This window comes from Euleptes europaea, chromosome 10, assembly GCF_029931775.1.
Source record: "Euleptes europaea isolate rEulEur1 chromosome 10, rEulEur1.hap1, whole genome shotgun sequence".
NCBI lineage: Eukaryota > Metazoa > Chordata > Lepidosauria > Squamata > Sphaerodactylidae > Euleptes > Euleptes europaea.
The window spans coordinates 58,941,922-59,086,100 of NC_079321.1; the positions used below are offsets into that span (position 1 = coordinate 58,941,922).

The 144,179-nt window shown below is 44.1% G+C and overlaps 2 protein-coding genes across 2 annotated transcripts; one reads left to right on the top strand and one right to left on the bottom strand.

Moving 5' to 3' along the window:
* The first annotated feature begins 13,794 nt into the window (after nucleotides 1–13,794).
* POU3F2 (POU class 3 homeobox 2) lies at nucleotides 13,795–33,065 on the top strand. The gene is made up of 2 exons (XM_056856613.1): nucleotides 13,795–15,147; nucleotides 32,681–33,065. The coding sequence occupies exons 1-2, from the start codon at nucleotides 13,852–13,854 to the stop codon at nucleotides 32,753–32,755; spliced, it is 1,371 nt and encodes a 456-aa protein (XP_056712591.1). The 5' UTR covers nucleotides 13,795–13,851; the 3' UTR covers nucleotides 32,756–33,065.
* A 14,731-nt stretch (nucleotides 33,066–47,796) lies between these two features.
* Nucleotides 47,797–93,215, bottom strand: FBXL4 (F-box and leucine rich repeat protein 4). The gene is made up of 8 exons (XM_056856369.1): nucleotides 93,179–93,215; nucleotides 87,575–88,172; nucleotides 80,877–81,216; nucleotides 71,029–71,273; nucleotides 66,659–66,872; nucleotides 61,886–61,957; nucleotides 58,858–59,170; nucleotides 47,797–47,965 (listed from the first exon to the last, which is right to left on the bottom strand). The coding sequence occupies exons 2-8, from the start codon at nucleotides 88,135–88,137 to the stop codon at nucleotides 47,802–47,804; spliced, it is 1,911 nt and encodes a 636-aa protein (XP_056712347.1). The 5' UTR covers nucleotides 88,138–88,172; nucleotides 93,179–93,215; the 3' UTR covers nucleotides 47,797–47,801.
* Nucleotides 93,216–144,179: the final 50,964 nt, after the last annotated feature.

Consider the following 144,179-nt stretch of genomic DNA (forward strand, 5'->3'; position numbering starts at 1 on the left):
GAGCTGTGCGATCAATCTGATGGGCCACCAACATGCCTTCCGCTGTGCTCCCTGAAGACAGTGGCCATTTATGCCTGGGAGGTTTTGCCTTGGATTTGCCACTCTTTAGATGCACGTTTTCCCTATCCAGATTCTAAAAACTCAACAATAAGCCCCCAAGCAGAGTTTTGAGAATTCAGATAGGGGAAATGTGCAACCTGAGAGTGGCAAATCCAAGGCAAAACCTCCCAGGCATAAATGGCCAGTGAGTGAAACGCTGCATACCTAAGTCATCCGGAGGATGCATGTTTTATTTCTTCTCCTCCCCCAGCACCCGTGTCCTGGCAGCGTGTGAACACACAAACCTGTTCCCGGGTTCACTGAGTCATGGAGAAATGAGGAATCCTTTCTGAGTTGCCTGTTGTTGTTTTCTTGGTCTTTTCTTGGGGGGGGGGGCTTGCTTAGATATTATGGTTGGACTCAAAGATACAGGCACAAATCAGAAGTGGAGAGAGGGATGTTCACTACATTATGTAAAAGGTAAAGGTCCCCTCTGCAAGCACCGGGTCATTCCTGACCCATGGGGTGACGTCACATCCCGACGTTTCCTAGGCAGACTTTGTTTACGGGGTGGTTTGCCAGTGCCTTCCCCAGTCATCTTCCCTTTACCCCCAGCAAGCTAGGTACATTATGAGCGATAACCTTTTGTGAGTGTGGTAGCCGTGGAGGGGTGTGTATGTGCAGGTGTGGATGTTGTGTGTATCATACACAAGTCCCAATTTGGTTTTATTATTGTGGGAACATTTCAGGATGCCTCCAGGAAGTTTTGGGAACTGGGCTCCTCTACCAGCCATACTATAGGGGATGTGAATGAGTGAGTGAATGGATTTTGTTTGATTGTTTTGCTTTTTACAGTAATAGACCAGCACATATATAAATCCCCAAAGAGTTTAAGAGTTTGCATCCTGATTAATCGAAAGAGGAGACTTGTTTTATGCAGTTGGAGACAGAATAATGTGTGTGTGTGAGAGAGAGAGTTACAAAAGCTCTCTCCAACAATAAACAGTATCATTGCTGCGTTGGAAATTTCAGTATAAACTGGCAACACTTAGCTCTGAAAACAGAATTCATCTCGTAACCTTAAGGAAATTGCCCCCCCCCCTTCATTCCCCCCTCCTTCTCCCCTCACCACCAAGGTCTCATATTCAACAGTCCAGATTTAGCAGCGTCCCTTTGATAAATTACTCAAAGTAATCCCCGAAACAGCTAAAATCTGACTGCTTGACGTTCTGTTAGAAGTGCTCGTAGCGGGATCTGCCTATAAAATATTCACTTGCGGACTACAAAGGGTGGATCATTTTAATGACAAGATTCAGAACCGGAGGACGAGGCGGCGATGGGAATGTGTGTGTGTACGCGGTGGGGGGGGGGAGTGATTAATATCCCGCAATCCAAATCATTTTAATTTCAAGTGCCGAACTCAGAGCGCCCTTATCCCCGTTCGTTTAAAGAGGGAGCCGGATAAAATGTAGCAGGGAGCTTAGGAGGAGTCAGAGGGAGAGGGGCGAGAATGGCACCCAGGTTTTCTCATCAAACTTTTCAAAGATCTGGGGTGGGGAGGGTGGATCCGATCGCTTTTCCGTCTTCTCCAAGTGTCCCTTCTGTGGGTTTTTTTTTTGGGGGGGGGAAAGAGAGTTAACCTCTTGGCTGAGGGAAGAGGAGACCACTTAAAGGGTGAGTTCCAATTTCGGCGGGGAGTGTGGCTGCGCGCGACCGGAGTCCTCCCCCCCCTCCTTCCCCTCTCCCCTTTCTGTTTAGGCTTCTTAGTTAAACGTGTTTGTTGTAGCCACCCGGAGGAGCCCCGGCTTGAAAGTGTAGCTTTTGAGTCATCTCACAAATGCATCCCTGAGGCTGCAGCTCTTGCAGCTTGAAGGCAGATTTCATTAAAGCAACCCAGCTGCCTCTTTGTGCCAGATCGGAGTCTTCAAGCGATCACTTGTGAAGCCCCGGCATCGGAGAGGGGTTTTTTCTTTTGGGTCCTTCTGTGTAGGCCCTTAAAAGTTGAAGTTTCATTCATGTGTTGTTGGGGGTCTCCCCCTCTCCACTAAATCAGGCTCATTCGAGCCCCACTGGAAAGAAGAAAGCTCCACGAAAGCGCAGTGCTGAATGGTTCCTCGCACCGAAAGGTTAAAAGGGAACAAGATCAAAACAGCCCCGGCTCACAATAGTTACATTAAACGCGTCCAGGCGCGCACATATCTTCACGCCCGGCCTTTGAATGCAGGGAGAAAGTGGGTTGGGGGGGGGGAGGCGGTGGCTGCAGGAGGAGCAGAGCCGGTGTGTGTCCAGTCAGAGCGCCCTGCCTATTGCCGCTTCTTGGTCAGTTTGTGTGTGTGTGTGTTGGCGTGGGGTTATTTCCATTTGTTGTCATAGGGCTTCACGATCAAGGAACAAGCGTGGCCGGGGGAGGCAGGAGCACGATCCTGTGCACTTTGGACGGGAGGAAGTTCAACTCAGCTAAGTGGATTGCACTGGATCGCAGCTAGAGAGACACGAGCTGCCCTTTTCTTAAACTGTTTGCCTCGGCTGCAGGCCAGTGAGGGCAAAGTTCTCACAGCAACCTCTTCATGAAAATAAGATACGTCTCTCCCTGCCCCCCCCCCCCATAGATGTATTATTTGGAAAATCCTATTGAAGACATGGCCTGAATAAACAGATAGGTGCGCATACCTGTCGGACAACGGTGCCAACTGCACTGCATGGGTATCATGGCAAAGAAAACAAAAACAGGGACAGCCTCAATTAAAGTATGGTTAAAACTGCACTTTTTTAATGCCTGTTATTAGTAAATGGATAGCCGATTAGCAGGTGCTGTCAGAACGGAGTGTGTGAAAGAGATGGGGGGGGGCAGGGAAAACTCTTTCAATCACAACCAGTTCTTGGGTGTCTGATGCTGCAATCCTAGCAGAAGTGGCCGTCCGAGGAGCGTCCTTTGGAAAACCGGCCTGGACGAGGTGGCTTCTTGGTTTTCCTGCGCAAGAGGAGGGCCGGGTTAGCCAACAACAGTCCCACCCTGTTATCCCGGCTTCCCAAAGGCTGAATGCACCGCCTGTCTAGCAATGAGAGAAGCGACGAAACAGGCCCTGTTTTGCTTTAGATCCCCACAACCCTTAGCAGGATCATCCCCCTTGAGGCCACAGCGCAGGGCCTTTAAGGCATGCAGCTTTCCGCCTCCCATATAGTACAAGGAATCCCCACACACGCAAGCACACACACACACACACACACAGAGCGTGTGTATATTTCTATGGAGCATATTCTCGGGGAGCTGGCTATATTGGAAGGAAGGAGATATCAAGGAGGCCTGTCAGTTCAAAGCTTTTTAGGGGCTGTTTGAAAATCCTCTCCCCGTCAAAGTAAGCAGCCTTCGTATTTGAACAGCTGCTTTGAACAGTGATGGGCGGGAAGGAGAAGAAGGGCTGAGCTGAATAAAAAGGGGGGAAAGAAAAGGGAAGGGGAAAGAGGGAGGGAGGAAGGAGCCCGCCGCACTGTCTGCCCAAGACGCCGCCTCACCTCCAACCTGCCTTTTTTGTGAGCACAGAAAAGGGAAGAAAGGCTGCCGGGACCTCTAACCCCGGCGGGGAGAGGGGAAAGGGGCGCAGACCCCCCCAGCACCCTCCCCCCCAAGCGCCTCCCCCCCCGAAGCGCCTCCGAGACCGGTTCGGCCCGCTGGGAACCGAAGGAAGGGATCGGGGTTGGGGGCGTTCCTGGCAGCTTTCCCCTCCTCCGCTCTCCCCCACCCTTCGCCCCGGAGCCTGCCCGGCGAGGCTTCCCTCCGCGGAGGGAGAGGCAGAGGCGGAGAGCCAGAGCGAGGAGGAAGCCTTAAGCCACCGCATTAAGGACCAGGAGGTCCCCAGTGATGGGGACGGGGAGGCGGGACTTGAGAGGGGCGCTCGAAGCCTTTTCTCCTTTGGGGGACCGACTCGGAAGATGTTGATATCATCTCGGGGTGGGCCGGCGAGGAGGCGGAGGGTGGGGGGCGCGGAAGAAAGGGGACCGGGCTCTGGCTTCGGGGGGGCGGGGGAGGCGGACTTGGGGTTTCTCCTGGGTTTTGTTCTTTTCCGCTCTCTGTCCTTATGTTGTGGTTTCTAACGTGCGGCCCGCAGGGGAAAGCCTCCAACGAATCGCCGCCCCGCGATTCACAAAACTAGACAAGTTAAGCCGGGCGACTTTCATCCCCGCATGGGAGGGGCACGGTTTACACCCCGAAAGTGCTCGTGTTTACATGGGGAGTAAACCCCATGGCGTGTCCAGGGATTTCACCCCCAAGTAACGGTGCAGAGGAGTGTACCCTCCCCTACCCAAATAGGCCGGTTGGCTAGCTTTATGGGTAGAGGGGTTTTTTTGGCCACAGGGCGCTTTCCATGCGAGAATTCCCACGCCTGGCTTCCCTCTTATAAGGAACCAAGATAGCTGATTTCACCTGGCTAGTTAAGACTGAACTAGGAGCGAACTTCTCAATAGTTTTTGAGTAATGCCCAGGGTGGCTTGTCTTCCGTGCAAGAAGACTGTCAGAAGTCCCGGAGGGAGACATGTCTGATGGGAGGTCGCAGCTCGCCCTCCCCCCCTCCAAAAAAAACCCACCCTGGATTACAACTCTGGCTCCAAAACTCTTGCAACCAACCAAAGGCCCAATCGATACAGGGATGAAGAAAGGGGAGATACTTACTGTTGTCAACACGGTATCCTATCAATTGACAATTCAGCACCTTGCTAGAACAGCACTGGGACGACGTGGTGTGTTGATCCCCACTTCGGGTACCCCTTCGGACTCTAAAGAAGCTAGTTAAACAAGCCCACAAACATCGGTACACTTTTTAAAAAGGGTTAAATGCAAATCTCTGGGAAGATTTGCATTCTGTATAGACTCATCTTTCAGTATCTTTGGGAAAATAACGTATCACGTTGGTGGTGACCATGACAGGAAACCAATATTTATTTTGTCTCAACTAAATACAACTTTCTGAAACTTCACTAGGTAGAAGACATAGTTTTCTTCTTTGGGGCCCTTAGGCTGCAGTCCCAGTCCGCTGACTTGAGAAAGTCCGCTTGAACTCCACGGGACTTACTTCCAATAAAACATGCACATAATCGCAAGGCGACATCTCGAACATGCTTCCACTTCCTTTGAGGAGTTCCGATCATTTGTCCTGATTTTGCTCTAGAGGGAGGGATACTAAATGTCAGTACGGTCCCCAGGCAATGCTAGTCCAGCCTAAACCCATTGAAATCAACCCTGCATGGATCTGCACAGTCAAACGTGGAAGTCGGATAGGACTAGATAAAGTGAGACTGGTTTCCCCGGTCCACGAACCCGGGAACGAAGCGCGATTCAGCGCTTGCTTGCTCGGAAGTAATTCTCAAAGTGAGACTCTCTTCCCAGTAAAATATGCAGAGGACCAGCCTGCACGCGCTTCGCCAGGGGCCAGCCTTCTGACTTCGCCGGGCTGGAAAGTTGGCCCTTTCCCCTCCCTCTTGGGAGGTGTAGTGTTTGTGTGTATGTTTTGGGCGCGCCGCCCCTCCCACCCAAAGAAATATTGCCAGCCAAAGACCCTTCTGTGAGGGTCTCTGTCTTTGTGTCTCTGCTTTCCATCACCTGCGGTGTTATCAGTGAACTCGTAAAAGCAGTTCACACCTTCTGGTCTCAGGCGCCAGGCCTGATGGCCCATGTATCTTCCCCCCCGCTGTTCTTCCTGCCAGTACTCCCTCAGGCCGGTGCGGCCTTGGAAGTGTGATAGCCGCACCAGACTTCCTGGGATCCGTCTGATGTTTTGTATTATGCCAAGCTTGTAACTTCCCATAACAATAAGTGTGAACCCCAGTGCCCCAGTGCCCTGGAGTCAATATATTCTGTAAACCCGTATAGCCCCTCACTTGCAACTTTCTACCTGTGCCTGTCTCATCTCCTGAAGGCTTCAATAAATCTATTGTTTCTGTATCAACGTCTGAGCAACTGATTTGGAGAAGCAAACTCAGAGAGGGGGATCTCTCACATTAAGTTGCAAGTCTTTGCCTCTCGGACTGCAGCTGTACCGCTTTGGACAGAATGTCAGCCGACGAGGACACCACCCCTAACCCCGATGCCCCCAAGGAACCGGACGAGCCGGAGAAGCCGGACCCGAAGGAGGAGGGAGCCAAGCCAAAGAAACCGAAGGGTCGCGCCCCCGACCAAGATCGGGACGAACGTCCCCGGGGGTTTACTTATTGGCTGGACTCTCCCAAGGGCTGGTCGCTCTCGCGGACTGCGGCGAAGGATCGCCGGTTGGCCTTCCCCAGCACGGGCCTCGAAGGGGACCCGGCCCGCAAAGAGGCCCTCATGGAGGAAGAACGAAAGCAGTGGCAGGAAGACCGCCGGGCTATGCAGGAGCAGATGGAGATCATGCAACGCGTAATGGGTGAGATGGCCACGACCCTAGATGCGCTGAAGTTGCAACCTCCAGCCGGTGCTCCCCCAGACGGGGCGCCGGTAGTTCCGCCCGCAACCCCTGCCCCCCCGGCCCGTCGGGACCTGAAAGTCACGTATGACGGGTCGGGAGACCAGTTGACCTTTTTTATGGTCCAAGTAGACATTTTTATGCGGGAACAAGGCCGAACCTTCGTTTCTGAGGAGTCCCGGGTGCAGTACGTGGCTTCCTTACTGCAAGGGGAGGCGGCTGCCTGGATGGTGTTGCAGTATGAACTCCGCTCGCCGGTGCTGCGAACCCTGGACGAGTTCATGGTAGCACTCCGAAACCGTTTTGAGGACCCGACTCTGGGTGAGCGGGCTAAAGCCTCCCTGATGCAACTGCGCCAAGGGACTAAGTCGGTGGCGCAGTATGCAAGTGAGTTCCAGTCACTGGCTAGCCGAATTCTGGACTGGAGTGAAGCTACCTTGGTACAATGTTTCAGGGAGGGTCTCAACCCAGACCTCCAACATTGGGCCTTCATGCAAGGGAACCCCCCGGATGTGGAAGGTTGGGTTCGCCATGCTGCTGACATCGAGAATCGCAAACAACTCCTGAACTTGTCCAAGCAACGGCTTGGGCGAGACCCCAGGCCCCGAGGGGACCGTGGCCGGGAACTCCGGCAAGGGGGTGGCGGGGGTCTCTCGGCCGCGGAACGCCGCAAGCGGTTCGAGGCCGGCGTCTGCCTGATCTGCGGGGGAAAGGGTCACTTTGCATCGCAATGCCCCTCTCGCTCAGGCCGTCCGACCCCCCCCCGCCAAACCCAGGCCGAGCCGACGAAACCGGCCGCCGACAGCCAGCCTCGCCGCAGAAGTGGACCACTGAGCCGGCGCTCCGGCGCACCCTCCGCTCTCCACGCGCGCCCCCAGGATGGGGCATCCGACTCTACGGTCCCATCGGGGTCCCGGATTACAAATACCGTCTTTGATTCGGACGGCTCCCCGGAAGCCACCACCCCGTCCCCCTCTTCCAGCGAGGAGGAAGAGTGGGAACAGCCGGCAAAAAACGCCGTCGGTCTGCTGTAGAGGGGGCTCCGCAGCAGACCGTCCCTATCGTTGTGCAAGGAGCTCCACCGATGGTAAGCGCCCAAGAGGACAATGTATTTGTGCGTGTTCATCTGTCCCTACCCAAAGGGGGTCCCCCGTTAGAGGTCCCCGCGTTGGTCGACTCGGGGTGTGCCCGCACCATGATAAATGAGGAAACTGCCAAGAAGTTGGGTGTCCGGCGCAAGCGGCTTCCGGGACCCCTCCGTTTTTCCCAAATGGACGGGAGTGACTTTAAACGGGGCCCTGTGACCCACAGAACTGCAGCCGTGATTATGTCCGTGGGGGAACATTGGGAACGGTTGTATTTCACCATCGCCCCTATTGTAACCCCTGTGGTGTTAGGGATGAACTGGTTAAGGGGACACAATCCCTCCATTGATTGGGTTAAACGGGTGCTTTCCTTCCCCGAAAACCCCTGTGGGTTGCATGACAAGGAACGGGTACTCAGAACTCCAGCCGCCGCACTGGTAGGGTCCCCCGCCCCAGTCTCTCCTCAATTACCCTCTGAGTACTCGCAGTTTACTGATGTTTTCGATGTTAGAGAGTGCGACGAACTGCCTCCCCACAGAGAAACGGACTGTGCCATTGAGATTGTAGGGGAAGGCAAACTGTCTAAGGGAAAGGTTTACCCCATGAGCCCTAGTGAAAAGACTGTATTGCGAGACTATCTGGATGTCAATCTGGCGAGGGGTTTCATACGCCCCTCCAAGGCTCCTTATTCAGCCCCAGCTTTCTTTGTAAAGAAAAAGACGGGAGATTTAAGACTGTGTATTGACTTTCGCAGACTGAACGCAGTCACCCAGTCTAATGCTTACCCCCTCCCTCTTATTCCTGACCTTCTAGCACAATTAAAGGAGGGCCGAATCTTCACCAAACTGGACTTGGTAGAAGCCTACCACCGCATTCGCATCAAAGAAGGAGACGAACCCAAAACGGCCTTTTCCAGTTGTTTTGGGATGTTTGAGTACCTGGTCATGCCGTTCGGACTTTCGGGGGCTCCGAGTGTCTTTATGCAATTAATTAATGAAGTTTTGCATGATTTACTGTTTCGGGGGGTGGTGGTATTTCTCGATGACATTCTTATTTACTCTGAGACCATGGAAGAACATGTGCGCCTAGTGCGAGAAGTGCTCCAGCGGCTGCGGGAGCACAAACTGTATGCTAAGGTGTCCAAGTGTGAATTCCACCAACCTTCTATTACATTTCTGGGGTATGTGATTTCCCACCAAGGGTTGGAAATGGACCCCGCCAAGGTCCAGGCGGTGCGGGACTGGGAAACCCCCACTACCCGCCGCCAACTTCAACAGTTTTTGGGGTTTGCCAACTTTTACCGGAATTTCATTCCCAACTTTGCCCAAGTTGCGCTTCCCCTCACTGCCCTGTTGCGTACCAAGGACAGGGGGGCTAGCGCCGCACTCCCCTCAGCCCGTCTGCAATGGTCTCCCCAGTGCCAGCAAGCTTTTGAACGTTTAAAGCTACTTTTTTCATCCGAACCCGTTTTGGCTCACCCGGATTGCACCAAGCCCTTCGTGGTGCAGGTGGATGCCTCGGATGTAGCCATGGGCGGGGCCCTATTGCAGAGGGATGAGGGGGGACGGTTGAGGCCATGCGCCTACTTCTCCAAGAAGTTTTCCCAGTCCGAAATCAACTGGGCCATTTGGGAGAAGGAGGCAGCAGCGGTCAAACATGCCCTTACCATATGGAGACACTTCTTAGAGGGGGCCGAGCTGCCGTTCGAAGTGTGCACAGATCACAAGAATCTTGAGGCTCTCAAGGGAGCTAGAAAACTCAATGCCAAACAAATTCGGTGGGCCCAATTTTTTGCAAAATTCCGGTTCACCCTCAAACATGTCCCTGGCAAAGAAAATGCCCTAGCTGATGCTTTGTCACGACTTCCCCAGTATCGCAACGATTTCGATCGCCCCGTCGACTCCCTGTTCACTCCCGAACAGCGAGGGGAAGTCCCTGGCTTGGCCGTCACCACCCGATCCCAAGCCCGCCAACCGGAGACCCCCCCTACGCTCAAAGGTATCCCGGAAGCATTCCAACAGCGACTCCGGGACGCCTCCTTACAGGAGGAGGAGCACCATCTCCTCCCCACTGGCTTGGAACGAACCAACACTTGGTGGGTGCAAGGGGGGAAACTATATGTCCCATCTTCCCTTCGCAAAGAAGTATTGGGACTTGTACATGGGGCCAGGCTAGCGGGTCATTTTGGTTTCATAAAAACGCTTCACCTGGTTCGAAGGCAATTCTGGTGGCCCGGTATGAGATCTGATGTAGAGTTGTATGTGCGCAGCTGCCCCACCTGCGCCACAGCCAAGAAACGGATGGGAAAACCCCCGGGGCTTCTCAAACCGCTTGAGAACCCCTCCCGTCCCTGGGAAGTCATCGCCATGGATTTTATCACCGACCTACCTCCAAGTCGGGGGAAAACGGTTCTCTGGGTTATCACAGACCTCTTTTCCAAACAGGTTCATTTCGTTCCATGTGCAGGTCTTCCTTCAGCCCAGGGCTTAGCTAAACTGTTCATCACGCACGTCCTCAGGCTACACTCGATCCCGAGGAAGGTCCTCTCCGACCGGGGGGTCCAGTTTGTTGCCAAATTCTGGCGGGCTTTCCTAAAGTTAATGGGAGTGGAGGAACAGGGCCTTTCTTCCGCCTATCACCCCCAAACGGATGGTCAAACGGAACGAGTAAATGCGGTAGTAGAATGTTATTTGCGTTGCTATGTAAATTTCCACCAGGACGACTGGGTCGACCTGCTGCCATTTGCCGAATATGCGTACAACAATGCGCCTCATTCCTCTACCGGGTTTAGTCCCTTCCAAGTTATATACGGGACGGATTTTGGCCCTTTCGGTTCTGCCCCCGTCTCGCCAGAGCTCCAGTCTACCCCTGATCTTCAGGAGTGGATTCAGGTGGTTAAATCCACCTGGCCATGGTTGCTCAAAAATCTGGAAAGGGCAAAAAGCAAGTACAAGGAACAAGCAGACAAACACCGGTCTCCGGGATGGGAACTCAAGGTGGGGGAGCAAGTCTATCTGTCCACCAAAAACCTCCGCTCTCTTCGCCCCTGCAAAAAACTGAGCGACCGTTATGTAGGACCTTTCCCCATTACCAGAGTAATCAACGAGGTTACCGTGGAACTGAGTCTCCCTAAGACTCTCAAGGGAGTTCATCCAGTCTTCCATATAAGCCTCCTCAAACCTTATGTAGCAGCTCCCCAGTTCCACCCCCCTCCCGCTCATGAGATTCCTACCGTAGTAGGAGGGGATACCCATTTGGAAATATCCAAGGTTTTAGATTCCAAATGGAAGAAAGGGAAACTGTTTTACTTTGTTCGCTGGAAAAACCTTGGCTCCGCTCATGACGAATGGGTGGCCGCACCCCACATGGCAGCTCCTCGCTTGGTCCGAGAATTCCACCTCGCTTATCCCGATAAGCCTCGTCCTCTCGGAGGGGGGCCTTAAGGGGGGCAGAATGTGAGGGTCTCTGTCTTTGTGTCTCTGCTTTCCATCACCTGCGGTGTTATCAGTGAACTCGTAAAAGCAGTTCACACCTTCTGGTCTCAGGCGCCAGGCCTGATGGCCCATGTATCTTCCCCCCCGCTGTTCTTCCTGCCAGTACTCCCTCAGGCCGGTGCGGCCTTGGAAGTGTGATAGCCGCACCAGACTTCCTGGGATCCGTCTGATGTTTTGTATTATGCCAAGCTTGTAACTTCCCATAACAATAAGTGTGAACCCCAGTGCCCCAGTGCCCTGGAGTCAATATATTCTGTAAACCCGTATAGCCCCTCACTTGCAACTTTCTACCTGTGCCTGTCTCATCTCCTGAAGGCTTCAATAAATCTATTGTTTCTGTATCAACGTCTGAGCAACTGATTTGGAGAAGCAAACTCAGAGAGGGGGATCTCTCACACCTTCGCTGGGATGATGAATTGCGAACAAGTCTCGGAAGAAAGCTGATTCTCGCTTATGGTCGTAAATTTCCCCTCCCGCCCGGTGTAGCATCTCAAATAAGATAACTTAAGAGCGTCTGCTGCGTCCATCCCCTGACCTGGATCAGTCTGTTCTAAAAGAGGGAGCTCCGGCTTCTTCTTGGCTCGCTCGCAGTGGGAGACGCCGGAACTCCAGGCGGCCAGAAGGAGCGCGGAGCGTTGCCAGGGGATGCTTAGTTGAAGGAAAGGTCCTGCCCCGGCACAGCCCAGAAGCCACGCTTCTCCTTTCTACACAGCCCAACAACTCCAGCATCCTCCACAGACCAAAGGCTTCACCTCCTCTGTCTGAAACCTTCCTCTTGTTGATGCTGATCTGACGACCTGACCCCCGAGAGAGTCGGAACCAGCGGCCACCCAGTAAAGATCCAGTTAAACCTATGGGCGGCATTTGGGCTCCACACCCACCCCGACCGACTTTCACAGCCTTAAAAGGCACTTGAGCGGAACTGGGGCGTGGATCGGGCTGGCTTGCTCTTGCCTTGTCCTAAGCTCCTATTAGAAGAACGTTTCCACAAAGGAAGGAAGGGAAGGAAGGGAAGGAAGGAAGGGAGGAAGAAAGAAAGAAAGAAAGAAAGAAAGAAAGAAAGAAAGAAAGAAAGAAAGAAAGAAAGAAAGAAAGAAAGTCGCAGATCTGTAAACACATTGGTGGTCCCGAGGGAACGGGAGCCTCCGCGCCAACAATGCCAGTTAGCTTTTGCCTCTGTGATTTGCAAAGTGTTAAGCCCTGAAATGCTTCGCGAATCCTGGTTTTGTTCTCAGGCAGCACCTGCTGCTGGGACAGTTCGGGGACTTGCGAAAGAGCTTCTCTCCCGAGGGAGCAGCAACGCTCCCCTCCCCTTTTCCCCGCACTATCATTCTTCTCCCACTTCCATTGTGGAAAGGGGAGCAGCAAGTTTCCCCCTGCTTCCAAAGACAGAAGGGAGAGCGGCCGGCGTGGGGGGTGGGAGGCGGAGGGGGGGCGAGGCCGGGGTCGCCAAACGACTCGAAGCCTGTCGCTTCCGAGCGCAAGGTGTCTGGGGTCATGGGGCGGGCTGCTCGTTCGGAGCCCGGGGACTCCTTGCCCCGAGGCGACCTTAACAGAGTCTCGCCATGTAAGAAGTCCGATCCCAAAGTTGCCCGGTCGCCAAACAGCCTCTGGCCATTGCCTGGAAATCGGCGTCCGGGGGCGAGGAAGGGGGAAGCGGGAAATCTAACCGCTAGGGAGCGAGGAGAGGAGTGTGGGCGAGGGGGGGGGTTGCGCGCTGGCTTCAGCGCTCAAAGGAAAGACCCCGGCCAACCGATTATCCCCCCCCCGGCTCCTGTCCCGCGCGGTGGTCCTTTGCGACCGAAAGGATGAGGTCTGCGAGGCCGGGGAGGGGGGGGGAGGAGTCCGTCCCTCGCCCCTAAACCATTCAGCAACGCTTGGGAACAATGCAAAGCTACAGGAGAGGATCTCCTCCCGCGCTCCGATCCTCGGTGGGCGTCGGGTCAGTCCGCGCTCCGCTCGCTTTTCCTGTAAACATAATTCACAGCGGGTAGCCGTGTTAGTCCGTCTGCAGTAGTAGAAAAGGGCAAGAGTCCAGTAGCCCCTTAAGGACGAACAAGAATATTTCCTGATAGGGTATGAGCTTTCGTGAGCCACAGCTCACTTCTTCAGATCTGAATACAAAGGTATTTTCTGATAGGGTATGAGCTTTCGTGAGCCACAGCTCACTTCTTCAGATCTGAAGAAGCGAGCTGTGGCTCACGAAAGCTCATACCCGATCAGTAAATATTTTGGTTCGCCTTTAAGGTGCTACTGGACTCTTGCCCTGTAAACATAGAGGCAGCTCTTTTTTCCAAAGCGCAAAAAAAAAAAAAAAAAACCCGAGGCGCACACAGGGAGGTTTCGGCATCATCTGCTCCCCCACCCCACCCCCCCACCCCGGACTCGGCCCATGTGGCTGGCAGCAGCATAGCCCCCCCTCCCCACTTCGCCCATGTGTGTTTGCATCCCCCCTCCCCCCTTCCCTTGTCTCCCTCCTTAGAGTTTGATTACAAAGAGCGAGCGAGGGAGGGAGGGAGGGTGGGAGGGGGGCAGGGCGGGGGGCGTGGTGCCAGCGCCGGGACCGGGGCCAATGGGAGGCTCCCCCCGCGCCGGTTGCTAGAGGTCTCCACGTAAATCAAAGCGCGGGGAGCCAATGGGGGCCGGGGGGCGGGAGGAGCGGGGACGCGTGCCTTTGCAGCGGGCCGCGGCGGGCGGACTCGCGGGGGGAAGCGCGCGGCGAGCGGAGCCCGGGGCGGCCGAGGCGCTGTCAAATGCGCGGCGCCTGGAAGCGGCGCCCTCAGTGCGGCTGGGAGAGCCATGGCGACCGCCGCGTCTAACCACTACAGCCTGCTCGCCTCCGCCTCGCCCCTGGTGCACGCCGAGCCGCCGGGGAGCATGCAGCCCGGCGCCGGCTACCGGGACGCCCAGGCGCTGGTGCAGGCGGACTACGCGCTGCAGAGCAACGGGCACCCGCTCAGCCACGCTCACCAGTGGATCACGGCGCTGTCCCACGGCGGCGGCGGAGGAGGAGGCGGCGGAGGCGGCGGCGGAGGAGGAGGAGGGGACTCGCCCTGGTCCACCAGCCCGCTGGGCCAGCAGGACATCAAGCCCTCGGTGGGGCAGGCCGGCGGCCGGGGGGACGAGCTGCAGCAGCAGCAGCAGCAGCAGCACCACCCGCAGCAGCAGCAGCAGCCCGGCAGACCGCCGCACCTGGTGCACCACGCCGGCGGCCACCACGCCGCCGTGGCGGCGGCCGTGGCCTGGAGGACGGGCGGCTCGGCTCACCTGCCGCCGGGCCTGGCGGCGGCCAACGGCGGCGGCCAGGGCGGGCTCCTGTACTCGCAGGCGCCGGGCTTCACGGTCAACGGGATGCTGGGCGGGGGGCAGGCGGGCATGCACCACCACGGCCTGCGGGACGCCCACGAGGAGCAGCAGCCGCCCCCGCCGCCCCCGCCGCCCCCGCACCACCCCGACCACCTCCCCCCGCCGCCCCCGCCGCAGCAGCAGCAGCAGCACCCCCACGGCGGCCCCCCGCCCCACCACCACCCGCCCCACCACCACCACGAGGCGCACTCCGACGAGGACACGCCGACCTCGGACGACCTGGAGCAGTTCGCCAAGCAGTTCAAGCAGCGGCGCATCAAACTGGGATTTACCCAAGCGGACGTGGGCCTGGCGCTGGGCACCCTGTACGGCAACGTCTTCTCGCAGACCACCATCTGCCGCTTCGAGGCCCTGCAGCTCAGCTTCAAGAACATGTGCAAGTTGAAGCCCCTGCTGAACAAGTGGCTGGAGGAGGCGGACTCGTCGTCGGGCAGCCCCACCAGCATAGACAAGATCGCGGCGCAGGGGCGCAAGCGGAAAAAGCGCACCTCCATCGAGGTGAGCGTCAAGGGCGCCCTGGAGAGCCATTTCCTCAAGTGCCCCAAGCCCTCCGCCCAGGAGATCACCTCGCTGGCGGACAGCCTCCAGCTCGAGAAGGAGGTGGTCCGCGTGTGGTTTTGTAACAGGAGACAGAAAGAGAAACGCATGACCCCCCCGGGGGGGACTCTGCCGGGAGCCGAGGACGTGTATGGGGCCAGCAGGGACACGCCGCCGCCGACGCACCACGGGGTACAGACTCCTGGGCAGTGAACGCCGCCGCCGGAGGAGGAGGGGGAGCAGGGGGGGACCTGGGGAGGGGGGCCGGCCCCTGGCCCCCTCCCCCTAACCCCTTACTCCTCCGGCCTTTTGATTGTTTCCCCCCTCCCACCCCCTTAAAACAAACAAAACAAACCAGGCAGACAAACAGGAAAGAAGGAAGGAAGGAAGGCGACTGCACTGAACGCTCCTTGAAAACGGTAGCAAAGTGTGGGATGAATGGTGTGTTTTGACCTTTGCAGGCGACTAACCGGGCAATGGAGTGCAGTGAGTATATGGATGCGTGTGCCACAGGGGCGAGTGCGTCTCTTTCCCCCCCCCCCATCTCTCTCTCTCTCTTTATTACCATTTATGCATGGGAGGTTTTGCTTTGGATTTGCCACTCTTTAGAGGCACTTTCCCCCCCATCCATATTCTCAAAATTCAACAATAAGCCCCCATGCAGAGTTTTGAGAATTCGGATGGGGGAAAATGTGCATCTAGAGAGCGGCAAATCCAAGGCAAAACCTCCCATGAATAAATGGCCTCTCTCTCTCTCTCTTCCTCGCATCCAGGCACAGGCGGGGAAGGCTTCGTGGGGGTGGGATGGAGACCACCCTCCCGGGGCACGGACAAAAGTTGGCCGGCCTTCAGAGTGGGATCCTCGCCCTCAGAGGGTTGTGTGTCTGTGCCAAAGGCCGCCAGGAGCGCAGGAAGGATGCTTCCATGCGCTGGAACGCTGCACCTCGTTTTAGTCCGGGGAGGGGGGCATACGGAAGAAGGAAGTGTGCTCTCGGTCGGGTCCCACGGTCTCCCCCCACCTCCCATGAATTTGCACTGCAGGAAAACCGGAGTTGACTGGCGTTTTCCACGCGGAGCGCTGGCCAGCCACCGTGGGTCAATGGACCAACTCCTGCCGCCCTCTTTGTGTGGCTGTGAAGTTTTGGTACCCAAAGGAGTCAGCCTTTGGCGGAGGTCTTGATTTGCTCTGTCTGCCATCCTGGACCTCCAGAATGGGGGCAGCTGGGCTTGTTTCTTCCCAAATAGAGGACAGGGAGGAAAAAAAAGATGGGAAGAAACAGCTCTGGCCTGCCAGAAAGGCGGTTCTGCAATGATGCCATATGCAAAGCAAGAGGAAGTGTGTGTGCACGCGCGCGGCCGCGCCAGTGCATGAGAGCGAGAGCGAGAGATCCTTTGGGGGCAGAGATGGGGGGAAGCTGAAAGATGGAGAATATTAAAAAAGGCTGACCGTCCTATTTGGGCAAGCCTTGGCCCACCTGAAAAAAGGCTGAAAGACACTTATGTGTGTGTATGTGTGTGTGTGTGAGAGAGAGAGAGAGAGAGAGAATGAGAATGATAGGCAGTCCTATCCTAGCATGTTTACATGGAAGTGAGTCTTATTAGTCTTAGTTGGTTCACCAGGTAAGTGTGCATAGGGCTGCTGCTATTCTTTTCCAGGAGAAAGTGGCACTTAGAAAAGATCTAAAAGCTGTGGATCAGATGGGGAAGGGGAGAGAGAGAGAGAGAGAGATGGATGGATACCGAGCTTCACAGGTTAGGCACAGGGATGAAGTTATTTTTAGGTCTTGAGAACCAGGTGCAATTCTGTGCTAGAACACTGATGCGGCTTCTATTAGAATTGCTTCTCAATTTGGAAAGGGAGGGGAGAGAAACAAAAAAACAAACAAAAAAGACCCTTCTTTCTGAATCTCTAGCAGAGTCGCTTGGAAGGAAGTTCCTGTGGGGTGTCCAGGGTAGTAGCTTGAGAGACACTGCTAGCCTTCCACTTGTTTAGCCGAAGAAAGTAAAAATGATTCCAAACGGGCACCCAACTTCATAAACATAAGTGTAAGTAAGTCCCACTGGTTTCCCTGGAACTTACTTTCACCTTGTTTAGAGTCTGGGCAACAGATGGGCTTTAGGGATTGCACTCATTGGAGGCAAGGATGGGCCTTTTCATCTCATTGTGAGGTTTCCCCCTCACTTCGGTGAGGACCTGCCTTATATTTATGTGCCAAACACATCAGAGAATCGGATTTAAACCGCTGGAGAACCCCACTGAAATCACTGGGGTTAAAGCTGTGAAGGTGACCAGGTTTAGTTCCATATGAAACCAAGAGGATTTTCTTCCAAGTAAACAAGTTCATGGGACTGGTTTCAAATCCAAGGGTTTGGTGTCAGTAGCTCATGGACCCCAGCTGTTCTGTCCGCAAGCACACGGGGCCATTTCTCTTTAGGATTTACTCTCCTTTTTTTTTTTAGATGCACCCTGCGCCCCCCCCCTCAATCCTTTGCTGAAATTTCATCATAATGTGTGGCATGGGGGGAGGGGAGAAGATCGGCTTAACTGGGTCGGCCTTTTTTCTCTGGAGGGAGCCAAAGGATGTGAAAACAAAGCAACCAAAATGCCATTTTCAATCCTTTTTTCCCCCTTTCCCTTTTGTTAGTCGGTTTAATAGATGCATTTCCTTGCTGGGAAAATGGTTAACTTTCCAAAAAGCAGAAGAGTTTAGAGAGGCCAGGAGGGGGACCTTGAAACTGTATATTATATTCTATATTGGGGTGGAGGGAGTAACCCTTGAAACTGTGACGGTGACAGATTTCACATTTTGAAACATCTACTCAGCACAAAAGGGGTATATAATTTTTTTTATTTAAAAAAAAGATCTTTACAAAGTTTGCCTAGCAGAGCGTTTGAGAATTGTGAGGCCAATGAACCTTTCTCTCAGAGCAACTGGCAGGTAAACATTGGAATGGGTAGGTGAGATTTAAAATTATGTTCTTCACGAATCTTTCTGAGCCTTAGAAAGGCTTCGGATGTTCTCCCCCCCCCCCCCCGAAAAGACAAATACATCTCCCCAAGAAGCCGGTTCAATTGCCTTTATTCTGTTTTTTTTCTCACCCCCCTCACAACGATATGGACAGTAATTTTTAAGGGTATTGAGCTGCTGGTTATTATGGTCTGGAGATGAACTCCTCCTAAAGACTTTCAGGTCAGGGACAGAGGAAATGGCAAATGAGAGGAAGTGAACTTTCGGACACTTATTAATATCTGGGTAAGGTCAAAAGAAGGAGTTTGGGGGAGAGATATTTCTGCAGATCCTCTAAATCCCTGAATAGGTTTACTTAAAATAATAATAATAATAATAAAAAGTTACCACGCAAACCTTACCGCTCTGTATATATGTTCGATATTTGTCCTTCGAAATGCAGAAATAGTTTAAATGTTTTCTTTGTCTATTTTTTCCTTTTTTTAATGCTACCCAGGGAAATATTTTCATATCATTTTAAGTGGCCTGCCTCAATGTATATTTATTTCTTTTAAAGCAAACAGGTTCTGGAAACTGTTTTTTTTTTTTTCCTGTAGCTTTAAATGAGTAGGAGAACAAACAAAAAAAATCTATATGGGATGTAATTTTTTTTGTTCAGTCTCTTTAAAGAAATACTTTGTTTTTGGTACATTTGGATGTGCTTGTGGGGAAAAAAATAAAAGCGCAGAGATCCTTATATATTTATGTTAAAGTAATATTTTATTATCTACATAAAGCAGAAATACACAAGACCTTTATAGTTTGTTCTAATTATTGGCATATCTTTCTTTTTTTAAAAAAATAGTTTTGAGTGGCGGCATAGGTTTTTTTTGGGGGGGGGAATAAGAAGGGTAATTGAATCTAATTCTTTTAGCAAGTTGTCTTCGATGTAAAATTGGGGGGGGGCAGCGCCCTTCCTCTCCGCTTCTTGACGTTTTGGAATAAAAGGCATGCCTAACGTGTTGACGGATCGCGTTGGTGTAACTTCTGTAGCGGTTCCCGTGTGGCAGGAATTGGGCCTGGCCGCCTGTTAGGCAGGCGAAAGGCAGTTTTGTAGAGGCGCATCCTGGTGTCCGCAGCCAGCGAGCCGGTTTGATGCTTCAGAAACCGGCTTCTCTTGGAAGCGCATGTGCGGGGAAGTGGCCACGATCCCGCCTCTCCAAGGCTGAGCCGGTCTAAGCGTCCCTTTTGCCTCCAAGCCCTCGCTTGGCTGCTGTAGGCTGCGATCCGAAAGGCGCGCGCTTCCTTGGAAGTAAAAAAAAAAAAAAATCCGGTTAGAGAGCCATGCTGAAGAGCAAGGCACTTCCTCCCGAGTAGGGGCGTTGAAGCCCCCCTGCAGACCAGAGGGTTGATTCCAGCACTGATCTGGCGGGAGTGCGTTTAAGATCACTACAACCCCAGTGCCTTGAATCTGGGCTGGCTTTGTCTATTGCTAAAGGAACCAAGGGGCCGTGTAGTGTTGCTGCCTGTAACCCGTGTAGTGTTGCTGCCTGTAACCCGAAGGGCCCTGGCACGCGTGTTTAGCCGGGCTTCCTTTCCCAAAGATGCGCTCTGTCCATTCAATTCAATTAAAACCTTTATTGGCATAGAGTGATGCGTTTTGTCTTGGCAAGACCAGATTTTGCCAGACAAGCATCTTGGCTTGGCCTTTCGATAGACTTTGCGGGGGGGGGGGGACCTAAGGGGCCTTTTGGGTTTTGTTCTTAAATCCACTCGTTGCTGGTGTTCATTCATGCCCGTCTCCTTGTTGTTGTTGTTGTTGTTAATCGATTTTATTTATTTCTTTATTTCACGACTGAAATAAAGTTGCCTCTCCACGCCCAGCCCGAGGAGCCGCTGAGATGAAGCGCTTGGGTGTAACCGGAGGGCCGTCCTTGCTTGGGAGGTAAGTTCCTTTGAAACCAATGGAACTTTCTTCTCAAATCTGCGGGACTGACTTCCTCAGGAAAGGATGGGCCTCAGCTCGATGGCTTTGGGTTGTGGATCAGCCTGCTAGGTGGTCATAGCCTGGCAAATCCCTGTATTTGCGGGAGGGGGAAAACAAGGAAAACGACCTCACCGGCTTCCTTTTCGTTTCACATCCTTTTGATGAGCGAGAAGTTTGTGGCGGAGGAAATCCAGATCTGTTGTCCTCGCTCCCATTGGAATCGACGGCAGCTTCCCTGCGTTAGAAACTCATGGGTGTGAGTCGGTACCCCCGGGCAAGAAACGCCAGCGTGTTTTCAGGAGATAACATCACCTTGTAGTTTGTTGGGCGTCTGTAAGTTAAATGCTTCCACCCCGTCCCGTGCTAACTCTTCTTCTCCACCCCTCCCCCTTTAACGATAGTTTCCAGGCTTATTAGATTTAATCATCTTTTCTAACTCCTAGTCAATACTACACGCGTCCCAAACAGATTCAGTTAAATGATCTTATCAATAGTCTGGAAGCGAAGTGACAGAAAGAAGGAGTGTTCTGCGACCACAGATATGCTGATGGGTAAAATGTTTAAGCTGGGTATAGATTGAATGTCCCTTAGTCAATAGCTCGCTGAATTGTTTGCATTTTTTTTTAATGGAGGTGGGGGTGCTTGAGAAGATGAAAACTGGGCAGCATCTGCCCTCTGCAGGACATTTCAGTGGTCTTGGAGCGGATTTTTTCCCCTTTCCTTCTCCCTGTGTGGGGGAAAAAAGAACTATATACCGGATGCCTGGTTGGATCAGGTGTGATTTTGATTCCCCCGACCCCCTTTTTAACCAGCCCTAGCTCTCCAGCTAGAGAATGTGTATATGTGTGTGTTGTTAGAACTCCCGGGTGTATATAGTGCTCAAGAAGGCAAAGCAGCGGGGCAGTGGAAAGTAGATTGCAAAGAGGTCGCTGGGTTAGCATGTTATAGTGAAATAAAACAAAAGTCCAGTCGCCCCTTCAAGATTAACAAGATTTCAAGCTGAGGTTTGGTGAGTCACAGCTTAGTTCCTCAGATGTGTGGAAGGAAATCTTCTCTGTGAACGCTCTCTCTCTTTTTTTCTTTTGCTGAGGACTATTTCCTTGAAAGACAGTCCATCAGAATTGGCAATGTTAGAAAGCTTCGTCTTCCTAAGGAACGAGAACTCAACCATCTATCTTCAATCGCAATGTCGGAAACTGACCAGGCGTGATGTAGGTTTCCCTTCACCGTCTTTTGCGTGAACTGTCAACAAGAAAAAACTATTGTTACTTTCTGTTTTTGCTAGGTTTTTGAATGAAAGGCCGAAATGCTTAGACGGACACGGAACTTTTGCGTATATTTGCGTTCTCGTTCAGGTAACTGAAGTTTTAGGAGTAGGGTTAAATATCAGAACAGCAGCGACAAGTTTTGCATTTCTGAATGGGACAGGAGAAGTTTTCGAGCAGAATCGTTCGTGGGGTTGTCTGTTAGAATTTGAAGTTGGTTCAGTTCTCGCCCCTTAGCGAGACATTGGTGGTAGGGGCAGCGGCCGAGAAATACAACTAGGACAAAATAGTGGATGAGAAGGGTTCCATTTCTGAAGAGGATTCCTGACTCTCTACAGGGTATCAAAGAAAGGAAAGGGTTTCACCTAAATAAAGTGCCTTGGAGGAATTGTAAGAATTTCGTTTTAAATAGCTATAGCTGAAGGTCGACTCACTAATATTCAGTTTAGGTTATGGTGAGTCCTTCCTTCCTTCCTTCCTTCCTTCCTTCCTTCCTTCCTTCCTTCCTTCCTTCCTTCCTTCCTTCCTTCCTTCCTTCCTTCCTAGAAGCGAGGGGACCGCTGCACTTCCCGGCCCCCAATTATTTGACAGGGGTCGTTGCTGTCTAAATCTAAAGAAAAGCTTAAGCAGTTTTTCAGGCACTTGCTGCTTTTTCTTTTATGGAGACACTTTTTAAGTGGGTACTAATGCATCATGCTCCTTTTAAAAAGCAGCGTCTCTCTCCCTAAGTTGTGCAAGTTGTTGTTTACATTTCTGCACCATGTGATAAATGGTTATGTAAATTAGCCCCCCCCTTTTTAAATCGTGGAGCCCTGTCCCAGTGTTCCAGAAGGCCTTTGTATAAAGAGAGCATAATTCTTACTACTACTCCCCATGTGCAAGCCAAACTAGGTTCTGTACTTGTCGCTCCGCACCGCTATAATTCAAAATACTCCCGCTCCATACGCTTGCGGTCCGAGGCGGAAATCGCCCGCGTGCTGTTTCTAAGCTTCCTTGTCCCAGCACTAGGAGGTTACTTCTCAAAGGCTACCTATTCTGCCTTGCTCTTTTCAGACAAATCCAACCGACTAGCCTCACAGAAGGGAGACACGATTAAGCAGACCCTTTAAGAGATCTGGGCCCGAATGTGAATCTCTCCCCACCCTTCAAAGCTGGAATGCAAAAGTTCCCACTGATTAGAGCAAAGGTCTTGGAAATGGGGAAAGATTGAGGAAATGGGGGGGGGGGGAGAAATCTCAAATGTAGCAGACCGCACAGATTTAACGAAGGCATTTATTAATGGCTTAGCTAGTCTAGGTGTTGTGTTTGGGGGAGGTTATGTATACTTAATTTACACTGTCGGCGGTGGTAGGAATATTTGACTTTACAAGTGCAGATGGTTTTAAAATTCTTTTTCTGTTACAAACCTTCTCAGGCCTTGGAAAACCACACAGGCAAGAGCGGCATTTCAGAATTCAGGCCATAAATAGAGATACCCCAAATAAACAGTCTGTTCCCAATCCTTGTCTGAGAAGTCCGTGTGACTGTAATTCCTACTGAATGCAGGAGAGCGCCGGACGGCTTCTTCGCACACTCTCTTGACACTCAGTCCCATTGAATCCAATAGGATTTACCTACCAGTGAACATGTACACAGTTGTGCCTCAAAGACACCCTGCTCAGGACAACTGGAAACCAGGATGCATTTGGGTGCAAAGAATAGTTTCGAAACCATGGCTGGGTTTTCAACCACCTCCCCTTTTCTGTTAGAGAAACCTTTCCCATTGAAAGCGGAGTCTAAACTTGCATTTAATGTGCTAGCAGGAGCTGTGTGACCAAGTGAACAGCGGCAAAGTGCTCCAGACAGAATTAAGGAGCTTGAGAATCCGCCTCCCTGTCCGTCAAACTTGGCCTGGAACGAATTTTGCAGGCGGAGGAAAGGGAATTTGCAGGAAGGGAGGTGGTGCGAGGAGGCAGATCGTTTTGTTGTTGGAAAACTCGCCGTAATAACTCCCAGATATAGTTTTTGCGGATTTTTGTAGTCGGCTTATGGTAGCCGTGAAAGCCCTCTGAAAAAAAGAACTGAAGGTTGAAGTCAGGGAACCTGCTAACTGTAATCCGCTTTCTCAGGAGGAATCCCGCTACGGGGAAGAAATGGGGTCTGAATTGAGGCCACAGCTGGAACGGGGCGGGGGGGGGGAAGCGTTTGGCGTCTCTGCTTTAAGCACCTTCGCCCTTGAAATCGGGGAGGGGGGGTTACTTCTCCGTGAACAAATTGTGGGGGGGGGGGAGCGTCCATTTGTAGCTTTCCAGTGTGATGTAAACTCGGGCCCAGGCCCGCAACTCTTGGTAGAGGGCTGGGGAGGAAAGTGGACAGCCGGGCGGCGGTTCTGTGCCAGGTCTTTTGTGCTCAGCCCCTTTGCATCCCGTCCCAAATTTCCAGGAGGAAAAGATCTTTCCGGATGGTTTTATTTGGTGGTTTGTTTTGATGCACTGATCTTCGCTTAGAAAGAAACCCCCTTGGGTTGAAATGGGCTTTTCTTCAGGTAGAATGCGTGTGCAGAAGCCAGATTTCAAGTGGCTTGGGTTTCAGGTGGCGTCTGAGTCAGCTTTAGCCCTAAGGAAAGTCGTTTGGGGGGGGGGAACTCTAGGGGGAAAGGAGCAAGTAAAAAAGCCCGCTTCTTGTGAGAACATTTGACAGCATGCTTAAGGGGGAGTGGGTTAAAAAGTCCCAGACGCCCTTGTTCCTCGCCCATGGGAAGAGTTTTTGAAGCGGATCCCTGAACTGGTCGGAGGGAAACAACCCAAGGCCCTGAACAGGGAGAAGCCGCCATGGAAAAGGGAAGCCCCTCTTCTCTTGTGTGGGTTGAGGAAGGGTAGTAGGCCTAGCGATGCCGGTAGCACTGGCTTCCTCGTCAAAATGACAGGCCATATGGGGGAAGCGGCAGGTGCTGTCGGAAAGGCTACCCGGTCAGGATCGGCTAAATCTGCAAACCTGCTCAAGCCGAAAGTCTGGCCGGAGGGTGAGGCCGGGGGCAGGCCTCAGCCCCAGCCCCATTCGACTCGAGCGCCAGCCCCGAGCGTTCCCAGGGGTTGGCTCCCAAGCCGAGGCTTCTGGTTCCTCCGCATCCTCTGGAAACCCCAGTATGGGAGGCTTTGCCTCGGATTTGCCGCTCTCTAGATGCACATTTCCTCCATCTGAGTGCTCAAAACTCAAAAACAAGCCCCCCCCCCCCCATGCAGAGTTCTGAGAATTTGGATGGGGAAAATGGGCACCTAGAGAGCGGCAAATCCGAGGCAAAACCTCCCATGCATAAATGGGGGTTTCGGTATAACGGCGCAAGTTTGGAATGCATGTAGCAAATAGTTGGGGGGGGAGGGTAAAACCCCCATGGAGGAAAAAAAAGTTGTACCGCGATCCTCGATTTGCCTCTACTGCCACGGAGGCATGCTTAGGACTCGACCCTTCAGCACCCGCAGTTGTGTATCTTGCCCTGGAAAAAGACACACACACCCATCTCGACTTTAAAACAGTCTTGAACCCACCGGTGGCAAAATCCACGCTCTTTCTTTAGCCGAATGTTCTGACTTGGGCCAATTATGCATGTGAGGTTTGCCTTCGATTCCCCACTCTCTAGATGCACATTTTCCCCATCTGAATTCTCAAAATTCAAAAATGAGTCCCCATGCAGAGTTGTTGGGGGTTTTTTGGGGGGGAGGGTGTTAATCTCTGAGCGCATCTTGCTTTTCAGAGCTTCTGGGCCACTTGTAACCGGCTCCTCAAAACCACAGGACCCCGACCCGATCCTCCGCGCGTTAAGGCGCAAGAAAGCCCCAAGCGGCCCTTGGCACTGACTCCCCAGGAAGTGTGCGCCTGGGATCGTGGCCCTGCCAGGTCTCTCTTCTGCCCCCCCCCTCCAAGAGCCCCATGCTCTGGCTCCAACCTAGCCCCGTACCCCCTTAACATGCTTTCAAATGTTCCCATAAGAAGCGAAGGTTTGGGTTTTTTTTACTTGCTCCCTTCCCCCTAGAGTCCCCCTCCCCACGACTTTCCTTAGGGCTAAACCTGACCTAGGCCATTTAGGCATGGGAGGTTTTGCCTTGGATCTGCCGCTCTCTAGATGCACATTTCCCAAAACTCTGCAGGGGGGGGGGGGTTATTGTTGAGTTCTGAGAATTTGGCTGGGGGGAAATGTGCATTTAAAGAGCAGCAGACCCAAGGCAAAACCTCCAGTGCGTTTTCGCTCTCAGACGCCACCTGAAATCCAAGCCACCTCAAATCTGGCTTCTGCACCCGCAGCCTGGCTTACCCAGGAAACTTCCTGGGCCGCCCGGGCGAAAGTTTTCCTGTGGGCGGCCTGGTTCATTAATTCTCGGTCCCGGCTCGGTTTCATTCCCCGCTCCAGTCATTCACTGCCAAGTCCAGGGAGGCAGCCGCTCTCCGGTCAGGAGGGGAGACGCGCAAACAAGGATGGGGCTATTTATTTCCCTCCGCCGGAGGATTTCGAAGACATTGAAGCAGGCAGAATCATTAAACTAATTTGTATTTGATTGTTTGGGCGGACGAGGGTGAGTTTTATTACACTAAGGCATTCAAGCAGGCGCGCACCGCTGATTAGCAGTATACATTAAATAAAGTTGTTTGTACACATTGTCTTACCACATATAGGCAGCCTTATTATTCTAATTACTCTAATTAGGGCCTTGCAATGGTTTCGATTTGATTTGAAGAGACACGGATTGGTGCAGTCCTTTTGGGGTGGGGGGAGCGCTCCTCCTTGTGTTACTCAAATGTCTCTTATGCATGGGAGGTTTTGCCTTGGATTGGCCCCTCTCTAGATGCACGTTTTCCCCATCCAAATTTTCAGAATTTAAAAATAACTCCCCATGCAGAGTTTTGAGCAGTCGGATGGGGAAAATGTGCATCTGGAGAGCAGCAAATGTAAGGGAAAACCTTACATGAATAAATGTCTAAACATATACATACTTAAATCCGAAGAAAGTACCAAGGAGCCTGATTTTAGTGAGAAACGCTGCGTTTGTGCCTGCCGGTGTGGTCCCACTCTTTAGCAATCAAGTACTTTAAATAAAATAAAATAAAATAAACCTCACATTTCAAAGTGATGTGCCAACTAACAATTTGCAGTTCTCCTGCCCCAATAAGACACCCTTCTTTTCTTAGTAATTGTCACATTTGCTTTGGGGGGGGGGGAGCTATCTTAAGTATACTTTCTGGGAATCTGTTTCATAAGCTTGAAATGAATGTGATTATTAACTGATACCATCAGTTCATCAAACGGTTACTTCGATAGGGAACTATAATTAAATCCTTAATCCTGTTTGAGACTCTTCCCTCCTCAAAACGCATTTCCTTCCCCCTTTTTCTTTTTAAGTAAACAGCGTTTATTTAAGGCGAGGAGAAGAAGTGTCTTAACAGAGAGATGAAATGCTTGCCTGTTTCTCATTACCCAGCAGAAACGTCTCTTTTGGGGTTTCCCCCCTCCCAGATTTCCATCTTTGTTTGGGGTTAGGAAGAGAAATTTCTTCTTTAAAAAAAAAAAAAATGGAGCGAATTGGTAGATTCCTCCCCCTCCAGATCTTCTCTGAAAGGAACCCTTAACGTGACCCGGCGGCATAAACATTCGTCCTAGGCCTTGCTCTATGCTTTCCCTTCTGAAAACCGGGATTAGGTAGGATCTAAAGACCAGGGCCTTGAGACCCTTGGACGATTGTTTGGACCTGAAGATACCACCCCTTAACAGGAGAGGCAGAGAGTTTTCCAAATGTCTGGTACAGATCACTGGCTTCTTTGGTGTGTTTTTAGCTATTCCTCCCCACACCAACTCATTTTTAAAAACCCCTCTCTCGCTCGCACACACTTCTTCCGATTGCACCTAAGGATTGGGTACAAAAAGTCACACTTTTTTTTTTAATGCATATTCTTTGTGATGGTCGAGGTATGTGGAGTCCGGGGGCGTCTTTTCAATCCTGCTTGGGGTTTATTCCGTAGATCTTGGCTGTTGTTTTTGCAAAAAAAAAAAAAAAACCTCCCCATTCCCAGTCTCTTTACCCCAAAGAGAGACGGAGGGGCAAAGGTTTTTGGCAGGGACCAGAGGACCTCTGCGGGGGTGGGGGGCCAGCACCTTGCCTCAGTTATTGGGAGGCCCCAAAAGGGACGCAGGAGGGCCAGGCGAGGCCGGCTGCTTGGAAGGGCCTCGGGGCAGGCCAGGCTGGGTTGGAGACGGCAGGCTGGCGGCTGCCTGCCGGAGCCGAGCCAATCTCCCTCCCTCCCGCCGATCGAGACCGTGGAGGAGGAGGGGGGGCGGGGAAGGGCGCCTTTGAGCCAGCCAAATGCCCCTCTGCCATAAAGATGCTCCGCGTCCCTGGATTTATCCTTCCCCGGAGAGTTCATTGTACAACACAGCCCGCCTGCCCTTCTCGCACGAATCTGTTCTGTAACAAAGTCTCCCCAGCGAGTGCATTAGAGAAGAAAGCCTCCCTCCCCTTCCCCCACCTTCCCCCACCCTGCCCTCTCATCCCCCCCCCCCCCCGGTCCTTTTTATTCTCCCCCCAGTCCCTCCAGTGCAGCATCTGTTCCGGGCGAGCTCTCCTTTTCTTCCCCCCGCCGCGGCCAGGCGCAGAGTAGGGCTTGGGCGCCCCACAGCGGCCAGAAAGGGAACTGGCTTTCCCCGACGCAGCGGTAGGAGGAGAGGGGAGAACTGGTGCGGTCCTTCGCCCGCCGCCTCGTCCAGCTGGGAAAGAAACCGGTGGGAACAGATGCTTTTCAAGACCAACTCTCCTAGGGCAAGAAGCCGGCCCTGTGCCGGGGATACCGGGTTGCGGTTGAGAAAGAGCCTTCCCTCCCCCGCCCCGCTCTCCAGGGCGGGGGCCAGTCCTTTTTGCGCCCTAGGCAAGGCTAACTGCTTGTGCCTCCCCCTCCCACCCACAATTGCAAACCAATTTTCAAAAGCAGATGTCTTGTAAAAAAATAAAATCGCAAAACTTTTTATAAGACATTATAATTAACTATATTCCATAGCACTGGTATTAAGATCAATACCACCACAGTATATATATATTAAATTTTCAGTTGCATTTCCCCCCCAAGAAACTAATCTGTTGAAAACTGTGCCCCTCAGGCCAGTTCTGCACCCCTCTGAGGTCTGTGCCCTAGGCGACCTCCTAATTTGCCTAATGGTAGCACCGGCCCTGCAAGTTTTTCCAGCTTCTTTTCACAGACCTCCACCACAGGGCAAACAGGTCAAGGTATTTTACAGCCCCTTCTAAAATATCCTCCAGAATCCAAGCTGCTGCAGGGGGGCAGTCATTCAGTCCCCTGAGCTTTTTTGTGTATTAAAAAAAAATTGTAGTCGTCCAGCCAGCCCAAGACACAAAAGCTGCGCATGTTAGACATGTAGCGGCCCCCAAGGCATGCATGCTTCACTAGTGTTGTTTTAAACTTTTTTGTTATGGCATTTCCTGCAGCGGTTCCCAAAGTGGAACACTTGCAGGAACTGAACTATAGATTCATTTTGAAAAACAGACTTCTGGTTTTTATCCTACAGCATCAATGCGGAGCCTCGCACTCATGCGTGTGCCTCAACAGCATCAGAAACATCCAGAGGTTCTTTTAATAGGGTGTACACCAAGGCCCTTGCTGTTTGACATGGTTGTCACCAGGCGGGTGGCTTTTAGTTGACCAATGCCACCGTTGTCTAGCTGGACAAGAAACGTTGGGTGAAGCAATTATTATAGGAAAGAAATAATAGTGCCCCCTCCCATGCTCTGGCTTTGTGGCACATCATGCCCTGCAGCATTGTGGGCTTCCAGTAGACAGCCATGTTCTCTTTTAGAGAAAAAAATTTCAGGGCTGTGTTTAGCTATCATGGCTACTGGGCGACAAGCGTGGTGTAGTGGTTAAGAAAGGTGGTTTGGAGAGGTGGACTGTCTGATCTGGAGAGCCGGGTTTATTTCCCCACTCCTCCAAATGAGTGGTGGAGGCTAATCTGGTGAACCGGGTTGGTTTCCCCACTCCTACACATGAAGCCAGCTGGGTGACCTTGGGCTAGTCACAGCTCTCTTAGAGCTTTGTCAGCCCCAACTACCACACAGGGTGCCTGTTGTGGGGAGGGGAAGGGAAGGTGATTATAAGCCGGTTTGATTCTTAAGTGGTAGAGAAAGTCGGCATATAAAAACCAACTCTTCTTCTTAGCTTTTTCTGATCCCTTTTTATAGACATCAAAGCCAGTCACCATCAACCAGTATTGTGGCTGTGCATTTCCCGTCCTGCGTTGTGTGAAGATGTGCAAGGATGCAGCCATTGCTCTACGGCAATGGAAATATGCTCAGTTTCCACTTTGGCATGCTTTCATCCATTTTTATTTAGAGTGATCCAGGAACGAGCTCTGGAATTAAAAATAGACATACGTTACATCCTGGAGGACAGTAACTTGCTTATGTATATAATAGCAGACAATCGCCCCTCTCTAATGGGTGCCAGGCAGTTGGTTTTCTGGCAGTGTGGGTCAGCGGTTAGGAGATGAACGTGCAAGGTCTTTTTAGGATCATGTCCAGCTTTCTCTGCAGCCTCTTCAGACATTACAAAATACCTCGAGCAAAGTGTTGGGGACTGAGCAAATGGCATTGCCTATGCTAATCTTGCATATATAACATTATGTTCAGTTGACGTGCCTTTGCACATCCATGTAGCTATTTCTATATGTGTAGGTTCATCAGGAGTTATATAATCCATGCAGAAGGCTTTTACAATGATGGAATATATACAGAAGATAAATATTAAGGCTAAGTTAAATGGTGCAAAATAAGGTAAAAATATATTTTAGCACTCAGTTAAAATTCCCAAATAAGGTAAAAATATATTTTAGTACTTAGTTAAAATTTTGGGAATTTACTTATTTTGTACCATCGGATTTAGCCTTATTGTTTATCTCCCTTTTATTTCTCCTTAGAATACCTGCAGAAACAAATCTCATGCTGTATATTGTCGAAGCAGCCTACACAAATGATCAGAGCGGTTTGCATTGTGTGTCACAAATTCAGGCAGGAACTTGATGGTGCATGTATTTTGTTGTATAGTGGAAACACACACTTGTGTATGGTTTTCTTTAACCATTAGGTGGTTGCACAGATCTCTGGCATCACATATACCCAGAATGCTGATTTCTTGCTGTCCTGCATAGCACGCATGAATGTACTATGTCCAAAAGTATGGTATGGGAGGTATGGGATTTTCACTACCATTTTTTTGGCATTTTGTCCTTCCAAATTAGGAGTGGAAAAAGTTTCTATGCTTCTTTGTGGATGTGTGGAATTCTGGTGGTACCTGCAGAGGGTCAGGAGGAGAGCTGTTCCGTAATGTGACAGGCCCACAGAAAAGAGCTTGCTAGTCCACTTGCTTCTCAGTGTATTGAAGGTTGAGGCAATTTGTACATGTCCTTTCCTTTCTCTGGAAATCTCCACAAAGTGATTCTGGTTTTCCTGGGTTTTTTTTTAGAGGGGGAGGCTATATCAGACCCCATATTTGCCTATAGTACTATGTTTGTATGTGCTGTCAAGACGCATCCAACTTATGGGCACCCCACTAAGGGCTTTCAAGACAAATGAGAAGATGGCTTGCCATAGCCTTCCTCCAAAGACCTTTTTTCGATGGTCCCCCATCCAAGTGCCAACCCTGCTTAGCCTCAAAGATCTGTACTATACCATTCCACAACCCTGTCTACAGTACTGCTCTCAGCAATAGCAACCGCTGAGGACCAGTATAAGTCAGTGTGAATCTGGTTTCTGAAAACTGAGCCATGTGGGCATGCCCTCAGTAGCAGCCCTTCCCCAGAAAGAATCCTGTCTCCACAGAACAGCTTCACTGACTTCCTAGGATGCAAACTTTGTAGAATATGGTCTTCGGCAACACAGTGCCTTAGACGGGTTGGCATGCTATGTGAGCAGTGCCTGCAAGGTGTAGGTTTTTGTGTCCTAGGTCGGTGTTAGCATCCATTACCATTTTTAAAATAACTTTGCTGAAAATGCCCTGCTGATTTTGACTTGTCTGGGAGTGTGCAGGCTTTTGTTTATTCCTGTTTTTGATAAGGGCTGATGATGATCCCAAGTTAAATGGGTTTCTGTGACATTCCAGTCAGAATGGTAGGGTTTGATTCTATGATTCTGTTCCATTAACGTAGGAACCTTCTGCTGGTGGACAAGGCATATTCCGCCAAAGGAAGGCTGCTTGTGCTAGAGCAAGGCCATGCCATTAGTAGATGGGAATAACAGGATCCAACCCCAGAGCCTAATAATAATAATCAGATGTTCACATGGAAAACAGCTCAAAGTCTTAAGGATAATTTCAGACAGAAACTGGATCATCTATCCTGTGTTATCTAGCAATGATGATACTAATGATCATTCCATGTTATTCAAGGTGTGTGTTTGAGATAAACTGAGAAGAGCAAAGACCGTTTGGTGTAGATTGTAAAATTTTCTAGATAATTTAGGAATTAGAACTAGGAAAGCAAGATTTCTAAATCCAGGAAGATCCACTTGGAATTGTAGTTCTTCTCAATCTATCCAGCTAATCAGAAATGTTGATTTTGTACTCAGGAGGGATTTGTAGCCCTCTTTCTACACTTTCCCTCTCCTCCCCATAACATGCACATGCTGAGACACAAAACCTCTTAGGAAAGTCATTGGGGGGTGTTCTCACTGCACCAAATATCTTTAATATGTTAGATGCCCCTAGAAGAGGGAATGCTACTCAGTTTAGCACACATTGTCAGGCTCCGGCACATTTTCTTGTTCACCTAGGCTAGGACACAATCTCTGTAATAATATTAGTGTAGGATAGATAAGACGTAAAGAGAATAGGCCCATTTTGACCTGAGCCCATTTTTCTATGCATTTCCTAAGTTATTCCAATAAGGAACACATTCTCCACCCATTAGACATGACCTACACATATCTATCTGCATGCACGACTGGCTGTTGCAGAATAAGAGCATAATTGACTGGCCAGTGTTCTTCAATCAAATCAGTTTGCTTGGCTAAGAACTATTTTGGTTGTTTCAGGCAAGTCGGTCCATCTCAGCTGCCCATCAGTAACACGGAGAGGAAAATACCGGCTTATCATTCAGGATAAGGATGAGATAATGCATGTGAAAGCACTTACTATATAAATATTAGAGTGCATGTGAATATATCTATGTGCTGATATACACTTAATATGCATGAATAGGTGTCCACAATGTATATGTATTTCCAGTTTTACATATAGACACAAACCCAAACATCTCCCGAACTGTAGCAGTTTTCATACCATTTATTCTGGAATAGGCTCATGGACATCAGAGGGCTACTCTGGTGCAAATGGTTTGATGACTGCATACCTAGCCAGCCAGCATGCCAGTCTATCTTTCGGTTGGTGGGGAACATACACTTAAAAAAAAAACTCCTCTCACAAACATTCTCTTTGTTGGAAATCCTTTGGCAGCATATGAAGGTTCAGAGGCAGCATGTGTTTCTTCCTTCTTATTACAGGAACAAGACTGGGGAGATGCTCTTCCCCTCCCTTCCAATCACCCCCTGACAACGTTGCTTCAAAGCTGCCTTTAATTACGGAACAACTTGCTTGATAGTCGGATAGAAGAACGCGGCCTTCCCTTCACGAGGCGTCTAAATTCCACACGCTCCCTATCTATTCAACGAGCCCTAATGGGCTTTGGCTTCTCATATTATTATTCATTATCATCTCTGGGGTGGCTCTGGATTATGTGGTTTCTTTGCTCACCACATCTTGTTTTATCTCTCTTTCATTGTTGCTATTGCTGGGTAGTGTTGGTGTACAGTTTTCTCCATGGAACGAATTATTCCTATTTAACACGCAATAGGAGGGAACGCTACACAGGAACAGGATTGCTTTCATTTCTGCTTTTTTCCTTTTATAAGGCTCTTGCAGCAAGAACTTTGCAAGAGCACAGGAAACAGTTAATTGTGTAAAAAACCTTTCCCAATGCCCTATGAAACCTTTCACACAGAGAAAGAACTGGAGAACTATTTACCAGCAAATACCTAAACATACATTAAATACTATTTTCCTTGAACAATCACAAGATGTTGACACCTACAAAACCATAAGGTTACCATTACTTTCCCAACACTTACCAAAACAAACAAACTGGACTAGTCCCATTAATTTTTGTGGAACTGTTGAGGAGTAATTGGGTTGCAGTTCATTTAATCCTCAAAGTGCTTCCTATAGTCACTGAGGTCTTTTGAAGCTTATGCGTCCATATTATAATTTATTGCCCAATTGCTGTGACAAGGGCCAAGCGCCCCGTTGCCATCAGGTAGCTGCTAGCTGACGGCTAAGCGATGCCCATAGACAGAGGCCATCCACTAGGAGTCAATGAGAATCTACTAGGAGTCAACTGCTTTCTACCTCTGCCATGATTTGAGGACAAATGGCAACTTTTTAAAGGGGTAGGTTCCATAGAAATGTATGGTGTGCTCTAAAACTGCTCTGGATTAATCAATTTAAGTGTTGTGGGCTATATCAACTGTCCTACAAGAGGTACACAAAATGTGAAATGTATAATGACAAAATAGGGGAAGATTTTTTTTAAAAAAAATGGGATCCTCTTTTGAACTTCAGAAATTTGTCCAATAAAAAGATGTCACCTTATCTTTTGGTATCACTTATTTTAACATAAACCGGCATTCCACATGACACACGAGAAAGGATATTCTCCAGCTACCTGGCACAGAATTGGCATTAACCTTGATAAAGCTCTCCTTGCTCCTAAAGCACATTCTCTAGGCAGCATGAGGACATTACGCATGGATGGGTTTGCTCATGTGGGCTCTACCAAGAGATGTGCTGCCACATGGAAGAGCTTTTGGATTGCCTCCATATGGGTAAGTAATATTCAAATCCATCCTTAGGTTCTCATTGCACTGCCTTTTAGCTGAAGTGAATTACTCTGGAGTGTACTTACAGCTGATCATTCCTCACCTCCTAGTACAAGCAAAGTATGGAGAATCATTACATGTGACTGGAGAGCCAGGACAACAGCTTTTCATCAGTGAAAATCATTCCTCAATGTGATGGTCCCCCCACTTCTGAAATGTAGCCCCTCTAACCATTCTCAGTAACTAGGATGGTGAGAGCAGCAATACCATTACTACTTATACACACATTAGCTTCCTTCCACAACTTGAGACAAAGGCATCTGAATATGCAATATCACTACTGCTAAGCTGTTGCATACCGACGCTGTGCATATTGATATGGGGGAACTGGCAAAGCACTTCTTTCTACAGGCAGCAGCATGGAAGGTCAGCTAAAACCTCTCCTATAGGAGCAGAATAAAAGAAGCGGCAACAGATTTGTTTCCTATTCCCGTGTGCTAATTTTGTGCCATCAAGGACTTGCCTTTTAGGACCATAGCTAAGGGCTCTTTTCTGCAAGTCAATAAAAAAAAGTTAAACAACAAGTGTTGTGTACTTTGTGTTGTACTTGTTACATTTTATCCACAAACACACAACAAAGGAACAGGTGAAGATTACGGTATTTCTTTGTTGGGCTGGAAGTCAGAAATGCACATATGCAGTATTCTTTCTTTGCTTATGTTACTTTGTAAAATACACAGTGCTAGGTAAACAATATGCAATATTATTTCCACAGCATAGAGGCAATAACCTTCCCTCCTATTATTTATTTTAAAAGGGTGTATTCCTCCAAGCTGCTTCTAATTGAGGCACCCAAAAGCAGTATAATAAAAAATAAAAATAAAACCCTGGACTCCTGGAGCAATAATTTATCCATAAAATCACAATACTAAAAATAACAGTAAAAGAGTAAAATGATGATACTTTGAACACCTTCCACAATAATAAAGTTATCAGAAATATCGGAAAATGAAGGAGCACCTGTCTCACCTTTTGGAGACGGGGGCATTCTATCACCTGGGGATAGCAATGGAGAAGGCAAGTCCTTGCTAACCACAGCTCAGGTGATTCAGATTGCTGCAGGAAGGTCTCTCCAACAAATCTGAATGCTCAGGCAAGTTGATATGGGTAGACCCAGTCCTTCAGGTAGAATTTCAGCCATTTAGGGCGTGAAGATCAAAGCCAGCATTTTGACTAGCATTACCAGATCCCTCTTTGCAACCAGTGGGAGGTTTTTGGGGTGGAGCCTGAGGAGGGTGGGGTTTGTTAAGGGGAGGGACTTCAAGGCCATAAGAGTCCAATTGCCAAAGGGGCCATTTTCTCCAGGTGAACTGATCTCTATTAACGGGAGATCAGTTGTAATAGCAGGAGATCTCCAGCTAGTACATTGTGGTTGGCAACTCTAATTTTGACTGGGAAACACACTAGAAGTTCATCTGTCCAAGGTGTTTATATAAAAGTGACAAGGAGAGAGATTTTTCCTTCCAAAAACACAAAATAAGAGGGGAGTATAGATCTTTGCATTTGAAATGCTCAGATTTGGTAACCAGAAACTGAAATTCTAGAATTACTATCAATTACGCTAATCATATACAATATTTCCCTTTCATTCTTTCTCCTCCATCTCAGGGGCAAAACTAGTGACAGAAGTTTGACATTATTTGCATGGGACTGGGCTAGTACATGCAAGGCCAGAAGTGTGAGGAATGGAGGCCAGAAGGAAGGACAGGTTACATATACTTACAACATGATCCCTTCAGTTGGAATCTCATTTCATGCCTCTGCCTCTTAGGTATAACAAACCCAATTCACTCAGTTTTAAGCTGCATCCCTGAACATGGCCATTAGAAGGCTGCTTATGGTAAAAACTAAACACTGGAAATGCTCAGAACTGCATTTTCAGTTGGATACTGTATAACATTGTTCCTTTTCATTGGAACACCAGAAGCAGGACAATAGATTCTAGATCAGGGGTGTCAAACATAAGGCCCATGGGCCAGATCCAGTCCCTTGAGAGTTATCTGGCCCATGAGCCAGCCAAGGCAGCCACCCCACCCCTTGATCTGGGCTAGCGAGGCATGGCCCGGCCTGACCAAGTGACATTTATGTCATATCCGGCCCTCATAACAGTTGAGTTTGACACCCCTGCTCTAGATTATCACTTTGGCGTCAATGAAAAGAGGCTGTCCTGAAACCAAGTTGCAAGCCAAAAGCAGGCAAACCAGCATACATCTATAGCATGCTCCCAATTATTATCTTCTTTTAAAAACGTTTGAAGACAAATTAAAGCAATGCAAATTTTTCCTTTTAACAGTTCTTTAAAAATTAATAGAAGTAGATTATGTGTGAGTGTGTGTGTGTGTGGGGGGTTAAAGTTGCTCTTTCACTGGGAACAGATTGGAGGAAATGGTGACTGCCTGGTTTTCCTACAATAAATATGAATAAAAGTAAGTTTAACAAATATAGTGCTGAATCTGATCAAGCACTTAGCAAAAACTGACCCTGGAACATGTTTTAAAATGACAATATGAGGATTAATCATGATGATGGTACCTCTGAGCATGTACAGAGTTGCTTTCTCAACTTAATCACCATAACTATCTCATAGCTGAGGTTAGAGGTCTGGGCTTCCAGGTCAGTGGGCATGAGTAGGATTCAGAACAAGGCCTCTGTTTTTAGAAATTAGTCTTTACAGAAGCAGCAAAAAAACCCTGAGATGGAATGCAGGGTATTAGAAACAAATCCAGGTGTGTGAATAGAGAGACCTCCTGGATGTTAGAGGAATATGCTTCCATATTCATCAATGTCATACAGGAATATGTTAAAGGCATATGCTTCCATTTGCTGGAGCAGAATTCCAGTACTCACTAGGTATTGCTGCAATAGATAATTCCATTAGTGTAGGGTTGCCAACCTCCAGGTACTAGCTGGAGTTCTCCTGCTATTACAACTGATCCCCAGCTGATAGAGATCAGTTCACCTGGAGAAAATGGCCACTTTGGCAATTGGACTCTATGGCATTGAAGTCCCTCCCCTCCCCAAACCCCACCCTCCCCCACCCACACTGACAGAGGTAACCCTACTTAGCTTCCAAGATCTGATGAGATCAGGCTAGCCTGGGCTATCTAGGTCAGGGCAGATAATAGACTATACCTGTTTTATACAGTGATGTGTGTAGCTTCCAGGGTGGAAGGGTGTTCATGTGACCAATGATACCATGGTCCTGCCCCTAGCTGAATCAGAATTGTCGAAGGCTTTCACGGTCAGAGTTCATTGGTTCTTGTGGGTTATCCTGGCTGTGTAACCGTGGTCTTGATATTGACGTTTCACCAGCAGCTGTGGCAGGCATCTTCAGAGGAGTTACCCTGGATAGTACTTGGATGGGAGACCACCAAAGAAGTCTAGAGTTGCTACGGAGAGGCAGGCAATGGCAAACCACCTCTGAACATCTCTTGCCTTGAAAGCCATATGGGGTCGCCATAAGTCAGTTGTGACTTGACGGCAGAAAAAAAGTAAAACTTTAGTCCTAGACTGCCACCTTCCTTGGAGTTTTAAGCTTCAAGTTACTGAAGACTCCATTAGTCCTTACTTTCCCTACTGCTCAGCTACTCCTCCCCTAGATTCTGAAGAAAGGGGATCACCATGCTGTTGCCTAGCAATCATGACCTAATATTCTGATTTTTCCTCTCAGATTCAGAACAGCAATCAGGACTGCTTGGTATGCAAATCAGGATAGTCTTCAATAGTCTCTAAACGCAGTAGAAGTACAATAATAATAATCTGGGGGGAGGGGCAAAGGCCTCCCTCCCTCATGGTCAGGTCTGAATTACACATAAAATATATCCCCCCCCCCAAATACTGCTTACAGATTCCAGTCTTCAGAATGCATTCATGATAATGGTGTTAGTAGAGATGCAAAAGCCAGATATTACATCTCACCTTTGAAAGTACTTCACCAGATTTTTATCCTTCTAAGGAGCCCTGAGGCACAGAACGGTGAACTGCAGTACTGCAGTCCAAGCTGTGCTCATGGCCTGAGCTCGATCTTGACGGAAGTCGGTTTCAGGTAGCCGGCTCAAGGTTGACTCAGACTTCCATCCTTCCGAAGTTGGTAAAATGAGTACCCAGCTTGCTGGGGGTAAAGTGTAGATGACTGGGGAAGGCAATGGTAAACCATACATGGTCTGCCTAGTAAATGTTGTGATACAATGTCACCCCATGGGTCAGTAATGACCCGGTGCTTGCACAGGAGACTACCTCTACCTGTAAGGAACCCTTAAAGCAGCACTACCTTTTCTGCCTTTCGCTTCATGAAGTTTCTTTTGAAAAGGTGTGTGTCTTTTTTTAGAAATAGCTCCAGGAACTAATTGAAAACTTAACCTGACAGAAAGTAAACCATTCTGCAATTTTGCAACATGTTTAAATCATGTGAGAAAAATTAATAAAAGGGGCACCTCATTTCCTACTAGACTTTAGATATTGTTTTAGGCAGACTTGCTATTTCATGCTGAAAAGAAAATACAATGTAATTTTGTTTTTTAAAAAGGCAGCTAGTCAGAATTTTTTTAATGAGCATTCTTCTATAAATAGTGACAAATCAAATAATGACACTAATAATAGTAATATAAGAATAAACCTGAAACACATATTATCCAACAGGGAACAAAAGGAATGTTCACTGAGCTGCACTTGTGAGCAACTGTTTTCTCAAAGTTACTTCTATATCATGTGTGGATTATCTATCACTGTTTCTATTGGGTTTTGACTTCAATAGTATTTGTAATGAAATTCTCCTTTTGCCTTCTAGATGTTTTAAGGAAAAACCAAGGTATTAATTTTTTTAAAGCTTTGTAGTCAATATTACCTTAAAATGAGACATTGCAATATGTTCTTAGAAACTTTTTTTAAAATCACCCTTTCTCTGCAAATATCACAAACCAGCAGACAGTTTAGCATACGTAAGCCCAAGGAAATCAACGGGCATGATTAGCTTTGTGCTGGACTGTGGGAATTTGCATAAAACAGGATTTCAGTTAGGCCTCACTTTTCTGCACATTAATATATACTGCGCTTTGGTCATTACAAGATATATTTAAATATGAAAGCTTTTGAGAGCTGCTGCACCTTTTATATAAAACAATCCCTTAAGATATACTAGCTAAGATTCTAAAAATGTGTGTGTGTAAAGTGCCGTCAAGTTGCAGCCGACTTATGGCGACCCCTTTTTGGGGTTTTCATGGCAAGAGACTAACAGAGGTGGTTTGCCAGAGCCTTCCTCTGCACAGCAACCCTGGACTTCCTTGGTGGTCTCCCACCCAAATACTAACCAGGGCTGACCCTGCTTAGCTTCTGAGATCTGACGAGATCAGGCTAGCCTGGGCCATCCGGGTTAGGGCAAGATTCTAAGAATAGATTCAACATTATTCAGCTTTTAGTAATGCAACAAATAATAGCATAAATAAGAATTTAGCCTTCTACCTTAAGACACATATTCTATGCATGTTTTATAAAACTCCATTAGAAGTTGCCCCCTTCTGAAGCTTCAGTAATTGCAACTGGCAGTATCAAAGTGATGCACAGATCTACTCTCTATATTATAGCCATGGTAGCAAGCTTTGCCAAAGCAATGCTACAAGAGACTTGGCCATTTGGTAGCAATGATGTGTGTGTGTGTGTGGGGGGGGGATTAGGATGCTAGTGGCTGGAAGAATGAACTAGCCAAGAGGGAAGTAGTTGGATCAGAGGCAGGTTTGATTTTCTCAATATAAGGAGGCACGGAGTTGTGGAAATCAGTTTAGGACTGAACTTCTCTAGGTGACAGCTGCGGGGACCATAATGTTTGCCAAAATGCAGGAACAGGCCCTGGTGCCGTTTGAGCCAATAACCTCACCAAGGTGGTGAACGGAAAAGTTTTTGTTCTGAAGCAAAATGCTATATCCCATGGATGCCAAGATTTTGGGGGGGGGGGCAGGCAGACTACATTTGTCCCAATTATTGTTTTAACAAATTAGAGAATAATGGCAGGATGAATGCTACTTTGAGTTTGTTTACAGTTCTCCTATGCTCGGTTAACAATTATTGGACTGGGCCTATGAAAGTTACCCTGGATGGGGAGATAACATCTGATATATTGTTGGTTTTACCAACACAATAGAGGTAGGAAAAAAGACTCAGCCATGACTGACTTGATAACTCAGTATTTTTATCTCCTCCCCCAACATGTGGCAATCTTACTTGCCTCAGTGTGGTGCAGTGGTTAGAGTGGTGGACTGTAACCTGGAGAACCGGGTTTGATTCCCCACTCCTCTGCATGAGCAGCGGACTTTTATCTAGTGAACCAGGTTGGTTTCCCCACTCCTACACATGAAGCAAGCTGGGTGACCTTGGGCTAGTCGCAGTTCTCTCTGAACTCTCTCAGCCTTACCTACCTCAAAAAGGTATATGTTGTGGCGAGAGGAAGGGGAAAAGATTGAAAGTCGGTTTGATTCTCCTTAAAGGTAGAGAAGGTCGGCATATAAAAACCAACTCTTCTTCATCTGGGAGAGTCTGAATACATGTTCTTAGTCTTCCTCCCACCAGGTATACTGTACACTTCCTCATTTCAAGAACGATGTATGACCAAAATCCATGGCCTTCTCTGGCATATATTAATTTTCATAATTTTCACATACCTTCAGATGTGAGTTCAACCTGAAAGAGCACATTAAAGAGAGAATGCAAAACAACAACATTATGAAGAAATCAAGCTTGATTGAGATGGAAGGATTTTGTTTTTTTGAGTGGTGAGAAAATGGAATTACTGAGGGCTTCCCTACAGTTTTAAACCAATACAATCTCCTTCAAGTGGCATTTCAAAGTGTGGTCCCCTTTCTCTCCCATTAAAAAGAAAAAGTACCATATCAGAGAAGTGACCCATATATTTTATGTATGTTCTGCTCTATATTTGACAGTATTATTCCAAGTGCCATTATTATCCACTCAAAGTCAGCCGAGAAGTTAATCAACCCTCAAGTGCAATTAAGCAGCAGGAAAAAGAAACAGGTTCTAAGTAACAATTATTCTTTCTTAGTGAATGTGGCACATAAAACAGAAAAAAGACTGATGAACAATATTTATGTTGAGTAATCAATTTTAATTCAGTTAAAAATTTCCTTGAGTCTCGATTAGACATACTTTTCAGTCTCAATTAGACATATGCTTTTTAAGGCAGAGGGAAAACAAACTAAGGTTCTAAAATATGTAACTTGCTGAAATGAACTTTGTGCAAGATTTCCAGTGCAGCAGAAGAAAATTCAACAGAGCACCAAAAGAGCCCCTACAAACCTACTATTAAAACTTCAACATTATTGCAGGGATAACAGCTAAACGGCTGTGTAAAGGACTTCTGCATGTCCTTTAGGGCTGCTGCATGTTCACATCCCCTCCCCTTTCTCCCAGTTCACAAAACTCAGGAGAGCCTTTGAGACAGCCTCCAATGATGCAGGAGGAGTTACAGTGTACAAAAGGTCTTAAGATCACGATCCAGAAGTGGTGAGCATGGTATTTTCATATTATTGGCTACAATGGCTACACCTTCTCAGATCTTTTAGGCAGTGTTCCTTCAAAGTTCACTCACGTTCCCTGAAATATATTTCCTATCCTTTAATTCCTTTCCATTAGTGGTCCTTTCAAATGCAACAATTACAACAAAATCAGAGTATCTGGGCAACAGTCAACAGTATTTGACAAGCCTTCAGAACCCCAAATATTGAACAAAACATCCAAATAAAGAACGAAGTGTCAAAAATTATCCTAGAATGAATTAGTCTAAAATTTGGAGAGACTAATCAGCTGGTCTGACTTGTAAACAATGTTGGCTACACTGTAAACCATAACATATTTTCTTCATTGATTTCAATGGCATTCAACAACTCCATAAATGTCCTTAGATGTATTATTGATTGTAAAAATGGAAGGCAGACATCATATCACCATAGTCATAACACTCTGTTACAACGGGAAATATTAATATATTTTTGCTTAAAGAAAACATAACCATGCACACCCTGAGCTATATTATCCAATAAAAATAAGGCTTATTTAAAAAAAAGCCTGAAATATGTAAACATACATAGCCCCAAGGAGCACTCTTTCGTGGAAGGTGTGTACATTTATATTTTTTTAAATACAACAAATGTATGTTATTTATAAAAACATGTTTTAAAATATTCAAAATAAAAGCAATTCTACAGAACTACAGCAACGTTCTGCTATAGCGAGATATTAGGATGTAAATATTTTAAAGACTAGTGTTCACATGCATGTCCTAGTTATTTTAACCCCATGACAGTGTATGCTGGTAACCAACGTGAAGAAACTTTAGCCTAAACTGGCCAGGAAACAAAAACTGCAGTAGTCACTCCTGTGAGTGTGGCAACAAATTCTCTAGCCTGCCAGGATCACAGAAATTGGTACGGTTCTCTCCCTGCCCTTCTTAGTTGCTCCTGATATTTCTCCATACAATAACGTTTACATAATTAGGATCATATCTGACCATGTGCAAAAAGTGAGGTTTTCATGTGCTAAGCAACCCTACATTATATGCAGCTCCTTAAATGTAAAGCTGCATGAAGGAAATGGCATGGCATCTTATGGTGGCAAAGGGAGAAGAAAATAGTATGATATTCCAGGGTGACACCAATGTAGGAATTCAGATTTTTGGATTTTGACTGTTTTACCAGATTGTAGAAAAATATAGCTGAAAAAATGTTATAAAAGTACAAAAGTGGAACACTGTATAAACACCACTAAAGTTTAAGAATTAGTTTATGATCAATTTACACCTTGACTTACTAATTCTGGAGATCCCCCTTTTCCAAAGTGCTAGTATTTTGCTGAAAACTCTTTAGTGCAAAATTTGCTTTCGTGAGAGTGAGAACATGTTCACTACTTTTTAAACATACAGGTTTAGTCAGAATTAAATCTCACTGAGTTCAAAGGACCTACTCCCAAATAAAGGATGCTGTGAATTGCAGCCTCAAGTTAAGTGAGAAAAAATACCAGCAGAATATGGGTGCAATCCAGAAAAGGCTATATGTGGTTAAGACCCATAGCATATTAAAGGGATGTAAGTACACAGTAGTGGTTTAAATCCTATTGATTTCAATAGGATTGTATAACATTCTTTGGATTATTCTCCTATGCAGTTAATCCAGATGTCTTCAGATACATGCTTACCAGATGTGCACACAACACGCAGCATCAGAAATATGATCTGATATTAAATACTTATTCACATTAGCAAAAAGATCAATAAAATACACTCATCTAAAGAAATGCAAACATCAGAGGAATCCTGAAACATCCATCAGGATGATCAGCCTATAAGAGTAGTTAATACAATTAAAAATTCAACATCTGCAGTCAACGTTTTCCATTCTTAACATAAAATCAAGAAAAAAGTAGTATGTAGTAAAACCACAGCAGTACTGATTATAAATATTATTTTTCGGTCTGTTGTTAATAATGTAAAACTTGAAATTTGTGCATCCAATCCAAAGCGATCATAGTATATAGTATCTACAGAAAGTTTTATAGTATAGCAAATTTATTAGAAATCGGACTAACAACTTGTGATGACAGAATTTCTAACTCATTTCAGAATTGGCTCTGTCTTTTGCCGCTTCCTGTAAGAAAGAAGACCTTAAGCTCTCCATCATTACAACTTCCTCCTTCTCAAACTTCCCGTTGGGGGTGGGAGAAGGAGAACAAAAGCAGGCAGCTGGTGCTGACTTGATCGTGAAATTCCTAGGCTTCCGGGCAGCAATGGAGCCTGAGCATGACTGTAATGACTAATGGCACTGGGAACTGTAGCTTTTAATTGCTCTTGACTCAACTTGTTGGTAGTAAATGTCTTAAAGCTGTGAGATCTCAGTGACACCATCCCATCTACATTACAGGGGTAAGTGGGGAAATGAAAAGTTTGCTGCTGGCCTAAGTATATAATGAACTGGTCCAAAATTTCAGTAGAAGTTTGGGCTTGGCTCACAATGGGCTTTGATTATGAATTGCTGTTTACTTATCCCCCTTGACTCCTCACTACTTGATAACCAGTTGCATGCTGTAGTTAGTTTAGCTAAATTCAATGGTCTTTCAATAGACTTTAAGGTTGCTACTGGACTCTTGCTCTTTTCTACTACTAGTGACAGACTAACACTGTTACCCACCATGAATGAACAGTGCTGTTCAGTGAACAAAAGGTATCTCTTACCAGTATAAAAAAGGTGAGAGTTTAATTTTAGAAAATTCAAACACAGGAATTTGAATATAAGAACAATGCTGGATCAGACCAAAGGCCCATCTAGTTCAGCATTCTGTTCACACAGTGGCCAACCAGCTACCTGTAGGTAGCCCACAAACATAAAGAGTGCCAACAGCAACATCCTGCCTGTGCTCCCCCAGCAATTGATTTAAAGAGGCATGCTACCCCTGGTACTAGAGAGAGTAGATATCAATCATGCCTAGTAGCCCAGTCTTTCATGAATTTGTCCATTCCCCTTTTAAAGCCTTCTAAGTTTCCGGCCATTACCACATCCTGTGGCAGCGAGTTCCACAAATTAATTTTACGGTGTGTGAAGAAATACATTCTTTTGTGTGTCCTGAATCTCCCACCATTCACCTTCAGTGGATGACCCTGGGTTCTAGTATTATAGAAGAGGGAGAAAAGCTTTTCCCTGTCCACTCTCTCTACATCGTGCATAATTTTACAGGCCTCTATCAGGTCTCCCCTTACTAGCCTTTTTCTAAGCTAAAAAGCCCTAAGCGTTGTAACTGATCCTCAGCAGCTGCTCTAGCCCCCTGATCATTTGGGTTGCTCTTTTTTGCACCTTTTCAAACTTACAATATCCTTTTTCACATGCGGTGACCAGAACTGTACACACCATTCCAAGTGTAGTCTCACTATGAATATTCCATTGAGACACCACACCAATTTTAAAAAATTGACAGGAGAATTCAATGCTAATGTAGATGATCCAGATAAAAGACATTCACTGCAATCCACAAAGGGGAAATTTTCTCTGTGCTACCTTTAGTTTTTTTGGTTTTTTTTTGGGGGGGGGGTTGACGTCAAGTCACATCTGACTTATGGCGATCCTGGTGGAGATTTCAAGGCAAGAGACGTACAGAGGTGGTTTGCCATTGCCTGCCTCTGCATCACAACCTTGGTATTCTTTGGAGGTCTCCCATCCAAATACTAATCAGGGTTGACCCTTGCTTAGCTTCTGAGATCTGGTAAGATCAGGCTATCCAGGTCAGGGCCTTTAGATATATAGTGGCAGGAAAATCATTTTTCATTTTTATCAATCTGGTATGATGAAGAAATATGTAACACATACAGGTTACCTGCATAGGGTAAGAATGTCAGTGTTTGCTTGTTAACAAACTACTGATTATTTGGAGGACAAGTTTTTACTTGCAATTAAAAGGTTTATACTAATCTCCTTGACTGAAGATGTTAATTTTAATCAGAAAAGGTAAAGGTCCCCTGTGCAAGCACCGGTTCATTCCTGACCCATGGGGTGACGTCACATCTCGACATTTTCTAGGCAGACTTTGTTTGCGGGGTGGTTTGCCAGTGCCTTCCCCAGCCATCTTCCCTTTACCCCCAGCAAGCTGGGTACTCATTTTAATCAGAAGTAAAAATCAATTTTAATCAGAAGTGAAATAAAATTAATGTAAAAGGAACTTGCTTTTGAACAATTTGAGACATTATGATAGTCCACTCCCCAAATATTATTGTGAATCCAGACATCCACATATGGAAATCCATTTGCTGAACAGAGCTTTGCCGCTTCCTCTGTCTTGAACCCCAGTTTCTGCAAAAAATCTCTTCTAAGGGTCAAAGGATTATTGGGAACAACAGAGGGCTATTGTTAGAAAGGCAAAATCAGTGGAAATTGCTCCTACTTCCACTCATACAAGGAGAAGAGTTAAACACAATTTTGTCTGTTGTACTAACCTTCACACTGGAAGGAATAGGAGAGAGGTGGTTAATACCAAAAACACCAGCTCTTTTTCTCTTCTGGCTCAAGTACACATGATGCCGGGAGTTCTGTGAACATAGCTTCCAGCATTTATTATTAGTATTATTATTGTATATCTGGGGCCCAATTTGGATGGGGGGGGGGGGTTAAGCCATACCACCATTCCACTTTCCTGAGCTGAAACAGCTTTGGGGGGGGGGGGTGCTATTTGTCTCACTGAGATAAACATACAGGTTCTCATATAGTCTTTAGATATATAGTTATATGTATAGATATATGTTTCCCATTGTGACAGGAACAGGCCTGAGAGCCCACTTACCTGAGGCCAGGAGGTGCATCTCGTGAGGAAAGCCCTGAGGCCTGGCTGGAAGCAAAAGGGTGCCCAAACAGCTCTGAGAAGCCTGCTCAGGAAAGCCCCATGTGGCGATGGTGAGGGCTAATGGCCCTGGAGATGGCGGAGCCAGCAGCAATTAGCAGCAGCTTGTAATAGGTGGGACAGCAGGTCAGCCAAGCCAGATGGCTTCTTAAGACAAGGCTTAAAAGCAGCAGCCAGAGGATGGAGTAGCAAAGGGGAAGTTGTGAGCCAGGAAGGGTGCTGTCAACTACTTCCTTGCAGTCTGTATGGCGATCTGAACAAATGACTGCCTGGAGAGTCTGGCATGCGCTTAGGGGAACAGGATCAATGGACTCTAAACCCTTACCCAGCTAGCTACAAGTTGCCCTACAAACAGTGACTCCCTGGGACCATTTCAGGCTGGGAAAATGACATGGAGGGGACTGTGCCCTACTTACATAATTTTTTCAAAATCAAAAGATATGCTGGGAGCATGTTGGTGGAACTCCCAATGCCACATATAGTTGAGTCTTCTCTTTTCCACTGACTTCAAATAATGCTCAGTCTGTGGTGTGGTACTGCTGTACTGAGAGTTATACGAAGTGGTATACAATAAAATAAAACAGGATCATAAAAATTCTCAGAGCAGTGATATAATGTCACTTATTTTATATTATTATTTAAAACCATGGGAGACCGAAGCAGATGTGGGAACTGTCATTTTTGGCTTCGCAAAGTTCTCTATCTTTGCTTACTATATCCTGTGGTAGAACTTTATACTTCGTATGGTCAATAAATACTTAGCTGCACATCATATATTGGAAATAGAAAATTCCCTATCATGCACATCAATTTTAAAGGATTTATACTGCTACAGTTCATAAAAAGAAATGCATATTCTTGTCTGCATTTGTAAAATCCCAAACAACTTTTCAGCTTTGTGGTGGCTAAACCACAAGTTTGCACCTTAAAGGCTAAGACTAAAAAAGAAATAAAAATGTCACCTTTTATTTCTCTATTAGTCAGTATTACAAGTTTAAAATTAACATTCAAATAGCTTATTGCATCAAATACTTTTTAACAGGCATTTAAATTTATGCCATCTTACATGATTCTTCCCACTTCAAAACATGTCATGTGTCACTTACCCAGTACAGAAACTGGATACAGTACAAAGAATGGCTGTCCCCATCACAATTTAAATCTTTGATTTCATATATCGCCTTCAAATCAAGATGAGTTCACTTTCCCCCATTATTCTGAAGAGACTTTTTCCCCCTTTGAAAATCATCACAAATTCACAGGAAACAGAATTTGTGTCAAATCGATTCCATATAGCAGCATATGAACTGAGTCACTGGGTGAAACTCTTTTTGATGAACACATTAGGAAAGTTGGCATTCAGTTCTAGGACAACTCTATTATCAATTTGTGAACAGAAGGATACGTCAAGTAAGGAAAGATCTTTACAAGACTCCAGCAATTTTCTTAAAGATGCAGGGCTTACCATTCTTGTTCCTATAAATGAAAAAAAGGCAGGAAAGAAGACCAGTTGTCAATTAAAGAGTTTAATGTTTACAGAAACAGATTATAGTCTGTGATACCAAGAGAGAAATCTTGCAATGTTCATATTTTAATTGCCATTTTTATGACATTTTCAAAACTAGTCGATAGTAGACACTAAAGCTTCCCTAAGAGCCAAAAGAAAATTAATTCCTAAGTGCTTAAAGCCAGTGTGGTATAATTAGTTACCCCGACACTCAAGACTCTGTATGCACTCACCCTTGAAGCTCACTTGGTAGCCTTAAGAAGTCATCATCTGTCATCCAGATGCCTTTATGGTTTCTACTACATGGCTAACAACAGCTGGGGGGGGAGTTTAGTTTGGGAAAACCCTATGGGGGGGAAGGTTTAAATACACCTTTCATAGAGACACTTCCCAAACTTGACCCCGCTTTCCTTTGGAGTTGTTTTGTATAGTAAAGTGCTAAAGATACATGACGCAAATCTCCCAATTGGCGTCTAGTTTGTCCCTAATTATATAAACCCTTAGAAACCGCTTACTGCAGTGATTAATCTCCCATCATTGCCCAAATGTGCTGCCTGTTTTCCCATCTTTGTTTGGGCAGTGTACAATTAGGGATGTCAGTAAGGATATAAAAGAACATGACAACTGTCATATGCTTCCCATTTGTGTCTTAGAAAGAAAAGTTATTAAATGATGTGTTAACCTCAAAGGTATCTTACAAATTTTCTGTAAAATGATATTTAAAAGACATTATACTCTGGAGAGGCTATCTAAAATGACACCAATAGTCTCAAAAGTTTCTGAAGATGCAAAAAAAAACCTGTTCCTTTTTCATAGCTGGTGGCAGTTATACTTCTATAGTATAATTTTGAAATACTTGAAGTCTTCGTGTACTTTCTCTGTCAGATATAATAAAAAGGGAACCTAAGCATATCCAAGTTTTCTTGATCCAAGGTACTCATAAATGTGGGGTTTTAGTTCTGGATTTGCATTATTTGCTCTAATTTTGTCACTTACAGTGCAATTCTAGTTACACCTTCTAAACCCACTGAAGTCAATATGCTAGAAGGGTGCAACTCTGCTTAGGGCAGTGCTGTTAGCTAATTTGTCTAAGGATTGATACTAGTACATACAGCCTTATCCCCCCTTTGGGCAACTTCTTTGATAGAGGATTTCTTAAGGAGTGTTCAAAAACAATTGTTTGTTGACCAAACCAATTTTATTTTTCTGTTTTGCCTTACTATAGAAGCATATCCATTTTACAATCCCATCAGTGCTTACAGGAGTTAAGATAAATTATATCAGGAAGCTTTTTTAAAGGTTCTTGGCATTTACAGTTTCTGAGGCTGGAAACACCTAAATGTGAGAGAGTTTAAAGAGTCTTTGGGTGCTCTGTATGAGTTGCTTCTGAAAAGGAAACTCTTAAGAAGTTCAGGATTATATCTGACTCTTTGGACTATGTTTTTAATATGAGGCTTATTTCTGTACTGAAACTGAGTTAACTGCATTTTGAAACTGTCAGGGAAAACTGATGATTTTGACAGCCATGAAGGGGACAGTTGGAGCTTTTGGCATTCCCGGAAACTGTGGGAGGTGTTTTGGGTTTATGGCATCTAAGAGACAGTTAAATATTCTTGTACAAAGGAAGAATGTGTTGTTATTCTTCTTTCGTGCTCAGTGTTTTTACATACTGGAAAATACAGAGCTTTTAAAATTGTGTGAACTTACTTAGAATTACTGATTTTAATTCAATGGTTTGCGATAACAACTGATATAGTGCATACAGATGGTTAAACCCACCACATTTTTCTAAGCTGTACTTTATGCTGCCTGGCTGCAGTCAAAATATCAAATGGAAGTTTATTTTTCTGGAGCATGTTTTATGCCCTTATTTAAGCATAATCCACACATATGCTGCAATTTATGTGATCACATAATGGCACTGCATATGGTACCCTCCAGGCACGGAACAAAAGTATTCTGCTTTCACATAGTACCCATTTTCATATTTTAATCAAATTTGGCACCTCAAGATTAACAAGCAAGAATGAAAGAAAGGAAAGGAGGAAAAAGAAGTCACAGGGGTCTGCAGTTCAAATCATTACCCAATAGGGATGAATATTTACTTTGTAATCCTTAGAAGGTGACCAAGTTGCAGCCGTGTACACAGGACTTTTACCTGTGACCCTCAAGTCTGTTTTGTAGCATAATGGGCTACTTCCTTCTGGAATTATATCACTGTAATAGCAAAAGCAAAAACATTTTGCTATAACCACTTTCACTGGTCTTACAGCGCATTCCTGAGCTGCTGAGGGCCGGGGATGGTGGGAAGGAGGTGCCGCTGTGGCGCCTCCTAAGCCGTTCCACAGCCGCCAGCAGCTTGAAAAAAGCCTTTGAAAGGCTTTTTTCTCTTAAAACTGGGCTTTTTGCCCCATTGACAAAAGCAAGGCTGCGCCTGCTAAAAAGCAGGTGCAGCCTCACTCTTCTCGCCACCGGCGTACCCGGGGCAAAAGGGGACAGGAGGCTGCCTAACGGCAGCTCCTCCCCCCCAGGACAACCTGGGAATGCCTCCCGGGACGCCCCCTGGAATGCTGGTGCGGGCCTTTACACCGGTGGGATGCCAGCGGAAGGCCCAGCCGGTGTCCCTGGGCGGTGCTGCCATGGCAGCGCCTGGAGACCAGTGTCAGGGCCTCCCAGCCGGCACTGGGGCCACTAATGCTGGTGTAAGTCGCCCAGACACCAGCATGGGGGGGGGGGCTAACACCGGCGTGGCCACTTCCTGGCCTCTTAAGGACTTTCGCCCTCGAAGGTCAGGAATGCGCTGTTTGGCTCATTAGTGCCACAAGGAGAACTAGAAAGGACCAGTTTTCTAATAGTGCCTATTAGGAAAGACATGTCATATTTTTAACACTAGAGATTTAGCTCAAAATGGCAGCACAAGGTATTGGCATTTTTATGGTTTTAATTATTGCTGCAAATTGTCTTACGCATTGGAAAATATATCTGTAAAATAATACAATAAATATTTATTTATACCCCACAAATGTTGGATCCTGTCCTATAGCAGTTGACAATACTGAAATATTATGAGTATAAAAGCTATCACAGTTTAGAAAAGCAACAACACACCAAGATGAACGCTAATCTAGAAAATCATGTGTCTATCTGAAAAGGAAGGCCTTGATTAGTCTCCAGATTATCAACCTTGTTGGTTAGAAGAATTTCTCTTGGAAGGGAATTGGAAAACGGAGCCTTGTGTACTCACCGTGATGGCTCCTTCTGTTCTGGGTTGAAGGGCATCTTGATCCGTGGGTATTCTCGTCACGTGCCCAGGGAGGCAGGACCAAATATTTTTTCTACAGCTTCCTGTCTCCCTGGGCGGGAAACCCAGTTTACGGACTCGCCGAGCTAATGAGACAGGTAAGTGAACAACAACAAGCAAACAACAGCATTGCATTTAAGCAAAAAACAATGAGCTCCTTGAAAGAACAGTAACTTCAACAAGAAAGAAACGTTAAGGAAAGGTCCCTGGACAAATGGCGGACATAGTTAGTTTCAGGAAGGAATTACAATCTGTTGTGAATTTCCAATTTTAATGCCCTCTATGAAGGAGAAATGGGTCTTGGACCTGAGAAGGGTGGGCAAGATGCCCTTCAACCCAGAACAGAAGGAGCCGTCACGGTGAGTACACAAGGCTCCGTTCTCAGTTCTGGGTGGAAGGGCATCTTGATCCGTGGGATATCCAAGAGCTATGCCCCGGGGTGGGATTCAGTACTAGTCCAAGACTTGCTGTAACACCCTTCTACCGAATGCGGCGTCAGCGGAGGCCCTGGAATCTATTTTATAGTGTTTAACGAAGGTGGAGACTGACGACCATGTGGCCGCCCGACAAATTTCTTCCAGGGAAGCTTGTTTATTGAAAGCTGCTGAAGTGGCCGCACTGCGCACTGAGTGTGCAGTGATTCCTTCCGGAGGGGGAATTTTGCTGGCCCTATATGCTTCAATAATACACTGCTTGACTGCCGTGCTAATGGCAGAGGTTGACATTTTCCCCCCTTTATTGGGATTAGTGATGGAGATGAAGAGAGCATCAGATTTTCTAAAGTCAGCTGTTCGACTGAGGTAAGTTTTCAGCAACCTACGTAGGTCTAACTTATGCCATTCCTTTTCCTTGGGATGAACCGGATGAGGACAAAAGGAAGGTAAGTGTATCTCCTGAGACCTGTGGAATAGGGAATTTACCTTGGGAACAAAGGTGGGGTCCGTTCTTAACACCACCTTATCCCTGTGAAATGTGCAGAGACCCTCTCTGGAGGAGAGTGCTCCAAGCTCAGACACACGCCGAGCGGAGGTCACTGCGATAAGGAAAATAGTCTTAAGTCTCAGCATTCTAAGGGACACTTCCTTGATCGGCTCAAACGGTGGTCTAGTTAGGGCCGAGAGAACCACGTTGAGGCGCCAGGTAGGGAAACGATGCACTACCGGCGGTCTGGTTTGAGTCACACCTTTTAAAAAGGTTATAATGTGTGGGTGTCGAGAAGGGGGAAAACCCTCTATATCGGTTAGAACTGTAGATAACGCCGCTACCTGTCTGCGCAAGGTGGAAGCCGACAGACCCATATCCAGACCCTCATGGAGGAAATCTAGAATCTTAGGGATCCCTGGGGAAAGGGGATCGATGGATTTACGCTTGCACCAGAGTACAAATGCTCTCCAAGAAGTATTATATATTCTCCTAGTTGACGGTCTCCTAGCTTCTAGCATCGTGTCTACTACAGCTGGGGAGTAGCCGATCCCTAGGAGCGATCCCCGCTCAATTTCCACGCGGTTAAGCGCAGCCATTGAGGTTCTGGATGGAACAGAGGTCCCTGATGTAGGAGGTCTGGGTTGGCTGGAAGTTCCCAAGGGGACTGAATTGACATTTTTTGCAGGCTGGGGAACCAAGGTCTCCTTGGCCAGAGGGGAGCAATGAGAATGACCGTTGCTCTTTCCCTTCTGATCTTTCGAACCACCCTCTGTAGTATGGGAATGGGAGGAAAGGCGAACAGGAGCTCCTGAGGCCATGGGGCCACCAGAGCATCCATTTGTTCCGCTTCCCGATGAAAGTACCGGGTAAAAAACCTGGGTAGAAGGCGGTTGGTCGCCGAGGCAAAGAGATCCACCTTGGGTCGGCCGAACCTCTCCTGAATCTGTTTGAAAATGGACTCGTTGAGGGACCATTCCCCTTCGTCCAGTATCTGACGACTTAGCCAGTCGGCCTGCGAATTTAGGGACCCGCTGATGTGTTCTGCGGAAAGAGATAATAGGTTTGACTCTGCCCAAGAAAGGATCGCCCTTGCCTCCTTGTATAGGCTGGGGGATCTCGACCCCCCCTGTTTGTTGACATATGCCTTGGCCGAGATGTTGTCCGTTCGGACCAAGACATGTCTGTGGCGTAGTATGATCTGGAAGTGAGTTAAAGCCAAGAGGATTGCTCTCAGCTCTAGTCTGTTTATGTGCATCTTTCTTTCCCTGATGGACCAGGTGCCCTGGGCTATCTGGGATTGACAGGTGGCTCCCCAACCCTCCAGGCTGGCATCCGTAAATACCTGGATACGGTCTTCTACTAAGAAGTGTAATCCCCTGTTGAGGTTGCTGCTCCTGTACCACCAAGTCAGAGATTGTCGGAAGGATAGCGGGAGAGGAACTACCTTGTCCCTGCTCCTTGTGATAAGGTCCTGATATGGATGAAGTAAGTTTTGGAGCCCCCTTGAGTGGAACCTGGCCCACGGTACCGAAATTATGCAGGAAACCATCTTCCCTAGTAATTTGGCTAGGGTCATGATTCTGCCCCGAGTGGAGCCTATCGTGGTCTTGACCATGGACTGGATTTTGACCATCTTGTCCTGGGGAAGAATTACCAAGTTCTTGTGAGTGTCTATAATAACCCCCAGATGTTCCAACCTTTGTGTGGGGGTTAGGTGGCTCTTCTCCAAATTCACCAGGAATCCGTGTGAAGATAGAACCTGAATCACCCTGGAGGTGTGATCCAGTGCTTGCTCTCTGGTCCCTGAGCAAATTAGGAGATCGTCGAGGTACGGAAAAACCGCAATCCCCTCCTGGCGAAGCAAGGCTACCAGCGTCACCAAGATTTTGGTGAAGACGCGGGGAGCGGAGTTCAACCCGAAGGGGAGGGCTTTGAACTGATAATGCTTCCGGTCGTAGCAGAACCGGAGAAATTTGCGATGGGACAGGTGGATGGGGACGTGGAGGTACGCCTCCTTCAGATCCAGGGAAGTGAGGTACTGATCCAATTGAAGGGCTTCTAGAATGGAACGTAGCGTCTCCATGCGAAATTTTCTGTAACGCACGCTCCTGTTCAGGTGTTTTAAGTCTAAAATAGCTCTCCAGTCCCCATTTTTCTTGGGGACTGTAAAGAAAATTGAATATACCCCACTTCCCTGTTCGATCTGAGGAACAGGTTCGATGGCCTGGATCTGCAGGAGGTGAGATACTGCCTCCAAGGTTCTCTGATGTTTTTCTGGTCTTATTGACCTTGGGGAGTTTACAAATTTGTCTCGGGGTATGTTGGTAAATTCTATGCGGTAGCCCGATTGAACAATCTGAGCTACCCATGCGTCCGTGTAAGATCTGTCCCACGCATCCTGGAAAAGAAGAAGCCTGCCCCCTATATCTTTGAGGTTGGCGTCACTGTTTTGGGGTTTTTGGAAACCGGTCTCCCTTGGTGTTGGTGAATTGCTGATGTCCCTGGGGGGGACGAAAAAACTTGCCACCCCCTCTACGAGATGAACCTCTGAAATTGTTACTGTTACCCCAAGCCCCCCTCCTGTGGTCTGGTCTGAAGGGAGCAAGGGTGTGTGAGGACCTAAAGTTGGGAAAAGAGGATGAAGATGAAGATCTCCCATCTCTCTTGTAGGACTTAGGAAGCACTTTCTTTTTGTCCTTATTTTCAACTAAAATTTTTTCTAGTCTTTCGCCAAAAAGTTTCCCTCCAGTATAGGGATAGGACATTGTCAGAGTCTTATTCTTTAATTCATTCTGCCAAGGGCGGATCCAAAGAGCCCGCCTGATGGCGACATTGGAAGATGTGGCCCTGGCAGCAAAGGACATTGCGTCCAACGACGCGTCAGCCATAAATGCCGATGCTTTGAGAAGCCTATTAAGGCCTTCTGTTAGTTTACGGTTGTCACCAGTATACAACTGGATGATCTTTCTGATCCAAACTATGGAGGCCCTTGCCATAATTGATGTAGCGGCCGAGGCCTGAATGGCCAGGGTGGAGGCCTCGTGCACCTTTTTTGATAGGATCTCTGTTTTCCTATCGATGGGATCTCTAATGCTTCCCATTCCATCCTCTGCGGGGAGATCTGAGGAATGAAGTGCTGCCACGGGGGCATCAATGAGAGGGAGCTGGAATAGCGACATGGCCTGAGGGACCATGGTGTAGAGCTTTTTTATGCTCGCTGAAAACTGCCTATTGGCAAGGGGTTTGTCTAACTCAGTTTGGACCTGAGTCTCAAAAAACTCAGGGAAAGGAATCTCCCAAATCCTGGGCTTGGTACTGGGGAAGAATTCCCTGGTTCCCTTCTTTTTAGTCTTTGGTTTTGGAACTGACTCTGTATCTGGGTCCTCATTGAGGTCCAGTGCAATAAGGGCCTTATTTAAGAGGGTCTGGAAATCCTCTGCTAGAAACAGGCGAGGATGTTGTTCTTCCAATAGTATAGGAGTGTCCTCGTCGGAGTCAAATTCTCCTTCCTCTCTAGTTTCTGAGTCAGAAGCCCCTGAGAGATATTCTTCAGAAGGCTGGTAGGACTGAACCACCGGTTGAGATTTTAAGGCTGCTTTGGTGCGCCACTGAGAGTTAGCCTGACCATCTTGCTCCCCCCTCCCCTGGGGGTTAAGAGAGTGAGACTGTGAAGGGGCAATGCCATGTAACAAGGGAGCCATGGAATCCCTAAAGGCGTTCATCATTTGTGCTTGTCTGTCTAACACCCCATTAAAGAAATTTAGCATTTCCCTCCGAGATACAGGAGCCTCAGGCTCATCGCCACATACATTACCCCCAGTAACGAAATCCAAAGAGGTGCCCTCCAAGGCCGAATTTCCCGGGGCCAGGCCCGCGGTTTGTGGCCGTTCGCGCCCTTCTCCCGTTTGGGCGCCATTTTGAAGCGGCTCCTCAGAGCGCGCTTTCTTTGCTGCGGCCGCCCCATCGGAGCCGGGCGCCGCGCGGCCGCTGGCTCGGCCGCCAGAATGATCTTTGCGCCTTCGCCCTGTTGAAACAACGAGGGCCGGATCCGCATCTCCTTCGGACAGGAGGTCCGAATCGGAGTCCCTCCTGCCGTCCGCCATCTTGTCCGAGGGACGAAGTGGAGTCGGGAGAAAAGAGGAGGGGGTGAGGAAGGGAGGGGGCTAGGAAGATCGGTAAAAGCGGGTAGACGCAAACGCGTCTAAAACGGCAGGAGGAGAGAGGGAGAAAACAACAAGGTCGGGGAGGGAGAGAAATGGAGAGGAATCCTCTATAGACGGAGCTCAAGTTAAACGCTGCCACCCTATACAAGGCAGGACGGAAACTGGGTTTCCCGCCCAGGGAGACAGGAAGCTGTAGAAAAAATATTTGGTCCTGCCTCCCTGGGCACGTGACGAGAATACCCACGGATCAAGATGCCCTTCCACCCAGAACTGAGAACAGAATTCTACTGGATTTGTAAATAGTGAGCACTTAAATATCACCCTTTATAGTTGCCAAAGAAATTTACCATTATGTAAATGCCACAATTAATAGACGGAAAGTGTAATACAACAATATCTATTTAACTCTACACAAGGTTTCTGAGGAGTTTTATTTTGCTATTGCTGTGTTTTGTTATCTTGTTGACAATAAAAACTGATCAATCCGTGTCTTTTTCATGTTTTGGAGTGACTTGCACGTATATGTTTACAAACAAAGAAGGAAAGCAATACACCAATTGTATTAACATCAATTGTATTAACATCAATTGCTAATACCGGCACACTCTCGGTTGAGACTTAGGTGTTCTTTTTTTCCAAGACCTTTGGCAAGAGGTAACTTAGAAATCTTGTCTGCTTTTCTCCTTGCCCTCCTATTTTGATTATAGTATTGTTGATTCTGACACTTTTAACTTGTTCTTAATGGTTAGTTTAGTACTGACAATACTTTATAATGTTTATCATATTTTATTATCATAAGATCTTTGAAAACCTTGTTAGCAATCAACATTAAAGTACTTTAAATAAAATAAAGAAATCCAGGAGAGAAAGGTTGTGGCTATCATACTAAAACAGCAAAGAACTTCTGTTGCTTAACTTTACTACTCTAGCACAAAGTAGAGATCACCTTAAATCTACAGTCAACATCTTCTTAAAAATAAATATAACAACTCACAACAAAAAACATATATGCTTGTGTAAGTAAATTGCTTTATTCAATGAAAAAACATACTTCCAGCACAGTAGGTGTTAAGTCTAGATGTAAAACAATTTGATTTAAATGCTAATCTAATATGTATCATAGAAAATAAGTTGATACTTTGATTTCTATCCTGCTTTCTACATATAGTATTAAAATACCAACTTATCCTTCATATTTTGTTTACATGTTCACTGTATATCACAGCTTGTGATAAGAGGTTCTGAATTCACGAAGTAATCCTTGTTACTGAATTGAGACTGCAATTGGGTTGTATTTGCACTGGGGGGTAGAAGGAGGAAGTATTCTAGATCTAGATCTTGTTGAATTAAGCTTTTTAGCTTTATGCAAGGGAAGACAGCTTCTGAAGTCTCTTGCACTATTAAGGGAAGAGATCGTAATATCCAGAATAGAAGCAGGTCTTCCCCCTGCCAGGCTATGCTATGGAAGAACATTATCTTGTCAAGAGACCAGAGGTGTTCATCTGTGTAGTTGAGCTTATATGACATCAGTGCAGACTGAAAGACTGTTGGCTGTTCAGGCACAACAGTGAAATGCTCGTATAACATGTAACCTCAACTTTTCCCCATTGAACTGGGGCATGTTTATTTTCTGGGCTTGTACAGCACAGTTTTTATTTATGAACCAAATCTTTATACTTTTATACATTTAAAAACCCCTATATATGTTATGAATCCTTTCACATGAGCATTTCTAATCCTAACACATATTGGAGATTTTCTATAATCAGCATAAGCCTCAGTGTCATCTTGTATTCCAGGCATAAAAGGGTAACTTATAGAAGTACCTCATCCAAAGGTCCATAAAGAATGTCTTACTTAGACTAGAAAAGGTTTGCTTCTTAAATTAACATACAGAATCATAGCTTTAAGCACTGAGGGAACAGTTTTGCATATCTGTTGCAACAGAAATGAAAATTTTGTTTATTTCCATACAACGATTTAATTAAAATAATTTATTTTTGAAGGAAAAAACCTCAATAAAGATTTATTCTATGCTTTGCAGAAAAAATGCCGTTTGATCGTAAGTTTCACGCTTTGTAAATACATCCTGTCGCTCTCTCTAGGCCTTGTGAAAACTGGCAATAGCAATTGAATGGTTTTCAGGAAACCATCATAAAACTGTAGTGTATTAAAAAAAACCCAGCAGTATTGGGGTAAGTAATTAGACAAATCTGTCCCTTGATTAACAATCCAGGAAATCAAAATATCTGAAGTTAAGCTATTTTAGTGCCATACTCCGAGACACTTTGATCCAGTGAGAAGTATCCATGCATAGGCGGTGTTTTATATGATTCTACTGCCAAAATAGGGGAGAAGGATCCTGAATCCAGTATTTACTATCATGAGTACATCTTATTTTATGCCACACATAATTTCCATTTTTGCTATTGATACAATCAACTGATTTGAAGAAGTTTGTGCAGTTGCTTACCCAATATATCAAGCTGACGGAGATTAGTACAGTTAGCAGCAAGTTCTTCTATATCAGAGTCGCACACAGACCTGTTGGCAGTCAGAAAGAGCTTTTGCAAGTTTGGGAGTTTACGTGCCAGTTTTGCAAAGCAGCCAGTGCTGCTCTGAAGCGTAGGGCACCAGCCAAGATCAAGCTCCTCCATCAGCGGGCAGCCAGAAGCTAACTCTGCTATTCCATTTTCAGTAATGTTTTTACATCTCCATAAATCCAGTGTACGAAGCTTTTTGCATTTTGCTCCCATCATACTAGCTACTGTGTCATAGTCATCAATCTGTGAAGAAAAAATCACTCGTTATTTGTACCCACACCACATATTTCAAATCAAATATTTATTTTAAAATACTGTTTTCAGTTTCACATACCAGTTGCAGTCCCGGATGTGAACATAAATACCACTGCTTCCCCCAAACATAACTACTGCTGAAATCAATTACCTGTGGCTACATGCAGCTTGAAACCCCCTCTTCCTACCACACTCCTGTGATACTCCAAAACTCTATTGTGTTTCCTGACTTACAGCATATGCGGCTTCAGTAACACCACACACTTTATGGCAAATAGCCTTGATCTTCTGTAAATTGTTCATACAGCACACAAATAGGTTTAAGCATCCACAAGAAGGAGACAGCATATTATTTGGCTTAGAATTTCACAAAGTTGTAGAAAGCAGCAACAATACTAAGCAAAACCTACTAAATTTTACATAATATATTTTTAAACTAGTACAAAAAAAAGATCTTTTTTGGTCAATCAACATAATTTCTAACCTGTGTGTGTGTGTATGGTGAACACATGAACCTGCCTTATACTGAGTCAGACCCTTGGTCCATCAAAGTCAGTATTGTCTATTCAGACCAGCAGCAGCTCTCCAGGGTCTCAGGTAGAGCTCTTTCACATCTCCTACTTGCCTAGTCCCTTTAACTGAAGATGCCAGGGATTGAACCTGGGACCTTCTGCATGCCAAGCAGATGCTCTACCATTGAGCCACAGCCCCTCCCTGATGAGTGTGACGGGTACAAAATAGTAAATGACCACCATCCCTGGCTGGCAACCAAGCAGGAAGGGAAACTCATGCCCTTTCAGGCAGACATCTACAGAGGGCAACTGAAGCAGCAGGTACTTTGTACAATCCTACTTAGGCCAGAAAGATTCAGTACAGAACAGTGATGTTAGCAGTGAATATGAATCAATGACATCACAAACCCAGATTTAGTGCTGCTTTACTTTCATTAGCAGTGCAAGCACTACACAATCTACTCTCTGTCTTGGCTTCATCCAACAGATTTTTTTACCAGAAAGGACACAGGTTGTCCCACACCTCTGGTACTCTTTCCTCTTAGTCATCACTTAATGACTGTAGCTATCTACTGCTTTCTGCCCCACCTCACCAGCTGCCACTGATCATTTTCAATACAGCTTCTCTGGTAATTCATATGAATAAGCCCCCATAATGATTTGGGGGATGTATCCACATAGAATATTCTGAGAGAATTTCAGTACTAAAACAATTCTATATGATCTAATGCTGTGGAGCAACTATCACATAAAGGGATACAAGCATGGCATCAAACTCTGTAGTTTAGGGGACAAACTAAATATCATGTTGAGTTGCACACACGTAGTTTCCCCATCGTTTAAACACAATGTAATCTTTGAGATTGCAATGACTCCCAGATCACCCATGCAAAAGGAGGGGGTGCTTTTTAACATTTCCACTCTGGTAGTGTTTGCTAAAAAATTCTTTCCTGTAGGATGCTTTCATTGATTAACCCTTCCCCTCCTATCCACCCACAGGTCTTTCAATGCATTAGCAGCCTCTGCAACTTCCTTTAAAAAAAAAATCCAGTTCAGGGTAATATGCATGCAGGCCAGAGTAATGTATAGCTTGGCCCATGATCCTGAGACAGTGCAGTTCATCCAATGATCATCTGAATATGCAGACAGGCAAACAGTGATATCAATGTCTAGGGAAAAATCTAGCAAAGATTACAACAGCGATAGTAAAGGTAAAGGTCCCCTGTGCAAGCACCGGGTCATTCCTGACCCATGGGGTGATGTCATATCCTGACGTTTTCTAGGCAGACTTTTGTTTGTGGGGTGGTTTGCCAGTGTCTTCCCCAGTCATCTCCCCTTTACCCCCAGCAAGCTGGGTACTCATTTGACCGACCTCGGAAGGATGGAAGGCTACCTGAAACCAACTTCCGTTGGGATCGAACTCAGGTCGTGAGCAGAGTTTGGACTGCAGTACTGCAGCTTACCACTCTGCGCCACGGGGCTCTTAAACAACAGCGATGGCCATGAGTAAATACATAAATAATCTACCTTCCTATGGAATGAAATGTACAGTAGTAACAACGGCTTTTGTAGCAGTATCAAAGTTTAATGAAAGAAGTAGTTTATATATATCTAGAAAAAATCCCAAATAAATTCCATATCAGAACAGAAGTATAGCATTTACTGTGTCTCAGGAAAGGAATCTGTTTACCGGACAAGTAATGAAAAACAATAAATTATGACCTACTGCCCAAGAAAACAAGAATGTAATTTGTAGAGGCATGCTTTATTTTCACAACCAATGCCAAAAATGAGTTGCCTTGAGAAGGAGAACATGGTGAAAACTGTCACATCAGGGATCAGGGTTGCATGTGAATGGCCTGTCCTTTGGAACAACTCCATACTTCTGCACTGAAAGAAACCTCTACACTGCTGTTTCTGAGAAAGGGGTCTAAAAGCAGCTAAAAGGTACAGGAGATTTATCTCTTCTATTCACTTCTTTAGTGGTAGGAGTACAGAGCTCACGTAAGATTTTAGTAAGATCACATTTCTCTCCAGAAACAAATCCATAATGCTATATTCATTTTATCACTCTACAAGATAGGTGTTAGTGTAATAACAAAGAAAAGTAACAACTTGTTTTCATCCCATTACAGAGCTGGGGAGTCCATATTTGGATATTAGATGCATATTTTGAATTTTAAGAACTTACCATTACACAGCTACCCAGGCTGAGGTGCTGAAGCTCTGAACAGAAGTTTAGAATGCTGAGCACTGCTGTTTGCTGCCATTGGGGAACACATCAGAAGCAAATATAGAAAACAAAACAAAGAGAAAGGGTCAATTAGACATTAAAGGCTGTCACCGCTTTCCCTGAAATTCAGCTCAAAACCTAGGTAACAGACACCACAAATGCCATCTAATGAGTCCCCAGATGCTCCAACCATTGATTGGCTTAGAGTCAAGGTAATCATTACAAGCCTTTATATAATAAGTCGCTCTGGATGTGGTTTTGCATGCCCTGAAGACACCTTTATTCCCATGACCTATCAGTTCATTTCCCCTAGGAAAGCTCTTAGAAGTCTGGTAAGTTCAAACAACAAGCAAGGCCAAACCAAAAACATAGAGGGCTGGTGACATCTCAGAAAAGTGCAGCATCTCTGACATTCACTGATCGGCTACAGCCTGATGGAACTGCCAATAGAGTCACACATTATCAGGATTGAGCTGGTGACTTTAATGTCACAGGATTCTCTTGCTGACAAGTATACTGACAACCATTGAGCACCATTGAGCACTTGTCACTAGACCACATACAGATGGAAACAAATATAATGTGCACCTTACATTCGTGTTTCTGCAATGTTAAATGTGGCCACACTGATTACACAGTGAAGCACCACATCATTAAAAAAAGGTAAATCAGGCTCTACCAAAATATCAAATTCACCTTACAAAATGGTTATTCTTTTGTGTCATAGGAGTATGTGATGTTATTTTTTCATATATACACTACCGCATTCCAAATTAGCATAATTCAAAAATAAAAACAGTTTTACACACACACGCACACACACACTGCTTAGCTTGACTTTTAGTGCAGAAACTTACTTCAATTGAATGGATAAAAATCTCTCGGGGACCAGCAGAATTAAAGATAAAGGTTTGAAATGCCTGATTTCTAACACTATAAAAAAAAATAACCTCCCTATTTTTAATACCTTAATATAAAACTGGCAAGTTTTATATATATTCATTTGGAAGATTTATAGTATTTATACAAGCTTTTTAAAGAGCTCTGTTCAGTTCTTACTAAGAAGATACATACAAGGAAAACATCTGATTGCTAGCCATTTGCCAAGAATCTTATTTAATCACTGTTTAGTTATCTGGCACTCCAAGCTTAAACATTTGAGCCAGGATATCTGTTTACAATGTCAGGGTAATGTCGTGATTTGTAATGTTGTACTGGCATAGCAACAAGAGCATTAGTTAAAAAAAATTACACAGATAATTGTAGGTACTGTTAACTTTGTTAGAAGAGGTGATTTGCCATTTTTACAAGTAAACACTGAAATTCAGCATGTAGATATATGTTGTATGATTCTCTTCAACTCTGTACTCTTTATGGATGATTGATTATTACTGATTATTAATGACACAAATGAGTCCTAATTGGGCTTCATTTACCTTACTGACAAAATGAGTGAATAAGTTTAGTCTCCAGAGAATTCTACAAAATTATAGCAGAAAAGGGCAGAAACTAACTACCAGAATGCTACAATTGTATTGTTTAATATTGAAGAGTTATCCAGTATCTGCACATTTAATAAGTATTGTAATGTACCATAATGTACAGTTACAAGCATATTAATGTTACCGAAACTCATTTCATAACCAAAATACAAACATAAACATAGCCTTCTATAATTTAAAGATAAATGTCACAGACATTTATAATGCATAGTGCATTATTCTAAATATTATTCTAAATAACTTGAAATTTGGTAGTTTAGGTTCCACCTAGTCTAGCCTTTTTTAAATATACCCTTTAGAGCTCATTCTATCTCGCACTTAGCAAATTATTCAGGTTTCTACACCAATGCTCTCTAACTCGTGGCTCAGATGTGGCTTGTAGTCTCATGCCTTTGAAGAGGATTTTCAGTGATTCAACAGAAATTCAACAGAGTCAACGTATCTGCTGTATATTGAAGCAATTTTTTATCTTAAAATCCCAACTTTATTTATTTAAAAATTTTCTCTTGCCTTTCCACCCAATTAGGGCCCTCAAGGCAGCAAACAACTAAAAAGACATTGAAAATCAACTTTAATATGTATGCATTGTTTTTAAACAACATATAACATGAATAACGATGGTCAGTACGGGACTGCCAAATGAAATGAAAAGTCATCACCTGCTGGCAGAATATAACAATACAGGGGGACAAATCTTCCTAAGGAGGGAATTCCAGTTTTGGTGCTATACCCAAGAAGGCCTTTTCTTAGGTTTCTACTCCCCAAAGAAGGGTCCCCAAATATGATCATAATAGTCACGTAGGCTCAAATCAGAGTAGCCAATCCCTAAGGGTTCTGTACACAGACAATATGTGGATTGAATCGCACACTGCGTGTGTGTAAAGACTATGGCTCTTCCCCATCTTCTTTTCTCAAATGCTAGTGGTTTCTGCTCACTGCGAGACACAGGTTTTACATGTGGAGAAAGCACTTAGTACTGAAATAACATGCTTCACAACAGAAGAACAATGTTGTGGAACCAGGAAAAGGAGTTAGGATCCAATCAATACTGAACAATTGTTATACTATAATATTCAAGGGCAATGGCAACAACGGGGAGGGGGGTTCAGAAATTGTAAGACAGTTACATGAAATAGGAGGTAATCATTCCAAAACAGAAGATTCTGATGTTTTCAAATGCTAAAGTACAAGAATTATGGGCTTAGTAGCTTTAACTAAAATATGTTGGCTCCAACACAACAGTGGAAATAGAAATTCGAGATAAGCATCATATCAAGATAACATACATATATAAACCCAAATAATGATGTTCATTGTTAAGTTATGATGAACAAACTAGCTTTGTCCATTGTGCACCTCAAATACATAAATGCCAAGAAAATTGTAAAAGTATGCCGTGAATGCATGTTCAATGAATAAATATTAAAGAGTCATGTATCAGTAAATACCAAGATCACCAGCATGAAGTCTTCTGATTGTAACAGTGATCTTAATGTAACAGAATATACAGACTAGTTATCTGGCTGAAACAAAATTATACGTCATATTCAGTGATTGAAAAAGTTTAAAAGTTTTTAAGAAGTAAATATTTACAAGCAGAAGACCGACTGGAAATTGACTTTTGAAATACTGTACTGCATTTTACAAAGTGACCTAACTGTTTAAGAAAAGAATTGGATACATTCTAAAGGCACTTTGAGATGATGTTAGCGGAACGCCTGGCCATATGTTTTAAATAAATACAGTGAAATCATTAGATCAGTTGGCTGAAGTGGCAAGTAGGCGCTTCAGTATGAACATGGGATGTGCCTCATGTGTATAATTTGTCACTTCACAAATTTCAATAATTCAATAATAAGAGAGGATATTTCCAGAAGAAACATGCACACAGAATGTGAATTGGCTATCTATGGTTGAAGAATAAATCTCTCTCTTTCTCTCTCTGTGTATGTGTGTTTCTGTTAATGTAAATAAGTGACCAAAGAAAGCAGGATAAAATTTGTTTTGTTCAATGTTCAGGCTTCTGCCTTCATCAGTAGTACCCAATCTAAATTTAGATCAATCTCTATTTTGTCAGCTACTTATGCAAACAGTATTATTCTTGTTAAGGTACTCACATACCAATTAGAAAACTGAAATTTAACGCAAGTAATCCCAATGACTACAAATTTTTGAAATTAGACATTTTTATTATTTGGTTTGAATCTGAATTCTACCTCACAAAGAATTCTAGCAAACAGCCAAACCACATATGATAAAATTCCACATTTCTGACTTTACACTCACAGTTGGGGTGAGCAGAGTGGTTGGCGAAGGGACTGTTAAAGGCCACCTCCCTGATGTAAAGTGCTGCAAACTGTAGGCGGAGTCTCCCTCCCAGTAGTGCCGAGATAGCATGGGCACTCCCCTGAATTCCTACCCCTCACCTGAGGGTGGCCAGCTGGAGGCCGGGGCAAAGACCTGGAGGAGGGGGCGAAGCCTGAGGAGGGCATTGGGGGAGAGGAGGCACAGAGGGATGTGTGTCTGTGCTGTCCACGGCCCGAGGAGGACACATGCACCTGGGAGGCTGCCCAGCCAGACGACCAACTGCCCACAAGCACACATACCCAGGCACCCACGTTTCTGCAGCGACCTCTCCTCATCCCCGAAGCCCCACTTCCACCCCGGCAATGTCGCCACAGGAATGGGGCACCTAGAGACTTTGCTTGGCTTGACACAGGATCTCGTCGAGGGGCAAGCGTGCCTCCAGGGGTCCTTTGATGACCTCTCTTGTACTCTACGGAGTCCTGCCCCGCTCCCTGCGGCCCCCTGGTGGCTGTGTGCGCCCACAACAGCCTGGTTTCTGGCTCCACCCCCTCCGCTCCACACACACCAGTGTCCACTTCACTGTTATTTTGTTTAAAATGCCGAATTTGCGGAGCTGGCCATGGTGCAGGAAACCTCTTAGGAGGCTGCTCAGCTGCGCCATTGCTGCACCATCCATGACCACGGTGCAAGTACCCCCCCCATCAGAATTGGGCTGATACTAGCAGATGCAATCTGTATTTATTAGTTTTAGTATAAAGTGTAAGAGCAATTACAAAGAAAACACTTTACTATGTTCTACTGCATTACTTCATGTTTGAGTTACATATTTACTTGTATACTGACAACATGACTGTAAATTCACCTTTCTCCAAGTTTTTTTTATAAATGGCAAATATCTGAAAAACTAGAGCGCTGTTCTTACCTCTACCTTTGTTCGATAAAGAATTAGACGTTTAAGGTTGTACAATTTGGCAATGTGGTTGAAAGCCGGAGGTGGCAGCTTATCACAGGAGGAGAGATTTAATTCCTGAAGATTCCGACTTGTCTCAGCAATAACTTCTAAGCAAGTCTCATTGAGGAAATGGCCACAAGACAACTCCAGACGTAGCAGTTCTGAACCACAAACTTTCAGAAACCTGAAAAGGCACATTTTCATGTGAATGAATTCAGTAGGAAAAGAAGTGTAATTTCCCACAAGAAGTGTTTAGAAACTTATTTCCCTTTTATATGTTTTAACAACTATCTGGCAAAGTAGTGTATAGTTAATGTGACACAGTAGCAGAACAATTATTATTAGCCAATTTTTAGAATAGCATTATTAGCATTAAAAACACAGAACTGGGTGGGCCTAATCAATTCCCTAATCAATTCCAGGGGCACAGAGGAAGAAGCTTATGTAGCCCAGGATATTCCAAGGGGCCACAGGTGAAAATTGCATAAATGGGGGGCCATGGGACAAGACTAGGGGGCCACAGAGGGGAGAAGTTAAGAAAACGAACATATGAAAACCTAATACATGACTTTCTTCATTGCACTTCTATGCATCGTTTGCAACTGTGGATTTTTGTATCGCTGTAATCTTGTGCAATGGTGGTAGAGGCTTTGTTCTCCCTTGTATGTGAACATTGTTGTTTATTAGAGTATTGTTTTGCCTTTTTGTGGGGTATTTTTTGTAAATTTCAGTTTCCCAATAAGAACTGCATGTGTGCATTTTGTGTGGCTGTTTATGCTTCTTTGTTCCTTGGCTATTTACAAAAAAACATTTAAATAGCTACCTTTCTATCAGTAGGACAGGGGGGGCACAGGAAGGAAACAAGGTCAGAAGGGGGCCACAGTCGGAAAATGGTTGAGTACCACTGATATAGAGGATGATGCTGAGTTGTTTTCTGTTGCCAAAGGAGGTCGGACCAGAACCATTGGGTTGAAATTAAATCAAAAGAGTTTCCGTCTAGACATTAGGAAGAATTTTCTAACAGAGCGGTTCCTCAGTGGAACAGGCTTCCTCAGGAGGTGGTAAGCTCCTTCCCTGGAGGTTTTTAAGCAGAGGCTAGATGGCCATCTGTCAGCAATGATGATTCTATGACCTTAGGCAGTTCATGAGAGGAAGGGCATCTTGGCCATCTTCTGGGCTTGGAGTAGGGGTCACTAGGGGTGTGGGGGGGAGGTAATTGTGAACTTCCTGCAGTGTGCAGGGGGGTTGGACTAGATGACCCTGGTGGTACCTTCCAACTTTATGATTCTATGATTCCTATCTACCTCACAGAGTTTTTGTGAAGATAAAATACAGGAGAGGAGGACAATGTAAGCCACTTTGGGTCCTCACTGGGGAGAAAGGCAGGGTATAACTGAAGTAAAAAAAATGACAAAATACCAATCTGATTCTAATACAGAATTTTATAGATGTAGCATGATTATGCACAGTGTTTTCTCTAGCAACATAAAATTATTCAAATGTTTAAAAATATCATATTAACATCTCTGATTCTCTCTATAGCCCTTATTTAGTCTTTCCCAAACTCCCTTTTTAGCACAAGCACAGAAGTTTAGAAAACTTAGCAATTCTCCTGAGTGAATCATTATGACATTCTAAGGAGATGGACATTATCAATAAGTTAAGATACCTTCAGCTTTGCCTCAGGATGTTCACATGCCTGAAGCACTTTGTCCTCTCATGGTAATACCGTATTTGCTTTTGTCAGACTTCTTAGATTGTCATTTTAATTTGTTCTATTTCCTTGGAGTTTTTAGTATATTTTCTTCTGATACTTACTTTTTCAGGTGTGTAAAGAAATGTATCTCTATAGCTTTAAATTGACACTACAAATTTGGTTCAAAGATGGTCTCAGAATTTATAAGACATAAAACTAATTAATGCAACCTGAAGACAAATCCAAAACAACTTAATTCATTGGTTCATAATACTGAATACAATTTAATACTGCAAATTTGGAACAAGTGATTTGTGGACAGCAGCCTAATAAAATGTTAATGATTATAATTTTTATACAGCAAATATTTTGTTATATAAAATATTAGGTTGGACAATAGCATTTTGTTTTGCTAAGTGAAAGGTTTTCTCTGATGATGAAGAGTGTTGTCCAGAGGACGAAGATTCCTTCCATTAGAGGAAAACTCCTCACTTAGTGGAAGGAAATCATTGGTCTCAAACTTACATTCCCTTGTTCTTACATTAGGGTTGCCAACCTCCAGGTACTAGCAGAAGATCTCCTGCTATTACAACTGATCTCCAGCCGAAAGACATCAGTTCACCTGGAGAAAATGGCTGCTTTGGCAATTGGACTCTATGGTATTGAAGTCCCTCCCGTCCCCAAACCCTGCCCTCCTCAGGCTCCACTCCCAAAACCTCCCGCCGATGGCGAAGAGGGACCTGACAACCCTATCTTTCATAAATACAAGCTTTTCTAATTTTAAGAGATTAGATTAAGAAAAGCAAGAAACATTTTACTTTAGTGGTAAATCAAACTGATATGCTCAAGTATTTCCAGAATGAGTTCCAGAACTCCTGCTCCCAACTAAGCATAAAAAATTTAGAGCAGCACTAAGAGAGAAATCCTAAAGGGGTGTAGTTGGGGCAGGCCTGGGAACAGTGCAGCCGTGCCACCTCCTGGGTGGCTTGCTGCCTCGGTGCAGCAAGTCAAAAATGTATTTTGGCCAAACCCCCATGAAACTGCTCCACTGAGTTTCACTGGGCTATGCCTCCCTTTTTGCAGGTGCAAGTTTGTGCTGGAAAAAGGGGGTGTTCCCAGGGCGAAAGGCCTCAGGGAGATGACTAAAGTCAGCCCCGACCCTGGAAACATCCCCTTTGGCGCTGATGTGAGTCCTGGTGCCAGGGAACACTGTTGTGGCGGCTGTGCCGGTGCCCATGCATGGCATGGCGTGTGGCCTTGCACTGGCATTTGTGCCAATGTAGCCAGTGCAAGTGGCACTAACGCTGGCACAGGAGTGATGTTGCCTCCACACCCCTTTCAGCCCCCCTTCAGGATTGCTGTTAGTCTTTGACAGATTTGTAAATCTGTAAACTGAGCTATGACTAAATGTATAGTTAGAGGCAAACATATTTCCTTAACCATGGTAAGGCACAGAATCATTATGTCTTCAATATTCTGACTTCTCAATTCAGTGACAGCTTACTTTTATTCTTCAGATGACAAAGTGCTTTCATGCATCAGCTGATGGTCACACAGTCATATAATTAACTGATTAACAAATTAGAACTAAGCCATTGTCTGAAAAACGAAGATTTTGCATAAATGACACACTGAAATATATATACAAACAAAACGTATGAAGAAACGCACATATAAAACAATAGGAAAACCCCAGTTTAGCTTGACTGGTTAAAGAATTGAAAACCGAGTTCTGTTGCCATTGCCTAGGCTGCCGATCAAAAGATCATGTTGGGGAAGCTAGTTTCTGCACCTCAGCTGACACTCTCAACCTCACACTTCTCACTGGATACCAACAATGAGTTAAAACAGATGCTTTGTCATTATGATTTTCTACACCAAGCATTAAACCCTGGCATTTAACCTATTTTCTCACATTGGTTTGGTATGTTAATGACTTAATGACATAAGAGAAGACTTTGGATTCCCATTGCCTAACAAATTTAGATGTTCTCTAAAGTTTAACTAGTGCTTTTATGCCTGAAGCAGTTTTCCTTGCAAATTAGTGACCATTAGTGTAGGACCTGTTAAAAGTTTCTACTCAATTTCTCAAAAGAAGATGTAACTGCCCTGAAAAGGAACCATAAACACATCAGAAAAAGAAACCTATGGGCCTGCTAAGCCCTTTACCAGGTGTAAATATGACAGGAGCTTTCAAGTTCAGTCAGCTACTGGGCAGCCAGAATGGAGCAGAGAAACAAAGTCTGAGCCTTCCCGCACCAAGAAGTGATAAACACTGCTTCTCCAGCAAGGAATACATGCAAAAGGTAGCTGCTAAATTTATAACCCACTTTTGCCCTCATAGGACTCAAGGCAGCATTACACAGGGAGGCCAGGAAATCTCTCATCCAGGTACTGACCAGATCTATACATTCTTAGCTTTACCATGGTTGATATATCACATGCCCTCCAGCCATATACTGGGGCTACAGATGAAGAGTTTGCTTAATCCCATTCCATCAACTCAACTCAAATCCATATGTGGAATCTGTTTCTGATTTTGAATTACTGCTACTGGATTAGAGCCATGTTAGTAAAAAAAGAACTATTCTACCCCTTACTGAAAGTTTCTGAGATATTTAGTATAATACATCACTGCACTGACCTGCTAAATGCAGAAACAGAAATTGTTCCTCTGTTCCCAGTCCACGATAAATTCAGCCACTGGACAAGGACACAGCGAGGCTGTAGGCATTTCAGAGCTGTGTCATTTATCTTTGCCCAATAAGGTTGCAGGCTGAGGTGAATGTACTGTAGAGGATCACAGCAGTGCTGATAGAGTAGCTTACACGTCTGAGATAGACTACACAAATCTGGAACTGTAAGGTGACTCAAAATCAACTGGATGAGCTACATTGAAAAACACAGAAAAGCAGATCACACCAACTGTTACCTATCAGTGAAAACCTTAACTCCAGTTAAGTCACATTTGATCAGATCATTGACCTCAACCATTTTCCATCACTGATTTTTTAAAAATTGACTATACTTTGGAAAACTGTAAGGGAAATTTTTTTTTACATTCCTAGTCATTCTTGTTTACCTTTTTGTCTTGCACATTTGGGGGGGGGCTAAAGACTCTTTTTTGATCTTTCAGTAAAAAGAAAACAGAGTTGCACTTACCTGTAACTGCTGTTCATTGATGTCTTCGGTGCAGACACACATGTGGGACTGCGCCTGCGCGCAGGCCTGCCGCCGGAAAAAATTCAATAGCCTTAGTCCTCCACCGGGGATGCCCCTCCCTCACAGGCGGGGCCGGCCTTCGCGCCGTGCAGCCCGCATGCTACTGGGCGGGGCATCCCCTTCCCTCCTCAGTTCCTTCTCCGCCGCCGACCAAGACTGGAATACACGAACCAGCTATAACTTAATCCCTTCATTTAATAATCTGTTTCTCTTCTTTTCTTTTCTTTTTTTTTTTTAGGTCGACAGCGGGGTCGGAAGGGAGGGATGTGTGTCTGCACCGAAGACATCAATGAACAGCAGTTACAGGTAAGTGCAACTCTGTTTTCATCTTCTGTCTTCGGTGCAGCCCCACATGTGGGATATTAGCAAGCTTACCCAGTAGGTGGTGGGGTCGACTCAGGAAAAAAGGGTCTGCAGAACTGCTCTACCCACTGCTGCATCCTTCCTGGCCTGCAGGTCCAGAGCGTAGTGCTTCACAAAGGTGTCTTCCGAAGACCACGTCGCCGCTCTGCAGATGTCGCCCACAGGAACTTTTCTATGGAGAGCAGCAGAAGAACCCTGCGCCCTGGTGGAATGCGCCCTAATGCCCAAGGGGCATGTCACCTTCGCCTGTTTATAGGCTATTCTAACCGCCGTGACCACCCACCTCGCTATAGATTGGGCTGAGGCGGCTTTACCTTTCTTGGGACCCTGATAGCATACAAACAGGGACTTGGACCTTCTAAACTGTTTGGTACGGTCAATGTAATAAAGGAGAGCCCTTTTTACATCAAGAGTATGTAGCGTCCTCTCTGCTTGAGAGGAAGGATTGGGGAAAAAAACAGGTAGAACTAAATCTTGAGCTAGGTGAAAGGAAGAGATCACCTTGGGTTTAAATCTAAAACTAGGGTGGAGGACCACCCTTTCATTATAAACCCTGAGAAAGGGGCTATCAATACGAAGGGCTGCCAGCTCCCCTACTCTCCTAGTTGATGTCACAGCCACCAGGAAGGCTATTTTAGCCGACAAAAACGACAGGTGTACCTGAGCTAGAGGCTCAAAGGGTGCTAGCATCAGTTTGGCTAGGACCAGGGAGAGTGACCATTGGGGCGTTAGTGTAGGAGTAGGAGGAAATAAATTATTAAGACCCTTCAGAAAGCGTTTTGCAAGGGGATGGGAGAAAACTGTATAACCCTCCACCTTATCGTGGAAGGCTGAAATCGCAGCCAAATGTACCCTTATGGATGAGACTGCCAGTCCCCTCTTGGTTAATTCCAACAAATAATCCAAGATCTTAGGAACAGGGCAGGTAAAGGGAGAAAAACTTTCCTGATCCGCCCAGGCTAAAAATCTATCCCACTTCCTGTCATACGAATAACGAGTCGAGGGCCTTCTAGCTTGCAAAAGGACCTCCTGAACCGGCTGTGAACAACCCACTAATGAGAGGGAAGGATTCTCCACGCCATGAGGTGTAGTCTCTGTACATCGTGATGGGTCAGTTCCCCCCAGCGAAGTAGGTTCGGGTGGTCTGGAAGTGGCTTGTAATTCCCCCCCGCCAGGTGTGTAAGAAGGGTGAACCATATCTGTCTCGGCCATCGGGGTGCTATGAGAATGCAGTCGGTGTTGTCTGCAGCTATTTTCCCCAGAACTCTGGCAAGCAGGGGAAAAGGGGGGAAGGCGTAAAACAGGCGGTTCGACCAAGTGAGCTGGAACGCGTCTCCCAGGGACAATGGGTCGCTCCCCGCTAGAGAGCAGAATTCTACCGCTTTCTTGTTGCCCCTGGTCGCAAACAGGTCTATCTGAGGAGTGCCCCATTCTTGGAAAATGGGGAGGATAAACTGATCCTGTAGTTCCCATTCGTGGTTTGTGGTAAAAACCCTGCTCAAGGAATCCGCCCAGGTGTTGTGGATCCCCGCTATATGCATGGCACGTAGGTCTATGTTGTGTCTCCCAGCTATTGCCCAGATCCTCTGGGCTTCCCTGGAGAGAGGAATGGAACCTGTGCCCCCCTGTTTGTTTACATAAAACACTGTGCAGGAGTTGTCCGATTGTAAAAGTGTTCTCGAGTTCTGGAGGATATCTGAGAATGAGGTAAGAACATAACGCACAGCTCTCAGTTCTAGAAAATTAATGTGCATAGACAACTCACTAGGAGACCATCTATCCTGAACATAGTGACTCCCGCAATGACCACCCCAACCTTCCATAGAGGCGTCTGTGGTGACTGTAAAACTTGGAGTCCAAAACCCCAGAGGGATCCCTTTAAGAAGATTAGGCTCAGAGAGCCACCATTGTAGTGATCGCAGAATAGGCCTAGGGATAGACAGTCTATGCCACTTGGAGTGGCGAGAGCAGTCGTAGGACCTAATGAACCAATTTTGCAGTTCCCTCATCTTAAGCCTGGCTAGAGGGGTCACTGCAGTGGTCGATGCCATTAGGCCTAGTAATCTCTGTATAGAGACTACTGGTTGGTGTCTATATCTCATAAAAAGATGGACTAGCCTCTTAATGGAGGACACCCTCTCAGTGGGGAGGAATGCCCGACCTGCTGTGGAATCTAACACGGCACCAATAAACTGAGCTCTGGGAGAAGGGCTTAATTTAGACTTTTTCAAGTTGACCATCAGTCCCAACTTTGAACAGGTAGAGAGAACCAGCTGCAAATTGACGGAGAGAGACTCAGGGCTAGAAGCCGTGAGCAGCCAATCGTCAAGGTAGGGATAAACCGTGCATCCCTGGTCTCTGAGGAAGGACATAACTACCGCCATGCATTTCGTAAATACTCTGGGGGCCGTGGCAAGGCCGAAAGGGAGGACAGAATATTGAAAAAATTCAGACCCATAACGAAACATTAAGAAGTGTCGATGTTCAGGGTGGATGGAAATATGGAAGTAAGCGTCCTTCAGGTCCAAAACTGCGAACCATGTATGAGGTGAAATAAGTTCCATCACAGAGGGTAGGGAAACCATTCTGAACTTGGAAACTCGTAAATATTTATTCAAAAATCTAAGATCAATAATGGGTCTAGAGCCCCCATCCTTCTTATCAACCATAAAGATACGAGAAAAGAATCCCAAACATGGGAGGTTAACTTTTTCAACAGCACCCTTCAGGAGAAGTTCACCTAGTTGGGGTGCAAATTCTGGGAGTGGGTTGTCTGCCGCAGAACTGGCAGAGAAACAAGTAGGGATGGATTTAAACTCCAGGTGGTAACCCTGGGAAATAACCCTGAGAACCCAGGTATCAGCACAGATAGCTTGCCAGGCCTCAGAAAACTTAGCCAACCTATTCATGAACGGTAGTCCCTCCTCTGAGGGTTGCGGAAATAGTCAGAACTTTTGTGAGGATTGTCTCTGATCCTTGTTCTGGGGGTTAGGGTGAGAGCGTTGCTTGAAACCGTGTTTTGGTCTAGGTTGTTGATGTTGGAATTTATCCTGTGGAGGATACGGGTGAAATCTTTGAAATCTCTGGTATCTGTTGAAGGATGGGCCGAAAGATTGTTGACGGTATTGAGGTTTGTCCCTCTGTTGTTGGTGAAAAGGAGGAGCTACCCCTAGAGAACGGGCGGTCTGGCGGTCCTTCTTGAGATTCGTGAGAAATTCTGTGGTAGATGAAGCAAACAGGGTATCGCCTTCAAATGGGAGATCCTCGATAAGTGATCTCGTGTCCAACGGAAGGGCAGTAGAGCGAAGCCAAGAGTGGCGACGTAGGGTGATTGCTGAGGCCATCGTTCTAGCTGCACTATCTGCAGCATGTTTGCCTGCGTTGATCTGCTGTCTCGATAAGCGAGTGGCCTCTGCTTGGATAAGACGCATGGCATTCTTAGACTCCTCTGGAAGCAGGTCAATATGGGGGGCAGCCTTCTCCCACAAAAAAAGCTGATACCCCCCCATGATGGTTTGATAGTTGGATATACGGAAACTCAGGGCAGAGGAGGTGTATGTCCGTCTGCCCAGCTGATCGAGTCGTTTACTCTCTTTGTCGGCAGGGGTTGAATGTGGTCCCTGGCGCTGCCGAGATTGCATCTCCGTGGTCACTATGGAGGAGGGCGGAGGGTGGATTGTGAGGAATTCAGCCGACTCAGATTTTGTCCTATACAGGTTTTCCACCTTCTTGGAAGAGGCTGGTAAGGAAGCAGGTTTCTTCCAGAGAGATGTGGCTATCTCTGAGAGGCCCTCCAGTATGGGGAAGGCAGCAATGCCCGGTGTATCGGGGTAGAGACGACTAAGGATCTTGTCCTTAGGCCTATTGTCCGTTGTGGAGATATTAATGTCCAATGCTTCAGCCATCCTTATCATTTGCTCCGTCCGGAGCCTGAGATCTTCAGATGGTGAAATAGCCTCTGTGTCCCCTACCAGTTCATCTGGTGAGGGTTCTGATACATCCTCAGAGCTTTCATCCCTTGACTCTGTTTCCTCCAGTTCGGATTCCGGTCTAGGAGTGCGCTGAGTCAGAGGGGTAAATGGAGAGGGTAATTGAGGTGTATGAAGGACCACCGGTTCGCCTCTGATGGAAAGCCGTCTGAAGCGGCAGAATTCGATCCAGTCCTTGACCAACTCTGGGGAGATTGTGGGCCCAGAGGTGGAGGGAGCTGGTTGGAAAATTTGTTGTGGTACCGAGGGGGTCGGTACCATAGAGGCTGGGTCTAGCGGGTCCGGATCCGTAATCAAGAGAGGGTCCTCGAGGGGATCCAAGTCTGCTTCAGAGAAGGAGTGGAACGGCGAGTCCAGGTGAGGCGAGGGCGTCCTCGGTACCGAAGGTGGTACCGAGGGCGGTGCCGATGGTGGTACCGAGGGCGGTGCCGATGGTGGTACCGAGGGCGGTACCGGGATGGAGACGTCCGGTGCCAGGGGTCTTGGTGTCTCCGCAGGCCTCTTATACACTGGATGGCCGGAGCTAGACGGCTTGTCAAGATGTTTCGTCTTGCGTTTGTGCTTCTTATGGCTCCGGGACGGATCCGAGGAGGTCGGATCCGAGGGTCTCGGTGTCGAACTGGTACCAGGGGTCGGTACCGATCTAGTCGACTGCGTGTCTCCCGGGGTCCTAGAACCCGTCGAAGGGGAGGGAGCCGAGAGAGCCTTTTTCCACAATTCGGCGCTCAGCCGGTGCGCGCGAGCATTGCGAGACCGGGTAGAGAAGCCTTGGCATATGGAGCATTTAGACACGTTGTGACCTTCGCCTAGGCAAGTTAAGCAGAGTTCATGTTGATCTGAGTGCGGTATCTTGGCCGGGCACTTCTTACAGATCTTAAAGGGGGCCTTAGAGGCCATCACGCATTCAGCTTATTTGTTAACGTCCTTTAGTTACTTATTTTATTTTTAAGTTTCTTTCTTCTTATCTTTTTTTTTTTTTTTTTTTTTTGTAGGAAAGAGAAGGAGGGCCGGGCGCGGCCCACAGAACTTACGAACTCGGTAGAGGTAAGGCAAGGAGCTCCAATCCAGGCGGCGGCAAAAAAGGAACTGAGGAGGGAAGGGGATGCCCCGCCCAGTAGCATGCGGGCTGCACGGCGCGAAGGCCGGCCCCGCCTGTGAGGGAGGGGCATCCCCGGTGGAGGACTAAGGCTATTGAATTTTTTCCGGCGGCAGGCCTGCGCGCAGGCGCAGTCCCACATGTGGGGCTGCACCGAAGACAGAAGATGAAATTTAATTTATTTTACAACTCTTGTTTTCTAAAGTTGTTTTCAATTAAAATATATTTTCATTTTTGGCACACATACAGCCCTCCAAACTCATACATTTACAAATGCACTATTTTAATATTGGCCCTGACCTGGATGGCCCAGGCTAGCCTGATCTCGTCAGATCTCAGAAGCTAAGCAGGGTCAGCCCTGGTTAGTATTTGGATGGGAGACCACCAAGGAATACCAGGGTTGCTATGCAGAGGAAGGAACTGGCAAACCACCTCTGTTAAGTCTCTTGCCATGAAAACCCCAAAAAGGGGTCGCCATAAGTCGGCTGCGACTTGATGGCACTTCATACATACTATATTTTAATATTGTAATTCATATTGGTCATGACTTTATTGACATTACAAGTACTTAAATCCCAATGGGAAAGTTAGGCACATGTAATTAAAGACAAGCTTAACTCATCCCACTAAAGTTAATGAGGAGTATAAATGCTCAGTTTCGTGGCTTTATTGTACCCACTGTAAATACTGAATGCATACAAAAGTAGTTTATAAAAGCACAGTATCATTTAGAAAATAACTTTGGGAACAACATGCCTGAAGGACTACCTACTCTGTTATGAGGCTACCCAACCACCACAGTCATCTTTGGAAGCCCTGCTTCGGGTGTCCCTGCCTTCTGAGATTAGGTAGGTGGCAAACCAGGCAAACCTTCTCATAAGGGGGAACCAAAACTCTGGAACTCTAACCCCAGGGAGAATCATTTGACCCCTTCCATTGCCATCTTCTCACAGTGATCCCTCCTTCCTGCCCATTGTTTTAAGTGTTGTTGTTTTTTATGTTTTTGTATGTATTTTAGCTCAGGTTTAATTGTTCTAACAAGGTGTTGGAGGTTGGGGGGTTGTTTTTAAAATGTGATTTTATTATGCATGTTTTAAATTTGTTAGCCCTTGTAAGGGCAGAAAGGCAGGGGAGAAATGTTGTTAAATAAATAAATAAATAAAACAAAAATATTATTCCATCATCTTGACAAAGCTCTGCAAGTTGTTTCAGTAGAACACTTGTTTCTATGGTTTGCATTGTATACTGAAAAGGATTTTAATTGTAAACCACTTTGGGAGCCAATATGGTTGGAAAATTGGGATAATACATTTTGTTGTTTTAAGAGCCCTGTAGGATGTTTATAAACTCCCCTACCAATTGTTCAAAAACAAGCCAACCAACTTTCACTGTTCAGTATGTTGCCTCCTAACCATACGTCAAGGTCCACGTACAACAGCTCAACATCACAATAGCACATATTGTCAGGAAAAAGCCCAAGTGTGTCATTAATATCTAACTGAGATAAGAATTCACGCTGAACCATTTGCTGCAATACTAGCCAATGCTAGCCAAACAGCAGTCCTAGAGTTGCAGGCATGCAGACTGTCTTATTTTGCATTGTGAAATGAATACTGAACTCCCACACTGGTCTTGGGACTGGGGTCAGGTTACAGCACTGAGGCAAAAATGTGCATTGTCTCTCTTGCAATGCTTCAGGACTTTAAATACTTTAAATCCTAATACTATGAGCTTCTGAACCCATGAGCCTGTTTTATATTGAACTAGATCACTGTTTTATCAAGGTCAATATTGTCTACTCTACTCTGACTGGCAGTGGCTCTCCGGGTTCTTAGGTACAAGTCATTCACATCACCTGCTACTGAAACCATTAATCGGAGATGTCTGGGTTTGAACCCTGGGCCTTCTGCATGCAAAGCAGATGCTTCACCACTGAACCAAGCCTCCCTCTGCTTTTGCAGTGGCTCAAAAGAGCAAATTATAAGTGTAAAGAGATGGTAACTCTTGTATAAATCAATCTTACAGTTTAAAAACCAGCATTTGGCCAGGTCATAAATTTCGAGCAATATCCTGCTTCCTGATCTTACCTAAGTGTGAAGAGTGACACAGAAGGGGGGGGGGGGTCCCATATCAAACATTTCCCAAGCCCAGATGAAAAGCTCTGCATTTCAAAGTGATTTGACTTGAACTGACATCAGATAGGTTAGATGGGGGAGGACTTGCTCATCTTCTAGAACCATCTTGGGAACTTTTTTGGCTTACACTTGTCAGGGGGTCAGTGGTCCAGTTTCCTATAAAGTAGTATATGACCCTCTGAAGGGGGGAGTAGTAATGCATGACCCTTGATTCCATTGGGAACAGCAGTGGGCCTGAAACCATCTTGCAGCATCTCCCACCTGATGCTTTCACTTATGCTGACTTGCCTGCCTTCATGCATGTAAGCATATACGAAGAGGTTTTAATGCACCTACTTACTTGCCTTATATTTAAGCCTGAATCATTTCTATAATCCTTTTAATAAAGTCTGTGGCTTTTACTGGTGTGTTCTACTGCATGTGTAAGAGTCTAAACCCAGCCTCGGTCAAACTACCAGAAGGGGATTTATTCCAGGGCCCCAGGTCTGGGACTGGGGAATTTTCTCTATTATAGTTTGGTGAGAAAGTCTGTGAAAATCTTGATAATGTCCCTTCTAACAAGTTTCTTTTAAATATATCCAATAATCTTCACACCACTAACTCTACATCAGAGATAAAATCTCTTAATATGTCTGTATCTCCACCAGAATAGTTAATCCCACTTTAGACTAAAATTACACTTAATACCTGAAATGAAAAGGGTATAATGAAATGTCACTAGGATTATGACATTAAGATGTAACTGAAGTACTTTTTTTTGCTTTTGATTAAACAAAGCTAGCAGAATCCAAGCCTACAGGCTAATAGCCATTAATCATTACCAATGTAGAGTCTGGTGTCTGTCAAAAGATGTTTTTATGTATGTGTGTGTATCGTAGCATAAAGCACAATCTGATACCATAATGAATATGTGAGGAGACATGATGTATTCAGGATGACTCCAAGAAAGCCACTGAATATCAGCTTTTGAAAACTAATCTTATAACACACAGAGTCTCTTTCAAACCACTGTAGTTATGCATTACTAGGAAAAAATATGGCAGCTGTTGTCTATTTCTGATGTTTCTGCTTCTACAACAGTCAGTTAACATAAAAAAGAGTCTTGGAGGGATTTTTGAATTTTTTCAGAAAAAGAGTAAGAGTTCTCATAATGACAGCAGCGTTACCATCTTAACAGATGGAAAGGATTCAAAAGGATAAATTTGTGTGTTAGAAGGAATACACACACACACACACATATCTATTTTGAATAATTTGATTAATAGATGGTTAAAATAACACAGTGAAATTCCAAAAACGTAACTATAATCAATATGACTTAACAAGGCACATTCATTTTAAAAGTCATTGTGTAACCATAAAGGGCAAATGACAAACCTTATGAATAAAAAAATATGTCCTGGAGGTCATCAAGGGAAATGCACTATTCCCATAATTTTACCCATGAATAACAGGCTTTTTTAGTATCTTGATGAAATACAACTTTTATCTGTTTACTACCTATTAGGGAAGTGAAAAGAACCCTTGGCTGACTAAAACATATCAAGATAATGGGGTTTCTTAACACCTAGCAAAAAAGCAGGTTTCAAAGAGCCAAGCGTGAAGTGACATATGAGAACCTGTGCTGAATCTTTGCATCCTAACTAGTTATGTCAATTCCATTTAATAGGAATCCCCATTCCTTTACCTCATAAGGTAATTTATCGAAATATCCATTAGTTGTTGATTCCCTGAAGGCAGTAGCACTAAACTGCTTATTCAGACAATCCAAGCCATCATCTCTCTCTCCATCTTCATCATCAAGATCATCCATAGCAATCATTGAAGTATTAAGTGAAAGCACAGGCCTCTCTCTCACACCATGTAGTACTACTGCATCCAATTCAGTGTAATACTCCAGAAGGGAACTATTCAGTTCCAGGCGAATCAGGTTTGTACGAAAGTTGATCTGTTTGATACAAGGTGTAAACTGCCGTGCCTGAGGTGAATTCACCTTGGTAGGTGCCTCTGACCAAAGGACTTCCCACCTAAAAAAGAAAATTGTACATATAATACCAATGTTAGTACAAAGAGAATTACTAATACTACTTAAATTCCCTTTTGTTAAAAAAGTATGAAGTACATACAAATGGAGCTGATAAAACAATTAAAAATAATTTATACTCCACCAAAAATTAATGAAAACCTGACAGAGAAGGGTTAGATAATGTATTAACATTATTCACTGACTCTTCACTGTTAATTTCCTTTTAACATATCTCTATTTATACAGGGTTTGATTAAAAAAATAAAAATGAGCTCTTACAGTGAAGATGTATTTCAGTAAGTAAGTGAACCAATTAAAGGGGTCAAATGAAGAATTACAGGTGATTGTAAGTGAAGTGAGAGCACACCTGTGTGTGTGTTTCAGATGTTGTGTGGCGTGCGCATCCTTTTTTGCACATAGAGAAGATTTTTCTTCAGAGAAGGGACCATGGCTGACCTGTAGAGCATCTGCTTGGTATGCAGAAGGCCCCAAGTTCAATCTCTGGCATCTCTACTCTGGCTCTTAGTAACACTGGAAACATGGAAAAAAACCCTCAAAAAACCTTTATGTCTTCCAATACCTTGAAAATTTAGAAAAAGTATTTCAAGATAGTGGGATGTCCTTATTAAGATGATTGATCAGGATGGAATTATGAAACCTTGTTGCTGGAATATCCACAGGAATGGTTTATAATAAGCAACTAATTTTGCAGAACATTGTGGCCACAGTCAAATGACTACCAGTGAGAACACCTGAGTTTCAATACAAAGTCCCTTCCATACAATGGAGCCTTGGCTTATAAGAGCAAAGTTGCTCAGAGCTAGCTACTTTGGAGCACATACCCAGGCAGCAAATTAAAGGCTATTCTGGTCACAGAATATAGGGAGGACCCACAGCTAATTAAAAAGTAGTATTGTAGTATTATTCACGGTTAGAGTTATATGTTCCAGAAATGTTTAAATAATAAGAGCAGACAGAAAGACCCAGACCTACACTATAAGATCTGAAACTGTTTGCAATATATTTATTAATATATTTATCTGCCCACTTTCAGCCAAGCTGAAGACAGCTTTCAATTGCATATAAAATAACTGAAATCCACAATAAAATATTAAACTAAATTCAAGTAAATGACTAAGTTGCAGCATAAAACCATATGAAAGTAATAAATATAGTAAGTTACCTTAAAATAGTAATAAAACAGTGTGAACAGTTGAGTATTCCATACGAAGCACTAAATTGCTAAAAGAGCACAAAAACTCTCCATGGTATAGAGGCATCTAATACTGATAAATATTACTATTATTATTATACTTTATTACGGTCAATTGACCAGTCTAACTGATACAGTATTTGACTCTCCAAAATGGTTCACACTTGATACCCGAGTTCCACTGCTAGCAGACAAAAAGTTGTCAATAAAGGGATCTTATACTGCAGCCAAACCTCTAAGACTGAAGTCAAATTCACCACATCACATTTATTTCAGAGTGGTCACATACGGAGAAAAACAATACTACACAACACACTTGTGTAGTAAAAATTAAAATACCTGCACAGGTCAAAAAGAAATTTCAAGCCCTCTCTGGAGCATAACTGCAAAAAGTTATTACTACAGCAAGAACTGCTGAAACTCCTAGCATAAAAGGTAAGTTTCAATGACATGAGATAATTAGACAGGACAGCACACTTTAAAAATCAATGTATTGACAAAGTCAGAAAGAAAGGGCAATAAACAATCACAGAATCAACAGTGGACATAATTTATCTCAAAATATAATGTTTAAGGCAGAGACATTGGTTTACTGGAAGTCAAGACTCTTATTTTTCATTTTCATTCTATCAGAAACGTGCATTATTTAATCTCAGTTGTAGGCACAAACTTTGTACAGTTCACCACCTTATTTAAGAAATAGAATCACTCGTAAGACCTCTGCTTGAATTTAAAACAGTGGTACATAAGAGGGGAAAGAAAGACTATGTAGCCTACAACCTGAATATCTGCCATATTTATCCTGCCATAAAGCAGAATACAGAAAAAGATGGGGGGGGGGGTTACTCCTGAAAAAAAAAAAAGCTTTCTGAGATGGGCAAGGGTGTCCATATTCGTTAGAGTCACCTGCCAGCTCTAGGCTCTCTTGACACACCTTGGTGAGGTGACCAAGACTAGACTGAAGGCACTATAGCAGAGCTCTACTTTGCTGCCAGAACCAAAATGGAAATTTGCTGGCACCCGTTTTGGGATAGCTCTGGAAGCTGACTGGGCAAGCCCAAGCATGTCTAATTGCTCCCCCCCCCATGCCAGTTGCACTCCAAAGGACAATGGAAGGATCCTGAGTTCATCAACATTTGTTAAAGCCATTTTTTCCTGCAGTTGATAAGCCCGGAAAACTCACATATCATAGCCAGATGTCCAGCTAACCTCTTCATAGTTGTAAATTAGGGTCAACTGAACCCATCTGAGTCACCTTGCCACTTCCTGGGAAAGATCTCCCAAGCCATCTCCCTTCATCTACTTTTTCTATAAGTAACACTTAGGGGTATTTGGGCTCAAGTACCCAGCCATAGTTCCAAACTCCATTTTTTTCTTGTGTGTGCGTGTTAAGTGCCGTCAAGTCGCTTCCGACTCATGGCGACCCTATGAATGAAAGTCCTCCAAAATTTCCTATCTTTGACAGCCTTGCTCAGATCTTGCAAATTGAAGGCTGTGGCTTCCTTTAATGAGTCAATCTATCTCTTGTTGGGTCTTCCTCTTTTCCTGCTGCCCTCCACTTTTCCTAACATGACTGTCTTTTCCAGTGACTCTTGTCGTCTCATGGCGTGACCAAAATACGATAGGCACAGTTTAGTCATTTTAGCTTCTAGGGTCAGTTCAGGCTTGATTTGATCTACAACCCATTGATTTGTTTTTTTGGCAGTCTACGGAATCCGTAACACTCTTCTCCAACACCACATTTAAAGGAATCTATTTTCTTTTTAACAGTTTTCTTCACTGTCCAGCTTTCTTACCCAAGTATTAATCCAAACAGGAAGCAATCAAGCCTTTGTCCACCAGTAATGTTTGGTTACTGGTGACTTATACTGTTAGCAAAAGTATATACAATTTAATTTTGGACAGAAGAGAGTGTAGGAAGTTACTTTCTTTTTTATTTTTTGAATTAGAAATTTTATTAGATTTTATTTTACATTGTTGATTTTTAAATGAAACAGTGATTTACGATGTATGAAATGAGAAAACAATAAAAAAATTCTTAAAAAACAAAAACAAAACGTGCACCCTGTACTTGCGTGTACAGTTTCTATCGCTTTCCTTGCGAGAAACACTGGTCTTTCCTCGCTCAATGCAGCTGCCTCTCTGAACATCATCCCTCTGATTGGTAACTACCTTTTCCCCTGGGAACCTCTAATCCTTGTGTCCACCCCCTAATACTTTTATTTTCTTAGTTCTTGAATGTACTGGTATCTGTGTGTTTTGCTTTGAGTGTGTATACTAATTTGGTTATTTTTAATAAAACCCTTAAAATTTCATAAAAAGCTTTGTTACTGGAAACCTTTTTCACTGATGCACTCATCCCTGTATAAATAGGTCTGAAATATTCCCAACGCCAACCTCTTGCAAATGTATTGGCTAATTTCCCCCAATAAAAGGAGACCCCTCTAATTGGCCTAACAATTACCCCTGTAAAATCATCCAACCAATATTTTAAAGTCACAGAGATTGCCAGGATGGGGTTTTTGAAAAGCAATCAAGTAACCTCACAGTAATATACTTCCATTCCTCTTGGTAATAAGATCATAGCTCTAAAACTTCACATCCCTAAGCCAGTTAGTACCTGTGGAAGGTAGTTACAAATGTCATTCGCAAGAGATGAACAAAGCACCTTGACCTCATAACCTTATAAGCATTTAATCTGGAAAGTCTAGGGGAGCACATTTTTGATTGTATGATCGCTGAACTAAATACAAAAACTCATATGTGGACAAGATGTTCAAGAACCTACTAGAATAGTCCCACTTCTATGGTGACAGTTCCTGTCATGGAGATTTAGGGTCTTGAAGTTGAAGGGCACCAGGCTGAGAACGAGAGACATGATCCTTTAGAGAGGACCTCTTCCTCGCAAGACAGACCAATGTCCAATGTTCTTGTACCAAGAATACTCCTCTGGGGTTGGGGGAAGGTGGGCTTTCAGGAGCAAGTGATCCAGTTATTAAAAATATAGACAGCAAGGTCTATGACAGGAGTTTTGACCACATGGTGACTTGCCTACTGGGTGAGAAGGTTGTGGGTATCACAGGCTGTCTAGATAGGTTGATAGCTAGTTCTGGGGAGGAGTCTGCGGTTGTGGTGCACATTGGTACCAATGACATTGGTAAATGTAGTTGCGTGGTCCTGGAGGGAAAATTTAGGTTACTAGAAAGAACGGAGTCAAATTGAGGTGATGAGAAATAAAGTTTTAGACCTATTGGGGAATTTAACAAGTAATGATACTACAGGTCCTGATGTTAGATACCCAAAAGTTCTTATAGAATTCAAATGTGAGATGGTTGATCTACTAACCAGTATAAGTAACTTGTCACTAAAATAAGCCACTGTACCAGAATACTGAAGAGTAGCAAATTTTTTAAAAAGGGGTCAAGAGCAGAACCAGGAAATTACAGGCCAGTTAGCCTACTGTCTTACCCAGGCAAATTAGTAGAAACTGTAATCAATGTCAGAATTATTAGGCACACAGAGGAACAAAGCCTGCTGAGGGAAAATAAGCATGGCTTCTGCAAAGTGAAGTCCTGCCTCAAGTGAAGTTCCTAACCTGGAATCAAAGAGTTGGAAGGGAACACCAGGGTCATCTAATCCAACCCCCTGCACAATGCAGGAAAATTCCGAACTACCTTATGGAGTTCATGGGATAAGAGTACAAGTCTTTTTATGCATTACAAATTGGTTAAGTGACATGAAGCTGAGAGTACGAATAAATGGACAGTTCACTCAATGGAGTAAAGTAAGCAGTGGGGTCCCACAAGGATTGGGGCAAGTGCTATTTAATTTGTCCATAAATGACATGGAACCAAAAGTCAGAAGTACAGTGGCCAAGTTTGCAGATGATACAAAATTATTCTGGACAGTGAAAACCAAGAACAGCTTCAAGAGGATCTCCACAAATTGGGTGAGTGGGCAACAATGTGACAAGTGAAGTGAAGGTCAATATAGGAAACTATAAAGATGGAAACCAGGATGATTAAGAGGCTGGAGCACCTTTCCTATGAGGAAAGGCTGAACAGTCAGTGATTTCCAGTTTAGAAAAGAGATGACTAAGGGGGTCACAGAATCATAGAGTTGGAAGGGACTACCTGGGTCATCTAGTCCAACCCCCTGCACAATGCAGGAAATTCACAACTACCTCCTCCCACACCCCCAGTGACCCCTACTCCACACCCAGAAGATGGCAAAAAACAAAACAAAACACCAACCCTCCAGGATCTCTGGCCAATGTGGCCTGGAGGAAAATTGTTTCCTGACCCACATGATAGAGGTTCACACAATTATATATGGGGTAGAGAGAGGAGAAATTTTTCTCCCTCTCCCAAAATATTAGAACCCAAGCACATCCAATTAAGTTGATGGGCAGTAGATTCAGGAAAGAAAAAAAGGAAACACTTCTTCACTCAATGACTGATCAAAATGTGGACCTGGCTGCCAAGGGATGTAGTGATGGATGAAGGCATAGACAGCTTTAATTAGGGATTAGGCAGATTCATGGAGGATAGGTCTATCAGTGCCTACTAGCCATGGTGACTAAAGAGAACCTCCACATCCAGAGGCAGTAAACCTCTGAATACCAGTGCCAGGAGGCAACATCATTGGAAGGCCTTGGCCTCTGTGCCCTGTTGGCCCTCCATAGTAAATATTTGGCCACTATGTGAAACAGGACTAGATGGACCATTGGTCTGATCCACCAGGCCTTATATTCTTACATTCCTAGTGGGTAAGACACAGACGTGATTTTGACTACAGTTAGCCATTCCATGAATAAGTATGAAGGATCATGTGCTTGCTCCCTCCCCACTCCCTTTGCATGCTGCCTAGTAACTAGACTTCTGCTTCCGCAGCATACCATAATTTGTTATTACATCTGAATCATACTTGTATTTTTTTACCTATAAATCAGGATTCCAAAGTAGAATGAAACCGTCTGACTGAAGAATGTTATAGAAGTGCAGAAACTATTAAGACCAAATATTTAAAACCAAGAGGAAATATATATCTACATTTTGGTAAAATCATGCAACTATCTGAATAACTGAACCTGTATAAAATAGTTTAAGATATCAAGGAAAGGAAAATAAATTAGCTGAATTTTTACCTTACATCAGCAGGCAGATTTTGGGAATAAGGATTTGCAGAACATGCCAAAATCCTAACGACAGAACCAGGGTGGTAAGTTTCCAGAACATGTATTGCTGTAGGATAAACTGGATCCTCAAAAGCAAGCTCTACGTAGTCCTGACTATGGAAGTTAGGTGGTGTTCTCATAAATGGTAATCGAGCACTAGGACACAATTCCCACCAAGTTCCATAAGTTCTAAATACAGCAGTTTGTGTAAAATCACCAGAGCTAGGGTACACGTTAGGAGCTCCAGCCAAATTCCACATGGTGTACGACATACTGTTTTCACTACCATAATGCGAACTAAAATCCAAAACTTCTTTGGCATACTGGACTAATTCAACATTGATGGGTAAGGGCCTGCTTGATTCAATGGCTCTCCGATTGTTCATCAGTTCTCCTCTTGTAGCTGTCCTGGCTCGGCGCCGAAGATATATATAGTAAAACATGCTCAGAACTGTTAACATGGGAAATGCTGGTGACATCCAAATATGTATTATGAAGTTGCTAATGGTCAGGTATCCTCTAGAGACATGCATTAACTCTTTGTGGGATGGTTTAAAAAAACAGGCACCTGAATAAAAACAAAATAATAAAACATGGTCAATACAGAAAAGAACGTGAGAAACAAAGTTGCTTTTACTTGCTGTAGCTGGTCAGCTTTAAGTTGACACTATAAAAGATAAATATATGGTATCACATTTTAAAAAACGGTACTAAAAGATATATCAAAGTACAGAATGCCTCATATGACATTAAAAGGCTTTCAAACAGAATGTAGGCACCACTTACCTGTCTCAAGGGTAACTGCGAAAAAGTATTTAATTAATTTCAGTATCATAATCTTAAAAGTTTAATTCAAAACACTCCAACACCTTTTGCAAGAAGTTTAGGAACAGTTGTAGAACACAAATGGAATGTTGGAAACACTGCTAGAAAAGAAACCCTTGATACAAACATTAGGAGGCTAGTTATGCAGACAACATATTGTATTCTCTCCTACGATCCCATACCTCATCCACTTTATGGCCTAACTAAATTTGCATGGATCGGGCATTCTGAGGTGTATGTAATTCCCAATGTCAGTGACATAAAGAGGCAGTGCAATTCTTGGAGCTAATACTACCCAGCTTCAATCATTTGTGTTTGACTGCAGAAAGAGCTACCAAACAGTAGTAAACAAATTAATTGGCCTTCGTGGGCCCATTTGCTGATATAAACACCCTGTAGCAAGCAAAACATTCTCTGAACACATTGAGCAAATTTCTGAACAACTGCTATTTTACAATAAGGACTAGCTGAAAGTCAGCTTTTCTATGGAGAGGGGGTGGTAGAAAAAGCACAAAATGTCCCCAGTTCTTTTCCTAAAGCTTACATCTTTCACATTTGTGTGTTTGTATTTGCATCCAGCACCAATCAGCTACTGAAGGACACTATTTTAAAACACACTTACACACACATCATTCTTTTGTTCCTGAAAAAGTCACTATCACATGTGTGCGTGTGTGTGTAAAGTGCCCTCAAGTCGCAGCCGACTTATGGCGACCCCTTACGGGGTTTTCATGGCAAGAGACTAACAGAGGTGGTTTGCCAGTGCCTTCCTCTGCACAGCAACCCTGATATTCCTTGGTGGTCTCCCATCCAAATACTAACCAGGGCTGACCCTGCTTAGCTTCTGAGATCTGACGAGATCAGGCTAGCCTGGGCTGTCCAGGTCAGGGCCACTATCACATAGACAGTTTTTTTTGTCATCAAGTCACATCTGACTTAGGGTGACCCCTGGTGGGGTTTTCAAGGCAAGAGAGGTGGTTTGCCATTGCCTGCCTCCGCATCACGACCCTGGTATTTCTTGAAGGTCTCCCATCCAAATACTTGCCAGGGTTAACCCTGCTTAGCATCTGAGATCTGATGAGCGTGGGCTATCCAGGTCAGGGCCACATAGTCAATAGGATCTGACTATATGCTGGCATCTCTGAGATCAAACGAATCTAATGCAAAGCACTAAAGGAATCCTTACGTTGCATTATCTTCCATTTGCAATAGCTTTGTTTGCTCTCAGGTATGGCAACATGTAGCAAAATCCAACTGGCTATATGGCACCATCAATTTTGGGGAAAAGAGAAGAGGCCAATAATTTGAAAGAATACAAATGCAGCCATCAACTGTGGATGTAAAGAGGATGTTAGGGTGTGCTGCTACCACACAGGAGATAAGATTGCTGCTACTCTTACTTCCAGGGAAACATTACTGGGGCTCAAAAGAAGCTGCTTGTTTTATCTTCTGGAAGGCAGAGAACCAATGCTACTGAACATCACTCTTTAAGGGGAGGAGGAGGGAATGAGGCAGGTGGATGCCATTTGCAAGATGTAAAGCTTTTTTTTAAACCACTCACTACCACCATCCACTTCAGCTCAGCCCTATCAAAGCATTAAAAGAAAACTGGTGAAAGTTGCCTATCTACCACAAAGCCTTTACACTGTCAGTTACAATCTAACTGCTAACAAGGTTTCAGAACACTTACCCCAATAGGAAAATCAGTGGACTCAAAAATAATATTCAATTGAATCCACCAAATCTTAGTTGACTTCCATATATCCAACTGGCACGGATGGTATTTAAGCATAAGTAAAGGTGTCATGAACACAAATCCAGGAAGGCTGTCCCCTAGAGGGGGAAAATCTTTATAGTTCATCTGTAAAACAATGATTGTTGAGTTAATCTAGAATATATGTTCAAAAAGGGTTCTTTTAGTTTCCAGATGTTTTGATGTGCTGTGTGTGCATTTATCACATCAGCCCATATCCCTTGGACAATCTGCAGGGCAATTCTAAACAGAATTACACCCTTCTAAGCCCACTGGCCTCAATTTAAACATGTAATTCTGCTTTGGACTCCCCTGTTGGCTTATTTATAGATGCTGAATATGACCATTTTTCTGCATTAGTAACTGTTCCTCCTATGCAATGATTTCCATGTGAACTATACCCACATTATGCTTGGCATTTTGAGAAATATACAATATAGACTTTTCAGGATTAAAAACAGCATATAGAAATAAAGAAAAGAACATGAGATAGAAACTATCCTTCACCTTCTTAATTTTTAATGCTCTCAAAGCTTACTCAATCTTGTATGATGAAACATACTGGGTTGTATCTACACTTGGCTGTGAGAGGTATGTTCAGTCACTGCAAAGCATGTTCTACTAACACAAGGGAGGTCCCACTGGCAGAAAAGCCTTTTGAATCACCAGCATGTGCTGCCATGGGCCCAGCTATCTGTGAGCCCTATATTAGGGAGGAATTCATTCTAGAAGCTTATTCACTGAACGGCAGAGACCGCTTCAGTGCCTTGCACTGATGGAACACACCATGTTTCGCTTAATGGAGTGGGAAAATACAATACCGCTATAATTTGTGAAACTTTCATTCCCCTCCCCCACATGCACACCTACAATATTCTTTACAAATCACAGCAGCATGAACTCTTACGCATTTCCTGCGATAAACTAGCTGGGCACTCATACAGCTTCTTATAATCTTTTCATAGGTTTACAAATGCTACACCTAAGCTGGTTAGATGAATAACAGTCAGCAAAGTTTGGTTATATCCTTCTCAGGTGGTAAGAACAATAATGTGGCTGGCTAAATATTTCACTGACAGATGACAGACTACTGTAGAAATAGATGATCTCTGTAACCTGTGCTGTTGACAACACATCCAGCAGTTTACAGTAATTACTGAACCAATTCAACAGCCCATGAAATATTTGTGAGAACATTATGGTCTCAAGATTATGTCTATAGCATCTCCAAGGATTTTCACAAAGGACATGAAAGTAGTTTTTATCAGCATATCTGCCGATAACCCACTCCAGATTGTTACACTACAACAGATCACTTCTCAGTAGCTCAAGAACCCGACTGCTCTGTGGACATAATGTTATTCTAAGATTACAAAACGCCTGATGTACACAGTTATGATTATATGTTCTGACCAAAGAATTAGGACACGTCCACAAGAGACAAATGCAGAGCCTACTCAATGTCATATTCCACATGTTCAAACAAAAGCTTTATGAAAACAGGCTTGATCAAGTAGTCTGCAAACAGGAATGTTGTTTTGCTATGCTTAACCAGTCTATCCAAATGTGAGAGCAAGTTGCAAAAGATACTTAGATATCATTTAGCTAAGCTGAAAGCGTTTCCTTCACAACTCTGCATACTGTAGGCAAATTTATTTCCAGTGACAGTTGCAAAGATACATCTCTGAAAGCATTTTCAAGACCTCCTCCAATCCTGAAGATCATTAACACTAATTAATTGCATAAGGATACGAGCATGCGTAATCCTGCAAAATGTACCTACAAGTTTGGAAATGTACCAGAAGATCGCAAAGCATTTCTAAAGTTATGTATTACAACTTCTGAGCTGCAGTGACATGCATTCACCCTTAAGTAAAACAATTTCTTAAAATACTACTGATGTCCACAATCTATATTCTTTGCAAAGGGAATTTTAAACATAAGGCTGATAAAAGGCATAAGGTCAGGTTCTTGCTTTAATCAAGAGATGCAAACATCAAAACACAGAAGTCTGGCAATACTAGATAAATAGATCAACTTGCCCAAGGTTACCAGCTGACAATCAATGGCCTCAAACTTAAATTCTTTGGAAACAAATATTCATACTTGTATCCTTATTCCCCTACCTTGCCTCTTTATTTCTCACCTATCATTTATTTACTGAATTTTGTGTGTGTGTATGCTCAGTATCCCTTATCCGGAATGCTTGGGACCAGAAGTGTTCAGTATTTTGGATCTACATTTTGGAATATTTGCATATACATAATGAGATATCTTGGGTATGGGACTCAAGTCTAAACACTAAATTCATATGTTTTATACACACTTTATACACATAGCCTGATGTAATTTTAACCAATATTTTAAATACTTTTGTGTCTATTGAACCATCAGAAAGCAAAGGTGAGAGAGGCTTGGTGCGCTGCTGAGGGCCTGTGAGTAATGCCTGCATGTTGGCTCGAAACCTCCGGTTTTGGGGTGTCTGATTAAGGGATCCGAAAGGGCCATGTTTTCTAAGTTCCGTAATAAGCAAAATTAACAAAGCAAACAAAGGCATTTTATTATTTGGTTCAGAGAAAGGGATAGGGTGTTTACATGGTAACATTTTCTTGATAATAACATTGCGAGAATTGTTTGCAATCTAAAAATATTTTAACCAAAAAAATGAAGAGCAATGTTTAGAAAAATGTGCACTCCAGAATATGTATAATCTGAATCTACTTTGCCATGGCCCAGAAATATTAACATAAGGCTGAATTAGCATAATCAGTGGGAGGAATGAGTTTTTAAAATTTAACACATGTTAAAATATCTATTTAAAATATAATTTCTATTCTGAGAAACCATGTAGCAAAATTGACACACATATATATTAACATTTTTATTTTGTTAATTAAGCAATATTTTAGTAAAACAATGAAAAACAGTACACTGAAAACTTGTAAAAGTATTTTGAATTGTGCTTTATAGTATTGCTTTAATGACCTCAGAATTACCTTGAGAAAGATATTTCTACAAAGACTTGTCCAAATACCCACAAATTAACTTCTTGTCTATGTTCTTAAACTGTTTATTTTCAGCGTCCAATGAAAAGGAGCAACGGTGGTAGCCTGTTGGTCTTCAAAACAGATGACTACCTATCTCTTAAAATAGATGCAGCAGACATTTGTGCACCAGGCATTACTATTTTATCACAGTACATGTCTTACAGTGGATTTGAATGCCATGTGTATTTCTAAGCCAGAGTTACACGCTTCTAAATCCACTGACATTGGCTTAGAAAAGTGTAACTGTGCATAGGAGCGCTCTAAGAGAATAAGTACATAGAAAAGGAAATAGGAGGTTCTCTTTTTGACTGTCCAGTTTTTATTTTTTTATTTTTTAATTTCTAACCACCCTCCCCAGCCAAGGCCAGGCTCGGGGCAGGTAACAACAATAAAATTCCAATCACATATACATCTCATTAAAACATTTAAAACAATAAAAAATAAGATTCACAAAACATTAAAATTGCAGATGGCACAATTTTTACAGCACTTGCTGTGTCAAACAGGCAGACAAGCCAACCCCCGCTAAAGCAATTGTACTTAGTACCACAGAAGGGGGGGAGTAGGGAGGTCAGTATTGATAACACCTGCAGCTATCCTCAGTTATAGGCCTGGTGGAATAGCTCTGTCTTACAGGCCCTGCGGAACTCTTTAAGGTCCCACAGGGCCCTGATATTACTAGGCAGAGCATTCCACCAGGCTGGAGCCAGGGCCGAAAAACCCAACATGTGCATTTTCCACCATGTACATTTTTCCATGAGAGAAGAATGAAAAGAGAGGGGGGAACATAATTTTTGTGCTGATTTATCAGTTCTTGTTCACATTTCGTTTAGACACAAAACCAAAATAATAACAGCCCACTTCATCAGCCAACAGTTCTGACTAAATTCTCAAGTCTTTAAAGTAATTCACATAATGACTTTTAAGTTGAGATGTTAAACTAAACAGCAACCTGTTCAATGTCTAGTTTTGTTGACATGCCACTTTGACAATGACCTGTTCAAAAATCCCACTGTCATGGATAGTGCTCATCCAGACCCCTCTTCTACCTCTAAAATGGACTATCAAGAGAGCCCAGGATGCCACTACCTATGATGCCAGGAACTGCCAGATGCTTGGCTTTATCATGTTTAAATTAAGCAGACTGTGTCACAAGAAAATTATTACTAAGTTACTGTAATTTTCCTAGGTATATATTTACAATTTAGTTTTACTCACTGGCTTTGTAAACACTGAGTACAAAAACATCAACAATTAACAGCATCCTATCCAAAACTAGTTTTTTTCCTGAAAAGGGCCAGTTAGGATAGGAATTGTGGTATGTGCAGAAAGGGAACTTAAGTCCCCCCCTCGGGTTGTTTCAGATCAGGAAAATGGCCTGAAACAACTGGGGGGGGGGACTATTTGACCCACTGAGGAAAACATGTGTACTAATCAGCTGCCCCAGAGTTTCCCCAATGAAGAAAATAGCATACCCCCTTTCCCTGGCCATTTCAGGTGAGGAAAATGGTTCTTAGAGGCTTAAATTCCATCTCCCCATGCACCATGGTCCCGATACAAATCAGCCCCATGCCTAGGAATTATTCCAAGATAAGAACTTTCACTGGTAATCTGATTGCCAGGGCACCGCTGGTTCATAGATGAAGTTCTTATCTACCTCACTAAACTAGCTCCATCTAATAGAATAAAGGTGGGAGACCTGAAAGGAGTTGCAGGGGGCATCTTATTTCTCCCTGTATCCCATCCCCCACAATTTCTTCTTTCCATCCTTCTGGCAGCCCCCATAGCCCCTTCCCTTTACCTGTTTCCTTCTCTCCTTCCTAATCACCAGCCAACTTGTCATTTTTTATCTGTCCCCATCTTCGGCTTTATCCCACCATTCTCCCTAATGGGGACCCAAAGCAGCTTGCATCATTCTCCTTACCAATTATGTAATGGGGACAACAAAGTAAACTGTCAAACAGAGGATGATAAGACGTGTTATTGTATCTTCAACAATGTAAATACATCAAAGGTACATATCTCGAATCTTCAGGGCAAGTTACATAAATAACAGCTCTCCCATGACAGAGAAGTTTACACAAACATACAAATTGTTATAGCAAATCCAGCTAAAGCCAAGAGCTTCACTGTTATATGTAGGCGTATGTAGTCAAGTTTATTGTATAAGGCCGTAGGCCATTACAATCTAAAACAGTGTAGTAACAGGTTAAAATATACAAAACCAGAAGAATACAAAAATTAAAAAATTGAAATACGCCCAATCAGCTCTAACCAGCTTTGCTACACTGTTATAATAAACATGAGAGCTTCTAAAGTTGAATGGAAAAGACAACGGAAGGCGCTATCTTCTCGTTTCATGTGTCTTCGTCAAGTCTCTCCTCATACAAATTGTTTCACAAACATCACTCCCCAATACACATGAAAAAAAACTGTCTAAAGTATACCTTCTTAATAAGTTAAACCAACATGGGCAACATCTGTATAGTCCCACCTCATAATGTTTCCTAATGCACTTGGGAGAAGGACCTTCTCCCAAGTACATTTGGAAACATGAGAGAGACTTGACGAAGACACATGAAACAAGATGGCACTTTCCGTTGTCTTTGCCATTCAACTTTAGAAGCTCTCATGTTTATTATTAGAAGCTCTCATCGTATCTCTTGGCTTTAGTTGGATTTATATAACAATTCATATGTTTGTGTAAATTTCTCTATCGTGGGAGACCTGTTACTTATGTAACTCGCCCTGAAGATTTGAGATATGTACCTTTGATGTATTTACGTCGTTAAAGATACAATAACACGTCTTATCATCCTCTGTTTGACAATGTACTTTGTTGTGCCTATTACACAGTTGGTTGTTGATACTTTGCTCCTAGCATTCGTTCCTATGTAATCCCCTTTTTTAGGGTTGATTCATTCTCACCTCCATTTTATCTTCACTACAACCATGACATGGGTTAGGCTGGGAGAGTATGACTGGTTCAAGGTTACACACAGAGCTTACACAGTGGAGGTTCAAGCATGGATCTATGAGATACTAGTCTGAAACTCTAACCACTACACCACACTGGCTTTTGAGCAGTGCCTGCTGTGAAATAGTAGTGAGCAGCAGGGTGTGCCAGTGGTTGCTGCCAAGCCTGGCCCAAGTGAGTCCTCCTTCAAAGGCTAAAACAGGACTGGAAAGGGCCCTGGCCCCTCACAGCCTTTTACTGACAGAAATCAAGGCTCAAAGGCTGACATTATGGTTGTGGTTGCCTAGCACAATGCCCACTGAGAGCGCATTCATTTCTTAACGATACAGGTGCTGCTTCTATTATTTTGGAACATTTAAAAAAAACAACCCAATTTTTTATTGTATTATATTTTTTATATTTCAGATTTTTCTGCAAACCTGGAATTTTTCTCAAGTTTGTACAAAGATCTGTCTGGTCTATCCATGGGCCCAATGTCCAGATTTAAATATTCACATGAAGCCATGCCGAAAATTTGATAAATTGATAATAAATGAGAAACAATACTATTTTTCTGTAGATGCTGTCTTTACAGTAGAGAACAAGAATCTTATTCCAAAACAAAGCTAAAGCACAATCATTCAAATACCTTATTCATTCCACAAGACCAAGTGGATTTCACAAAACCCTGCTCATTGGAAAGTATTGCTAAATCTTAAGGAAAAGCCAAGTTCAACAAAATAAATTAATAATCAGAAGTTTATTGTTGTCATAATCTGCTTGACAAAATTTAGAATCAGTTACATTTTATTTACTTCTAAAATGTGCATTGCCTTTTTTGGGGGGGAAAGCAGATCCTTCTTTGATAAACTGGTTTAGACTAATTTGGTCAAATAAATTTATGTCTAAAGGTAAAGGTAAAGGTCCCCTGTGCAAGCACCGGGTCATTCCTGACCTATGGGGTGACATCACATCCCGACGTTTCCAAGGCAGACTTTGTTTGTGGGGTGGTTTGCCAGTGCCTTCCCCAGTCATCTTTCCTTTACCCCCAGCAAGCTAGGTACTCATTTCACCGACCTCGGAAGGATGGAAGGCTGAGTCAACCTTGAGCCGGCTACCTGAAACAGACTTCCATCGGGATCGAACTCAGGTCGTGAGCAGAGCTTTTGACTGCAGTACTGCAGCTTAACACTCTGCGCCACGGGGCTCCTAAATTTATGTCTACATAAACAAAAAAAATTGAATGGGCTGATATATATATAAAAAAATGATTTTATTATTAACTATTGAAATATGAGATTTCGGGACAATATTCAACCATGCCTCCCTATTAAAGAAATAGGATTGCACATGTTTCCTCTAATTACTTCCTGTCTAAACTAAACTAGACTAAGTTCACAGTTTTTCTATTACAACAACCCAAAATACATTTCTCTCTTCCATTTCTCTCTTCCATTTCTGCGCAATTGTTCCTCACATATGCACTACCTTCCCACTTGCACAACTTCAACCTCCAGCCTTTTATCATCTCTTCCCTCTTTATGCCATACAAAATAACTGCTAAAATGATCTTCCTCTCACTGCTTTAATATCATTGCCCTCTTCACTTCCTTCCACAGGCATGCTCTCATTCCTTGCAGTCAAGGTTTGGCTCAACTATAGCTTCCCCAAAAATCTATTCAGTAGTAGATTTACCTTTCGCTCTCTGCCTCTCAGTCACTCTCCTCTTTATTTTAATAAAGTATATGTAAAAAAATTGTCTCAATAAAGAAAATACATATAATATTAAAATTATGAAGATCCACATTTAGTCTTATTAAAATCTAACCGCAAGGTAGTTCAAAGCAAGCGTTAAAAAAATTACTGTCAATGTTATGTCTGTTGAGAAAAGCAAGTGCTGCTTAGCAGCTGAAACACGCAACCATACTCCTTATAAAACCGTTTTAAATTACTAAGAGGAAAAACTCTAAGCAGTATGTAAAAAAAAGATGCTAACATCTGTCAGCTTTTCTGTTCCTCTAACTTAATTTATATAATTTATACCCCACCCTTCTACTTAAAAGCAGCCAGGGCAACTTAGATTTAAAACCATAAACAATATTTAAAATAAAATTAAAACAATAAACAACACAAAATTAAATCAACAAGAACCCACAACAAGCAGCAACACCGGCCCCACCACCAAAAAACTAAGGACCGACCAAAAACATAATGTTCTAAAAAACTTCAAAAATAATTAACAGCCCATTCCTGAGTGGGGGGGGGGGGATTGAAGCTTCTTAGGAGCCGGAGTGACCCTGGGTTGGCGCAAGTGCCCACCTATCCTGTGTTAAGAGGCACACGCCGGCGCACAGGGCATTTACGCCGGCGCTTGGGTGGAGCGGAGCTCCGGGAATTAAATCCCAGAAGAGGCAGCATATGTCAGTGTGAGGGGGGTGTTCCTGGGGTGTTCCCAGGGGGCGGACATGACTCGAGGCAGTTTCCTCCCCCCTTTCAACCCGCAAACGCCCCTCGGCATAGTGGAGTGGCTACGCCACCTTTTTTGGTGGCATAGCCCTGCTAATATCAATGGGGCTTTTTTTGCCCTTTTTATATTTATTATTTAAAAAATAGATTTTTCTTCTCTGCAGCGGCCAGGAAGCCTCTTTGGTGGCGGCGTGGCTATACCACTCCCGGCTGCCACGCGAAAGAATAAACCGCAAATGAAAACCTACCATAAAGTCATTCAATACTGAGGGGATAGGAGTCAGGCTAGCTTTCTGCAAAAAATACAGACAAGGTTCAACATTTTCTAAAGCAATGTGAGAGCGCAGAGTTGTTCTGCTACACAAAATTTAGTTTAGACAAAATCTTAAATGAGCACTGGTCCATAGAAAGTGTTCGTTGGTTCGTGGTTGGTAAGTAATGCTATCTGGACTGCACAATGGTCAGTTGGAGCAAAGGAACATGAGAGCCTCATGTTGTCTCGCTAATGCACACTCAAGATCACTTAATACAAATAGAGTTGCTTCCTGGTCTGTTGTTTTAATGACAGTTCCTATGCATTTTAATGGCCCATTCCTTAGGGTTTATATAAAAATTATAACTTTAGATTTAATTATCCAGTTGCAAATTATCACTCATACATTTAAGCAATCATTTTGTTCTCAAGATCAGGGTGGTTGAAGAATGATAAAAGGTTGGCTTTAAAATGCAGCAGGAGAGCTTATTTGTGTCAGGGATTGTAAACTATCACAAATAGTAGTTAAATTAGATAAAATAATCCAGAATACAAAAGTGAAGAGTGGAAGAAGAAATGTTAATTCCCACCTTGTAGTAGAAGGCTACTGAATTGGGAATAGGATGGAAAGCTTTCAGATACTACACTATTTAACAATTAGCAAGGAGAAGGCATGACCAGATGGGTCTAACAGAAAGCACCGCCTATCAAAAAATCCTATAATTATTACATAAAAGCACATCATAATCAGACTGGTCACTGACTGACAACAAATAATGTTCACACAGAGGCATAATGTAGCACCTGCAACACAGCTAAGAGCTTTTCCCTCTGGTTTCTAACTACAATTAATAGGACCAGAGGGAGGTCAGGGCACAGCAAGTAGGGAATCCCTAACCCAGGGACAACCTTAATGGAATTTTAATTGTCATCTACATGGCCTTTTGATTACTGAGAGGTACTGTAAAAGCCAATTGTAGGCTGCAAAGCAGAATAATAAATCAAAAAGTAGTGTGGTGCAGTAGCCTGCGTTGGACTAGGACTGGGAAGACTTGAGTTCAAATCTCCATGCAGCCATAAAGCTCACTATGTAACCCTGGGGCAATCACTCCCTCAGCCTAAACCACCTCACAGGGCTGTTGTGAGAAAAAGGGAGGAAGAGAGAACCAACTGCATTTAGGACTGCATTTGACTATTTTCATTTTAGCTATTGGCAGGTGTAACTGAGGTTTTAAACTGTTGTCTTTTTCGTGTTTTATAACAGTGGTTTTATGTGTACTGTAAGCCATGGTGAGTGTCGAGAGGAAGAAAGGCAGCTAATAAAAGTTTTTAAATAACTAAAATAAATAAATAAAACCATGGCCAGCCCCTGAGCTCCTTGGAAGCTCATACCCTACCAGAAAATATTTTTGTTAGTCTTTAAGGAGCTACTGGACTCTTGCCCTTTTTGACTACTATAAAGATGTGACAGCCAGATAATAAATTCTATGATTCTATGACCGTAGGCAGATCATGAGCAGGAGGGTGCCTTGGCCATCTTCTGGGCATGAAGTATGGGTCACTGGGTTTAGTTTTAGTTTTAGTTTAGTTTATGGTTGTTACGGTCATAGACCAGCACATGTATAAAATACAGTCTTAAACCAACACTTATATAAAATGCAATCAATAATCCACGCTAAAAAAATTACATAAGAAGAGTTGGTTTTTATATGCCGACTTTCTCTACCACTTAAGGCAGAATCAAACTGGCTTACAAGCACCTTCCCCTCCCCACAACAGACACCCTGTGAGGTGGGTGAAGCTGAGAGAGTGTGACTAGCCCAAGGTCACCCAGCTGGCTTCGTGTGTAGGAGTAGGGAAACAAATCCAGTTCACCAGATCAGCCCCCGCCACTCACTGGAGAAGTGGGGAATCAAACCCAGTTCTCCAGATCAGACTCCACCGCTCCAAACCACCATAATAGTAAAAATTATGTACATCTGTAATCAAACATGTACCTAGTTAAATATAATTCACAGTGGGTAGCCGTGTTAGTCTGTCTGCATTAGTAGAATAAGGGCAAGAGTCCAGTAGCACCTTAAAGACTAACAAAAATATTTTCTGGTAGGGTATGAGCTTTCGTGAGCCACAGCTCACTTCTTCAGATACAGCTAGAATGTGAATCCACTTAAAGACAGATGGATTCACGTTCTAGCTGTATCTGAAGAAGTGAGCTGTGGCTCACGAAAGCTCATACCCTACCAGAAAATATTTTTGTTAGTCTTTAAGGTGCTACTGGACTCTTGCCCTTATTCTACTAGTTAAATATAAGAGACCTATACAGACCTATACAGTCTACTGTAGATAAATTATGTAAACCTTCACTTCGGCACATGATTTTACTTTATATAAAAGGTTATTAACCGTCCTTCTTTCTTACTAAATCGTTTCTTTTCTTAATGGCCCAACGACAAAATTTTGCCGCAGCATACGACACACGACCCTCCTTATCATCCAACAGGTATCTCATCTGAGCAAGCTCTGAAGACCTCGGATAATAACTTGTTTGCTGGGTCACTGGGGGTGTGGGGAGGTCGTTCGAAATTCCCTGCGCTGCGCAGAGGGTTGGACTAGATGACCCTGGGGGGTCCCTTCCACCTCTATGATTCCATGAACAGCACTTTTTTCTGACAGACGGGGGGGGGAGGAGGAGGAGCTTGCCTTTAATGGGACATCCCGACCACCGGGCGGATCGCAGCGGCGACGCTTTACCCCGGAGCACTAGACTGTGGCGGGGGAGGGGCGGGCCGGCAGCTCTCGGGGCGGGCCAAGACGGGCCGCCTCGCGGCGCTCAGGGCCGCTCCATTCTTCCCCCGTCATTCCCACACTAGGAGGGCGAGCGGCCTCCTCACAGCCCGGAAGCGCGGCGCTCGCCCTGAGGCCTACTGAGCAGCCGCCATCCAACAGGCACACAGGGTATTTGAGGGAGGGGCTCCCCACAGGCCAAAAGGCGTTGACAAGTTCGGGCGCGGCGTCAGAGCGGGAGCGCGCGCGCACGCGAGTTCTCAACTGTCATCAGCGAACGGGATGTGACAGTTATTCCATCTCTCTCTCTCGCGCGCGCGCGCGAGTTCTCAACTGTCAGCAGCGAACGGGATGTGGCAGTTATTCCATCGCGCGCGCGCACAGGACCCTTCCTCCCTCCCTCCCGCCCTTCTTCCCCCCCACTGCCGGATAAGAGAAGTCACTGTACCCGGGCGGAGCAAGCGGAGGCCTCGCGCTGACATCAGGCCGCACGGGCCGCATCACTCCACGCCTCCGCGACGTGCGCAGGGCTGCGGCACCCCTCACAGTAAAAGGAGCGCGAGAGAGAAAGAGAGGGGTGGGGGGAACAGAAGCGAGTCTCTGGGACAGCGGGTGGACGGGGGACGAAAAATAGTTCAGTCCAGCCCCGCCCCGGAGTAAGAGGCGGAGCTTCGAACGTCAACCGTGCGTGAGGTCGCTGTAGGACTAAGGCGGGGCTTGGAAAGGGCCGGAAATCCTGGTCTGGACAACGGTTTGGGAGGCCAGGAGAGTGTGTTTGTGTGTGTGTGTTAAGTGCCGTCAAGTCGCTTCCGATTCATGGCGACCCTATGGAGGAAAGTCCTCCAAAATGTCCTGTCTTTGACAGCCTTGCTCAGGTCTTGCAAACTGAAGGCTGTGGCTTCCTTTATTGAGTCCATCCATCTCTTGTTGGGTCTTCCTCTTTTCCTGCTGCCCTCCACTTTTCCTAGCATGACTGTCTTTTCCAGTGACTCTTGTCGTCTCATGACGTGACCAAAATACGATAGCCGCAGTTTAGTCATTTTACCTTCTAGGGTCAGTTCAGGCTTGATTTGATCTATAACCCATTGATTTGTTTTTTTGGCAGCTCACGGAATCCGTAACCCTCCCCTCCAACACCACATTTCAAAGGAATCTACTTTCTTCCTATCCTCTTTCTTCTCTGTCCAGCTTTCACACCCATACATAGCAATAGGGAATACAATGGCATAATTGGTTCTTGTAGGTTATCCGGGCTGTGTAACCGTGGTCTTGGAATTTTCTTTCCTGACGTTTCGCCAGCAACTGTGGCAGGCATCTTCAGAGTAGTAACACTGAAGGACAGTGTCTCTGAAGATGTTACTACTCTGAAAATGCCTGCCACAGTTGCTGGCGAAACGTCAGGAAAGAAAATTCCAAGACCACGGTTACACAGCCCGGATAACCTACAAGAACCAATGAACTCTGACCGTGAAAGCCTTCGACAATACAATGGCATGAATTCATCTAGTCTTGGTGGCCAGTGACACATCCTTACACTTCAAAATATTTTTTAGCTCCTTCATGGCTGCTCTTCCCAGTCTCAATCTTCTAATTTCCTGGCTGCAGTCTCCCTTTTGGTTGATGGTGGAGCCAAGGAATAGAAAGTCTTGGAACAATTTCAATTTCCTCATTGTCAACCTTAAAGTTGTGTAATTCTCCTGTAGTCGTTACTTTTGTTTTCTTGATGTTCAGCTGTAGTCCTGCTTTGGCACTTTCTCTTTTAACTTTCAGGAGTGTGCTGGTGCTATAACGGTTGCTGATGCAGCCAGAGTCAGCGTTTGCCAACGCGTTAATTATGAGGCAAAACGTCGTTGATCCACAAGAGAATCCTGACACAAAAGTTATAAAACGTACTCGAAGGCTTCTGATTGCGTTGTATTCCCTTGGCTTTGTTTGGATGGGTTTCCCCACTCCTACGCACGAAGCCGGCTGGGTGACCTTGGGCCAGTCACTGTCTCTCAGCCCCGCCTGCCTCACAGGGTGTCTGTTGTGGGGAAGGGAAGGTGGTTGTGAGCCGGTTTGAGTCTTCCTTAAGTGGTAGAGAAAGCCGGCATATAAATAATCAACTCTTCTTCTTCTTTGATGACTTTTGTTTCTAAACCAAGCGGGTTACTAGGTAAAAAAAAAATTATTGGCCCTGCTCCTGGACAAAGCCTATCAGGAGGGCAGCTAAAAATGTAAAGTTCCTGCCCCGGCCTTCCTTACAGTTTTATAAACTTACAAAACCCTAACCAAATTACAGAACAAGGCATGCAAACCATTAAAAACACATTGTAAAGCATATATTTAAAATCTGTTGACAAGAATTAAGAAATGGTTCCCAGATGGACAAAAATGTGGATTTAGGTTGCTTACCATCCTTCAGATGAACCTCGCTAAGCCTTGCCTACTTTAACTAATCTAACATTTAATATCTAGATTTTCAGCATGTTTTTAATGCTTTGCTATTAACAGATCTCAGAAGCTAAGCAGGGTTTTCCCTGTCAAGTATTTGGATGGGAGACTTCTAAGTAATACAAGGATCATGACGCGGAGGCAGGCAATGGCAAACCACCTCTGAACGTCTCTTGCTTTGAAAACCCCTCCAGAGTTGCCATAAGCCAAATGTGACTTGACAGCAAAAAAAAAGCGCTAATGTTAAGTCCAGAATCATATACAAATACTCTTTTTTCACATAATCATGTATTAAACTACCATCGCCCCTCCTTTTGAATCAAAACAGACATGATTTGTAATACACATAACCTTCACAGATTTCAGTAGATTGTGGATAAAATGCTGGAATTAGTTCTGGGATATCTAGGGTTGGCAGCTGTTTTGTTTGTTTGTTTTTAAGCTGGCCCTGTGGTTTTTAACAGCAACACAACATGCAGCAGCTCTGTAAATGAAATGTCCATAGCAAGGAACACTGTTAGAGGAAAATGGTCAAAAATGTTCAAATTTTGAATGGAGCTCAATAACCAGGAGTGAAAGGAAAATAGCTGACAATGTTATACTGCCAGTGCTTGCACAAAAGCCCCCAGAAAGGCTCATGCAGTGCAACCATAGGCAAATTCCGTAGCGGTTCCCAGACTTCTGCATGGGCAAGAGGTTGCAAAACCCAAAGAATGACTGGATTTCACTTTTCTCATGGAAATTTTTAGTGCATGGTATAAACCTGCCCTTCAGCAACCAGAAGATGCTTCCTGCACGAGGAAGAGCACCTTTAGATTCCACCCTATTTATACCTTGCTGTTATCCCCAATGAGGACCCAAAGCAGCTTACAATATAATTTATACTACCACGTAAGAATTGCTACTTTGATTGGAAAAGATAGATATAATGTATTCTGTAAAATGCCAAAGGAACCTGTTAACATCGAGAATACCTTCTTTTCTTTGTGTGATTCTTTTACAAATCTCTGATCCTTCAATAATTACATAATGATGGATTGCCACATTTTTCTCTGTCTGCTTATATGTCTCTGTTGCTTATATGCATTAAGCAACTTCCTCACTTTATGGCCAGCATGGTATAGTGATTAGTGTTGGACTAGGATCTGGGAGGGAAGATTAATCGGGGCCAGACCTGGCAGCAACCACTGGCAGGCCCAGCTGCTTGCTACTATTAAACAGTAGCCACTGTATGAAAGCCAGTGTGGTTAGAGCTTCCAGCTAGGATCTAAGACACCCAGGGGTGTGAACTCCGCTTTGCCATGGAAGCTCACTGGGTGACCTTGGGCCAGTCACTCCAGCCTAACCTATCTCACAGGGTTGTTGTGAGGTTAAAATGTTGGAGCACAGAATAATGTTGTAGGCCACTTTGGGTCCCCACTGGTGAGAAAAGTCAGGTAAAATATGTACAGTGAGGGGAAAAAGTATTTGATCCCCTGCTAAATTTGCCCGTTTGCCCTCTGACGAAGAAATGACCAGTCCATAATTTTAATAGTAGGTTTATTGTAGCTGTGAGAGACAGAATAACAACAGGAAAACCCCCAGAAACCCAGAAGACAAAAGTCAGAGATTGATGTGCATTATAATGAGTGAAATAAGTATTTGATCCCCTATCAACCAGCCAGATTAGGGTTAGGGTTCTGCTGTCGACAGAAGCGATCAATTCATCAGATTCCAAACTAGCCACATGACCAAGACCAAAGAGCTGTCCAAGGATGTCAGGGACAAGATTGTAGACCTGCACAAGGCTGGACTGGGCTACAAGACTATTGCCAAGCAGCTTGGTGAGAAGGTGACAACCCTAACCCTAACTGTCAACCTCCCTCGGTCTGGGGCTCCATGCAAGATCTCATCTCATGGAGTTGCAATGATCATGAGAACGGTGATGAAGCAGCCCAGAAGTACACGGGGGGAACTTGTCAATGATCTCAGGGCAGCTGGGACCATAGTCACCATGAAAACAGTAGGTAACACTACGCTGTGAAGGACTGAGATCTTGCAGAGCCCGCAAGGTCCCCTTGCTCAAGACAGCACATGTACAGGCCCGTCTGCAGTTTGCCAATGCACATCTGAATGACCCAGAGGAGAACTGGGTGAAAGTGTTGTGGTCAGATGAGACCAAAATCGAGCTGTTTGGCATCAACTCAACTCGCCGTGTTTGGAGGAGGAGGAATGCTGCCTACAACCCCAAGAACACCATCCCCACCATCAATCATGAAGGGGGACATATTATGCTTTGGGGGTGTTTTTCTGCTAAGGGGACAGGACACCTTCACCGCATCGAAGGGACAATGGACGGGACCATGTATCGTCAAATCTTGGGTGAGCACCTCCTTCCCTCAGCCAGGGCATTGAAAATGGGTCGAGGATGGGTATTCCAGCATGACAATGACCCAAAACACACTGCCAAGGCAACAAAGGAGTGGCTCAAGAAGAAGCACATTAAGGTCCTGGAGTGGCCTAGCCAGTCTCCAGACCTTAATCCCATCGAAAATCTATGTAGGGACCTGAAGGTTCGAGTAGCTACACATCAGCCTCGAAATCTTACTGACTTGGAGAGGATCTGCAAAGAGGAGTGGGACAAAATACCTCCTGAGATGTGTGCAAACCTGGTGGCCACCTACAAGAAACGTCTGACCTCTGTAATTGCCAACAAGGGTTTTGCCACCAAGTACTAAGTCATCTTTTGCAAAGGGATCAAATACTTATTTCACTCATTATAATGCACATTAGTCTCTGACTTTTGTCTTCTGGGTTTCTGGGGGTTTTCCTGTTGTTATTCTGGCTCTCACAGCTACAATAGACCTACCATTAAAATTATGGACTGGTCATTTCTTTGTCAGAGGGCAAACGGGCAAAGTCAGCAGGGGATCAAATACTTTTTCTCCTCACTGTAAATAAAATCTTTATGATAAGAAAAAAAACTGCTTAATTGGTGCAAACCAGTGCTGCTGAAGACAGCAGGAGGCTTAGTTTTATTTAAAAAGGCAATCTTTACAATTAATGTCGATGTTAGCATTGATATAATGCCTTCTCCCTTTCTTTTAAACCTAGATGTATGAATCTTCAAGCAGAAGAAATGGTGATACGCGACCACAAAATAAAATAAAAAGTCTACGAAGTGACAGAACATTAGGAGACTTGGGGGATATCCTTGCTGCTACTTGCCACTAATAAGAAAAAGCAATGGAGTTGCACAACAAATGAATCACAACAAATAAATGAGAAAGTAGTGGGGAGCAAAAAGGAGCAGAGTAGCCAATTATAGCAGCCTCTGCAGAACTCCCGGATGCTCCCATGCATGTACAATGTACTCTGGGTCAACACAGTGTTCTAAGCATCTTTGCACAGGGATCATCTGCATGCGATAGCACATGAATACTTTTACGAAGACCTAGGAAGGTCTCCAAGCTGTGGGGAGACATTCTGAAAGCAGGTAGCTTTCTAAGAGTTCTACCACAATTAACTGTGGAGCCCACCTGCCCAGCGCTCCCAAAATTGCCCTACATTTTGCTGGAATTTGGTGCTGCATATACTAACGTACAAAGATTCCAAATTAAAGATTTCACTAAAATCTGAGTCTTTTAGATAAAACATTAAAAGCCAGCAAAACAAGTTGCTGGTTTTAGACAGTGATCAAGATTGGAGCAGTATATAAATAGAAAATATTGTCGAAGGCTTTCACGGTCAGAGTTCATTGGTTGTAGGTTATCCGGGCTGTGTGACCATGGTCTTGGTATTTTCTTTCCTGACGTTTCGCCCTCAACTGTGGCAGGCATCTTCAGAGGAGTAACACTGAAGATGCCTGCCACAGCTGCTGGCGAAACGTCAGGAAAGAAAATTCCAAGACCACGGTCACACAGCCCGGATAACCTACAGGAACCAATATAAATAGAACTTTGTTCACATTTTATGTCGGTAGTGCAGGAAGCTTTTCTGCACTGTGTTCCAGTGGAGTTTTGGAATCGGAATGAAAAATCTATACGACATTTCTTTATGTATGACATTTTTGTCATATAGAAACTGAAGCGATGATTTAGTGAGAGTAATCTTGTAGCCCCGTGGCGCAGAGTGGTAAGCTGCAGTACCGCAGTCCAAAGCTCTGCTCACGACCTGAGTTTGATCCCAACGGAAGTTGGTTTCAGGTAGCCGGCTCAAGGTTGACTCAGCCTTCCATCCTTCCGAGGTCGGTAAAATGAGTATCCATCTTGCTGGGGGTAAAGGGAAGATGACTAGGGAAGGCACTGGCAAACCACCCCGAAGTTGGTTTCAGGAAGCCGGCTCAAGGTTGACTCAGCCTTCCATCCTTCCGAGGTCGGTAAAATGAGTATCCATCTTGCTGGGGGTAAAGGGAAGATGACTAGGGAAGGCACTGGCAAACCACCCCGCAAACAAAGTCTGCCTAGTAAACATCGGGATGTGACTTCACCCCATGGGTCAGTAATGACCCAGTGCTTGCACAGAGGACCTTTACCTTTTTTTAATCTTGTAGCAGGGATTATTGCTGCTTGTTTAGTTCACACTCAAATTAATTCCATAGATGTCTTGTCAGAAGAACAGTTATCCAGTTGCCAAAGGCTCTCCTGTTCGCTGCTTCTAACGAACTACACTTACAGTTGACGAATCAGTGCAAAATAATATACAGGATTAACATGTCTCCAACACCAGAGCCAGCCCGACTAGATAGCTGAGCTAGGGCACCAGGCTTTAAGGACTACTAAACTGGACTGAAATGATTTTTTTTCCATTTTAAAAATGTTATCTCTAGACTTCTCATTTTTCTCCATATTGAATGGGGGAGAGGGCACCAAAGTTATGGGTTACCTAGGGCACCAAAACCTGTTGGCAGGTCCTACCCAAGAAATAATTGAAACAAGAGACTAATCAACAGTGGCTGACCTAGAATGTATAGATTAAATTCAAGGAAAGACTTGTGATTTAGTCACTAAACAATCTCCCCCTCCCCCTCCTGTTTTGGTTAGTGAATCTAAAGATCTTTTCAGATGTTGGTTGTATCTGTACGGCTCTTCCTGGATGAATGCCATTTCTGAACTTCTAAATTCATGTCAGTTTTCACGTTAATTTGACTCCCTGTGGAGTGAGTGACATGAAATTTACAGGCGCCTAGCCATTCAGTTGTATCCATGTTTTAAGATCCACTCCCATAAAAAAAATTGATCAAATGGTCCAAAGCAACCCTCAGTGATTTGCCGTCTGTGATACCAATTAGTTAGTCAGTAGTTATGATGTAGGTAGATCTAGTGCAATTTTCATAACATTTTTATATGATGTTACCTTTGGATTTCATAGAAATTCAACATGGAATAAACAGGAAAATAAACGGGAATAAGAGGCAATTCATTTCATACACTGCTCAGTATGCGTGTGTATTCTACCACCTAGATACATGTGTATCGAACATGAATGCACATGGACACAAATCACCAGTGCACTGTTTCCCTTGTACCCCACACCTCATAGTAAATACTGCTGAGTGTCTTGGAGATGCAACAGTTTTCTGACTAGTTGAAGGATTTATTGTAAGAGGTAATATTCTTTAAAAAGCAAATTGTTCTGGTTAGTCTACTAACATCCCTACTTCTGAATCTGTTGAAGATCGGGCTATTGCAGAGTAAATGTACAGCAACAGACAGAAAAGAGTACTCAGCAGTGAGCAGTAGTGTGAAGGGTAGGCTCCAGCAGTAGACAAACATTTTAAAAATCAGTTGAAAAAAGAAGCTGAAATAAGGTACAAAGAATATTGTCCAGAAAGTCAAAACATAAAACATTGGGTTAACTTCCAGGTCATAGTCCAAATAAATAAAGCCTGAGTAACCAGAGTTGCAGGTCAGATAGGGATAATATAAATATAATTTTGTGCTTTTCTGTGCCACCTGGGAACTAGCAATGCACTCAGCTAATCAGCTGAAAAAAATGGTGTTTAATAAGTAGTAATGGATGTTTGCCCTCACCTGGATGGCCCAGGCTAGCCTGATCTTGTCAGATCTCAGAAGCTAAGCAGGGTCAGCCCTGGTTAGTATTTGGATGGGAGACAACCAAGGAATACCAGGGTTGCTGTGCAGAGGAAGGCACTGGCAAACCACCTCTGTTAGTCTCTTGCCCTGAAAACCCCAAAAGGGATCGCCATAAGTCGGCTGCGACTTGATGGCACTTTACACACACGATGGATGTTTACCCCATAGTTACTTACTGTAGTATGCATGTAATCATCTGGGAAGCAGATTTTTACCATACCCCTGTTCCCTGTGTTGCCAATCAAAAAGTAATGTGATTTTTAAAGGGGAAAAAATCATGTTTCCAAATGCTACAGACTAGCATCATGCAACAGACATGGAAACAGTTGTCAATAATAAATGCCCATCGGATAAATGGCTGCCTTACTTCCCCTTTGTAAAAAAAAAAAAACTATTGTTAAAAGTTTCTGCTTCAACAATACATTGGATAGCCACAGAAATTTGTTGAGGATTCTAGCACAGAAGAGGTACTCAACACAGAGAGAAATGCTGTGCTCTCTTTGCTTAATCTGTAGGCTTTGTATAGCGGGAGGCCTTCCACTAGCAAGCTCTGTTGCTCTCCACCGCTTGGGAGTGGTGGTGGGATATTTTTTTTTAAAACCAGTGACATCGCCAACATTGTTACGTCCCTTCTGGATTGTATGGTAAAACCATAGAGTACCCAGCAATTCTTATAGCTACAGTTGCTGACCTATAGTTGTTGATGTTGCACCCCCCATATGCCACCACCCAGCCCTCACACGGGTTGCCAGTCTTGAACAAAATCCACCAGATTTTATTTTAAGAGTCTGCTATACTGGATTATGTGCTCACCACAGCTGCCCTCCATACTGCTGCTCTTCAGAAGTACAGAAGCCTTGGGATGTCACTGACAACTCTGGTTATCTATGGAAATTGTAATTTTTCATAGTTTGCTCATCCTCGCACTTTAGATAAAACTATGGTCATCCTTTCTTTGACCAAGTTAATGAAATACAGTAAAAGCACTGCTGTTAAAATTGATTCTTATTTTTGCAGCCATTATGCGTATGTAGGTGCCAGAACGGTATACAATGGTGAATAACATATAAATAATGTAAAATGGCACAAAAAATAAACAAAAAGGGGAAATTTGCTGATGGAAATGATTTTGCTGATTATGCAAATTAAAGGACAAAAATTCTCATTTGTCAATACCTATACCCTTATTAAATGTTCTTAGAGATTGGCTTGTGATTCATGCTGATTGCACGCTGTCAAGTTACCACCATTCAACTTCTTTTAATCAAATCCTTACTCTGAATAGGCAACCTCTTTTTTAAAAGTTCTAATTCCAGTTCAACAGATATCATAACAGATATAGTACTTGTGTTTTGGTTTGGAGAAAACAAAATGTTCATTCTGGTTTTCAGTTCTAGCTCAGTTTGATTCCTTGGTTTTCTATTTTTGAAAAGCATTAGTCAGTCATAGTTACAAAAATAGTGAGTAAGGCACTTGTTAACCTTTCAGTTTTTCTTTTCAACAGAGAAAATCATGGACTTTGGTTTGCCCTAGATGGAAGCTTGGTTCCATGTTCTCGCTCAGAGGGAGAAGGGCATCTTCATTAAGGGAGAAGGGCATCTTCATTATGGGTGTTTCCTTTTCCTCTTATCTCGGGAGGCAGGAACCAAATATTTAAATTTTTCTGACCTCTGAGGGTAAACGCCCCCTTGTGACCAGTTCTATTTCCTGCCTTGAACGGGAGAGCAGCCTTCTAGCAGCTCTCTGCTACAGAAATAATAGAGAAACCTTAACCTTACTTATTAGACCTAAAAATATTCTTATTTTAACAAACCTAAACTTAACCTAACTAATCTACTACTCAATTCTATTTACTGTCTTAATTTTCTGCCTATTCTCCTCAGAAGAGTCTTTTCCCGCCAAAAAAAAAAAAAAAAAATTGGCGGATCGGCATCAGGACAGCTATATAGCGCCTGCCAATTTAGACCCTAGCCTGCTAGTGGCCTTACCACTACAATTAGATGAACCCTCGGACAGTCACTCTGGTGACCTGAGGACCAAAACTCAAAAGGGAAAGGCAAAAGCGGCAAGAACGGCGCAGGCAAGTACAAACGGCTTGGCTCGACCGCTAACAAGCGCGCCAAATGCCTGCTGCAAAACGCACGCTGCTCTGCCGCGCCTGAAAGACGCGACTGCCAGATCGCAACAGAAAGCGGCCGGGAGAAAACAGCGGCGGTAGCCGCTCCTCCCACACAGCATGAACGGGGGAAATGAAGGAGGCTGGCGGCTCGCCTTTTTGCCTCGCCCGCCGTGCTCCGTCCTTAGGCGGCTCGCCTATTGTTATTCAAGGACGGGAAGCAGCGGGAAGCAGCCAGGAGAACACAGCGGCTATAGCCACTTCTCCCACACTGCACAAACGGGGAAAATGAAGGAGGCTGGCGGCTCGCCTTTTTGCCTCGCAATGCTCCGTCCTCAGGCGGCTCGCCTATTATTATTCAAGGACGGGAAGCATCAACGGAGACATCGACTGCCGGTAAGGTGACTTCGCCCCCCCCCTCATAGATGCAGCCTGTTTTACTCCTGTAAGTGCAGAGCTCTCCGCCCTGATTAAAAACGCCTTCTCAGATGGCTTAAGGGCAGTACAACCTCCTTATCCTGCCCCATCCATACAGGGATCGTAGGGATCACACCCTCCAGCACCACAAACAGTAATCTGATTGCTAAAAGGGCAGAATATCAGCCAAAGGCTGTGGCTCAGTGGCAGAGCGTCGGATTGGCATGCAGAGGGCCAATTCTGGTAGTAGGTGATGTGGAAGACCTCTACCTGAGATCCTGGTGAGCCAATCACCAGTCCAAGTAGTACCAAGAGAGTACGTGCTGGCCAGCCTAAGCAGCGCTGAAAGCTAATTCATGGTCACAAAATTGCCAATTGGTACCCAGACTGTCTATAGTATTTAACGCAGAAGATTTCCTTCTGCATTGGCATAAAAACCTAGCTACTCTTGATCTCTCAGAGGACTCAGAGTGGGAGAAAAGACTCCAGATAGGTTTGTGCCAGCGCTTGATTATTTCTAACTCTGTTGAAAGCAGAGCGGGAGAAACCAATGGCACCCATACAATGCTCCACAGCCTCTAGGAACCCTTTATATTTGGTTTATCGGTGCTTCTAAAATTCTAAAAGTGCCTTCAGTAGAATCACCTGTCACTGCCTTCACTCCCTCAACCTTGTTACATGGCCTTGCCATGATTAGGGACCCTACAGATAGGAAGGCAGAGTTAGCAGGCATAAATGCTCAGAGGCCTTGGCACTCACTATCAAGCGCTTCTATCACATCTGCCCTAGTATACAGAGCGGCAATAATTTGGACTAGGAAGTTATATCAATTTTTTCCACAGGAAGAAAGAAACGCCTTTACAGGAGTACCCATGTTTTTTGAGAGTGGTATTCTTTCTAACTGATTCGAACTTCGATACCATGCCATATGCAGCTAGGACACTAGCCGCAGCATCAGATGCCAGAAGGGCATCCATGTTTGTTTTTTTTGAGAGTGGTATCCTTCCAGCTGATTCTACCTTAGATACCATGTCATCCATGTTTTCGAGAGTGGTATTCTTTCTAGCTGATTCCTCCTTAGATAACATGTCATATGCAGCTAGAACGCTAGCCACAGCCTCAGCTGCCAGAAAGGCTCTCTGGGTACGCCCCTGGCAAGCGGAGTATATAGATCAAAATTGGTTATTATGGGCTTCCTGTATCAGGGAAAGACCTTGCTTGGAGACAATTTGGTCCCCATATCAGTGGAGACCAAAGACAAGTTTCTACGCAAGGAATCCAAGGGATCACTCCCTCTATGTCCTTTCGTGCATACCACATACTTCAAAGATACAGACCTGATCAACCTAGAAACCACCGGAACCAGAATCGCAGCTCCTTTAGTAAAGGAGGACGATTCAATAAATCTCCAAAATCCTCCACCTTCCAGGGCAATAAAGGGGATAAACCCTACCGCCCAACCAAACAGTGACGCCAGCCACCAGTCAGTGGAAGGCAGGCTCAGCCTATTACACCGTCAGTGGTCACCTCCCAACCAGGCCTCTGGGTCACAAACATTATCTCACAAGGCTATCAGATAGAGTTTTTCTTACACTCCTTCACATCGACTAGTAATATCTCCAACATTCCCCCCCCCAAAAAAAATCCATAGAATTTCAGAGGCCTCTTAGACATCAAGGCGATGGAGCCAGTCTCACCATTAGAGCATACATTGGGAGTCTATTCAGTATTCTTTACTGTTCCCAACAAAGGCGGCGGATGGAAAGCCATCCTAGACCTCAAGTTTCTGAACAGATTATCCCATTAAAGCGCTTCAGGATGGAGACACTAAAGTCAGTCACACAGGTCCTCAGGGAAAAGCATTTTCTTACATTCTAATACACCCGGCACATTGTTGTTTCCTTCGGTTCCCGTACAAGGGACACCTCTTCCAATTCAGGGCCTTACGATTCGGGTTATCATCGCCCCTCCTCGAGTATTCACCAAAGTTCTGGACACACCAGTCACATCTCTGCACGAGGAGGGCGTGAGAATGCACCCTTCTCAGACAACATTCTGATTTGCGCAAGCTCAAACTAGCAGAGCATAGATCATTCAGAGAGAGTTCTGAAGAGGTTAACAGAACACGGGTCATAATCAACTTCAGAAAGACCCACTTAGTTCCATCCCAACGATTGAGAGAGATGGGGGATGGACATAGACACACTGACAAACTCCTTATACCTTCCAGTGGACATTTCATCTCTAGCAAAGAAAGCGATTAATTCCCGATCGCCTTCTCTAATGTCCCTGACCAAACTGAAGGGTCACATGTCTGCATGCATTCCCGCGGTTCAAGGGGCACGCTTATGATCAAGACCTCTTCAATGGTTCTTGAGGCCGTACCAAAGAGACATACCAAGGAAGAAGTGACAGAAATCTCATCCTGACCGATGAAGTCAGATCAAGACTAGTATGATGGTTTCAGTCTCAGAATTTGACGAAAGGAAGTTGGTATCTCCGTCCAACACCAATTCAAATCTTCACGGACGCGTGTCTATCAGGTTGGGAAGCCACACTCAAGGGACAATGGCTCAAGCAACATGGACTATCAAGAACAGAATCTTCACATCAGTGCCCTAGAAATCAGGACGATCCTCAGAAGCGACTACATTTTTCCTTGGGCCGAGTCCAACCTCTCATCAAAATCAGCAGAACATATTCAGGGCACAGTCAACATACAAGCAGACTGGCTCAGCAGACAGGACATCAGCGAGGCAGAATGGTCTCTACATCCAGAGGTCTTTCAACTTATTACTCAGAGATTCGGCACGCCACAGATTCATCTGTTTGCATCCAGCATCATCCACCAGCTGCCAAGGTACTATTCCATGTACCGTCAACAGGGGGCGGAACAAATGGACCTCTTAATGTCACCAGGGCCACATGACCTACTGTACGGGTTCCCCCCCTCCCTCCAAGGGTATTGAGAAAGGTACGACTTCAGAAAGCATCAGTCAGATTCATAGCTCCATATTGGCTGCGACGACCGTGGTTCCCATCTATAATTCAGATGTCCATACAGAACCATTGGAGACTTCCCGACAGACAAGATCTCCCTCTACAAGACCCAATATGCCATCCCAATCCAGGGTGGTACAAACTGACCGCATGGGCACTGAAAGGAGATGACTTATAGCCCTAGGTTATAGCCCGGTGGCCGTCACTACCATATTGACAACAAGGAAGCCATCAGGAGGGACAGAGCTTAGGGCTAGCTACCTGCACTCTACAAAGACAACTGGCATCTATAGCTACCATAGTACCCAAGGTATCTGGATACCGCTTAACCAAACACCATCACATAAAAGCCTTTTTAAGGGGCGTCAGTTATTTAGCTCCTCCTGTTAGACACAGGTTCACAACTAGAGCCTGCACACAGCTTTGACAGCACTCACACAACTACCATTCGAACCAATCACTGAGATAGGACAAAATGTAGCTGCAAGTTTCACAGGGAGCAGGACATAGTGCTTACATTTTCTGCACTAACCCCAAGAATCCTAAGGAGAAGGCCTGGCACTAGCTAGATCTAAGAAGGGCATTATCTTACATTTATTACATTTATCTTACTAAAATTATTAGGAACTCTGACTCCTTATTCGTTCATATCTCACCACCTGACAAGGGCAAGCATATGTCCAAGGCATCCATTAGTAGGACCATCACCTTATACATAACACAGGCTTATAGAATAAGTAACCTACCTGCTCCTGCGGGCGTTACTGCCCACTTGGGAAGAAGTGCGGCTACTTCAGCAGCCTTCGACTGCCGTGCTTTATGGAAGAGATATGTAAGGCTGCAACTTGGTCCTCGGTGTCCACATTTGTGAGACACTACAAATTAGATCTATACTTGTCAGCAGATGCCGCCTTAGGCAGACGAGTACTGCAAAGTATACTTCAGGACGTCTAACCCTCCCAAGGGCGGGGGACAGCTCTTGTATGTCCCATAATGAAGATGCCCTTCTCCCTCTGAGCGAGAAAGAGCCTTGGCTACTTACCGTGAAGGCTTCTTCTGCTCAGAGGGACGAAGGGCATCTTGCCCGCCCAGACGTCAGTAAAATATAAATAAAACAAATAAAATAAAATTACAGGTAATCATGGTTACATCTAACTTCCAGTTGACATTCAATTCAAGTTAAACGCTGTTTGTTGGTTCATGACTTATAGTTATCCTAAAGGTTCATCGTTAATGTTTATTAGGAACTTATTTCTTGTATAGAATTATAACTAACATGTTTCTTCAGTCTATCTTAAATATATAAGGCTCGGAAAGTCTTTAACTGATCACAAGGGGGCGTTTACCCTCAGAGGTCAGAAAAATTTAAATATTTGGTTCCTGCCTCCCGAGATAAGAGGAAAAGGAAACACCCATAATGAAGATGCCCTTCTCCCTTAATGAAGATGCCCTTCGTCCCTCTGAGCAGAAGAAGCCTTCACGGTAAGTAGCCAAGGCTCTTTCCCCTCCATTTTCTCTGTGTAGAAATAAATATTGCGAAAAATAAAACAAACCTTCTTAAAATATAACTATACTGAATGTTTTCCCATGGTAGATGATTGTTATATCCTATCTACAAAATTACCATTTCTATGAAACCTGAAGATACTGATGTGTTCAGAATGAGTTAAGCATGATTGAATTATGCACCATTAAGCCTGCATGTTCAGTGATTTTATCATTTGTGAATTGATTCCTGGTATGCTAATGAAGACCTATGTATAGTTTTCTTGATTAACTCATGGCTTAGAACTTGTTACTTTGAGCACTAAACAAGATTTAAGGATTTTTTTTTTGAGGTGTTGCATCTGATACCTCAATTATTCATCCTAGGAATTAATGTACAATTAGCATGAATTCGAGCTACCATAGAAATAAATGGTTATGTAAATTTGGATGCCATTCCTGGAACAGTTTAGAATAATAAAAACTCTGATGTTAATATCTTTGCTTTGGATACAGTTTAGGCTGTTTAAAGAATCTTTTTAGGTGATAAAAATGTGCTTTTTTCTTCCACCTTTTATTCAATTTTCCTGTCTGTTTCAACACCTAAGCCAATAGATGTTCTTATAACTATACAGTTCAATTTGGCTTCATTGCAAATGCAATATTTAGAGTGAAGCCATCTGGTGGGAATTTGCCTTCTTTCTCTTTGCTGTCATTAGGTATGTTGTAGCCCACCTATAAGGACAGGCCTATGCAAGAGATGTGAGTTTTTCTGGCATAAGCCAGACAGCGAGAGTACAAGGGCTCTTGGCCCATGGGCTCTTTACCTGGGGCACACAATCAGGGCCCAGCCATTTCACACATAGAGTGAAAGAAGTTCTGCCACTACAGAAGAGGGAAGAGAAACCAGTCACTCACCTGGAAAGCAGGATCAGCACTGTTGTAGAACAACCCCTGCTGGTCAGCACAAACATCAAGTCAACCCACCCAGATTATAGCACTCGACTGCTGCATGGCTTCTCTGTGAATGGTGGCATGCCAAATATGGGGGGATTTGTTAGTGATTCTGGGGGCAGTGTTTACCTGGGGCAGGATGTGTGATAAATGCACTATTCCAGGGCAGGTGGGAACTGGTAGATATGGGGGTGGGATCTTCCAAAGATGGCCAGCATTTGACAAGGATGTTGTCTGCCTATCTTACCTCCGTAGCATCCCGAGAGATGATGATACAAAGGCACCTGTTTCCTCCACATCTTTATTAATATTGTGCAGTACCACATTGGTGAGCCACAAAACTGCATGCCTGTCTGAGTTGTTACAGGAAGAGAAAATTGATTTCACTTGTGTGACAGGTGTGGTTGGAAGAACATGACATGGTGTGTCTGTGCCAACTAACTCCACCTGGGTGTGCACTCTTCCACTAACCCTGCACAGGTGGCCAGAGAGGAGGGCAGCTATTCTCTTCCATGTTTCCTTCAACTTCCACAAACTCCCAGTGCAAATTATCACTTGTTTTGGTTGTATGCTCCTGATGTTGGGGACTAAGGATAGTTTAGTCATACTGCATGTTTACCAGCTGGCTAGTTCCCTAGTAGGCACCTTGCAGAGGTGATCTCAAGCACAGTGTTGGAGACACCTAGACTGACCTGGGGGACTGAAATATTCATGCAGAGGATACCTCGCCTGGGCTGGCCTAGGCTTTTATAGCTTCTTTGACTGCCTTGGTCCTTTCTCAAATTGTGACAGCCCCAGCACATGAAAAGGCCACACCTTGAACATCTTTTGCACTGAGCCTTTGAGGGAAGGTCTGGTTTTAGGTTTGGAAATTTCGCCTGAACCATAAACTGACCACTATCTACTCAAGGCAAGGGTGAGCATAGCCCCAGTAACCCACAGGGAAAAGGGCCCAGTTAAAATGGTCTGCCCACAGGATTCCAGAACACTTGGTGGGGGGTTTTTAGGATTTCGAACACATGCTCTGTTGAGGATGTGGTGGGAGCTTGGAACATGAAGGGCTTTGAAGCAATCAACAAGGTTGCTCCTCATTGACTTCTTTTGTCCTTGGGGCAGAACCTGGCTTCTTAGTTTACCTTGCTGGGTGCCCTGAAGACATGCAGGAGATGTCTAGGAAGACACTGGTGAAAAACTCATACTGCATCTGACAGAATGTGCTATAGAGCTCATGCAAAGAGCTATGAAGCGGCAGTGACATGGAAGTTTGGTCATAAGAACATAAGAAAGGCCCTGCTGGATCAGACCAAGGCCCATCAAGTCCAGCAGTCTGTTCACACAGTGGCCAACCAGGTGCCTCCAGGAAGCCACAAACAAGACGACTGCAGCAGCACCATCCTGCCTGTGTTCAACCGCACCCAAAATAATAGGCATGCTCCTCTGATACTAGAGAGAACAGGTATGCAGCATGACTAGTATCCATTCTAACTAATAGCCATGAATACCCCTCTCCTCCATGAATATGTCCCCTCTTAAAGCCCTCCAAGCTGGCAGCCATCACCACATCCTGGGGCAGGGAGTTCCACAATTTAACTATGCGTTGTGTGAAAAAATACTTCCTTTTATCTGTTATGAATCTCTCACCCTCCAGCTTTAGCAGATGACCCCGTGTTCTAGTATTATGGGAGAGGGAGAGTCAAGGGCTTAAGCCTGGGGATTTGACCTGTACCTGGATTCAAATCGCTGTTCAGCCATGAAACTTTCTAGATGACTTGGGAATGTCACTGTCTCACAACAAAACCTACCTCAGAGGAATTTTGTGATAAGTGTTGTGAAGCGCTTTATCCCCTGAAACTCAATGATTGCATTCTTCCAGGTCCTGCAAAATTGAAGTACTCCTTCCACACATACTCATGGCTGTTGAGGCAATGAGCATTGTGCCATTTACTGTAAAGACTCAAAAGCAAACAGGAAACAATACTTCTAGTTGAGCTGTGGGCATGCATAGCATGTGTGGATAATCAGAAACCTCTTGGAACCTAAGAGCCAAGACTTTTTGAGAGGCATGGAGCTGGAGAAGAAAGCCAAAGTATGGCTAGTTGACTCAGCAGTGGGAATTGTTTATGTTTGCAGAAATTCAAGATCCAGGACCAAGCAGGATGGAAGAGAAGAACCTGCTAGATCCAGGAACTTTAGAATGAGTTATTGTGGGAAAAATTTTGTTTTGCTTAAGATGTGAAATAATATCCTAACTTTGAAAAAAATTAGAACTGTACTACTATCTAGTGAATGAATAGTGTTCATCAGTTGATTGATGGTCAATAGCATGTACTTAGGTGCTTCCTACAAAATACGGCTGATCTGAAAGGCAGTGGTAAGGCACTGTTGTCTAGTTAATGAGTTAAGAATCAAAGCAATGTATCTCTGATCTAGGAGACAGTATTTTAGTAATATCCTGTGGGAGCAGGACTTTCTGGATATAAATTAGTCATGGAAAATATGTCTTACGGGAATTATTGGAGGTGTACATCACTGCACAGAAAAAGACTGACAACATCCCTGTTTTCACCTTGACAACGGAAAACAGATTATGACGATTTCTTGATTACAACAGATCTGACTCTGTGGGTTGCTATCTATAACAGTGATTCAGACACCTTTAACCGTGTTTTTGTTTCCCAGCTTCTGATAAATGTGGTCATTTTTTCTCTGCCTGATTGTTACTCATTCAGATCACACAGTTAAGTCTTGAAGGTGGCACTGTTATTGACTGGACATACTAAGTGCTTGAGAATTTGTTGATTAGTTCTCATTTCTGAAAATTAAACCTGAACCTTCCTGAACCATATTAATCAACTTATTTAACTTTGTTTGCACTTGAGAAGGTAGAGGCCAGTAGTGTCACTGGTATGTTGAGGAGAGCAGGTGCTCATTTGAGGCTCATTAGCACCTGGCATGTCTTTTTCTCTTCGAAACCCTCCATGCCAAAAATATTGTGCATGGATGGTGCTCTTTTTCAGCTTCCAATTGCCATTTGTCTAGTGCTCCTACTTTGCTAAATTGGCAAGGCACCACAGTATCTTTAGGATCTACAGAAAACAGTGACTGTAGAGTAATGTAAATCAAAGGCCAAGCATAGAGTACACAGAAAGAGGCCTCTAAACAATGCCCACCTTCCCTCCATTCCCAGAGAGATGCAGTACAGGATTATTTGTAACCACACTAAGTTTGGTTGGGTAAAATATTGGGAAAAATTAGATAAGCATTCTAGGAGGCATTCAAAAACCGATTAAAAAAATACAGCCTGTAGCACTAAATGTCCATTTTAAAAGTAAGTTTTACTCTTATTCTGTCATTAACTTTTGAAATGACTTACTACAGGAAGTCAGATTTGTATACTTAATTATAGGTGGTTATAGAAAAACATTCATAGATGTCCAACTGACAGATGGTATTGCTTATATCTATAGTACTCCCCCTTATCCCAGTGTGTGGGGATGTGTGCATAATAATGTTACATCTGATCACATCATATCAATCATAGAGTTGGAAGGAACCACCAGGGTCATCTAGTCCAACCCCCTGCACAATGCAGGAAATTCACAACTACCTCCCCACCCCACACCCCCAGTGACCAGAAGATGGCCAAGATGCCCTCCCTCTCATCACAGAATTAGCATTGCTGACAGATGGCTATCTAATCTCTTCTTAAAAACCTCCATGGAAGGAGGAAGCCTGTTCCACTGAGGAACCGCTCTGTTAGAAAATTCTTCCTAATTACTTCCTAATTCTTCACAGTATATTAGATAATTTTTAAAAACTTTCACTTATTATAATAAATTGAAGTGTATAGATCAGCCAAAAAAGAGAAAGCATGTACCTGATGTAAGACTGATTGCTCTTGAATGAGGAACAGAGTGGAAGCAAAGAAGAAGATGGAATCAGGATGCTTGGAGAATGAACTATTTGCAGCTGAGTATGTGAAGCAATGCTCATTCATATCATATACCATGCCTTGCACCACACTTAGAGTTTCTATTTTGATTTGTCTCATTATCCTGGTACTACTGTGTGTATTTCCTTTACGTATCTATTTCCTCCTCCCCAAATCCTTGGTAGTCCTTTAGACTAGGAGGAAAATAAGATATTACCGAATAGGCACACAGAAATGGTGCATTCTCCCAGACTTTTAAAACTGGGGGTCTTACAGTGAAGAAGGTGATGCAACGGTGTGGCTGGGATGAAAGAAATTCCAGGATATATGTCCAGACAAAATGAGGTGCATTGTGAGAAGGTTAACAATTTGAATTAAATGAGATATTGACTTTCCTGCCAAGAATGCCAGAAATATGTGTTGTGGACTGCACTTGCTGTGTAGAGTATGTTGGGGGTCACCTCATGGGGAAAACATGAGGTGCAGACATAGTCTTTTCTTGTTAGCCTCAGAAGCTCATGTCGATCTCATGAATGGTAGGCTTTTTCTCATGGCTTCTTTGCCGTGTAACAAGGACCACACGACAACACTAAATAAATGGCAGTACGTCATTTAATTGTGTATCATTTCATCCTCATTAAATAGTTTGAATCAAAAGCATTTGTATTGAAGTCTGGCTTCAAGACCATTAAATCATTGGCTAAATATTATTGATGTTGTGCATCCTCTCTTGTTTCATGTCATTTGCTTTCCCTAAAATGTAGATGAGAAGAGGGCAAATTCAGACCTGGGACAGTTTCTGTCTTAAGAGTGTTGGACTAGGATCTGGGACCCAGGTCTGAGTCCCACTCTGCCATGGAAGCTTGCTTGGTGACCTTGAGCCAGTCACACACTTTCAGCCTCATACAACCTAATCTAATTCACCGGGTCATTGTGAGGATAAAATGGAGGAGAACACTGTAAGCTGCCTTGGCTCCCCATTGAGGAGAAAAGAGGGTATAAATGAAGAAAATGAATAAATAAATATGTTATGTGTTTTTCAAAACTGCCAAATCTGATACGGTAAAACAGAATAAGTCAGTGGATGAACAGACTGGTTGGCATATGTGCCAAGGAACTGGTGGGCCTCTGGGGAAATTAGGAATTGTGGAATCTTGCTTGACTCTATGGTTTTCAGCTGAACTGAGGGAGATGGAATTAAAGCACCTGGGACAGTTGTGGAAAACTGAATCCAGCCAACATTATGACTCTGTTCTATAGTGGTGATATATTTCTTTGCCATCATTACATCCTCACAGTGCTATCAGATCATGCTATTTAGGATGGTGAGAGGCCTGTTAAATCTTGGCCATCAGGAGCAAATAGCAGCATTTTTGTTAGCTCACTGTAACTATTTTTCCTAAGTGATTTGTAGTAAATGCTTACATTTACTTAAAATTGCTCACCTAGACTCCAAGTTATTGACAGTTACATGAGGTTTCTTCTCATCAGGCTCATATAGATACTTTTGCATTAATTCAGCCTGAGGATGCAGACAATACATTTGGAAATGTGAAGCCTGCCACATGCCCTCATGATCCACATGTTTTGAGGCTTGGGATATCAGCCCAAGGTAGTCCGACCCAAGGATGGTGCCCATTACTAATAACTCCTTGGAAGGAAATGTGATAGCTGTACCATTACGTACGCCTACATTCAGACCCAGTTAAAGAAACCATCTGTTGATGCCATGGATCTAAATATAGATATGTATCCAACCTCCCATTTCTAGGGAAGGTTGTGGAAAGAGTAGTGGCTCAATTGCATTCTTATATTGTATTCTTGGATAAGACTGAGTTTCTAGACGTTTTTCAATCTGGTCATGTTATGAAAAGTATCTTGGTTGCCCTGTTAGATTGTAGATTTCTACTACTGCAGACAGACTAACACTGCTACCCACTGTTAGATTGGTTCTGCTGCTCAACTAACAGAGAATCTGTCCCCACAAGTCCTTCTGGGCCTCTCTTTGTCAGTATCACGGTACCCTCTCTCTGCACAGTGAATTCAGCATACATAATGTTTTCTGTAGAGGGCTCATCAAAATCCAGGGAAGCAGTGGAAGTACTAAATCAATGTCTGGAGATAGTAAATGACTAGATGAGAGGAAAGAAACTGAACCTTGATCCAGAAAAGATAGAAGAGCTGTAGGTAGGTGTGGCAATCGTCCTTAAAAGTCCCCCCTCTCCTCCAGGGCTCTGAACTAATCCTTGTGATTTAGGACTCATGCAAATCCAAGGGATTCATCAGCCAACCAGAGACCATGGTACTCCACTGGATGGGGGTGGTGCCAGCCTCATCTTAAGAAAGGTGAAGAACCACTGTTTTATTTTGGATAGGAATTTTGTGGATCTAGAAAGGAGCATCAGCTTAGCTAAATTTTTATTTGCCTTTTTAGTTAGGGTCCGGGGGGGGGGGGGTCAGCTGAGCTTAGGGAAGACAAGTTTATTTTAGTGTGAGGAATAAGCATCCTGTTAAGGGCCCATAATTCCTAACTGGTGTGTGTAGGTTCTGCTGAAAGGTGCTCTGTGTGTGGAGAAAGAGCATCCTTGAACCTTCTGCGGTATCCTTTCCAAAGAAAGGGGGATCAAATCTCACTTCAGGTTTATTTACTTTATTTGAGAGCCAGCTTTACTTTTATTTAGTTATCCACACATCGTATTTACCTTATTAAATACCTTATTTTCAGTTAAAGAAACCTTTGTTGTTCATCTTTGTTGTCTGTCAAGTCAAATATCTAAGAAAACATGATCTCTGTTTACCTCACAAGTGCAGCCTTGGTCCAGCAGGTTTCCAAATAAGATCTCTTTAGGGAACACATAGCTTACACATTACCAATCTTTAAAGCTTGCGTCTCCATTTTTATTTGATTGTGGGTGGTTGGGATGAACAGAATCTATAGGAGAGGCTGGAGTAGGAGATCGGATATTCTTCAGTCCAGAATGTAGTTGTCCCTCACCCCATACAACCACAGTGGGGAATAAAGCTAAACCAGGAACAGGTGTTTCAGCAGCTCTGAATGGAGTTTCATGCCACTGAAATACCACAGTTGTAGCCACATTTTCTTTGAAGAAACTGGTATCTGACATTTCCCAAGAGCCATTTATCAGGGAAGGGTAGTATAATGCCAGCTATGTTCATTCTTGCAAAAAGCCACTCTCTCCTCAGTTACACAACTCTTGGTAAAATCAACCCTACATGGGCTTCCCCTGAAGACAGTTCAGAAACTCAAGGATTTTTACTGGAATATACCAACTGGAATCTACCAACAACACCATACAAAGCTGCAGGACCATACTCCTGCTGCATTGCTTCCAATCTGTTTTCAAGCTCAGCCCAGGGTGATTTGACCTTTAAAGCCCTCAACGGCTTGAGTCCGGAGCAACTGAAGAACTGCTTTCATATAGATCAACCTGCCCAAGTTTTGAGATCTATTCATGGCACCTTATTGCAGAAACCATCCTTAGAAGAGGTTACATTGGCTAGAACCCAGAGGAAGGCCTTCTTGGCGGCTGCTCCCAGACTGTGTAATTCCCACCAGCAGAAGCTAAGATTGGTGCTAACCCTATAGGCATTCTGGACCAAATGAAATACTTTTCTTATTCAGAAGGTTTTTGAACTACACTGAAATTGTTTTGTTTTGTTAATTGTTTTATATTTTAGCCATCTTGAGGACCCATTGAATGGGAATGCAGCCTATAAAGTATTTAAAACAAGTAGACAAACCACAATTCAATGGTCTGGCTTAAACTGCAATTATACAAACAAGTGACTTGGATTACTGAAGTGAAATCCTATTCATGAAGAGCTGGATGGATATGTCTAGCTATGTCCTACTACTCAGGAGTACCTTTGACGTTTTTAGAAATGACTGGTGCTTCTAATAGGAAGCAGTGGGAGGAGGGGACCTGCCATATTCCTTTCACTGGAACAGAGTTAAGGCCTTTGAGCATAACAATTATATTGTGCAAGGGCTGTGAACACACACCAGGGGACAAGTCTGAATGGAAGCTGTTCGGCTAGTAACTGGGATAGGATATCTACCAGCCAAGGTCTCTAACAGTGCAATCCTAAGGACAGTTACTCCAGGTTAAGCCCATTCATTTCAACGGGCTTAGAGTGGAGTAACTCTGCATAGGATTGAATTGTATATATGTTATAGGATAGCACCAGCAGAAAGGCTCTTACTAGGATTGCCAGGATTGCCAGCGGGAGGTTTTTGGGGCGGAGCTTGAGGAGGGCGGGGTTTGGGGAGGGAAGGGACTTCAATGCCGTAGAGTCCAATTGCCAAAGTGGCCATTTTCTCCAGGTGAACTGCTCTCTATCGGCAGGAGATCAGTTGTCATAGCAGGAGATAACCATCTAGTACCTGGAGGTTGGCAACCCTAGCTGTTACACCTAATTCTGTATGCTCCATTAATGGAGAGCTGGTGTATAAGAGTTGGCTTCCAGGCCTTTGATGATCAGACATGAGACTCTTGGTCTCGCTTAACAAAACAATCCTATTCTTTGGAATAATAAAAGGCTACGTTATAATGTAATTGATAATGCAGAACCATGTTACTGCACATTTTATTCCAATGTTTCCTGTATTGTTTGCTGTTTTCCAGCAGTCATCTACAACAGCCCAGCTACAGCATTCAAATTGGTCAACAATTCATATGGAGCCATCAGTAAGAACTTGGTGGGTGTGATTTCAGCAATGTGGATGGGTGTGTGCAGTGTGAGTAAAAAAAAATTTTTTTTGTCATTCCTTTCACCTGCTGCAGGGTATATTTTTAGTTGTTACAGAACAGAATTGCTTGGTTCTATTTTGAGTGCAACTTCTTTCCAGGTTCTACTTTGGAAGCTTTAAATCATCTTCTCTTGAAGGGGTTAAGCTTTGGCTCACAAATGTGGGCTATTTGATATGAAAACCATCATTGTTTGATATGTCAAATAAAACATATGTCAATCAAGGGTCTTTAAGCGCTCGGCTATGTGACATTTACTCTTTTATATACCGACAAAGTCCCTAGTGGCATGCCTTTTTTCTTTCTCATTTAAATAGTAGTAGGAGAACAAATCATACTTCAGGGCAAGTTGATAACTGCCAGTCACGATTCCTGCCTTGTTTACTATAATGAGGAGGTAATAAATGCATCTGACCATTTCAGCTGGCATTTGCATAGATGAATGATTTGTCCAGTCAGTTGCTCTCTTGTGATTTGGGCCTTTTTGTCAGCACAAAGAGCATTCAGTCTCCCTGGAATTTGCAGCCGCCAAGCTCTCATTAGTAAACATCCTTTACCATGAATGATTCAAATAATTACCACTGAAATAATAAACTGTTTCACAAAAAACATTTTATTTGATGGCTCCAAAACATCAACTTTTCTGAATTGTTGACATTCAAATAAGCCAGAAAGCTTGATTGTTCGGCAACAATGATCCACTTGTAAAAGAGTGGCCATTGTTTTACCGCCAGTAGACCTTTCCACTTGGCCTGCTATCAAATGGTGTCCTTCAGCCCACCAGCCAAACATTCTGGGTAATCGGAGGGCAAGCACCAGATGGAGCCGGAGTTGACTGTGCACTCAGACTCCAAACAAATTTTCATGCAATTTACTTGTGATGTTGCGAGCACAAAAATGCCAGGCTAATTAGCAGCAGCAGCTTCTTGTCTGTTTACACCTACCATGGTAATAGAATACAGGCCCTTGTTTACACTGAGCTACCACTGTGCCTGCTCCCTTCTGTAATGGTATTCTATGAATATAATTAGGTGCCATTTGATATCGTTTGGAAGTTCAAACAAATGAGCAAGTAACAATTATACCTTGTTATCATCTTTGCTGGTGCAAGGGAATAGCCTTGTGTTACCTAGCACCTGGAAAGCAGCCATTCCTGTTTTCCTCTTTTTATATTCAGGCTGCCACGTACTTTTGAAAGTGTTATTAAGTTCAAACTTCTTTAGGGAAGCATGCAGGGAGATACTATTAATGAACTGTGCTTGCCTTTATTATTGCATGTGCATGTACGTGCAGAAGTACCTGGAATGTATCACAAGTAATGCGTAATTAGGGTAAAACAGTGCCATGTGAACATGCATCTTCCATGGCTGTAGGGAAAGGCATTAAGCAAAGAAAGGGTGACGATGGCTTTCTTACAGTGAATTTCACACAGCTTTGCTTCTACTTTGAAATCAAGCAATGTACAATGCTGTAGCAATAGGGTTGCCAACCTCCAGGTACTAGCTGGAGATCTCCTGCTGTTATAACTGATTTCCAGCCAATAGAGATCAGTTCACCTGGAGAAAATGGCAATTGAACTCTACAGCATTGAAGTCCCTCCCCAAACCCTGCCCTCCTCAGGCTCCACCCTAAAAACCTCCTACCAGTGGTGAAGAGGGACCTGGAAACCCTATGTAGCAATCAGCAGATTGACTTACATATATGTAAATGAGGGACAAGGGCCACCATGCAAACAAACAAGCCTCATGTTCACATAGGGATGTGCTGCCTGAACTCAGGTCTTACTGTAAGGTGGCCGATTGCTATCACACAACTGTCCATAGATCAGGAAAGGGATGCCTTTTACACAGCTTCTGCCTAAGAGCGAAAGCAAGCTAAGGTGGTTCAACTGAGTCCTGTTGCCATTACAAAGTTGGACAAAGGGATATAAATAATGCCCTTGTTACCCAGCACCTCCCCTGCAAAGAGTTGGATCTTCCCTCATATTTTTATAACAGAAATTCATGCTAAGTCACTGAATTTACCCCAGAAAAATAAGGATAGCCTTACTGTTCTCTATATATTGTTTTCTTTATTAAAAAAACAACAACTCATGGGCACTTCCATTCTAAAAGTATTGTAGCAATAAAAAGCCCTCCACATTAAAATAAATTTTTAAATTAAAAAAAAAGATTTACCAACTGCTAAGGTGAGGCAGGTAGGAATACGCAATGCACACTAGCCATTAAATAAACTAGATTCTGACATGCTGTGTGCCTAAACGTGGGAGTGGAACAACATCAAGCAGGGATTTAATCTGTCCGCCATCATCCAACTCTGGTCAAAGGGGGAACTGCAATGAGAGTAGCTGAAGCAGCTATGAAAGTCTCCTAGCACCAATAGGCCAGAGCAGATGTCTGTAAAGACTTCTTCCATGGTATGCAGAATTGCATCTTCGACACTGTCTTCCACTCTTTGCATCTTCACTTCTTTTTGCCTGCCTTTTCTCATCTCCTCTCTTGACTGCACTGAATCGGAATCTGACACATGGCCATACAACATTCCAAGCAGCAAAATATGTGCAATCGACCCATATATGTAATGATAAAGTCTTAAAGTTAAATGCCAGGAAAATGTGATTGTTCATTAACAGAAGTACTATGTTGTGGAAATCCATTTGAATCACCTGCAGCAATAGGCTGAATGCCGCACATTTGCAGTAATTTCATAGTCTCCGTTATTAACACTACGGTGCAATGCTATCATAGTAAAAGTAGAAGTCAGTAGCAGTTAAGGGTGGGAAAACACACTGCCAGTATTTGTTCCTACAGAGTTTCCCACCGTCAAAGAGGTAAAACTCAATGTAATATTTTCCTCTTGACTCCCTCTCTACTTTTTAAAAAAACTTGTCTTTTTCTAAATCTTTACCACTGCCAAGTCTATTTTTCATTTAATTCTTTGGCTTGTCAAGCCCAACATCAGGAGGAGATGAAAAAAACCCATTAATAGTTCAGATTTGGCAGATATATATTTAAAATGTCTCATCCAATTTGGTGTTTATAAAATTATGTGTCAAATAGAACTGGCTGCAATGTCTCTCGGTTCTCAGACTATGAAAAGGAGGGCCTCAAAACAAGCAAGATTTTCACGCAAGCAGTGCCATAGCCAAGGAACACTCTGTGAGAACAGGTAGGACTTTGAAAACCTGATGAGCAAAGGAAAGACAGCATTAGACAATGGGGTCCAACACGCTACCTTTTGTAGTGGGAGTTCACAGCAGTTGGCCTGACTGGAGAGATAAATTGTTGTTTATTGGAGAGTATTATTGTTTATTGGCTTTCTATCTCATCCTTCTTTCATGGAGTTCAGGGCAGCTTACATAGTTCCCCTCTTCTTTAGCTTCACAATAAGCCCATAAAGTAAATTAGGCTGAGATAGACTGGGTATCTCGAGGTCACCCAGTGACCTCCCTAAAAGGGTAGGGATTTAAGACTTGATCTCTATAGTTGTAGTCTGGCATTCTAACCTAGGGTTTTCAGCTCCGGATGGGGAATACCTGGAGATTTTGGGGGCGGAGACTGAGGGAGGCAGAGTTCATGGAGGGAAGGGACTTCAATGCCATAAAGTCCAATTGCCAAAGCGGCCATTTTCTCCAGGTGATCGGCTGAAGATCAGTTGTAATAGCAGGAGATTTCCAGCTAGTACCTGGAGGTTGGCAACCCTAGTCTAACCCCTACATCATACTTGCTTTAATGCAGGCGTCTCCAACCTTTTTGAACCTGTGGGCATTGCTGGAATCCCGACATGGTGTGGTGGTCACAGGCACAAAATGGCTGCCACAAAATGGCTGCTGCAGATTTCTTTCAGTCACATAGTAAAGATGCTCGTGCTGCGGTGGCAGCTGCTGCCAAAGGAACATTTTAAACCATCTGCGCAGCCAATTAAATCTCCAGTGAGCAATCAGAAGCCTTGCTGGGCAGAAGTCCCACCTGGTCAAAAGTCCCACCTGGCCCTGCCCAGTGTCTAAAAACACTGGGTAGGTGCCAGGAAAGGTGTTGGCAGGCACCATGGCACTCACAGGCACCACACTGGGGACCCCTGCTCTAATGTAAAACATGTGCAGTTGGCATGACTTAGTCTTCATAGCCCACACATACCAGCAGGGTATGGAGGTCTTTATCCATTGAAACAGACTCAGCATCTAAGTACACAGTATGTCCACCATATGCATGTACATCATAACAAGTGCATGCAAGGAGCCTCCCTGCACTCTTCCATATGAATGTATCAAATATGGAACTGCGCCCAACAAAGAAAGAGGTAAATCCATGCAGTCAGGTGCTGAGGCCTCCTGACCCAGCCAACCATCTTACATGTATAGATAGTAGGGTTGCCAGGTCCCTCTTCATTACCAGCGGGAGGTTTTTGGGGCAGAGCCTGAGGAGGGCAAGGTTTGGGGAGGGGAGGGACTTCAATGCCATAGAGACCAATTGCCAAAGCAGCCATTTTCTCCAGGTGAACTGATCTCTATTGGCCGGAGATCAGTTGTAATAGCAGGAGGTCTCCAGTCGACAACCCTAATAGATGGTTTTTCCTTACTGCTCACAGAGGGCCTGGTGGGCAATCCCTGTCAAGGGATGGGCTGGTCCAAGGTGACCCTTGTACTTTCAAGGCTGCAATCAAGGAGCTGGATAAATCTGCATCATAGGGCTTCCTCCTCTAAGTTTTGAAATCAGGATGGAGTGGCTAGAGTGTGCCATTCTGTCCAAAAATGTGCAATGCCTGCATGTAAGAATCAAGCATTCATATTTCACTTTAAACACAAACAGTATTTTGCTAGCATGGTTAGAATGAAGAATCAAAGCTGCCCGTACCCTAAACCCTTTACTGGCACAATGCCCCCCACTTTTTTGCTCTTTTTACAATGTCATGTATGTAGGGTTGCCAACCTCCAGGTAGTAGCTGGAGATCTCCTGCTATTACAACTGATTTCCAGCTGATAGAGATCGGTTCCCCTGGAGAAAACGGCCACTTTGGCAATTGGACTCTATGGCATTGAAGTCTCTCCCCCCAAACTCCGCCCTCCTCAGGCTCCACCCCAAAAATTTTCAGTCAATGGCAAAGAGGGATCTGGCAACCCTACATGTATGCCAATTCAAGAAAGTTCTTAAGGAAGCAACACTGATGAACTCTTAAAGAAGAATGAAACAATGTGCTAGTTCTACCTGCTAACAGTTGAAAGAAATTAAAAAATCCATTTTTCTACAGGAGGTGTTGCCGAGAAAACTTTCAATGTGATTCCCTTACTTAAATGATTTCTTTGGATTGTGAAATCCTCCCAGCTGGAGATTAATAAACATGACTAGTTTTAATATTTAATGTTTTAATTACATATTGATTTATTTAGATTTATAACTACCCTACCGTCAAGGGCTAAGATGGGTAAACAACCTTCCTATACAGCAAAAATACTGTTTCTAAAACATTTACAATAATGCTTTCAGGAAAATATTGCCAGCTGTACAAAATGTAAGCTATTTATTTCCTGGAAATAACATTTACAAATCGACTGTCTTTTTATATCTTGTTATTGTTAGCCCTTTACTTCTTATTTGGTACAGAATTCATCTGAGGAAGGAATAAAATGAAAAATAAAATAAAAATAAACGAAAGCGTTGGCTGTCATATCACTGTGTAATATGTTATGTACTAGACAAAATAGTTATTTCTCTTCTTTGATAACCGTACTCAGTGGGAAATAATGGGCCTAGTTCTGATCCATCCCTCCTGCATTTATAGCCATGCCTGCAGGAGGGACTCCTTAGAATGGTGCTGCTTGCTACACTTATCCCTATGTGTAAGTCTTCTTATACACCCTTTAAGCCCATTGACTTCAATGGAGTTCAAATTTTGCTTAGGATAACACTGATAGACTAGCAAATTGAAGGTTGCAAAAAGATGAATGGAGCCTTTTCACTTGGATTTCGTCCAGGAATACACAGTGCCAAGCACACTGTCATCTACCCAACCATTACTCACAACAGAAGCTCAATGCACATCTCGTATAGTAGAATGCAGTGGCCCCTCTCGACGTGTCTAGGCTACTGAACATTGGAGCAACTCTGAGGAGACAGCCAGATCATTTAATTAATTAACTAATTATTAAATAAAAGTATACCCCACGTATTGGCCTATCGGCCCACAAAGAATCTAACATTCAAATATAAAGTTAAGTTAATCTATAAACAGAGCAACATTAATCAATGATATGTCCCTCGCTGTGTGAAACCCACGTTAAAGACAGCTGAGGCTAGTGATCAGGGTTTTGGCATAGATCCTTATCTAACAAACCCCATCAATAAAGAGACACAGCTGTAAAAATCCAAACCACGTCAAGTTGTTTAAATGCTGAAAGAATATACTGCACTGCACTGGGTTTCTGAGCCACACTCACTAACCTCCCTACCATTTTATCACCATCTTGTTCCATGTCTATTGACGTTGGACATTGCAAAATCAATCCAAAGTGTTTCTATTCTCTGTGACATATGAAGTTATTAAAATGCAGGCATGTGATAACCTACACACATTCCTCTAAGGCTGTCATTAAATGTTTTACAATCTATGGTAGGGCATCATGCTTTAAACATCCCAATTATGGCCCCACATTTTTTACTATTTTTTCATATTTGCTTCCTTCAGCTCAGTAGGAAAATGGGTTAAATGAGATTTTTCAAAGAGCAGTAGAACAAGAGGACCTCACTCCTACATATTCCAAACTTCCAGATGCCTGTCATATTTTCATGAATGAAAGCCCTTTTGGTTATTTTTCATTGTGGAAGAAATTCTTTTGAGAAGTTTCAAGTCTACAAAGAGAATACAGATAACAGTTTCAACACTGGACATATTATAAAATAAGTATTGGTAATTACACAGCTGCATACGATATCTAGAAAAAGAGGGTCTGTGTATTTGCAAGGAACACATATGGCTTCTTTTTGTAGCCAATGATGATATGTTTACATGTGTAGGTTTAAACTATATTACCCTGACAGTTACTAGAAAGCAATATACATTTGTATTAATTTTAGAATATTAGACTGCTTCCATATATTAGACTGCTTCCTGTCACCATGAGGAAAGCAGGAAGCTCCTGCATTAAAAGGGAACATCCATATGAAGTCAAGCTTTTTTTCGAGAATGACTCTGGACATTCCCAGGGATTTCCATTTAAAATGGATTAAGAATAAACTTGTTTTAATCTGGTTCAAATGAGAATCCACAGAGTGGTTGTAGAGGAGTGTCCATGTGGTCATTCCCTTGGTACCAACTTAGGGTTACCAGGTCCCTCTTCGCCACAGGTGGGAGGTTTTGGTGGCGGAGCCTGAGGAGGGCAGGGTTTGGAGAGGAGAGGGACTTCAATGCCATGGAGTCCAATTGCCAAAGCGGCCATTTTCTCCAGGGGAACTGATCTCTATAGGCTGGAGATCTCTCAGTTGTAATAGCAGGAGATCTCCTGCCACCACCTGGGGATTATGGCGGCACGTGGGCTCAACGAATGAAAAACCACACTGAAATGAAGCCTAAATAATTATAATATATCAGCATTAAGTCATGCAATAATAAAACATCAAGAAATTTGTAGTCCAACCCGACTACCAACCAACAAATGACATATAAACAAATGGGGGGGGGGGGAAGGAAAGGTTACTGTTCACCCATAACAATCAATTCTCTGCATGACTCTTTATCCTTCACAGGTTCCACCAATTGCACAGAGATATCATTTTTGGATGTTACTATCTTTTGGTGTGCAGACAACAGGCTAGCTGTCAGACCCTATACTAAACCTATGGATGCAGGTTTCAATCTTCATTTTTCTTCTTTTCATCCTTTACATTTACGTTCCAATTTACCTTTTAGTCAGTTTTTACGCATCTAAAGAAATTCAACTCAACAACAAGATTTCTTGTCTGCAGCTGAGAAACTAGCCTTTAATTTCCGTAGAAGGGGTTACCCTCAAGATGTGATTCAGCGATCTTATGATAAAACCCAGTTCAGAAGTCATGCCACACTTTTGAAGGATAACACTGTACAATCTGGCTCCTCCCCATCAATTTCTCAATCTACAAACAGTGTGGTGGCATCATTTCAATATTCACATCTCACTCATGATATTAAACGCATCTTATCTCGACATTGGCACCTCTTAGAAAACATTCCCGGATGTCAGTCTCCACCCATCTTGGGCATGAGAAAGACAACTTCGTTCAGAGACAGACTGATCAAAACAGACTTATTGCAACCCAAGGAACGACCACGCGTCATTGGACACTACAAATGCGGGCACTGTTCGATGTGCCCCTTCAGTTTACCCATCAAAAAAGTCCATTCTGATGCTTCTAAGTTTTCTTATACCTTAAGACAATTCAGCAATTGTAGCACAGCCATGTCTGTTTACGGGGTCCTTTGTCCGTGTCGTCTTATGTATATTGGGTGCTCGGTGCGCCCTATCCGTCTTAGGATAGGTGAGCACAGGGCCAGGATACGTGCCCAGAATTTAGAAGCTCCCCTCGTGCAACATTACATTAATGCACACCACTCTGACACTGACTTACTATTCTTTGTTCTTTGGCAGTTTGAGTCAAAACCATTTCACATACAAGACGCCAAAAGAATTTTACTTCAACAAGAATCTAGACTGATCTATGCCTTTCAAACTTTGATCCCTAAAGGGCTCAATAATGAACTTGATCTTTCCTGTTTCATATGATTTCTGCCTATTAGAGTCTGTCTCTTTAAATCTGCCACTGCTCCCGTGATTTCTGCTATGCCATTGGCTGTACAGAGCTTAAAACCCCTTCCCCCCCCTTTTCCCTTACCGCTGCCAGAAAATATTTTGCACTACAGAATTTCTTTCAGACGCAATTGGGTAAGCAATTTGATGTATACCTATAAAATTATATATTTTATTCATGGCGTTTTATGTACAAACTAGGTTTGCATGTGTTTCTCCACAGCTGACGGTCAAGTGAACAATCGGCTTGTTACAGTACGACTTCAAAGCCAAGGTTGCAATTTCTTGGAGCTGATGAAAGCCTTTGAAACGTGCACAAAAGACTAGCCACACGTTCTCCTCTTCTTTTCCTTATTACTTCATGGACTTTGTACCATTGGGACCGTTTTTTGATTTATTTCATGGACTTCTATACAACAAAGGATTACAAGGGGGATTGTTATGGGTGAACAGTAACCCTTCCTTCCCCCCCCATTTGTTTATATGTCATTTGTTGGTTGGTAGTCGGGTTGGACTACAAATTTCTTGATGTTTTATTATTGCATGACTTAATGCTGATATATTATAATTATTTAGGCTTCATTTCAGTGTGGTTTTTCATTCGTTGAGCCCACGTGCCGCCATTTTCTCCAACGTAGTTATTTCTGGCACAGGTGTTTCTCATTATTGTACCACCTGGGGATTGGCAACCCTATACCCACTATAGAGAGGGGGCAGAGCTAAACTCCACTTCCAAAATGGTGTGGGTCAGCTTGCTACTATAGACCATTCCCCCTAGCTCTTTTGCTCTTTAAAGGGCTTAACCCTGCTGAGATGTGCTATAGCAATATAGAGTGGCTTATTAGGGGAAAGGACAGCGCGGAAAGGAGAGGATTTCAGCCTCATGGCTAGAAGGGTCCCAGCACAATTGGGAGAGGAAGGGGAGGAGCAGGTGGAGAGGTGGCAGAAGGGGGATGCAGCAATAGGGGTATGTGAATGCCGTTCCTGCTCCACTTGCAGCTGCTCCGGCAGCAGGGCCTCATTTTCATGCTCATGCAGCCTTAGAGAAAACAGCTCTGTTAGTAACAACCATCTCCATTTCCTCATGCTGCATAGAATCCAGAAGAAATCAAAATCATATAAGCCATGCATTAGGCTCTGCCAGATACTACTGTGCATGCCCAATGCAGCTAACCCTTGATGCCAGTCTTGACCATAAAGTTATCCCGCAAGGTCACAGAACGTGGGGAACTGGGGAACACAACACTTTGTTCATACCTTCCTTCGTTTAAAGACATGGCAGTACCTTTGAGGGACTTGGGTGGCATCATTACATTGTGACAGAGTGTATCGTGCAAAGTATATTCAACTGCCTGTTCCTTTACCGGTATTTAATGCTTACTCACAGTGAAAGCCATCCTTAAAAAGAGAACCAACATAAGCACTGTACTGGGGCTTTATTTATTTATGTTCCACTTTAGGCAATTTATTGCCTCATAGATATGCAGTTCAATTCTGTCACAATATGTTAGATTCCACTTGTTTGCTTCAAGAGCTTCTAAGTGGATTCTGGATTTTGAATGCATCTTTATTTAGCATGTTGTCTCAAACACTAACAAAAAAAGTTTTCCGCTCACAATATGCATGTGGAAATAGACTGTTGTACGACTAAAAAAAATCCATCTTGCTAATCTTTATCAAAAAGCTCCTAGATCATCTTTAATACAATTTGCAAAAGCAACCATTGCCACCTACCAAGTAATCCAGTAAATTTACCAGGGAGTCTAAATCAGTATGTTATATCTTCTTTCCTCGCCCTTCTTCAGATAAGCTGCATTCATTTTTACTTGCTTATGCTCATTTATTGATGTGCTATTTACAGCATATAATATACAAACTCTGTTGTGTGTAATGCATAGAACACTTTAAAAATCACAGTAAATCAAGTCTGGTACTGAGAATGAATAACATAATATTAATGTAGGAGCATATTCAGACAGTAAACCTTATGATCTCACTGTCTGGAGAAGATATGGAGACAGGCCAACTTTTTGGGCTGGAACAAAAGACCCCACGATTTCATGCAAATACTTCCCCTGAACCCTTCATAGCCAAAGTCAACAAGAATCACCTTGTTCTTGAGTGACTGACACCATTATTGGGACCATGTTTTGTAACTAGTAATCCCAATTAGTATAAAATCTCTTCCTGTCAAGCTTCATGACCCAATAAGGGGATGGGGAAACAAAGTTCCTTAAAAATAATAGAGAACCATGCCAACATTTATGTTGTTATCTACTTTATTTAGTAAAGATGCAACAGTAGTCCCCTAGGTGAAGTTTAATCAGAAAATTACCGTTTAACTGCAGTTTTAAAAATGGATTTAATATTGGCATTCAGAGAGAGAAAGATGTGAACAATATAGATTTTCTGTGGTGACTGTACACCATTTGATTGGTAAATACAAGCCAGTAATCTTTTAATAAGAGCCCCATGGCGCAGAGTGGTAAGCTGAAGTACTGCTCACGACCTGAGTTCAATCCCAACGGGAGTCAGTTTCAGGTAGCCGGCTCAAGGTTGACTCAGACTTCCATCCTTCCGAGGTCGGTAAAATGAGTACCGAGCTTGGGTAAAAGGAAGATGACTGGGGAAGGCACTGGCAAACCACCCTGTAAACATAGTCTGCCAAGTTAACGTCGGGATGTTACGTCACCCCATGGGTCAGGAATGACCCGGTGCTTGCAGAGGGGACCTTTACCTTACCTTAATCTTTTAACAGTGCACTCCTAAGCATGCTTACTCAGAATTGACTCAGTTTTACTCAATAGGGTTTGCTCCCAGACAAGGGTCTTTAGAATTAAAACTGTAAATGACCTTCTGCAGTCTTTACTTCAAGTGAGACATCCCTCTCAATTTGAAAGTCTTAAGTCTGATTTAAATGGGACGCTGGCAAAACAGAGGAACTTACCATTGTGACTCTACAAAAAGCCCAGTGTGTCATTGAAATGGGGCTGTAGTCCATGCAAATGTTTAACCCATTGTTGTTGTATTTTTATTTTTGTTGTTGTTGTTGTTATAAACTAAACTTAAAATAAAGAGTTATATCATGTGTTTTTTAAAAGAATAAAAGGTAAGTTTCAGAGCTTTGCCAGGAAAGGTGCTTAGTTAGTATGCCAGAGTTCTGTGGCCGGGCCTGGCATTGTACTGGTACGCCAATGAAGCACATACTTTGAACAGACAGCAGTTCAGTTGAGATACATGTTTCAAAATTATACAGGTAAGTTCTTCGGCCTCACGGGCACCACATTTAAACCAATCCTAAATCTGGAGGAGACATGCAGCAGAAATGAGGCAATAGGGTGTCAGAGTGATGTTCGGGTGGAAAACTGAATGGTACCACTTCAGAATGCAGGTGGGAGAATATGGTGTTTTATTAAAATTCCACTACAGAATCCCCAGGGCCATGGAATTGTCATCTGACCCATTCTTGGAAATTATGAATAGCAGCAGCAGCCCTTTGATGACTCATGCAAAGGTCTTCCCCATATCTGCTAGATGTGATCGTTTAAAGAGGATTGAACTTGTAACCTTCTAAATACAGAGATGTGCATCTACCAGTGAGCTACAGCCTTAGCACTCAACGAGGCTAGTGCTAGTGTAAACTTGTTTAGGTAAAAGCTACTATTGTAAGGGTGGCACAGAAGTGGACAATTGTGTTCCTAACACACCGTAAAATGCCCCTGTAGTTATTGTAGTTATTATTAGGGGAGGGGCTGTTGCTCAGTGATAGAGCATCTGCTTGGCAAGCAGAAGGTCCCAGCATCTCCAGTTAAAGGGACTAGGCAAGCAGGTGATGTGAAAGATTTCTGCCTGAGACCCGGGAGAGCCGCTGCCGGTCTGAGTAGACAATACTGACTTTGATGGACCAAGGGTCTGATTCAGTATAAGGCAGCTTCATGTGTTCATGTGCTGCACAAATGCTACCAAACATTTAAAAAAAGGACTGGGCAACATTTATGCCCCCACTTATTTTGCTGTATGCTTTGCTTTCCTTCATGATACATGGTGGTAGGGATACCAGATTTATTTCAGTCCCTTTAATCTAAAAGATCAGGAAGCAAAAAGGGCCGGAGCTGTAGTATTGGCGAAAAAGCATAACTCTATTAAAGTTACTGAAGCATCACACATTATACCCACAGAAAATCCGGGCAGGATATTCATTGAAATTCTCTTGATAAACCATGTTACCAGTGAGTTATTGAAATATATTAGGGTGCACACCACCAAAGAAAACAACACTCTGCACAGTGTTATATATTAAAAAGTTAAGACAGCATCCTCTGTAGCCTTACTCAGTGTGACTCAAAATGGGATTTTGTTGTGGAAAGTTTGCTACCTGGCTAGATCAGTATGTGTTGAAATCCAAAATGACATTTTAAAATCTTTCAAAACTTAGCAGAACATAAACATAAAGCTCCAAGTGTAAAATATAAGCCATTTAAAACATGTTAAGGTGAGGAAATCCAAGCGGAACCTGACCATAAGCAAAATACACATGCGCACATGTGATCTCACCATTGACATTAGCCAATAGCCCAGGGTTCCTCATAAATGGTTCATTGGACTAACACAGAAATTTAGATTCATCTTCCTGTTTACATGGCAGAGTTCACAAATTGCTTGCTCACTGAGTAACCTTGATCAATGTTGTGTGTGTACGCAGGTGACTCACCCTATTTATATACAAACACAGCTTTCATTTTATTTAAAGAAACCACAACGAACGGGCTACCGAACCATTTTTCTGGCTTTTCTAAGTAGAACTTTGAACATCCCATTCGTGTTATGAGTATAACAGAAGTTCACCAGGAAATATACTGAGTTTGTATATGAAATCCTCTGTTGTGAAAATTAAATTAGGGTCTTGGTTAGTCTCAGATTCAGGAGGTCATCTTGAATGAATGCAAAAGAATGCAGGACCACCCTCTCACTGAAGGTGCATATTCAGCTATGATCTCTCTGTAAAATGTGCACATCGAGTAATTTCAACAAGTGCCCTGTTGCAAGTAAACCCAAGCTCTGTTTTGCTTGCTTCTCTGATCCTAAACACATGACACTGATAACACCAATGTACATATAATGCTCCTGCAAAACTGGGCTTTTACTTTTACTCTGGTGGAATAACTAATGCATGCATTTCTTTACGTCTGCAGGTCTGCCCACCCCCCTCACCCCATTGGAAATATGGATAATCAGATAAGTCATTTGGACTCAGTTCATGGTTTATTTTGGAATTCCGGTGCAAAAATATCCAGTTTGAAATAGCAAAAGGCATGCACAGTGTTATCAGCTATGAATGGTGCATATTCATTTATATACAATAAACTTATGTGGGGCATGATTCTTTCCTGATCACAAAATAGGGAGGCTTTATTATAAAAGAAAGACAAAATTAAACAGTAGATCCTTTACACTTACAAGGGTAAGCCATAATGTAATCTCTGCATAACTTGTAAAAGCCATCTAGAATTTACTCTATACTACAGATTTGTTTAAATATTAAAAGGCCTTCCTGAATTATCTGTTTTTGGATCTACAAATGCACACTTGTTTCTTATTGCAGTAATCAGTCCTCACATTTTCCTTCCTGGTGACATTTCTGCTGCAAGCATATCCCATTTCTAAGTAGCCAAAGTGCCATATTTTGTGTCTGTGCATATGCAGATCTATTTTGTTTTGTTTTAAATCAGCATAGCTATTTCCCCCAAACTGTAAATTGTCTGCAGGATACTTGTTCAGTTCCCAAAAGCTGGGCCACACATCCTATGTTCCCAGAAGGTTGGATCCCAAGCAGCCCTTGCATGAGGGGGGTGGGGCAGAAGACAACTCCATGATTTCCTCAGAGGTCTCACTCAAGATGCAGATTTCATACAGCATCCCATGCTATTCCTGAAGGTCTCTTGGCCATCAGGACCAGTTCTTCAAGTGGGATAGGAAGAGTGCAGGCACTGAGGGGAGACAGGAAGGTCTATTCTGTGAACATGGATCTCAGGAACTACCACATTATGTAAAAGCAGCTTGGCTCTACTTTATCAGAACTATGAAGACCCCAGCTGGGCAGCAGAGAAATCTAGATGCCCTTGAAATAATATTCAACTTTGCATCTATTTGGGGCTATTCTAACAAGCCACTTAAAAATAAAAAATAAAATGGCTCTTCTTACTGGTAACGTGATCCAGTCAATCAGGAATTAAATACCCAGTGTAATGATACCAATGTTACCATAAAGCTAATCAGAATTGGCTTGAAGCTAACACCAGGGGTCCCAATCAAAATTGAAGCAATGCTTCCTGCCCTCACTCTGAATGGGCAATTTCATAGCCTTCCTGAATGATCATCAAAATAATGAGCTTTGCTTCACAGGAAGTGATGTATTGTTACTAGGGTTGCCAGGTCCCTCTTCGCCACTGGCGGGAGATTTTTGGGGCGGAGCCTGAGGAAGGCGGGTTTTGGGGAGGGGAGGGACTTCAATGCTATAGATTCCAATTGCCAAAGAAGCCATTTTCTCCAGGTGAACTGATCTTTATCAGCTGGAGATCAGTTGTAATAGCAGTTGTAATCTTGCAAACTTGCATAGATTGTTGCAACTTGTATAAATTGTTTTGTTGTATAACTAGAATCATTTGTTGGAAATCACGTTTTTGAAACCACATAAACCATTATATTCAGTGCATCAGTATATGTGTGTGTGTGTGTGTGTGTGTGTGTGTGTGTGTTTAGGGTACCACTCCCCTTTTGGTATTGTATACTTAGTACCTGGAGGTTGGCAACCCTAATTGTTACAAAACAGTCCCCTCACCCTTTCCATTTTGGTTCAGTCCTAGCTAAGGCCATTTTCAAAAGAACAACTTAAAAAAACCAAATCGAAGCAAAGGCGAATACTTCAAAATATGGAGTGCTCAATTAATTGTATTCCATTATAAAGTGTCTTCTAGCAGCTCACTTATTATATAGTGCTGAATGGGTTTATTTAGTGCATCCCAGGATCTAAATGCAAACACCTTAAAATGGCATTACTCTCCTTAAAGTGGGCCTTGGAAGAATCAGATAAAGGAAAGCATATTCTGCAAATCAAGTTGGTTCACTTCCAGTGCAAAATGTGGACTTGACTGACTGCGAGTGGAGCTGTCAGCTTGTACAGGCTTCACTGTCAAGGGCTGTGTCATCTGTCAGTGTCTGTTCCAGCTCACTGTACCACATAGAAGGAATGCACTGTTGCCTCCCAATTGATAACATGCTGCCAGAAGCATGTTACTTTCTCATCTGTCTTCTTGTAGCTGTCAAAACTGCAATCCATTAATTAGTTTGTTCTTGTGAATTTTAGTTGTTCAGAAGACATGTAAATTTCAAATGTAAGAGGGAGACACACACACAGGCACACATACATAAACCCGCCATTGTGCCAGTTGGGATCTGCAAATCCTAAGTGGCACTTATTAGGAACAGCGTAAGTTCTGGCTATCACAATGATCAGTCGGAGTGTAATGATGTAGCTAGTTTCACCGCATGGCTTTTAATGAGACCAAGTTTCTTACTGAAGTAGAAAAAGACTGGCAAGTCAAAGAAAGTACCAAAAAGGGAGGTCAGCTCAGTCCAAAAGGTACAATGTGTGTGTGTGTGTGGGGGGGGGGTTACTTGCCCTGACCTGGGTAGCTCAGGCTAGCCCAATCTTGTCAAATCTCGGAAGCTATGCAGGGTTGGCCCTCATTAGTACTTGAATGGGAAACCACCAGTCCAGGGTCACCATGCAGAGGCAGGCAATGGCAAACCCCCTCCTAACCATCTCTTCCTTGACAATCCCATTAGGGGTCAGCCATAAGTCAGCTGCCCCTTGGCAGACCTTTCCACTACCTCATAATTTAAAAGAAATCAGTTGATTTTAATTTCCACGTCTCATGTCCATTAAATTATACAATATCTGTAATTACTCTGATCTACTCCTGTTTTAAGAGCTCCCTGGCCCGGCGGGGAAAGCTGCAGTACTTCAGTCAAAGCTCTGCTCACGACCTGAGTTCGATCCCAACAGAAGTTGGTTTCAGGTAGCCGGCTCAAGGTTGACTCAGCCTTCCATCCTTCCGCGGTCGGTAAAATGAGTACCCAGCTTGCTGGGGGTAAAGTCTAGATGACTGGGGAAGGCAATGGCAAACCACCCCATAAAACATAGTCTGCCTGGTAAACACTGAGATGTGACATCACCCCATTGGTCAGTAATGACCTGCTGCTTGAACCATTACCTTTTTATTCCTGTTTTGCATGGGGGAGAAGGATTTGGAATCCTTCTATCGACTTCCTCTGTCCATTAAAGAGTATTTCTCTTGCTGGTTTGGCTTCTGATTACTGTGGATCCGTCTATCTTATACAACAAAAGGAATGGCTAATGTTTCAATATTTACTTATTTAGAGCATTTCTGTGCTGCCTCTCCCGAGCCCTGCTCCAGACAGCTTGCAATTAAAAAAACCACAGTATGCCCCTCTTCAAAGGGCCTAATGGCTCCGG

What these genes read in the sequence shown, in the direction of transcription:
- POU3F2 (XM_056856613.1), top strand. Translation starts at nt 13,852, where the DNA reads ATGGCGACCGCCGCGTCTAACCACTACAGCCTGCTCGCCTCCGCCTCG. An exon ending in CGCCGCCGACGCACCACGGG is followed by an intron (nt 15,148 to 32,680) that starts GTACAGACTCCT and finishes TTCTTATTACAG; the next exon opens with GAACAAGACTGGGGAGATGC.
- FBXL4 (XM_056856369.1), bottom strand. Translation starts at nt 88,137, where the DNA reads ATGCATGTCTCTAGAGGATACCTGACCATTAGCAACTTCATAATACAT. An exon ending in TCGATAAATTACCTTATGAG is followed by an intron (nt 71,274 to 80,876) that starts GTAAAGGAATGG and finishes TTTTCAATGTAG; the next exon opens with CTCATCCAGTTGATTTTGAG. An exon ending in TTTATCGAACAAAGGTAGAG is followed by an intron (nt 61,958 to 66,658) that starts GTAAGAACAGCG and finishes CCCCAATGGCAG; the next exon opens with CAAACAGCAGTGCTCAGCAT.